General features: G+C 35.4%; 1 long non-coding RNA gene across 1 annotated transcript; it reads left to right on the top strand.

Annotated features, from left to right (window-relative positions):
* The first annotated feature begins 72250 nt into the window (after positions 1–72250).
* Positions 72251–122910, top strand: LOC135971659 (uncharacterized). The gene is made up of 4 exons (XR_010587908.1): positions 72251–72367; positions 73583–73681; positions 85596–85700; positions 122704–122910. It is a non-coding gene; the product is annotated as an uncharacterized lncRNA (long non-coding RNA).
* Positions 122911–144179: the final 21269 nt, after the last annotated feature.

Genomic DNA, 144179 nt, shown 5'->3' with positions numbered 1-144179 from the left:
TAGAAAAACATAGCAGAAAGAAAAAACTTAGCAGAATTGTATCATAAATTTGAAGACATTTTGTTGACTTTGTAGACAGAAAGATTCACTGAATAAATGCCCAAAACAAGCAGTGAAACTAGACTAGTGATAATTACATCTCCATTATATTTAGAGCAAAAAGTCGATTCAAAAAGCTTTAAAGAGAAAAAGGAATGTTAAAAAGATTAAGAGAATGATGCTATTAGACTTTGCAACAACAACCCTGCCTTCTAGCTTAGTAGAAGACTTAATTTCCAACGTGGAATTCTTGATCTAAACAAATTACCAAGAAAGTGGCTGAATAAAGACAACATGATCAGTCCAAGATCTTATAAATTTACTTCCAATGCACCATTACTTAGAAAGCCACTGGAGAATGTTCTCACAAAAATAAAAGAACAAACCAAAATTAGAAAGATACAGGAAAGATACAGGAAAAACAAGACTGTTTATCAGAGGAGACCCCGAAGGATTACAACCATGAAGCAAACCTAAAAAATAAAATAAAATAAATAGACCAATCAGACCAGACACAGGGGCTCTGGCCTGTAATCCCAGCACTTTGGAAGGCCAAGGTAAGAGGATTGCTTGAGGCCAGGAGTTTAAAATCAGCCTGAGCAACGTAGCAAAACTGCATCCCTACAAAACATTTTTTTTTTTTTAATTAATTGGGCTCGGTGGTAGGCACCCATGTTTCCAGCTGCTCAGGAGGCTGGGGCAGGACGATCACTTGAGCCCAGGGATTTGAGACTGCGGTGAGCTATGATCCCACCACTACACTCCAGACTGGGTGACAGAACAAAACCCTGTCTCAAAAACATAAATCAAAAAATAGTAGTAATTTAAAAGAGACCAACAACATTGGTATATATCAGAAGTTTCTAGGAAAGTTTTAAGTAGTTAAAATTGATAGAATCCCTGAACGTTTTTAATATGGTAAGTAAATATTTACACTATTTGGGGAGAGGTTATGGATAAATTGGTGATAAATACATACTTAAAAGTAAACAAATAAGCATATAAATTAAAAAGATGATGTATGTTGCAGGACGACAAAAACAGTCTTGCAAGAAAGTAAAAAGAAAATTAATTATAGTACTTTACACGGCAAAGGTGTAAATGGAGTTTGTAAAGTCACAATAAACACTTAATACTGGAATAATGGTATTAGAATATTACAATAATGAGAAGGAAGGAAGATGGGAATTGCATGTGTTTTGCTTAGAGTGAGGAATGAAGAGAATTATATCAACATTTTTAAGAGTAAATAGATCATCTCTCAGCCTAATGTATCCAAATATCAGCAAATTATTTAGAGCTTGTATTGAGACACAGTTAAGAAAACTGAAATAAATTGCCTATTAAAATGGAACATATACAAGGTGAGGGTATTGTAACAAAATTTAAAAAGCCTAAACATTGGGAAAAATAGACAGAATTTTTAAAAATACTCTGACAAGAGACAATATAATAATACTCAAATAAATATTTAGTACAAAAATATGTGATACAAGCATTTTATGCCCAGTCAAGTAATTCCTTTTTTACGAGTAAAGGCAGTTTTTAGAGACATGCTCATGTAGGCAAGTGCTTATAAAATAAATCATGTACCTTTTTCTTGCAAAAACTGAAAGATTATCCCTGTCAGCTAACTGAGAGTTTAATCAAAAGAAGTAGCAATTCTTTTGGCTAAGGTGAAGTAACAGAGAGTAATTTTTTTCCTCCTGCATCGCACAACATAAAAAAAAAAAAAGGACAGAAGAGCTAAAACAGTGATTTTCAAGACACTGGATATCAGGTAACAGAGGCCAGTGATCCCTGAGAGACAGAACCCAAATGTGATGTGCCCTTTGATTGACCAAACTTACTACCTTGAGAGAGCATTCACACATAACAAAGAGGGGTGGAAACCTATACCTGTAGATTTCCTTAGTTGAGGAGATATAACTAACATCCAGGCCAACCAAGGCAGATAGAATTCACAGGAAGAAATGCTAGAGAGGAGAGATCTGCACAGAGAATCTTTGAGCTCTGCACTGGGTGGGTACTTCTTACATATTCAGCAGAACACTAATCACTGGATACATGGTAGGAAACTATGTGAAGATAGCCAAGACAAGAACCAGCCAAAACGATTGGAAGTAACACTGCCCAGCACTTACACAGGGCCAGAAATAATGTCTGCTTCTACCAGCCACACTGGAAAATCCTATAAATTGCACGTCATTGGATGGACTCTACAGCGAGCCTTGCCTCCATAGTGAAAAATAACTGGGTATAAACTAAACACTGTTCTTCTCCTGCCTAATAAATCTTAAAAGGAAGACATAAAAGGGAAAATTATTTACAAGCAACTTAACTGCAGTACAGAACAAAGCTCAAAAATACTGGGAAGAAAACAAGATCTGTCATTCTAAAAGTAAAAATTACAATAGCAGGTATCCAGTCAACAATTACCAGGCATACCAAATGATAGGAAAAGACATTATGAGGAGATAAACCAACCAATCAAAACAGACTCAAACAGAAACAAATGTTAGAATTAGAAGGTAAGAATATCAAAAGTTTTTATAATTACATTATATATAATCTAAAAGTTAAACTGAGATATGGAAGACAGAATAGAATACTAAAATCAAGCATTCAAGATGGAAATAGTAAAAATTAGAGCAGATATAAATAAAGAATAGAAAAAAATAGAGAAAATCAATGAAATTATAAATTAGTCTTTTGAAAAAATAAAAAAATACCAACTTTTAGCTAGATTGACTCAGAAATAAAGAGAAATTAAAATAACTAGAATTACAAATGAAAAGGGACATTACTATGAATTTTATAGAAATGAAAAGGATTATAAGGAAGCACTATGAACAACCACATGCCAACAAACTGGGTTATGCAGATCATATGACAAATTTCTAGAAATGTACTATCAAGACTGAATCATGAAAACATAGAAAATCTGAACAGAACAAAATAGTAAGGGTGTTGGATCAGTAATACAAAACATCCAAAGGGAAAAAAGAAAACAAACAAACAAACATATCCAGGACTAGGTGGCATCAATGGTGAATTCTATCAAACATTTACAAAATTAACACAAATCTTTCTCAAACTCTTCCAAAAACCCTGAAGAAGAGGAACACTAACTCATTCTATAAGGCCAGCATTACCCAATGATGTGAAAGCCAGACAAAGACACTACAAAAAAAGAAAACTATGGACTAATAAGGCTTATGAATATTGATGTAAAAAATCTCAATAAAATGCTACTTCTTAGGATCTGATTGTGCCCCTCCAAAATTCATATTATGAAATCTAATTCATAATATTTTGGTACAAAAAGGTGAGGCCTTTGGTAGGTGACAAGATCATGAGGTGAGAACCCTTGTGATCGGCATTAGTGCTCCAAGTCTGAGGAAGTTTGTTTGCCCCTTTGCCTTTTCACCATATGAGGGCCCAGCAAGAAGGCACGTTCTTTGGGAAACAGGCCCTCAGCAGACATCATATCTCTGGTGTCTTGATCTTAGACTGCCCTACTTCCGGAACTGTGAGCAATAAATTTCTGCTGTTTATAAATTACCCTAAGGTGTTTTTTTTTGTTTGTTTGTTTTGGTTTTTTGTTTTTTGTTTTTTTTAACAGCAGCTGAATGAACTGACACTGGTACTGAGAAGTGAGGTTCTGTTGTAACAAATTCCTAAAAATGTGAAAGTAGCTTTGGATTGAGTAATGCGGAGAGGCTGGAAGAATTTGGAAGTTTATTCTAGAAAAAAGTGCTTACATTTCTGTGACTGGAACATGAAGGACAATCTGATGAAGACTCGGAAGAAGAAGTCATAGAAAAAGTTTCAATCTTCTTAGAGATTTCCAAAAAGGTCTTGAACAGTATGTAGGTAGAAATATGGATGGTAAAGACCATTTTGATGAAATTCCTGATGTAAATGAGGAATATGTTACTGAAAACCAGAGGAAAGGTAATCTTTGTTGTAAAGTTGCAAAGAATTTGGCTGAATTATGCTCATATCCTAGTGTTTTGTGGAAGATAGAACCTCTGAGTGATAAAGCTGAATATTTGGCAGAAAAAAATATCTAAGTACATTATTCTGGGTACAGCATGGCTTCTGTTGACTGCATATGGTAATCTGGGAAAAGAAACAAAATAAATATAAAATTTATAACTGACAGAAAAACAGAACTTAAAGATTTGGAAAATCATCAGGCTGCCCCTATTATAAAGAATGAAAGGCATGTTTGAAAAAGAATACCAAGGATGCAGCCAAGAAAACAGCTGATGGAGATTAGTATGGATAGAAGGAAACCAGATGCTATTCATCAAGTCAGTGGAATAATGAACTTAACGGCATTTCAGAGATCTTCCAAGCTGCTCCACCCATCACAGACCCAGAAAGCCAGGGCCTTGGAGACAGAAATATTTCAAGGCATCACTCCCCACCTTCTGGTACATCTCTCCTCGGCTGCTTCAGCCATTGTTCAGTGGGTCCAGATTGCAGCTTGGGCCACCCCTCTGGAAGGCAAAAACTGTAAATCTTGGTAGTGTCCATGCAGTGCCGTCCTCACAGGTGTGCTGAGTACATGAGCTATGGGGACATGGCTACCTCTACCTACATATCAAAGAATGCCTCAGAGTACCTCACAGCCTAGGCATAGAGTTGCCACGGGGGTGGAACCACTACAGAAAGCTCCCACCAGGGCAGTGCCTAGTGGAATCACAAGAGCAAGGCTGCCATGTATCAAATGGAGACATGGAGGTGGGGCTGCCCTGAGAGCCCAGAACTGTAAAGCCATTGGCGTGAAACTCCATTCTGGGAGATCCACAGGCACATGACTCCAACACTTGAGAGTTGTTATACGGGCCATGGCCAGCAAACCCATGGAGGTAGTGTTGATCTGAGACTTGGGAACCCAATATTCTCCCCAGTGTGTCCAGAAAATAAAACATGGAGTCAAAATAATTGTTCTTAACACTTAAGTTTTAATGTTGTTTACCCTGTTGGATTTTTAGATTTGGTTGGAACTTATTACCCCTTTCTTTCTTTCTATTTCTCCCTTACGGAATGGGAATATCTGTCCTATGGCTATCCCATCATAACATTTTGACAGTACATAACTTGTCTGATTTCATAGGCTCACAGCTGGAGGGGGATACGCCTCAGAATGAAATATACTTGATTCACAATCTTACCTGATTTGTATAATATTTAGATGAGACTCGACTTTAGACTTTTGAGTCGATGCTAGAACAACTCAAAAGTTCAACAGTTCTTGGACCTCCCAGACTCTGGAACTGTGAGCAATAAACTGCTGTTATTTATAAATTGCCCAGTCTGAAGCATTTTGTTAGAGCAGCCTCAACTAGAATAATACACTACCAAATTGAATTCAATATCTATATTAAAAGGATTATCCACCAAGTGGACGTTTTTCCTGAAATGCAAGGATGGTTCCACATGTGAAAATCAATTATTATGATCTACTACAGTAATGGAATGAAGGAAAACACATATGATCATCTCAATTGATATATAAAAACCATTTGACATAATTCAACACTTTTTCATTATTAAAAAATTCAGTAAGGCAGAAAAGAAAACTACCAAAACATAATAAAAGCACATACATATATATCTATATATTAATACATATAGATATATATGTATATAAAACCACAGACAACGTTATGCTCAATGCTGAAACACTTAAAGCTTTTCTTCTAAGATCAAGAACAAGACACGGATGCTTGCTGTTGACATTTCTATTTAAAATAGTATCAAAATTATCTATTTAAAATAGTATCAGAGAAAAAATTAGGCAAGAAAAAGAACTAAAATGCCACCAAATAGAGAAAAGGGGAAGAAGTAAAATTTTCTGTTTGCAGGTGACGTGATCTTGTATGTAAAAAACCCTAAAGACTACACACACACACACACACACACACACACAACTAGTAGAACAAATAAACACATTTAGTAAAGTTTCAGGATATAAAATTAATATGTAAAATCAGTTACATTTCTACACAATCACAATGAACAATCTAAAAGGGAAACTTAGAGAATATTCTATTTACAATAGCATCTGAAAGAATAAAATACTTAGAAGTAAACCTGAAGAAGAAAGTTAAAGATGTGTATACTGAAAACTACAAAACAATGTTGAAAGAAATTAAAGATGCAAATAAATGGAAAAAATGTTCATATATTGGAAGACTTACTATCGTTAAGATGTCAATATACCCAAAGCAATCTACTGATTCAGTGAAACCCCTATAAAAGTCCCAGTGACATATTTAATAGAAACAGAAAAATTCATCCTAAAATTAATATGGTATATGAGGTACCAAAAATTGCAAAAAAAAAAAAAAAAATTGTAGGTTTGTAGGTCTTCATTGCCTGATTCTTTTAAACCTTACTAAAAGTATACAGTAATGAAAATAATAACAATAAAAATAAAAATAAAAATATATAGTAATCAAAAGATTATGGTACAGACATACAGGCAGACATACAGACCATTGGAATAGATTTAAAAGCCCAGAAATAAACCCTCCTAGGTATGGTCAAATGATTTTCAACAAGGATGCTTAGACCTTGCAATGGGAAAAGGACAATCTTTTCAACAAATGGTGCTCGAGTGAGCACAGTGGCTCATGCCTATAATCTCAGCACTTTGGGAGGCCCAGGCAGGCAGATCACCTGAGGCCAGGAGTTCGAGACTAGCCTGGCCAACAGGACAAAACCCTGTCTCTCCTAAAAATACAAAAAAAAATTAGCCAAACGTGGTGGTGGGTGCCTGTAATCCCAGCTACTTGGGAGGCTAAGGCAGGAGAATTGTTTGAATCCAGGAGGCAGAGGCTGCAGTGAGCTGAGTTCACGCCATTGAACTCCAGCCTGGGCAAGAAGAGTGAAACTGTCTCAAAATAAATAAATAAATTTAAAAAATGGTGTTGGGAAAATTGGAGATCCATGTATTAAAAAAATGAAGTTGGACTCTTATATACAAAAATTGACTCAAAATAGATCAAAGATATAAATGTAAAAGTTAAAACTACAAACCTTTTCAAAAAAAAATAACAAAAGAGCTTCATGACATTTGATTTGGCAATGATTTATTAAATATGGCACCAGAAGCACAAACAACAAAAGAAAAAAGAGGTAAGCTGGACATTATGAAAATTCAAAAATTTTATGTATCAAAGAATAGCAACAGAGTGATAAGGCAATTCATGAAATGAAAAGAAACATTTTTAAATCTTATGTCTGATAAGGAATTGATATCCATAATATATAAGGAACACCTACCACTCAACAACAGAGGCAAACAACCTGATTTTTAAAAATAGGCTAAGAATTTGAACAAATCTTTCTCCAAAGAAGATGTGCAAATGGCCAATAAACATATAAAAAGATGCTCAATATCATTAGTCATTAGATAAATGCAAATCAAAACCACAATGAAATACTACTTCACACCCATTAGGATGGCTATTATAAAAATAAATAAATACATGACTAAAAAACACAAATGTTTTGTGAGGATGCGGATAAATTGAAACTTTTGAACATTGCTGGTTAGAAAGTAAAATGGTGCTCCTTCTTTAGAAAATAGTATGATGATTCATCAAAAGCTTAAATACAGAATTACTATATAATCCAGCAATTCTACTCCTGAGTATATAACCAAAAGAAATGAAAGCAAGGATGCAAACAGATATTTGCATACCCACATTCATAGCAGCATTACTCACAATAGCTACAATGTGGAAGCAACACAAGTACCCACTGAAGAATGAATGAGCAAACAAAATATGATACATACGTACACAGGAACATAATTCAGTTGTGAAAAGGAAATAAAATTTTGACACATGCTGCTGTCTTCCAGGAATGAACCTGGAAGACATTACGCCAAGTGAAATAAAATTCACTTAAACAACTTAAGGACAAATATTGTATGATTCCACTTATATGAGATTTCTAGAGTAGTCATTACTGAAAGTAGAACAGTGGTTACCAGGGAATAAATAAATGTAGGGCAGAATGGGAAGTTAGTGTTTGATAGTAACAGAATTTCAGTAGAGGAAAATAAAAAAGTTGTAGAGATAGATTGTGTTTATGGTTATGCAACAAGTGTGAATGTATTTAATGCCACAGATGTTTACACTTAAGATTATTAAAATGGTTATTTTTATATTGTACATATTTTACCATAATAAAAAAAGAGAAAAATCTTAAATGCAGCCAAAGAAACGTACAGAGGAAAAAAGAGATGGCAACATCTTTCTTGCTAAAACAATGCCAGCAAAAAGAGCAACATCTCAAAATAGTGAAAAAATTATACACTCAATAAAGAATGTATTTCAAAAAATGAAGGTGAAAAAATAATATTTCAGGCATATGAAAGGTAAAAGAATTCACCTGAAACGAGCCTGCATGCTAAAGAAATCCTTCAGGCTGAAGGAAAATGATAGTAAAGAAAAATATGAATCTACATAAAGGAATAAAAAGCACTGAAAATGGTAACTGCATGGGTAAATATAAAATAATTTTATTATTATTTATACCTCTTTGAAATGTAACTTTAAAAAATAACATGTGATATGAATCTCCTATAATATGTAAAAGCGAAATATATGACAGTAGTACCATAAAGGTCAGGAAGTAAGAAATGGAAGTTTACTCTTGTAAAGGTCTTATACTTCATGTGAAGTGATATAATGTCAGTTGAAGCTAGATAGTGATATAGTAATAGTATGCACTATAAACTCTAAAGCAACCACTAAAATTACAAGTCATGTGTAATAAGCCAACAAAAAATATTAAATTAAATCCTAAAAAATTCTCAGTTCAAAAGAGAAAAGAGAACAAAGTAAAAATGGGACAATTATAAAAATGGTAAGGTCATGATCTTAAGGTTAACCATATAAAAATTCCTATTAAATATAAATGGGCTAAAGATCCAATAAACAGCAGAGATTGTCAGACTAGATAGCAAAGCAAAACCCAACTCTATATTGCCTACCGTATATATCACCTATCAAATTCTGTATTGCTTATCACTTTAAGTATAGACAAATAAGTTAAAACTTAATGTTTTATATATATATACACACACACTATATATATGTATATATACACACACTATATATATACATATATATATATATATATACACACATATATACATACATACATATATATCTTGTGTATTACCTTACTAGGGTTTTCCTTACTAGGTTTTCATCACAAAGTGCCACAAACCTGACGGCCTTAACTAGAGAAATTTATTTTGGAGGATACAAGTTTGAAATCAAGATGTCAGCAGGGTTGAATCCTTCTGATGCCTCACTCCTTGGCTTGTAACAGCCATCTTCTCCCTGTGTCTTCACATGGTCTTCCTTCTGCACCTATCTGTATCAAATTTCCAATTCCTCCTGCAAGTGAGAGTCCAGGTGAAGTTAACAAAGGTTATCTAATTTAGTATTTTTTCCATGAAATATTATCTGCCATAGATGATGCTAAAATTTTTTTAAAACTAGCTCCAACTGATTCAGTTTAAACTGTGTTTTTGTGCTGAATCCAAGTCAAGAAGATGCTCAAGACTTATACTTAAACTTATAATTGGTATCTAATTAATTTTATTTTTAAAAAGGGTAATTGTTTTATTTATGACTAGGTGACAACTACTTTTAAAAATAGAAGGCAATTTAGATATATTAGTACTGTTATATTTCAATGCATAATTTCACAATAGATATGTATTATAAAATATGACTAATATTGGATAAAATAAGGAATTTTAATGATCAATACACTGTGTGGTTAAGAAATATTCTTTCCTTTCAGTGAAATGTGAGTATTATCTTAGTCTGTCCCCAGCTGCCGTAACAAAATACCTTAGGCTGGATAATTTATAAACAACAAAATTTTGTTGCTCACAGCTCAAGGCACCAGCATATTTAGTGTCTAAGACGACGGTTTCTCATAGATGGCACCTTCTAGCTGTGTCTACAGATGGTAAAAGAGGTAAACAAACCTCCTTAGGCTTCTAAGGGCGCTAATCCCATTCATGAGGGCTGAGCCCTAATGACCTCTCAAAAGCTTCACCTCTTAATACTATTGCATTGGATATTAGTTTTCAACATATGAACTTTGGGGGAACAGAAATATTCAGGCCATAGCAAGTATTGAATAACTGAGCATGTTGGTGTTTTATTGTCTTGTCATTCTTCTGTTTTTCCTTTTTGTTTTGTGTTAGAGAGTAATGGATGCTTAATCTAAGAAAAGGGGAGAGATGATTTTTGTTTTTACATGCTTGCAACTAAGAAATTGCAACTTATAATCCCAAATACGATGATCTGTAATAAGTTCTTGCTCAAATCATTTTATTTTTCTATGGCTCAATTATTTCTTCTCTAAGAACTCAAAAAAGTTATATTCTAAATAATCTTTTAGAATGTAAAATAACAAATACATTCATATATTTGACAATATAATATGCTATGATATTCTGAATTTTTTAAAGTAGTAACACCCCAATCAATATTAGTATGTTTACATTACATTGCACTTGCTACTCTGATCATAGAAGCACATTGAGAGATTTTGTTGGTTCTTCAGAATTGTTCCATCTACTTGATGTTAAACCAAAGACACAAAAGAATTAAATTCTGTGCCTCAGAGTCTTAAGTGCACAAGGGATTCAAAGGAGGAGTAGAGAGACTAAGAGAATTAGAATGGGAAGAGATACTTCTCAGAGGGATAGCCTTGAAAGTGCTCTTGGAGGATGAAAGGACACAGCCAGGTGAGAGGGATAGAGCTGTAAAGTTTCAAACTCACTGATTGAGTTTCAAAGAGAAATATTCTAAGAATTTAGAAATATTTACTGCCAGAAAGTAGGTGACCACGAACCTGGATAGGCAGAATGTAGAATATTAGGGTATTAAGATTCAATTTTGGAAAAATGAAATAAAACCAAAACCACCTATTGAATATGTAAAATAGTGTGTGAAAAAGCACAAGTACAGATAATATAAGAGGTAAAATATAGGCAGTGAAGTGTATTTAAATGTATAAGTTTGTGTTTGCTAACATGAAATAAAAGTGATAAATATTTATAGAGGCTGCCTCTTATTTTATAAAATCTCTCCACAGGAGAAGAAAAACATGAATTTAATTATGGAAAACAATCATTGAAAATAGTATGAGAAAATGGCTGCTTTGTCTGGAAGGCTTGGGAAAAGTTACACTAAACTATTTCTAAGCCGAAAGAAAATTAATACAGAATATTTCTTCATGAGAACTCAAACATCCAGTAGGAAACTGTAACTGCACCAGACCAATCTGGCTCAACATTTAAGTAACAAAGTAAGTCTTTTTTCAGTTGCCATGGACTCCCAGGTAAAAGGTCACATAACCTGATCATTGTTTTATTTATGACTAAGTGAATAAAGTCAGATGAGCAAAGCATGCAACCAGTGGAGGAACCCAGGTGCTGAGACTGAGGTGCTGGGACTGATTTTAAAAGTGAACACTGTATGGCAGGATCCAGAATCCAATCAGATAAAGCTCTGGTGTCACTACTGGATTCTGGATCCTAAAGTTTTCAAGTGACACCAGGGCTTTATGTGACTGGGTTCTAGATCTTGCCTGATTATCTAATCAGATCATGCCTCATTACCCTACAGATATAAAATCTGATCCAGACCCCGGCTCAGAGAGACAGAAATGAGAATTTCCTTCTGTTTCCTTGCTAGTCAGCTCTCCATGAAGCTTTTCTTTTCTCAAAAGCCTTTGTCATGGTGTTGGCCTCCATGTGCATGAGGAAGCAAGCCCATTGATTGCTCTATAACAAAATCAACAGGAGAAAGCTCCTCATTCCTGCTCTTGGGTCCAGGAAAGTAAGAAGCAAAAAGTCTCGTTAGACACCCTTTCATGGTTTCCTTTGAGCTATGAATTAAACAGAAACAACAAATAATGTATTATTGTAAAGGGAAATAACCCATTTGTTTAAGGAGTCTTAAAGTTTATATTTGTTTCTCTATAATATAAGGAACATAAGGTGAAAAAACTTACATTTCAAAGTCATGGTTATTTTGAGATAAAAAAATGAAAAAGTTGTATTCTTAAAAATAAAACTTTAAAACCATAACTTTCACATGTGTTTTTGAAAATTTGAATCAATATGGAACAGTCTTTGGACATGAAGTTGTTTTGTATTGTTTTGTTTGTTCTCAGCTAAAAGCCATAAATGTATTTCATTCATTTGGGGAGGGCAGCTTAAAATTATGAATAATGTCGTTCAGTAATATCTTTAATATGTATATATATGTGTTTGTGTGTGTGTGTGTGTGTGTATTTTTTTTTTTTCGAGATGGAGTCTCGCCCTGTCACCCAGGCTGAAGTGCAATGGTGCAATCTTGAGTCACTGCAACCTCCGTCTCCCAAGTTCAAGCGATTCTCTTGCCTCAGCCTCCCGAGGAGCTGGGATTACAGGTGCACACCACCATGTCCAGCTAATTTTTCATATCTTTAGTAGATACAGGGTTTCATCATGTTGGCCAGGCTGGTCTCGAACTCCTGACCTCATGATCCACCGACCTCGACCTCCGAAAGTGCTGGGATTACAGGCGTGAGCCCCCACGCTCCGCCATCTTTAATATTTTGATGTCAAATTGAAGCATATTTTGACTGATGAAGTCTTTGTCAAAATAATCAAATTATGTAACTCAGGATTAAAAGGTAGAGAAGGAAAGAGAGTGAGAGGGAGAGAAAGACAGAACAAGGAAATTGTCAAGTTTGTTATGAGCCAATGCAAAGAAATTGTTAAGTTCTTGTGAAACAAAAGAAATACTACAGAGCCATAATTTGATTTCTAAAGGCATATCAAGGATATCACATCTGAAATGTACATGACAGTGGAGCAGCAAGGACAAAACTATGGATAATATTTTACCTGGCACTCTACATCAGTCACAGTAGTAGTCACATGAGGTACCAAGCATTTCTATTTTACCCAGTCACACCTTGGTAAGACAGAGTAGCAAACTGAACCATATTAAAAATAAATGATTTCCAGGATACCAGTCCTAGACATTTTTTGAGAAAGACTTAGGAAGTAGAGAAATTATTGTAGTGTACCTGATTGGTTAAGAACAAACATTTAGCTATGCATAAAATATTTCTGTAAAACATATACAATGTGAACTCTGTCAATCTTTGAAGAATTATATTGCAAGTTGTTTTACACAATGAGGGGATTGGAGAAGAATGGAGAGAGAGAGAGAGAGAGAGAGAGAAACTGTTTTTGACCCTGAGGGCAAGTAGATAGATCATATAAGTTTAATATCTCTATATTCAGGCAGAACTCCATGTGTGATTACTTGTTGAACTTTACAGAATGGTGTCTCTAATAGACCCAGCAATACTATACCAGGGCTGGAAAAGATATCAGCAAACATTTAACTTCCCCTTCTTTTTGTATGCAAGTCTGCTCTTAAATTAACAAAAGAAGACAGTTCTGCAATCCTTTTTAAAAGTTATTGGGAAAAAAATTCTTTGGCCATTCTTTGCCATTTCAAATTAAATAAAATATATTTAGACATGTACTCGCTATGAAAAGTTAACAAGGTCATTGAGAAGAGGACAGGGATCTGAAGAAGTGTATATTTTATGTATGCAACACCTGGAAGTCAAGTGTGTGCTGAATGTTTTCAGTATGATTAAATAGTTAGTACAGTGAGAGTTAAGTAAAAATAGTTTGAGTTCACCTATTTCCATGCAAAAGTAATCTTATCAACTTAATTGTAGAGTACTTTATTCTGCATTGTAAGAATTTGAGGCATATTTTTAAATAAATGGATAAATGAGTGATAAACAGCATCAGAGATGGAAATGCATCTCTCATCTTTATATAACTTACCCTATTTCTTTATGAAATCCTTTATGAAATCAATACTATATGTGTTAGGGTAGGTATATGTGTAGTTAGACCCTAAGTTGTCTTTTTTTAATAAAATGCAAAGATTCATGAAACTAATTCTAGATATTCAAAGGCTGTTGTAGGCTGGGAGTGATGGCTCACGCCTGTAATCCCAGCACTTTGGTAGTCTGAGGCAGACAGATCACTTGAAGTTAGGAGTTCAAGACCCATCTGGCCAACATGGTGAAACCCTGTCTCTACTAAAAATGCAAAAATTAGCTGGGCATGGTGGCATGTTCCAGTAATCCCAGTTACTTGGTATGTTGAGGCATGAGAATCACTTGAACCCAGCAGGTGGAGGTTGCAGTGAGCTGAGATTGTGCCACTGCAAAAAAGCTGGTGTAAATTTGAAGGCTCTAAAAGCAGATACGTCATAATTATTAGTCCTATGACAAGTCGATACGTTATATCATTTTGCAACACAGACTATGGAATTGCTAAGACCTGGGTTCCAGTTCAAGACCAACAATTATCAGCCATGAGTCAACAGACAAATAACATTCTCTGACAATCAACTTGCTCAGCTATAATATTGGTACTATAACTAATTTATAGTCCTTTTTTTAAAGTATAAAATACAGTGTTCTTAAATATTATAGCTATTAATCTGTGGTATTAACCCATAACCTGTATTTCATGTTTGAGACACTTCCATCTATGATGTACATGCATCATCTCCTCCATTCTTTTCTCCACACATTTGTGAGATGCCCTAATTGAGTACTTGACAGTTAGTGCACCTTTAAGTAATGATAACAGTTATTGTGTGGAGGAATAGACACGAGCTTACAAAGAGATTTTGATTACACAATGAACAACTTAGAAATACCTTGGGAAAAAAAGTAGAAAGCAGATATGAAGCAACTGAGCTGAAGTCAATACACTAACACTGCTCTCATTGTTTAGCTGTGTAATGACAATTAACATGCTTAAAATATGATTATAAATATGCATATTGGATCTAATTATCAGCCACATAATCATCTGTAGCATATGGAACAGGTCATGAAGAAAACCAAAAAGATGATTACAGGGCTAAGGAATAGTTCATATAAAAAGGTTCAGTAGAGCTGTTTTTGTTTTGTTTTCTCTTGTGTTTGGTAACAGAGAAACTAGGATGCAGAATGACTTGATTGACACAAAAGCTGTATGTCTAATTTGTCACTCTTCATACAGACTAAAGAATTTTTATTCAGGATGATGGAATGGAAATTCTTCCTAAAGTTGATAATGCATATTTTTTAAAGGCTATAATCTTTTTGAGGGTAGGAAGAGGATCTTATTAATTTTGCATTCTTGTACCTGGTGTACACTAAGTGTTTAAAATGTGTTTATGGAGGGGAAAAGGAGAGAGTTAGGGACAGAGAGAAAAGAGAGAGAAATCCCTTCCTGATGCTTGGCTAGAGAATAGGGATAAATTTGTCCAACTCAGTCTAACTATTGGTTGAAAATGTAACTACTCATGTGAATTGCCTGATATGCTTCTTTAAAGTACAGATTACCAGAATAAAATCCACAGAATTAGGAATCTGAGTAGTTCTTAAAAGAAAGATTCACAGGTGTTTCTAATATTCCAGATTTGTACCCATTAGATTAGGTAATAACATTACTGGGTCAGAGTTCCAAATTCCAAATTCATTTGGAGGATGAGATGGTCCTCACCTCAGATCTTTGGTCATGTGATAGGAGCAAAGAAGTTGGAGTTTTGATAGACATAGTGACTAAGACACTTCTACAGTATATGTCTGTCATACTGGAGTTAAAGAAATTTCAAAATCCTCAAGAAGAAATCATGTTCAGTAAAATGTATAGCTTGACTGGACTCATCCCTTTTTTCTTACTAGAAGAAGAAAGCTATGAGAAAGAGAAATGAAGCTTTCTCTCTCTGTGAGTCTGTGAGTCTTCCAAGTTAAGAGTTCATACTGAGCTCTTAACTTGCAACTTAACTGGGCTTACGACGTCAGAGGTACCTGTACTAAGCGGAACAATCAAACCTTTTTAAAAATCTTCAGCCCTTTCCACATCTTGAGGAGCAAACTCTTGTTTCTCTATAGCAATATGAGGTACCTCTTGGATCATCAAATATAAAGACCCATCAGGGTCATGCCAATTTGCTAACACTGGATATGCATTAGCAATTTCAATATAGTGTATCAAAATATATCTATATAAATGTTAAATAAGACCAGGTATTTGTATTCTACCCCCATAAGCTACTCAAAATGAAGAGTGTTGCATCATGAGAAGGGGGAAAAGCAATGTTGCTAGGATTGCTTTTTTTTTCACCAACATGTGATTAGTGACATTTCTGCAGAGACATCTCAGGGGTGTAGAGTACACTTGGCCTAGCAGATAGGATGCCTTTTTACCATTTTTCTCTCTCCAATAGACAGAAAGTTTAGATTAGTGAAGGTGTAGTCTTCTTAGATAAAATACTTGCAGTACTTAGTCCGGTGGCATTCATAATTCTGAATTTAGTCTGCTCTCTAAAGTTCCTCAGAGAAGATCAAAATTAGGTAGAATACTATCAAACACTTTGTCATTCAGCACAACACTAACCAATCTGACTTTTATAATGTTTAATGTGGAATGTTTCAGTAAACAGAAATTGTATTTAAACTAATACACTCTGCTATATAAGCATCACTTTCTTCTAAAATATTTAACATCACATACACCACCATTACCAACACTATTTTAATTTCCTAAGCCAGAGTTATCTCAAAAAGTCCAGGAAAAAAGAACCACTTCCCTAAATTGATGGCATATTGATGGCATATATATATATATATATAAAATATATATATGTATGTGTATATATATGATTCTAAGTAGCTTCTACCTAAAGATATTTGACATGCTTAGTATGCTTTCCCCAGAGGATTTAGTAAAAATGAAATTAACTGCAGATACTAATTTATGAAATATCAAATTCATATGTATGTTGCATTTGATTCATTTATATAAGTTTCACATTTTTTTTTTTCATGGCTGCTACCGAATGAAATATGTGATACCGTAGTTTGAATCTAGACTCTGCTACTGACTTACATAAATGTCTCGGGCAAGTTGCTTAATTGCTCTGAACTTCAGTTTGTTTGTGTATAAAATGTCAATAATGTCATTCTACATCATGAGGTTGTTTTGAAAAGCAAACAAAATAAGGTTTATAAAATTAGCTCAAGTAATACAGCGCATATAGTATGCAATACATTTTCCATACTTTGTTTTATATGCCAAGTGGGTACTTGACAAGTAATGCTTGTACTTGTATGTCCTGGGCTAGCATAAATTTATTTTCCATTTCTGAGCATTTATTTAACTGAATGTCTTCTATGAAATTCAGGTTCTGAAGACGTACAGTCTGGATCTTGAGATAGAATTGTTGCATCTGTCTTCTTATCAATTAAAACAACCAAATTAGTTTAACAACGCTCTTATCAGAATCCTGAAACAACATTCATGAAGGATGAGCTTTAAAATGCCATAAGAGTATAGAAAGGACTTGCAAAATACCTTATTAGGGTGGTAGTTGTCCATAGAATAACACAGTAGATGATAGAGAGAAATGGAGATGGGCAATCTAGTTGTTTTCAAAACTTGAAATATTTTCTGGAAAATACTGCAGGGAAATTAATAAAAGGAATACCTAGATGTAAAAATGTATGAGTCCTAATAATCTAGGTACCTAAAGAGCAAACAATAACAGTCTGTATTCACTTATAAATCCTCACTGCCAGCTGAAAACTCTCAGAATAACTATGTGAGCATAATGGAGAAAAAAATATCTGGATGTTAGTGCAATTAGCTGTGTTTTTTACTATTAAAAAAATGCCCAGATGAGTTGTTATTAAATTGATCCACACCAATAGGAAAACTATCAAGTCATATATATTAAGAGAGCCTGGCCTTGCTTCACTCTTAATAAACGTTTTGGCCATCAACTTGAATATAAGTTAAGAAGTAATAACAGCAATAATAATGGTATTTATTAACTCTCAGCTATGTGCCACAGCACTTTGCAAAGTGTCTTTTCTGTATTATCTCTATGTTTCTGATAACCACTCTATGAAATAGGTACAATTATCCTTATTTCTTACAGATAAGGAATTTATGCTCAGAGAGGTTTAGTAACAAATTCCAAATCTTAACAATTAGTTATGCTATTGTTAGGTTTGGAATCCAGGTTCATCTTACAATAATGTCACTTGAGTAATAGTCTACACTGCCTTCTCTCTCTCTCTCTCTCTCTCTCTCTCTCTCTCTCTCTCTCTCTCTGTCTCTGTCTCTCTCTCTCTCTCTCTCTCTATATATATATATAACACACACACACAGTCTAATATATGTATGCTCTCTCTATATATATGTGTGTGTGTGTATATATATAAGAGTGTGTGTGTGTGTGTGTGTGTGTGTATGCTTAACTAAACTTGCAGATGTCAAATCAGGCAGGTGAATAAATACCTTGATAGCTTGGTATGGAAGATGGTGCTGCACCTCACCAAGAATCAGTAATTGCCCTATCCTACATCTATGCTCCAAACTTCAACTACACAACTCAAGAAAAGGACAGAGGTGATGTAGTGGCAAGGACTCAGTCTGTGTATATGAATGTATATATAAAAATATGTGCATGCATGCTTATGTGCTGGACAGAATTAGTTGCTTTGGAAGAACATGAGTCTCCTCTTTCTGAAAGGATTCAAATCTAGGCTGGATGAAAGTCAGGAACAGTGGCTAGAATTTAAGCACCAGATGGATGTATAGACTGAACATTTAAGTGTATTTCCAACCCTAATATTCTTCTGTCATGCTACATTCAAGTGTTCAAATAAAAAACAATCCCATGTGGTTAGGAGAAGAGATATAGGGAAATGTATATTTTTAGTATCTTTAACTTGTAGTGAATAGTTGGAAAATCCATCAGAAGTGCAAAATCATATCTTGACTGACAAGCCTCACCCAGTGCACACCCCAGGCAATATTTTCATGTCACTGAGAAGCAAACTGGCCCACCCAGAAGAGAGTCTTACTAATCTTGATGCCTAGAAGCTTGAAGCCTCACTGGAGAAGTGAGCAGTCAAAGGGAGCTTGTCACCACTGATTAGTTGAAAACAAAGAAAAAAAGAAGAGAAATAAAGGAAGATATTTATTTTGCCAAGATGGATAAGATCCACCAGCTGAGCTGTACAGCTGGAGGGTAAAGGTAAGTAACCATAATCGGCAATAGTCACTTCTAGCTGGAGTTGAAAACAGTCTGTCGTATAAAAGCAGGCAAAGGGGAGCACCTTTCTCTTCCCTGAAGGGATTTCTGGCTAAAGGAATACTGTCAGTCGCCTTCTGGGGTCCCTCCCCCGAACATATGTGGACTCTGATTGTAGGCAGCCAACCTGGGCTTCTCTCCAGTCAGGGGCATATGGTGAGGTCACAATGGCTGAAGGGGATGAGACAGAAGACGATTGATTTCAGAGCCAGAGACAGTAATCCCATCAAATGCAGGTGCACAGAAATTATATCAGAACAGCTCTTTGCATTTCTTGCTACATTTCCAGTAGTTTCCCATTCCGTTGCTCAGTGCCTTGTCAGCACACCTAGAATTGAGGGTGTGATAAGAGAGGAGCTGAAAAATAAGACTGAAATATTTTCAAATACGACTAAGAATTTTGCAGAACGCAATAATTGTTTTAAACAGAACAGCAGTTTATGGTTATCAAGGCACCAAGGAATAGCACTGCCAAGAATTTACTGAGCAGTAGGGCTTCTCTGACAGGAACTGCGCAGCAATGTTCTCCCAGCAGCCTGACGTCATTCTGCATTGGTTGGGGTGAGATTGGGCAGAGTGTGGCTGAGGCTGACAGGAAAGAGATTATGCAGGTATGTGAAAGTAAGGGTACATAATTTGCACACAGTTCCTCATGGAGTCCGGAATTAATGGTTCAGATGAAGGTTGCAGCTTTCTTGTGGCACGGAATTCAGCATATACAATACGTTTTATACCAGGAAGTAATATATTGCAACTTTGATCCAATTCATCACCCACCTAAATCCATTAGGAAACAAATGAAACAGTCTAAATAAAGAGCCTAGACTAATTGAGGTTAGGATTTCCAGAACAGAAAGAGTTGAGACTCTAATTAAAGAAGCCTCCTAACCCCACACGTGGAGCAAAGGAGCTGAAACAGAAAGGACATGAATTCCTTCTGTTGTGCACGACAAAAGCACCATCTGACAAGTCAAACATCTGTCCAAATGACCAAACATATGCACATCCCAGTTTAAAATGACAAGACATACACACTTAATTTAGAGGTATCTGAAGTATTATGCGAGCCTAAGGGAAATCCAGAGAGACTGGGATAGAGGAAAAACTGGTGCCAAAGCTTTGGGATTCACCTTGAATAACAAACAAAAATATCTTGGATTTTTGCATTCCTGAAGTAAACAATAAATATCAATATTAGAAAACAACAAATGTGAAACTCATCCCCTGATACTTATCAGGAGACTTAGCCTCAATATTATTGCTCTCCATGATCTAGTGTTCAAAAAAGAAGTACTGATTGTTTTTATATTTGTTTACTTTGCAACTCAATGCATTTGTTCAAATCCAAGCAGAATCTACATATTTTTTTGTTTGTTTGTTTCAATGGCTAACCAGCCAGGTACACTAATTGTTCTCTGCTCGTAAATCGAAATTAGAATTAGGAACAAAAGCCAAAGTAGTATAGTTTACGAAAACCCACCGATGTTTACAGTCATTAGATGGCACAAAAGAACCTATGGTTTATTATGAAATGTCACCCGCCAGAAGCTAACATTTAGACTAAGTCTTATATCACTGTCCTGGCCAAACTATGACAAAGCGAAGAAATTGCTTAAGCAAAAACAAGGACAATAAAACAAAGGTTTTCTAAATTACTGTTGCCCGTGTCATTAAATTTCATATTGTGCATGGAATATAAATACATCACTTTGTTCTGCATGACAAGCAGAAGTGAGCATTCATACATTACTCAGCCACTTAATTAAGTGCCTGGGATATTTGCAGTTAGCAGAAACTAATAAGGGAATCACATTTAAATTCAAATCACTCCTCAGGGTAGCTGTCTGCAACATAAGCAAGGCTTACTGGGTAGATGTTCCACTAAATGCTCAGCTAAAAGCTTAGATTCACTGTATTTGTGAATAAAGAATAATTCTACTTGTGATTAAAGGTGAGAGTAAAATAAACAATTCTGTTAGGAATATTTGAGTGACGTTTTATTTCCCCTGTTTTAAATAACCATGTCGTCTATTACTTTGTCTCCCAGAACAAGGGTATGATTTAGGGCTTTGCTAGCTTAGAGCAGGAGGTTCCATAAAAAAACAAATGACGAGGCTGACCCTTTCCATGGCAGCCTTTCAACAGACCTGACAGTAACAGTCCCTGCACCACAGACAGTAAACAACAAAATTATAAAGTCTCCATTGAGAAAAAAGGCAAACAGGAAACAAAGTGATGGAGGGTCACAAGAGGCAAAGAATGGGGAGGAGAGAGGAGGGATTCACATATTTGTAGCAAGAAGCCAATAACTCAGTATTCCCAACTCTGAGGAATTGCTTGTCCTCTAGCCATTGCCCAAGACTGGGTTTATTTTTAGCCATTCTTCTTTATAAATTTTAACTTCTCTGGACTAAAACAGTCCCATATGGTTTCAAATCTGCCCTTGATTCCAAACAGCCCCCACACCGAGCTTCTTCAAAATTTCAAAGCCATCTGGTCACCGTTGGTACAAATGACCTCTCAATATCCCTCCTCACACAAAGTATGGTTTTTCTCAGCTTCAGGAAACTGGGCTCCCAGGGCCCCACACAATTACAATTACTACGGGCAGAGGTATACAAAAGACCCCATCACTTCAAGAAAAAAACATGCTCTAATCCAAGGTACTTACAGAAAAGTGAGTAGAATAGCTTAGATGCAGATTGTACACCTTTGTTCCTTTACTGAGAGAAATTACATAATTTCACCTGACACCATGCATCATTTTGCTACCGAAAAAATAAGCTCCTAAATTCCAGATTGCAATCCCAACTTGAAATAAATTAAACTCTAATATTTTAACACTACATTTAGACTGAACATAATATTTTTGGTTAGATTGAAATTTGGCATCTTTTGCAAGTCATAAAATCTTTGAAGCATAAATTCTGATCATCACAATAGGTACTGTCACACAGCATCACCTCAGATATTGTCAAGGTACCATCTGGCATTAGTTATACTGCAGTGGATAGAAAAGGTGTAGGCCTAGCACCCAATTCTTAAAAGTGTGGGAATCAGTACTCATACCAGCATCAAGAACCAGCATAAAACAGCTCCTATGTAGAGTATACATGCAGAAAAAAATGCTTGAGGATTTATATAGGGAATCATTATCTTAGTTGTATCTGGAGAGAAGACAGGGAGATTTAGTTTTTAATTATATATCCTTTTATACAATTTGAATTTATTGCCATGTGCATGCATTGGTTTTGTTAGACGTAGTAAACAATAAAAATTAAGTTTGCCCACAGCTTTTCAATTTTTCCCCGGTAATTTCTCTCAAATACCTCAATCTGAAAATACATTTCACTATTCAAACACATCCACTGAAATCCATCCTACCATTTTAAATAACAGCCTTCTCAGTTCAGAAGTATAATCTCCCCCTCAATGTTCCAAATGAGGTGCCTTGATAGATATGCCCTACTTAGATTCATCTGAGTCCTGATGGAAGTGTTGAGGATGATCTCTTATCCAGATAACATATTTGATTCTTCAGTGGAACTATTTTAGACACTTGAAAATTTAGGATAGATGTTAAGAAGTTGAAGAGTCTAGTATTGTAAGCTAGCTATTATAACAAGTAATGCCAAAGATCTGAGAAGATTCATATGCAACAAAAGTTTATTTAGTCCTAATGTCACACATCAATGTGAGACTACTTAGAGGCTCTACTGTACAAAATTAGGGTCCAGTTTCCTTCCATTGTGACTGTGTAGCTTGGACATATTATTCTAGGTCCAAGAGTCCTCCAGACTCAGCCAGCAAATTAATAAGGAGAGAGCAAGAAGCATAGTGTGAGAGGTTTTACGAACCAAGCCTGGAATTGGCATGTATCACTTCTAACTACATTTCATTGGCATCACCCCTTCCCATGAGACACCCTATCTGCAAGGACAGAATTTAAGTATTTTCTTAAGAAGGAAAGTTTGGTGAACACCATAGTAGATCAGATCCTTTCAATTTCTTCATTCTCTCCATGCACCCCTACCTTTGCCATGTGACTTTGCAGTACTTCTCAGGAGAGTGAGCAATATCTCTTTCCCCACCTCACTGATATTGGCTTTGGCCATAAAATTTGCTTTGTCAGTGGCAAATTAGCAGAATTGACAATAGCAAACGTTTAAAATGTCCTGAGCAAGTTTCACCTTCCCTTGCAATTTGTTCCCTTAACCTTGAAAAGAACATGCCTCAGGAAGGAAGAAAGTCATGAAGTAGACCAAAACTTGTGCAGATATGAGTTTGAAGCCACATCCAGTGAACCCACATTCTGAGACAGAGCCACTCAGTGTAAACCATCCTAGATCAGCTAAACCACAGGTGGCTTGCTGGCCTGGTAGGTGAGAATCAGTTTGCTGCTGTAAGATGCAGAATAGAGGGAGAGAGACACAATTTGTTAAATATCATTACTGTAGTAGTAGCTAACTGATTCGGACACATAATAGTCTCTGCTTCAGCCGGCGTCTGTGAGCAATTATAATTTTAAAGGACCTCACTGTATATCGTTTTTAAAAGAATATTTCACCTGCATAGGAATACTTCTGGATAAATATTGAGAAAATTGTGAAATCTCTTAATTAAATCAGGTATAGCAAAACGAGTTAACACCATGAACTGTAACCTGGATAACATGTTGTTGTTTTACCACATTTTCCAAGTATTCTCTTAAATAATATGTTCTTAAATGCCATAAAGTGCTCATTTAAAAACTGAATATATCTTTGAGAGGTTAACAATTCTCCAAAAGTCATTTGCAAAATACTGAGAAACACAGCATCTATTCAACTACTATAACTGTAGATGATCATCCAAAGACTCATTTCTTTGTGTCTATAAATTTTTTAGATTTCTTCCCTTGATGCCTGCATTACAACATTTATTTCACAGCTGGTTTGAAATTTTAACAATGGATGATCAGAAGCAGAGATGTTTTTTACACCAATCATGAACTAGATAATATTAGGCATTTAAAATATACTGCCCCATAAAATCCTCAAAATATTTCCATTCATTATTTATACTTGTCCCCATTTACAGATGAAGAATCTGATCCTTTTAATTTTTCCTAAATTTTTAATGTTATATTCTGCTAATGTGTTATAAAGTTGAAGGGCTCAGCTTAAAACTGAAGGAATCTTTCTCTAAAGTCCACATTTCATCCACTACACCAGACTGTCTCCCCAATTAATGTAAATGCAGAAACTTTAGTTAATAAAACACTGGCTAAAAGTAAGTTTAGGGATGACTAAGAAAAATACATTACTGACAATACAGACATTTGTAACTTGGCTTCATTTTCTAGATCTTGCAATAAAATTTAACAGTAATGTTTAGCCCACCTAAGATAAAATAATTAATAAATGTAGTTTAACAGAATAAGGAAGAGATTCATTTGTAGAATTAAAAATCAACTGATTTCAAGTCCTTAAATTACTACAACTTTTTATAAACAAATATAAGAAAATCCCCCCCCCCCCCCAAAAAAAAAAATCTCCTAATCTTCTTCTAAAACATTTGGGAAAAAAGAGAAACATATATGATACAATTTTGAAAAAAAAAGTTTCCAATTTTAGAAACTATTAAGTTTAGTGAGTGCAAAGTACCTATTTAGCCAATGTAACACAGCACAAATAGCAAGAGACCTTCTGTGTCTGAAGTTTGGTCAGAAAGAGCCACCATCTCTCTTAACCTCCCACGTATTTACCTTTGTAATCAAAAAAAGTCAAAATAAACCGAGTAAAGACGAGTTTTGTTTTAATTCTTCTGTAAGTCAAATACATTAAAATAAGTAAACACAGAAGAACGAGCTCCCACAGGGATTGAGGAATAATAGCATAGTAAGTGACTTGCAACGGGAACACATTCAACACTTCATGAGCTCACTGGAATTCGTGACACCTGCTCCACCTATTGAGTCAGCCTTGTGGTGGGTGGGTGCTGGAAAGGGAAAAGTGGGTGACAAAGGCAATTTCCATGGACCAAAATAGGTTCTGGCACATTTAGCTCCTAAGATTTTTTCTATTTAACTTTCTGAGGAAATTTTGGAAGAAAAAATGTTTACCAAAGTTTTCTTTTAATAAAAAATACTTTTACAAATTGAGATATAATCCTAGTTTCCATTGCAACGTAACTTCAAAATACAAAGGTATTCTGATTTTCAATTACAGCCAGTACATCAGATTAACTTTTCCCCCAAGATGAGCTTTCTACTTTTTAGTAAAAAATCGTCATCCAGGTGACAAATCAGCTTTAAACAGGGCTTAAATCAGCACAGAATTTGAAATAAGCTCTTTCCTGCCAAAAGTGCAAAGACATCTGTTATCTCTTCTCTAATTCTTCCCATTAAAATTGCAACAGCAGAACAAATTTTTAGCATCATATCTCACTCAATCATTAATCTATGGATGAAAATTATTAAAATTTAAAAAATCAGATATACTTATTCCCAAAAGTTTCATTCTTTGAGACCTTTGTTTAAGATAAAGTTAAATACATGCATTTCTATTATGGCACTTATTTTAAGGCTCACCTTGGCTATTATTTCTCTCACTTGCCACGTTAATTACTCTTAATTTCCACTTTTTTGTTAGTTTAAATGTATAATAAATATACAACTAAATCTCTCCTTAATAAATGCCACTTTTATTATATATATATAAAATAATTGACTTAAGTCATTCAAAAATAATCAGGTTTAATTTATATCTTCAAGTTTGTCACTGAAAATCCTCTATTAGCTAAAAATCTCTAGATATATTAACTAATGTCATTGTATGCATATGAAAATATTTTAAATTTTATGTTAATACAAAATCATTATTTTATTATTTCTTGTTCTGTGTTATGTAGCTGATAAATAGTCATCGTTGAAAATATGTAAAACAAAAATACATGAAGGAATTTAATCTGTCATTCAACATCTAAATATGCCTTTCACTGGAATATGTTAAAAATATATACAATATAATTTATATTTATATTTGCATAAAAGGTTTCTGTAAATTTGAGGTGACACCTTATATCATTTTATAAATTTTTCCGACTTTGTTTTCTTTTATTTCCCTAGTTAATAATCTGTTAAATCTCCAAGTAGAGCACCTAATATTTAGGATACTCATCCCTATAGATGCCTCTCACTCCCTTTTTATAAACGTGAAATGTTAGCATCTTACAATTTATTTTATAGAATGATCTGTTTTCAAGTTCAGAGATTTCTTTTAAAATTGCATTAATTCAAAGATAGTTCTCAATTTAATTGACTTTAATGTACTTCACCTGCACAACTTATTTCTCATCGAGCTGTGTGTTGTTTTTGTTTGTTTGTTTTTGTTTTTAATACGTTAAGTTCTAAGGTACATGTGCACAACGTGCAGGTTGTTACATATGTATACATGTGCCATGTTGGTGTGCTGCACCCATTAACTCGTCATTTACATTAGGTATATCTCCTAATGCTATCCCTCCCCTCTACCCCCTCCCCACAATGGGACCCGGTGTGTGATGCTCCCCTTCTCGTGTCCAAGTGATCACATTGTTCAATTCCCACCTATGAGTGGGAACATGCAGTATTTGGTTTTCTGTTCTTGCGATAGTTTGCTGAGGATGATGGTTTCCAGCTGCATCCATGTCCCTACAAAGGACACGAACTCATCCTTTTTTATGGCTGCATAATATTCCATGGTGTATATGTGCCACATTTTCTTAATCCAATCTGTCACTGATGGACATTTGGGTTGATTCCAAGCCTTTGCTATTGTGAATAGTGCCGCAATAAACACACGTGTGCATGTGTCTTTATAGAAGGATGACTTATAATCCTTTGGGTATATTCCCAGTAATGGGATGGCTGGGTCATATGGTATTTCTGGTTCTAGATCCTTGAGGAATCGCCACACCATTTTCCACAATGTTTGAACTACTTTACAGTCCCACCAACAGTGTAAATGTGTTCTTATTTCTCCACATCCTCTCCAGCACCTGTTGTTTCCTGATTTTTTAATGATTGCCATTCTAACTGGTGTGAGATGGTATCTCATTGTGGTTTTGATTTGCATTTCTCTGATGGCCAGTGATGATGAGCATTTTTTCATGTGTCTGTTGGCTGTATGAATGTCTTCTTTTGAGAAGTGTCTGTTCATATCTTTTGCCCACTTTTAGATGGGTTTTTTTTTTCTTGTAAATTTGATTTAGTTCTTTATAGGTTCTAGATATAACCCTTTGTCAGATGAGTAGATTGCAAAACTTTTCTCCCATTCTATAGGTTGCCTGTTCACTCTGATGGTAGTTTCTTTTGCTGTGCAGAAGCTCTTTAGTTTAATTAGATCCCATTTGTCAATTTTGGCTTTTGTTGCCATTGCTCTTGTTTTAGACATGAAGTCTTTGCCCATGCCTATGTCCTGAATAGTATTACCTAGGTTTTCTCCTAGGGTTTTTATGGTTTTAGACTAACATTTAAGTCTCTAATCCATCTTGAATTAATTTTCGTATAAGGAGTAAGGAAAGGATCCAGTTTCAGCTTTCTACTTATGGCTAGCCAATTTTCCCAGCACCATTTATTAAACAGGGAATCCTTTCCCCATTTCTTGTTTCTCTCAGGTATGTCAAAGATCAGCTGGCTGTAGATGTGTGGTATTATATCTGAGGGCTCTGTTCTGTTCCATTGCTCTATATCTCTGTTTTGGTACCAGTACCATGCTGTTTTGGTTACCATAGCCTTGTAGTATAGTTTGAAGTCAGGTAGCGTGATGCCTCCAGCATTGTTCTTTTGGCTTAGAGAAAGAAGGAAAGATCTAAAATTGACACCTTACATCACAATTAAAGGAACCAGAGAAGCAAGAGCAAACACATTCAAAAGCTAGCAGAAGGCAAGAAATAACTAAGATCAGGGCAGAACTGAAGGAGATAGAGACACAAAAAACCCTCCAAAAAATCAATGAATCCAGGAGCTAGTTTTTTGAAAAGATCAACAAAATTGATAGACTGCTAGCAAGACTAATAAAGAAGAAAAGAGAGAAGAATCAAATAGACACAATAAAAAATGATAAAGGGGATATCACCACCAACCCCACAGAAATACAAACTACCATCAGAGAATACTATGAACACCTCTACACAAATAAACTAGAAAACCTAGAAGAAATGGATAATTTCCTGGACACTTACACTCTCCCAAGACTAAACCAGGAAGAAGTTGAATCCCTGAATAGACCAATAGCAGGCTCTGAAATTGAGGCAATAATTAATAGCCTACCAACCAAAAAAAGTCCAGGACCAGATGGATTCACAGCCGAATTCTAGCAGAGGTACAAGGAGGAGTTGGTACCATTCCTTCTGAAACTATTCCAATCAATTGAAAAAGAGGGAATCCTCCCTAACTCATTTTACAAGGCCAACATCATCCTGATACCAAAGCCTAACAGAGATACAACAAAAAAAAAGAGAATTTTAGACGAATATCCCTGATGAACATCGATGAAAAGTCCTCAATAAAATACTGGCAAACTGAATCCATCAAAAAGCTTATCCACCATGATCAAGTGGGCTTCATCCCTGGGATGCAAGGCTGGTTCAACATATACAAATCAATAAATGTAATCCAGCATATAAACAGAACCAAAGAAGAAAACCACATGATTATCTCAATAGATGCAGAAAAGGCCTTTGACAAAATTCAACAGCCCTTCATGCCAAAAACTCTCAATAAATTTGGTATTGATGAAACGTATCTCAAAATAATAAGAGCTATTTATGACAAACCCACAGCCAATATCATAGTGAATGGGCAAAAACTGGAAGCATTGCCTTTGAAAACTGGCACAAGACCAGGATGCCCTCTCTCACCACTCCTATTCAACATAGTGTTGGAAGTTCTGGCTAGGGCAATCAGGTAAGAGAAAGAAATAAAGGGTATTCAGTTAGGAAAAGAAGAAGTCAAATTGTCCCTGTTTGCAGATGACATGACTGTATATTTAGAAAACCCCATTGTCTCAGCCCAAAATCTCCTTAAGCTGATAAGCAACTTCAGCAAAGTCTCAGGATACAAAATCAATGTGCAAAAGTCACTAGCATTCTTATACACCAGTAACAGACAAACAGAGAGCCAAATCATGAAAGAACTTCCATTCACAATTGCTTCAAAGAGAATAAAATACCTAGGAATCCAACTTACAAGGGATGTAAAGGACCTCTTCAGGGAGAACTACAAACCACTGCTCAGTGAAATAAAAGAGGACACAAACAAATGGAAGAACATACTATGCTCATGGATAGGAAGAATCAATATTGTGAAAATGGTCATACTGCCCAAGGTAATTTATAGACTCAATGCCATCCCCATTAAGCTACCAATGACTTTCTTCACAGAATTGGAAAAAACTGCTTTAAAGTTCATATGGAACCAAAAAAGAACCCGCATTGCCAAGACAATCCTAAGCCAAAAGAGGTGTGATTTTTATAACTTTATTTGAAGAAGATGTGAGTAATCATGGAATGTGCTTCTTTGGTCCCCAAACACAGATACAGAGTTCTGAGATCTGAGGAAACTCTTTGGATGTTAATCCAATATCTTCGATATGAGAAATCGGAAATCAGCATGATTATGTTTTACTTTTTATGTTAACCTATTTTTTTAGTCTGATCTAGGTGGTTGAAAAACATTTTAAACATATTTTTAAATGTAAAATAAAAATCTAGCGCAGGTATAAATATGTTTTCTCAGGTGGATTTTCACTTATGTTCAGTAAACTTTTTCAATCTAAAGTTTTAAGTCTTTTGAGGTTTAGAATTGATCATTAATCCTTCATCAGTTCTGTGTTGTCCCTCAAAACTTTTTAAAAAAATATACTTAAATAATATATGTTGTGTCTGCTCTCCACATCACTTCTTTTCCCTTTCAGTTAGAAGAAACTTTCTCCAGTTTTTCATCTTCATGGATTTAACTTTTCACCATTGTCGTGGTGGTTGTTACTCATTGTTCCTTTGTTTTTTTGTTTTGAGACGGAGTCTCGCTCTGTCGCCCAGGCTGGAGTGCAGTGGCCGGATCTCAGTTCACTGCAAGCTCCGCCTCCCGGGTTCACGCCATTCTCCTGCCTCAGCCTCCCCAGTAGCTGGGACTACAGGTGACCTCCACCTCGCCCGTCTAGTTTTTTGTATTTTTTAGTAGAGACAGGGTTTCACCGTGTTAGCCGGGATGGTCTCCATCTCCTGACCTCGTGATCCGCCCGCCTCGGCCTCCCAAAGTGCTGGGATTCCAGGTGTGAGCCACTGCGCCCGGCCTCAATTGCTCCATTGCTTTAATATAATCACTTTGATTACGTTTTATGCACTGTGCACTCTTATCTCATGTTGTTTCTTTCTTTTTTTAACTCCTTACAAACACAAATTAAAACAAAATTGTAATTGTTTATTCTGTTTCTTCAGTAAGTTTATTTTGTAGAAAAAAAAATTGCCATGATTTTTTATTTGTTGGTTTGTTTGTTTGTTTGAAACAGAGTCCCTCTGCCGCCCAGGCTGGATGGAGTTCAGGGGCCGGATCCCCGCTCACTGCAGCCTCCGCCTTCCAGGCTCAAACAATTCTCCCACCTCAGACTCTGGAGTAGCTGGGACTACAGGCGTGCGCCACCGCTCCCGGCTAATTTTTGTATTTTTAGTAGAGACAGGGTTTCGCCAGGGTGCCCAGGCCGGTCTCGAACTCCTCACCTTAAGTGACCCACTTCGGCCCACCAAACTGCTGGGATTACAGGCCTGAGCCACTGCTCTGGGCCGATTGCCATGATTTTTAAGAGTTGTTCCCATTATAGTGATAAACCGAGAAAGCAAAAAGTAAAAATGCATGTTCACGTGCCCACAGACCTCAAAGGCCCCAAAGAGGAAAGTGAATCATTAAGACTGACCACAGTATCAACCACTGTGCTATTACTCATCTCTTCCTGGGATGATTTTTTTCTGTCACTTATCTACTTAATTTGTGATTATATAAACTCTGGTTTCAACACATAGCTATAGCTGTGAAGATAGATTGACAGCTTGTTCCATTAGAAGCGCTTAGTAAATATGAATGATGATGATGATGACGTGCTGCAGAAATCGTGATTTCAGAACACCATTGTACAACTCTCAACCTCACATAGAAGCTTAAAAATACTAAATGATACTGACCTTGCTTACTTTACTTGGGAAAACCAACAATTTTCTTTTCAAATATCCAGTAAAAGAAAACATTTGAGTTCATCTGATAGCTGCTATAGAACACAAAACAATGAAAACTTACAATCTAGAATAGTAAATCTGAGCTTTCAGGAGAGAAGAATCATTTGACCTATTTACAAATTAGAACATGCAGTCAGTATGTATTTATAAAATTAATTTATATAAGTGATTTCAAAACATGTGATCTTAGATCATAAGCCCTCTTTATTTAGCTGAAATAATCATAATAAAAAGTTGTTGGCAGCAAAACTTGTAATAAATATTTCTGAATGGAGATTTAATTAATTATAACAGCAATGCTTGAACAATCATTGCCAAAATAAATAAATGCCACCAAGAACACAGGCCTTCCATGCAATTTGCATTGCATTAACAGATCTCATTTTTATCATCAGCAACTTTTTACTAAGAAGCCATTGTGAACAAAATATTAGCAGTGCTCTCCTTGCTACAGATATGATCAACTGTATTTTCTCAGGTGAGTGGGAACAAGGAAGTGGATCATGGGGAAGAGGAAACAAGATATGAGTCTTTTGGCCTCTCTTTCAGCTTCATTGACAACAATTGCAAGTATTAAGAGTCCAACAACAATTTTATTTGTTTGAGGTTACTGATTTGCCCATCCTTCAAACTTAGAAAAAAAAAATCACATTTTTTCCCAGTATTATGAGAATCTTTGAGAGTTCTGCTATAGAAACATACACGTCGCTGTCAAGATATAGCTACTCAGTCTCTTGTATTATTGCCTAACTAAATTATTACCTAATAAAATAAAATAAGGCCAGATATCCTAACTCTATTTATATATTCATTTAACTCATGTGTTATATTTTAAGCTTATCATCTTAACGGTTTTTCTCTTGTGCTTTACAAGAGCCTGGTATCATTTCAGTTGTAACACTCCACCCTGAGTATAGAAATCTTACAAGAGACAGACACATGCTTCCCTAATGAGACTACCAACAAACTCCAGTCTGTTTCTGCTATACTCTTTTGGATATGTCTCACTATCATGCTTCATTTAGTAGGTCCAGTTGTTATATTATACAATTCATATTAATCCTTCTTAATATGGTTTTGGCCATCAAATGGCACATAGGTAAGCCATTAATAAATATTTGTATTTAAGCTTAAATAAAATAGTTCTGTAATAAAAGCCAAATAAGACACCACTGGGCTGTAAAAAGAGCATTTTTAACCCTGGCCCTTATTGTTTAAATAACAGCTTAAACTAAAAGGCAAGGAATCATGGATATACAATATAATGTATATCTGAATAAATGAGAACCTTTAGAGTTATACAACAACTACAGGCTATTTTCTGCCACGAAAATTCAGGTAGAGACACTAAAGAAAGGTCTCTTGTGTCTGCAAAACTCATCTGGGAAGCTTCTTAGGAAACACGAGGTAGGACTTCATGCGAATGAGAAATAAACTTCCATTGTGTTTAAAAAAAAAAAAAATCAGGAGAGTCTCTTAAAACTCCTGCTTCAGACTACAACCACAAACACTGAGTCTTTTTAGAAGAATGTTTTACAGTAAGCATTAGTCTATTTTCTGGTAAGGAGAGACAGTCCTCCATACTTCCAGCATTTCTTGCACTGTATGAATTTATGAAATAGCAAACAGCATTGGTAAACATTAAACTATATTAATAGAATTTATGAAACCTCTATTGATAAGTAAATGCCTATAGAGATGACACTTAAAGGTGTTACGCTGTCTCTGATAGATAATTTAGCATCATACTGAGGAGTGACAAAAACAAGCTTAAAATAGTACGGGATGCTAAGAGACAATTTGTATCAGAGGCTAACCAAATAAGGAACCAGGTTCCCATATACTCATGTCTCAGCTACACTTGGACAGGGACTTCAACAACATTCTTGTAATGAAAGCCTAGTAATCAACATTAGTATCAACATGTAGACTATTTCATACAATGTGCTCAGCTATTTCCACCCGATTTTTTGTTTTATTTATAAATAACATGTTTAATAGAACCTTTTCAAGTACTTATGGTTTAAATTTGATTCTGCTTCCTAACTACTGAGATTGAACTCTTCGGAGGAATTCCTCTTCTAAATGAAATTAGTAATGGATAGAGGTTCTGCCTCACCAACCCAACATGTATTTTTGTCATATACCTTTGCAACTATGTCCTCGGCCTTAGCTGCACAAAGGCTATTCTTGCTGAATGATAGAGAGTTTACAAAAGTATGTAGAATGTCCACTGGGAATTAGTCCAAGACCTAGATCTAGAATACTAGATACCAAAATAAAATGAGTATTATTAGATTACAAAATGACCCAATTTTTTTCTGTCTTCATTTCTCAGTGGGATTTAATGGAATCATTGTAAGCAACCATAACAAAGTAGAAAAGAGACCAGGGAACCACACATATCTGCTCATTTCTCTCTGAAATTTCCATTTCTTTTGAGTCCCATTGCTTTACTTAATTAATGTTTTATGATTCATCATTCTCAACTATTTGTCCATAGCAAATACAAAATTTGTTCTTATTTGCATCCATCCTGTAACTCTGTCAGTAAAATAGCCTTCTTGTTATCTTTTCTCCCACATCAAAACCATTCCACAGATCATTTTGACATTTTTTCTTTCTCGTCATCTTGACCTTCATATTCCCATTCCTGAGAATACCACTGTTACACAATAAAAGCTACAGAGACACTGAAGATATAGGAATGCAATTTTACCAAAACCATTCATAATGGTTTTGGTAAAATTAAAAATCAATTATTTGTATTTTGTTCAATAGACAATAGCTATAAATAATCTGAAAGGAATAAAGTAGAATAAATTAATGTTTTCCTATGAAGGATATGTGTGGGTATTCTAGTACCTGATCCTCATAAATCCACCAAGCAACATTTAGCTAACTTGCAAATTTCCATATACATTTAATGCACTAGTAACAAAATGAGATCAACAATAGTACCAAGAGTTTCTACAAACCAACAATCAGTAATGAAAGTGTCTACAGAGGAACTATTTTACTTTTTGAACATAAAATGATCAATCCAAAAGGTATGTTTTGGTGAATTAGGTAAGAGTATTAGGTAACAATTGGTTCCATTATCTTTTGGTTAGAATACAATTATCAAAATGTAGAAACGATTTTGATTGAAAATATACCCTTGATTTTATGTAAAAAGATTATTTCTATGTCATATATTGTAGTTAATTGTGTTAGTAAAATAATTGCACCAAAGTGGATGTTCTCGAGTCATTTATGTAAAATGTAAGAGACACAGTATTATATTCAATAGCAATAATGCAATGTATATTACGGAATCTTTAAAAATGAGCCATCAGCAAATTAGCAGGTATATCCTGGCAATAGTACTTGCATAGTGACAAAATTGCTGTATTTTCTAGGGGAAGAACTGGGTAGTAAATTTAATACTAGACCAAAGTTCATTTAACAAGGGGACTTTTCACAAGAATCTACCATTGTGAGAAAAATAAAAATAAAAGCAAATAAAGTAAAACACCTGAAACTACACAGAAGCCCTCCACTATGTTACCATGACACCAGTTACAGAAATCCAAGAGTGTTTAAATCCTGCCTCTGGCAATGTTATATATAACATGTGTAAATTGTATTCTCGAGCCTTGAATTGAAAAATTTGCTTCTCTTCAGCTCTTCTTGTGGGCTGAGAAAATAAAAGTCTGCAGGAAAAAAAAAAGTATGACATGAACAATAAACATAATAGATTTTTGGACTTTCCATCCCTACATTTTGTACTCTGAGGTTCCTTTGTGTTGCCAAAGAGAATAGAATTTTCCCAAAGCAATACTGGTAGTTGAGGCAATATTCCACAAATAAAGAAGTTCATTCGAATTAGGAAGGAGCTACTTCCAGCTGACAGTTCACTCAGCTCCATAGCCGTGTTTATACCCAGTTTAGCCATCATCCATCACATTTCTGTTCCCTAGAGGTACAACACAGGAAGTTCTTTGTTTCTTAGCAGACACTTTCCAGATAGCCAACAGAGGTCTCTCAGAGCTTTTCCAAAAGAGATTGGGTAAGGAAGCACAGGTAATTGCAGACCAGAACAAGGAACAGCATAAGAGAAAAAGCGCTCTTAGCATAGCACTGGGCTCTTAATAGACATTCAAAAAAATATATTAAATTAATTAATTTTTAAAAATTCCATATCTTACACATTCTATAATCAGAGTCACTGAATTAGGAGTTTTTCATCTCCCTTGTCCTTAACAATCTGCAAGAAGACATTCAAATTTAGAAACTAGACAGACCCACACCCATCTACATGCAAATCAGCATTTGTGTGCAACCCCAGGCATTTGGAAAATGTTAATATTTACAACTATCAGTTTCAATTTAATAGTATAACGTATTATATTGCAAAGTGTTTTAAAATAAGGGAGTGCGCATATTCACAAATACTCTGTCTTGAATTTTGGACCTGATTTTTGAAAGTAGTATCGAGAGTTCCCTTTCCTTCACACTCCACAACCTACTTCAAATTTTTCAGAGAAGTCCCTGGAAAACAACAAGGGCACAAAATATAACCATCTTAGAACACAATCCTACTACTAGGGCAATGAACTTTTTCATCAAAAGAGTGCAGAATCCCAACACTTCGGGAGGCCGAGGCAGGCGATTCATGACGTCAGGAGATCAAGACCATCCTGGCCAACATGATGAAACCTCATCTCTACTGAAAATACAAACATTAGCCAGGCATGGTGGCAGGTACTTGTAATCCCAGCTACTCGAGAAGCTGAGGCAGGAGAATTGCTTGAACCCGGGAGGTGGAGTTTGCAGTGAGCTGAGATCATGCCATAGCACTCTAGCCTGGTGATACTGTGAGACTCCATCTCAAAAAAAAAATAGTGCAGAAGATACGACTTCCTGTAATTTCCCCATTAGTAACAGAAAAGAAGACAGAGTCTGGAATTACCTAGCTTTCCCCTTGAGATATTTCTTGAGTCTAAAGAACCTAGGGAAATAAAAAGGAGATGACATTTACTGAGTGTATATTACAAACAAAACACAGCACTTTATGGCTTATATATTATATATTTAATCTTTGCACTAGTCCTGTGAGGTAGGTGGTACTTACCCCATCTTACCAATGATGAAACTGACACTCAGAAAGGTTAGGTAACATTTCAAGATTACACTGTTAGCAAAAAGAGGTCTCTGTCTGACTCAGTGGCAGCCTTTGCTGAACTGTCTGCTGAAGTAGACTGGCTCTCGAGCAAGAGCCATCTGCTTGGGCTTATTCTGGCTTCTGGGGTTTATGAAAAGAGAAACCGAGGTTCTTCTTCAGAACTCTGTCTTGAAAAATCACTTTTTAAATCCATTTCAAAATTATCAATTAAAAAGACGGAACAGAAGGGGACTTTGAAAGAGAGAAGCCAGAGAAAGGGAAAGGAAAGGGGCCTTTAACTCAAAGGATGCCTGCCTTGGTAAATATAAAGAAAAAAAAAAACGGAGCATGGAAACCCCCTTTGTCTCTGAAGGACTCCAGCAGTCAAAACAAAAATGTGGCCTAAAGCTCTAGGGCTTCAACAAGGGAAAATTCAATATGAACCAGTTTTCTCACTACTCATATTCCTCAGCTGATTGATAATTTAGTGATTACAATATCTAGATTGCTATAATAAAATAGGACTTAAATCGTTTTAGAAATCAAAGCTATTAGGTTGAACCATGTGAAAATGTCATCTTTGTCGATCAAAAATGGTTGAATAATGACAGTTCAGTGTGGTTCAACCTAACATATTAGGTTGTTAACACCAATCCAAACATAGGAGAAGACCAAAATAATGAGAATTCAAACATGCCAATAACTCTGGATCATGTAAAACACAAGTTTTGACCCACACAGTTTCTCTGACCAAAGTTGATATGCCAGCTTGCAGGTAGAACATTCCCAAAAGACAGTAGTCCAGAGCTCTGAAATATTACTAAGGAAACAGTCTTTTACCATAACAGCAGTTTCGCCTATGGCAAAGCAAAACACATGCAAACAAAAGTTCTACTTCTCCCATGCCAGGGGCAGTTTTTCAGACTGAGATAGCTGGTCTGTGCTTACCTATTCTCATAGCTATGGAGAAGCTTTAGCTGGGACCTCAGTGTAAATTATATTCAGCCAATACTTGTGTGGAAGTATCAATTTAAGTTTTAAAGAACAACCTTTGAGGTTTAGCATAACTAAGCCTGAATTAACATGTTTGCTACAAGGGCTGAGGCAAGCTGCTGGCTACGCTGGCCAATTCCAGTGTACAACCAACCCCCTTAGGTTTTCTACCGCATGTTTAAAAGGCCTGTTCTCTATGGCAAAGGCAGAATATATCCTGTAGGCTCCCTATGCAGCAAGAGGCTAAAATAGCATTTAAATTTGATCCTTGGAACCAAGGGGGAAATACAAAGCTGTCCAATTTCAGAAGAGTTGGAATGAAATTCAGCTGGTATCACTGTCATGCTTAGGAGAAGGAAAAGGCAGACAAGCCCAAGAGGAGATAGTCACAACAAACAAGAACTCTGGATCTCTGAAATGAGAAGCTACTGCCAAGTCCTCTCATCTAACAGTGCACAGTGTTGTGAACTCCTGGGGAAACTCAGACTCTCCACAGATGGGCATTTGTGGCATATGTTTTCCCTTCACTGTACACTGTAAACGGATATTTTCCTTTCTGCTTTGCTTCTTTGTCTAAAATTTAAGAGCACATTTAATTGTGCTATGCACTTTCCTAGACATTAGGTCTAGATCCCAGATATTGGTGGACTAAGAGGAGAAGACCCCTAAGAAATTGTTTTAGGAAGAACCACATCACTTTGGAAATGGTGAGTGAACAAGAAGTCCAATAGAGAACAATTCTAATAAGGGTAACACATCTCAAATATGCAGAAGTTAGGCAACTAAGGCACCATTTAGTGAACTAACATGGGTTTAATTTATAAGTATGTAAGTGAATTTAGAAGAATATACCTTTATAAGAAAGTAAGATTTTTGCTTTCTCGTTAAAGGGGTATACTCTTTAGTGCTAGTCTTCACATTTCTGACTCGTGCATCCCTCCCCACCTCAACTCTTAGATTATTTCCCTTTGCCTTACTTAATTGAAAAACTTCCCTTAAGGGATAAGTATCTACATATTACCTTAAATGTAACCTGCCATTTTTCACAAGCAGCTTCTTTAGAATGGCCCCATGATTTTTTTTGTGTTATTATGATTAGAAAACTAAAGCAAAATGGAGACTTGGTTGATAAAGTTATTGAGTGAAGAAACTCCAAGATTGTATCTCAGATATTCCTAAAATAAATAACAACCCTTTTCCCCATTATGATTGAAATCGTACACATTGTAATCCGATTTTTTCAGCATAAATGTTTTCAAAATAAAGGAAGTCAGGTGGATAAAACAAAGGCGAAAGTATTCTGATGCCTTCTATGTTCAGCTCTATCTATGCCAAGCTGTTCTTTGATAATTCTGTTACCAGATTCTCTTATACAAAGAGGCTTAACTGAAACCTGTATGTGTTATACAATTAAATTATGTGTGACTAAAAAGAAATAAAATGTTTTCCTTTTCTAAAATGCAGTTAATAAAAATTGATTTTCCCAATTTTGTCCATACTCACTTTTTAATCAAATGCTCTTATTAAGTCATTTCTTAGACACTGCAGTGTACGTATGAGGTTTTTTTGTTTTTTTGTTTTTTTTTTTTTTTTTTTTTTCCCGGTAATATACCTTTTTGTCCATCTCTTGTTAAAGCACACAGATTTCTCTTCAGGAAACTAGAGTACATTATGTTTTTATTCCCAATCTTCCCCCTCTCTATATTTATATCTTCTGCAGTTCTTTCAACAGTAGCAGATTATACTTCCCTACGTCATTGATTGGCTGTGTTATTTGCTTTGATCAATGGGAGCATGAGCAGACATGACATGGAGGCTTCAAATGTACTTGAACCAGTGCCTCCAGCGTTCTTTAGCCATTGCTATGAACAGAAGATATCCCTGGTGGCACACAGTCCCTAGAATAATGAGAGACATGTGGAGATGAACTAAAACAACACCTCGCCTGTAGCCAAGCCAGGGCGAGTTCAGCTAAGATCAGTCAAACCCCAGCAAACCCACGGAAATATGAGCAAGCATTAATTGCTTATTGTTTTATGAGGATAATAGTTTGTCGTCTATTATTCAATATCATTGGCACCATATCTGAGTGATAACAGAAACAAATTCTTACCCTTATGAATTCTAGTGAGACTTTCAGTAAAGATTCTTCTTCCACTAAAAAGAGATGGGCATATGACAAAAGTTAGGTCAATCTGACTCTCTCTCCTAAGAATTCCAATCAACCTGAGTAACAAAGACAGAAAACAGTTGAAGCTATTTCATCCCGGAAATTCTGCAGAGATTATGCAATACTTCTTAAAATCCAAATTCCTAAAACAGCTAAGAATCTTGACTTTTCCAAGACTTCAGATTTTTCTTTATTCTGTTGAGCTAATACATGAGTTAAATTCATTCATTTGTTCTTAAGTTAGTGACTAATTTTCTGTTGCTGGTAACTCAAAAACCTTAATGATATAAGGACTTCATTTTTCAATCTCTAAATAAATTCATTGAATAGCAAAATATCTTATCATTATTTGCATTTTTCAGGACCGATCAAAATTCACAATGAGAAGGGAGTTGCCTACTACAATGGGAATTTCTCCAAACAAGTTAAAAAAACAAAGACTTCAACATCAGGTAACTTACTTGAATATTTTATTTGACATAAGAAAATGAATAAGACCTGATGATGACTCTTTTTGTTTTAGAACATTAATAAAAGTATTTCCACCAACAAACATTTCATAGATGTTATTCTTATTTTATTACAGAAGCTATACATAACAAAATCAAAGAACCCTCTTGAAATGGCATGTAACATGCCAAATATAAATTGAGTCAGAATTAGTATAAACTTATTTTAAATAACTCATGAAAATGCAAATATTTATTTTAAATGATGATATAATTCCCATTTCCAGCATATGATGATCAAAATAATCTGAAAACTCAGCTGCTACCAACCAGCTACAAATGGGAATAAAATTTTATTGCATATTTTAACTGCATAGCCAATATTTAAATTATACTTGTGAGATATCCTCAGAAACCAAAACTGGAAAAGGAACGAAAAGTAGGGGAGAACTACAGGGCTGATAATTTTGCTGGGGTGGAGTGGGCTACAGTTAATTCCTCTCCTTAACAAAGGATCTTGGATTTTAATGCCAAGCTGTAGCTAATACTCTGTGTCTGAGAAAGGAATGGATTATTGGTGATAGCCTCCCACAAAGCTGAGACCCTCACCCTCAGTGAAAGGGTAGACACGTGTAGGTAAATATGGACGATAAGTAAACTTATGCTTTTCCCTGAAATTTATGTGAATAAAGAACTGATCTGAGAATCCGAAATAGTGCTGAACTTAACATGGATTTGAAGTTCAAATCAAAATATCAAACTATATGGTGCTTAAAGTGCAAAATTAATATTAAAACACAGCACCAGTTTGATTACAATACCTTTAGCACATGGCATAAGCCAATGCAGACACCTAAAATGAACAATACTAATGATAAATAGCAACAGTGACACAATTATAGCAGAGACTTACAATGCTAAGAAAAAACTAAGAACAAAGTTAGTCAATGAATATAAACTTTTAATTAAAAGACTTACTGGAAAAGGACAACTTGCAAATATATTTCATATATATATTTCCATTAGAGAAATTGAATTGGTCTACACCAGTGTTTCTCAACTTTGTCACCATTGGTGATTTGGACTAATAATTATTTGTTTTCAGAAGCTGTCGTATACATTGTGGGATATTGAGCAGCGTATCTGGTCCCTATTCACTAGATGCCTGTAGCAAACTCAGAGTTTCCATAATTTTGTCTCCAATTCTCAAGGATGACTGAGGGGTTCAAGACTTCAGTGAAGGCAGTAACTGCAGATGTGGTGGAGATAGCAAGAGAACTGAATTACAAGTGGAGCCTAAAGATGGGACTGAATTGCTGCAATCTAATGGTCAAACATAAATGGATGAAGAGTTGCTTCTTTTGGATGAGCAGTGAAAGGTGCTTCTTGAGAAGGAATCTACTCTTGGTGAAGATGCTGTGAAAATTGTTGCAATGACAGGAAAGGATTTAGAATATGTCACAAACTTAGTTGGTAAATCAGCAGCAGGGTTTGAGAGGATTGACTCCAGTTTTGAAAAAAGTTCTACTGCGAGTAAAATGCTTTCAAACAGCATTTCATGCTACAGAGAAATATTTCGCGAATGGTAGAGTCCATTCACATGGTAAACTTCATTGTTGTGTTATTTTAAGAAATGACCACAGCCACTCCATCCTTCAGCAGTCACTACCCTGATTAGTCAGCAACCATCAACATTGAGGTAGGATCGTCCACCAGCGAAAAGATTACAACTTGCAAAAGGCTCAGATGATTATTAGCATTTTTTCATATGTGCATTATTTTTTCAGATATGTTATTGCACACTTAGACTATAGTACAGTGTAATCATAACTTTTATATGCACTGGGAAGCCAAAAAACTCTTATGACTCACTTTACTGTGATATTTGGTCTACTGTGGTGGTCTGGTACCAAACTCGCAGTATCTCTGAGGTGTGCCTGTACAAGTTCTCCAAAACCACAAATTAACAAATAATCTCCTCCTTTAAAAACTTGTCCCTGAGACTCAAGAGAGAATTTATTTTATGCAATGGGTCTTACGTTAATGTGAAAATTACATAAGGGAAAAATGACAAGTAGGTGTGACTTCTTAAAATGGAAGAAAAGTTCTTAATATTAGAAAACTAATTCTTTCAACACTTACACGCTGCTAGTGGGAATGTAAATTAGTTCAGGCACTACAGAAAGTAGTATGGAGATTTCTCAAAGAACTTAGAACAAAAGTACCATTCGACCAGCTATCCCATTACTCAGTATATAACAAAGGAATATAAATCGTTCTACCATAAAGACACATGCACACATATGTTCATTGCAGCACATTCACAATAGGAAAGGCACAGACTCAACCTAGATGCCCATCAATGGTGGACTGGATAAAGAAAATATTGTACATATTCACTATGCCATACTACGCAGCCATACAAAAAATGAAATCATGTCATTTGCAGCAACATAGATGCAGCTGTTGATTATCATCCTAAGCAAATTAACGTGGGAACAGAAACCAGATCCCTCAGGTTCTCACTTATAAGTGGTAACGAAACAATGAGTACATGTGACACAAATAAGGGAACAATAAACAATGGGGGCTACTTGAGGATAGAGGGTGGGAGGAAGGCGAGAGTCAAAAAACTACCTATCAGGTACTATGCTCACTACCTGAGTGATGAAATCACCAGACCCCAGTGACATGTAATTTACACTAGTGACATGCAGTTTGACAACCTGTACCCCTAAAACTAAAATAACATTTGAAAAATTACCTAATTATTTCAGTGTACAAAAGAGTACCTCACAACTGAATTGAGAGCATCCTAGGAATTCAAGAAAGAACATTAGAATATGGTTTTAATTTATCATTTTGATACTGCTACAGATGCATACAGAAGCATGCATGAATCTAATGGACATAATATTGAGCAAAGAAGTCATAAACACATAAGTAAATATGGTATCCCATTTGTTATGAATTTCAAAAACAGACAAAACTAGCATACAGTGTTAGAAGGGTAGTGATTCTTGGCAGATGCAGGGAGTGGATAGAGAAAGAGAAAGGACATGTGATATTTTATTGTTCTCTGCCCTTATGCTTATTAGGTCTTTCCTTACCTGTGAAGTGCTATTGTTTGCATAGGTATAAGGCTATAAATTTACCCCTGAGTTCTGTTTATCTACATCTCATAAGTTTTATGATGCTATGTCATCATTCGTATTCAGTTCAAAATACTTTACATTTCTGAATTTAAGTTCTCTTTGACTCACGAATTATTTACAATTATATTGTATGATTTCCAGGGAGTTTTTCTAGTTGTCTTCTTGTTATTTATTCCAGTAATATGATCATGGTCATATAACATCATCTGTGTTATCTTAACCTTTTCAAATGCGTTGAGATTTTGTTTGTGGCAGCAAGTGGACAATTTTTGGTAAATGTTTCATGTGTGCTTGAAAAAAATGTGAATTCTGTCATTATTCGTTGACACTTTTTATATGTTTGTCAATTAAGATAAATTTGTTAATTGTGTTGCTCAGCATGCTATATGCTTGATATTTTTTGCCTTATTAGCCATTGAGAAAGATATGTTAACATCTTCCAATATAATAGTAGACTTGCTAATTTATCCTCTCAGTTTTGTCGATTTGTGTTTTGTAAATTTTGAAAGTATGTTTTTGATAATGTACAGATTTAAGACTGTGATATTTTCTGTTGGATTAGCCCCTATATTGTTATGACTATCTCTCCTTGGCTCTGCCAATTTTTGCTTTTAATATTGTCTGATAGCATTTCTGGGCCTGCTTAATTTTCTTTAGGATTTTTGTGATACTTTTTTTTTTTGCATTTGGTTATTTTAACTTCTCTGTGTTCTTATATTAAGGATGTTTATCTTAATGCAAATTAAAACCACAATGAGATACCATCTCATGCCAGTCAGAATGGTGACTATTAAAAAATCAAGAAATAACAGATGCTGGCAAGGCTGCAGAGAAAAAGGAACAGTTTTACACTGTCGGTAGGAATGTAAAGTAGTTTAACCATTGTGGAAGACAGTGTGGTGATTCCTCAAAGATCAAAGTTCTAGAAACAGAAATATTATTTCACCTAGCAATTCCCTTACTATGTATATAACCAAAGGAATATAAATCATTCTATTATAAAGATACATGCTCGTGTTACATTCATTGCATCACTATTCCCAACAGCAAAGACATGGTATCAACCCAAATACCCATCAATAGTAGATTGGATAAAGAAAATGTGGTACACATACACCACGGAATACTACACCACCATAGGAACGAGATCATGTCCTTTGCAGGGACGTGGATGGAGCTGGAAGCAGTTATCCTCAGCAAACTAATGCAGGAACTGAAAAGCCAACACCACATGTTCTCACTTATAAGTGGGAGCTGAACGATAAGAACACATGGACACATGTTGAGGAACAACACAAACTGAGGCCTGTCTGGGCAGAGAGTGGGGAGGAAGAGCATCAGGAAGAATAGCTAACTGATGCTGGGCTTAATACCTAGGCAATGGGTTGATCTGTGCAACAAATCACTATGGCACACGTTTACCTATGTATCAAACCTACACATCCTGCACATGTACCCCGGAACTTAAAATAAAAGTTGATTAAAAAAAAGAATGTTTCTCTTATAAGAATACTACAATCATTGTGTTTTTTAAAAAATCCAACCTGAACAGTCTTTATTCAGACTATGTCGTCCATCTACATAAAATATAATTACATGTTGGCCTATATCTACACACTTATTATTTGTTTTGTGTTTAGTTCAACTACTTTGTTTCCTTTTGCTTTCTTAACTTCTTTTGGATAAGATCAAATATTTCTACTTGTTCTTTTGTTTCTTTCAAGTAGTGTGATTATTTGTTTTTGTTTTGTTTTGATTTTTACTATTCTTATAGTGGTTATGCTAGATATCACAACACAAATCATTGGTTTATAATCTAATAATATTTATATTCCTACTACTTTCTTGATACTACCTGGAAACATAGAACTTGTAAATTACATTGACCTTTCTGACCTTTTATATTATTAGAATCATACTTTTTAGTTCCACATATAATTTAACCTGCAGGGTATTATTATTATTTTTTTATAGTCTGTAGAATTTAATATTTGCCTGTATGTTTCTCTTGCCTTGTGTTCTTTGTTCTCTTATATGGCACTTCCACATTTCCATCTAGATCATCTCTCCCTTGAAAAGTGTGCCTATTAGTGTTGGTCTGCTAATAATAAATTGCCTGTTTTGTTTGTTTCAAAATTTATTTTACTGTATTTATTGAGTAACATATTTTGGGATAGAAACCTTAGTTGAGAGTTTTTTCTAGAAATATCATTTAATTTTTTTCTGATTTGAATAATTTCTGCTAAGATATCAGCTATCAGTCTAGTGTTCCTTCGAAAGCCACGTCTGCTTTTTTGTTTGTTTTTCTGAATGTTTCTTTCTTCTGTGCCTTTGATGCTCAACAATTTTACTATGATGGCTCTTGGTATGGTTTTCTTTGTATTTGTCCTGCCTGGGATTTGCTAAGTTTTTGGAATAGGTTAATATATCTCACCAAATCTTGAAAATTCTTTATTGTTTGTTCTCTGAATATTGCCTCTGACAGAGAAAGAGACTAATCTCTCTTTCCGGAATTCCAATTATAATTATATTAAGGTTTTTAATATGCCCATGTGTCTCTTATGCTATTCTTTTTTTATTTTGCTTTTCATTCTGTTTTCTCTGCATTCAGTATTTTCTTTTGACTCATCTTTGAATTAATTCATCCTGCCTTTTACTTTGTGCAATTGACTATTAAACTCATCTCTTGAGTTCTTCAATTCTATATAATATTTTTAAAATTATGAGTTACTTAATTTTTATATCTAATTGATTGCTATTTTTATTGAAATTATCTTTTACACCGATTTTTGTTCATATATTTCTCAATTTTTAATATTTCCATCACAATTAGCTTAAAAGTCTTTGCCAACTTTTATATCTAGATCATATGTAAGTCTGCTTCTAGCATCTAAATTTTATTTTTATTATTAATAAAATGAAAATCTTCCTCCTATTTCCCCAGTTTCTCAGGAAAGAAGCTGAACTCCACCGAGGAGAGAATTACATAGCACTGATCATTCAGAGAAAAGTAATCTGAAAGCATTTATAGCCATTAATAAGCAAATTTTAATTCATCTCATCATAGCTGGATAAAATGTACTATTTTGTAACTTTAAAAGAATGGTTAAGATATATGATGAAACCTATTAAATGCCTTTCAGACATGTACAATAATCCTATTAACTTTGAACTTAGAAATTCTATGTCAAATAATTGATACTTACTACCACAAGGATTCAAATGGAACCCCAGTGATGTTGCATCAATAGTGTATGTTCCCACATGAATAAGCAAATTCTTGTCAGTAAAGATGCTCTAGTTTAGGTATTATTAGAGCTCCATGTGTATTGTAAAACCTACACACAATTTATCACTTTGAAAGGTATAGATTTCATATAGTTCATGGAATGCACAGGTGACAAAGATAAACAACAATAAATTTCACAAAATGCAAGTAAAATGACTGTGTATGACTCAGATATGTCTCCCTTTTGAGACAAATGGCATATTTGTAAAAGGTAAAAATTTCTAGTGCACAAATAGATTTTTAAGAATTTTGATCAGTATTGCCTATTTAATTGCTTCATTTGTTATTTTAAAAAAGTAATAGTAGGCTCCAGTTTACCCAAAACAAGTACTTGGTTTACAGGGTGACACCAATTCACTTCAAAGCAATTCTGATCATACACAATTTATCCATGTAGAATGATATTCTAAATATCCAATTCTATATATATTGTAGTAAAAGCCACAAACTTGGTGAACAAAACTATCTGTGAGAAGATCTTGGTATACAGCCATTTGGAATCACAAAGTACTTTGTTTGAAATAGATGGAGAAATTAAAATATGGACTAAAAATGGTAACTGATACAGAAAATGTCTAGATGCTAATAAAATGCTTATGTTTATTCAGACTCAAACAAAGCAAATATTGGTCACCTTATTTTCAAATATATAATCCACAATTGTGGGAGAACCTGGAGAAGTAAAGACTGGATATGAGAGACAGAGGTTCAGAGAAAGAGTGACTAACAAAACAGTCTGCTAAGCCAAGTACTTCTAAGAATAAGTGGGTCCACCAAGGGGAAAGTTATAGGGAAATGTACGAGAACTTGTGTATTTTGTATAGCTATCACCTCCGTGAGTCCACAGCTATACATGTGGTAGTAGCCATGGACCCATCCTGTTAGTCAATAATAGATGAAAAGACCTGCTCAGTTAGCAGGAGAAAGAAAAGACAAACTACAACTTATCGGCCCCCCCCTGTGTCTGTCTGCAGGGACATCTAACCACAGAATGACCTTTGGAGAGTTTCACATCCATCTTCAGAGAGTTTAACCTCCACCTTCCCAACTTTGCATAAGTTCCTTTTTTTGCCACCTCTTAACCAGTCTCATAAGCAGAAGGGGATTCTGGAAATGTAGCTCCCAGATTAATCAAGAAGCAAAATACACCAAAGTACCTATCAAAGTTAAGTGCTTCTGTCTTACATAAAATTACAAACATATTCTCATTTATAATTTATATTATTGCTTCAAATAAAATTAAACAATAATTTATTACAGTTTTATTTTTAACAAAGAAACAAAGGATAGGATATAGCCCTTCCACTGATGTAAATTTCAAAATTTACAAATTTTAGACCCTCTTCCAAAATAAAAATACTGCCACTTACCATGTGATAGAAAAGCAAATTTTTTATCTGTATTTATGTTACCCTGAGAAAATCAAAGTTAATTTTAGTTCAATTATTAGTTTTGTAACTTCTTTCTTACTCTAGAAATTAATTTGTTATATATCATTAATCAATAATACATAAATAGGAGAGTCTGTATTTCGTAATGTTTAGCATGTAAGTACAAGATATTAACTTAGCCTCTTGGAGAAAATCTTGTTGAATTTTAGAACTACCTTATGACTTTGATTGACCTTAACTCTTTTTTACTTCTTCGACAAAACACATCTAACTGAATTGTTTGTATTGAAATTCACAGAAAGTAATGAGCTAAAATACTTTAATTCCAGAAAATGTGTCAATTTGAAAGATCTCATCAGGCACATTTGAGACGTTGTTGCTGCACACACTTGTACCCTTTTTGTTCACATTTGTTTGTGTTCAAGGGAAGGAAAGGAGGAAAACCCATATACCTTGTTGCTCTGTGAATTCTCCAGCCTGCAAGTGTCTGAGAAGCTGCCAGGACCTTTTATTTGTTTTGTAATCTTTAAGCTCTTTAAAAGGACCTTGACATTCTGCTTACCTTCTTCATTTCAGCTACCTATTAAACATCAGCATTTAATGATTTTCTAACTATAACTGTAAAATTGCTTTGCTCATCCTTCTGATGTCACAGCCTTTATAACACAATTCTTCTCCTTCTTTATTTGCTCTAGGGTGACATTGAGAGTACGAATATCAGAATCCTTTTTTGTTTTCTATTCCATTCCCTGGACACATAGCACTCCTTCCAGAATCCTTATGTTCCCTCAAATTCGCAAAACTGCCCCCTGACTGTAAGTCATTACCCACAAAAAAAGTCATTTGGTGAGCTGATTTTCTCTCTCATGCACAGCGCATACAAAGCACCTCATTATATCTTGGTATGGCCTAGTAAACTGCAGAGACGTGGTGGCCACTGAGGAGCCTCTGCACTTCACAGTCCCTGATGAAGAAAGAGCCTCTGCAGTTTCTTCATCCTTTCACGTGCACTTCTTTAAGGAAAATAATCTCTAAGATGAAGAAGTCTTGCAGGCAACTGAAATTGAACTCCCTTTCTCCCCATACCCTCACTCCTATCACTCACTTTGTCAGTCCCCTTCTGCAGTCATCCAACACCCCCTTCCTGAAATTACTCTCACACAGATTTCTTACTCATTCATTGAACCTCTAAAGGAAATTGTTTGTATCTAGTAAGCTCTTTTCATATATTTCTCATCCTCCCTGGGAAAAGATTTTATTGATCCATGAATGTCATGACATTTCCAAGATGATGGCAGTTACAGAATTTTTATCATGAGCAAGGCTTGGTTTGGGACAAGACAGAAGACAGATGGGGAACTGGTGATGTCACATATGATGTACCACAGAATATGGGGGTATCAGAGAGCACATGTGCATATGTCAGCAAGGTTCAGTAAGAGATCAACATCTGAAAATAAAACTGAGCTAACAATGAAGCAGTGAGGAAACAGGATATTTATTCTTAAGAGAAAATTTAAACAACCATTAAAATTTCAGGTGGAACTTTGGGTTTGGAACTGACATTTTATGTCAATAGGCAATAATCATGGTGGAGTGTGTTTCCATAATGCATGTAAGTAATTTGTACATGGATAATTATTTTGCATTATTACTCAACGAGAGACCTATTATTTTTCCATGCAATAAGAAAACAGCATATTTGTAAGTAAGGCCAGTGGAATTGTATATTAAATTTTGAGAAAGAGATATTCATATAGGACAGTTTGGTGCCTGTGGTAAATGAGGAAAGAGAGAGGAAAGAAGAGTGAGGTTCTGGGAGACTGGAAGTTAACTCAAGATATTGGAAGGGGATTGAAAAATTGGGGACTATAAAACCAGTAAAACATAAGAAGGGAAACTTGCTTTTATAAAGAATGAGTATTTTTTTTGTTTTGATTTCCATGAAGTACATGAAAATAAAATTATTCTTGACTGTAGTTCACCCAAAGGTTTATTGACCTTAGCTTTACAGCATTTGGATAAAGAGCTTATAAAATACCTATCATACACAGGCCTGAGAAGCAAGAATTCTGCCTAGGGTAATAACTCAGGTGTCTGCCATTGACAAAAGTTGGCTGCTAGATTTCTTTGCAATGCAGTTTAGTTAAGTGATTCTGCAAATTATCTGCTCCTGCTATGTCTGTCAGTAAGGCATTCTCAAACAAGTGTAATTTTCAGTGAATAAGCAGTCTTGGCAATCAAGTATAAAAGAAAAAAGCAGGGGGAGAGGGGAGGGCAGAAGCAAAGAATGCCACTCTAATCAATTCTGCCTTGGAGCGGAGACTCCTACCTAAATAACATGAGAGTTAATCAGCATTTTGTGTGCGGTATATAGAAAAAAAATTGTCAATTTTTTATTGCAGTACAGATATCAAAGTAATGTTTCCATTACTGATTGACTTCAGACAGTGAATATGTTCCATCACAATGTAGCCACCACAGCTATTTCATTTAACGCTATTTTTATTTTGAAATAAAAGAACATACCTTATGAGATACCATAACAAAATATCATTTTAATATTCAGCCTTCTCAGTTTTTTCTTTCCTTTCAAGTTTTAATTCTAAGGAGCACTTCCTTGTGAAACAACCAAGAATTGTCTTGAGACAGGAATACTCCAGAATTAGGTTTTGGGAGAGTGTCAAAATCTCATTCTAATAGTAGGTAGCTATGAGAGAATTGTTCATGTCATCCTACAAATATACAGTGAGCATAGATTATATTCTAGACAATATTATATTGTTTTGTCATATATGGAGATGACTAAGGCTGGCTTCTAGACTTCAAGAGATGATAATATAGTTGGCCTTGTCCTGGGACCTTTAGAATTGCTCTGCCTTCTTTTTAGTCCATCATTATGTGTACAGATAATTTACCCGGCAAATTATAAGACACCGGAACAGGTATTTTCCATTGAATTTTCACAAGTGTGATGAAAAAAATTCCCCGACATAAGTATCAAAGTATAAATATGAGCTTCAAAAAGTCATATTGCAAAACTGCAAGTGAATTATTTCTAGGAAATTTACACCTGCAAAAAGGATACTTACTGTCCAAGTGGCAGCTCTTTAGTAAACTCTACACATTTGATTTCTTAGAGTTATTTATTAATCCAAATTCAGCTTTCTTACCAACCCCCAGGCTGAACAATTTTAGCTGGGAAGAGAGGTGGCCAACTTTCTAGGGCTGACTTTTATCCAGTAGAACATGGCTTTTACAAGCATTTACTTTACCAACTGGGAACTCAGTCCCCTTCCCTGTGAAAAACGCCCAGGCAAGTCCAAGGTAAAATTTCAGCTCTCATCTACTAGAATGAAAAAGGAAGAGATGGTCAACATAATCAGCCCAATCCAGCAATTTCTAGAGCAAGATATCCACCCTTTGAACTTCTATGTGTTTCAACATCCCAGGGACTCCCATTGTTCAGACTGCCTGTGTGTGGGGTGGTAAGGGTGGAGGGACTGCCTGGTTCATTTAAGCACATGTTGACCAGACACCTATGCAGAGCAGAATTTTTCTTACATCAGAAACAAAAACTTTAGTAATTCTAGTTTAAATGTGATTGAGCAGAATCAGAGATGCAGTTTATTCTCTCCTAATTTTTCTCTATTTATAGCCTCACTTAGTGACAGGTCTGTTGCACAGGAGTGGGCTCTTACTCAACACATCTGCTCCCCATGTGTTGCTGAGTCACACATACTTTTTTCATTACCAAAAGTAACAAATATTTATTTTCTCCTTGACAGTCCCACAGAGTTGTTGCAACAGAGGGAAAAACAAGTGGGATTCCATTCAACTTGGCTCATATAAAGATCCTTATTGGTGCTTGTGTCTCCACTACTAAGAGGCTTGTGGAAACCTTGGAACATGTACAAAGTAGAGCAATGGAAATGACTGGGAAAGAGGATCTATGAGAAAGACTGAAAGAATTGATATGGGTGTAGAAATAAAATTGTATGGAATTACAGATACACTGTTTCAGGTAAAAAAAAAAAAAAAAAAAGATAGAGAATAGCCTAGAGCTGAGTTTCCTCTAAAGCAAGTTTTATCAATCTGAGACAGGCTTCAGGGAACTTTTGAACCCCTCTGTCACATATTATATCCACATAAATCTTTAATTTTTGTATCAGCCTCAGATGTAATCATGCAATGTTATCTTAAGGTAATGACATAAATTATGTTTTTCTCACGATGATGTCAGAGGGCAGAGGTGAAAAACTAGGCTCTTCCACTCTTTGTGATTTTGTATTAGTAATTCTTTAATTTGCCTATTGCAGCTCTGGACTTACACATCAAACCACGTCTGACCTAGAGGACAAGGAGTGAAAATGAATAGTCTAGCCCACATCATTTCTCTGAATCAGTTTTATAATTGAACTGCACTTTAAACCTTATCTTTAGTCTTCTCACAAGTCTTATAAATGAATGTCACCCTGATTTGATTGACTGATCTTCGTTTCACACCCTTCATAAAGTAGCCCAAAATAGCTGCTGGAAAACACTACAAACCTGCTGAGTTTTAGCAGTCGTCAACTTCATATTGTCAGAATTTCTTGTGGGTGAGTTATAATTAGGTTTATTTATTAACTATAAAAGCTCCTGAAAGAAAATATCACAAATCATGCCATAGCCATCTTATCGTGTCACTGCTTCTTTCTTAGGAAAGACAACATCTTATCCACTGTCATTAAGGATCATTGCTTAGAAAGGAATTTTAGGAACTAAAAAGATTGACTTCATACTGTGACAGTGAATTTGCCTTTTCTTTAAACTGGCTTATTTGCTATCTTAATTGCATATGTGTGAAATCACAAACATTCACAAAATAGGCTCTACAAAGACATATTTGCTAGTATAATGATCGCTTTGCTTATGTAATCTGGGAATGGACTTAGCATCATTACACACATTTTGAAAGAAAAAAAAATCCTTCTATCAAGGTGGCCTAAATCAAAAAGAATGTTAGCTGACTTGAACATCAGCTGCTGCTTCGTGACCTTGATTGCGTTTAGATCACCTACATTCCCCCTGCTTCAGAAGAACCCACATTATGCTAATGACCCTACTTCCCAAAATATCTAACCCTCTCACATCTAGTTAAGCTAGTGCTATTCCAAAAACATAGATCACCCAAATGCTCAGGTGCTTACAGAAAATTCACCCTTTCTAATAAGTCATTTTGGCTTGCCACTGCAAGTGTTCATGCATAAAACATACAAGCTGAACTCAAGAATTTCTGTAAAAATATATGCCCCAGAATATTTTTCACAACTTAAAAATCATGTATTTTAAATTGAACATCCAGTGTAATGTGGGAGCATAGCAGTTTTTAAGATGTAGTTAAATACTTTAAAGAATTATTTTTCTACCTGTGGCTTAGCTAATGCAATCTGTGTTACTTAACTTTCCAAAAGTTATTAAGTAAAAATATAAAATTTCTTTCACTTTTACATCTAAAACTCAACTTTCTGCTCAAATGTAAACTGTCTGTGGGGATAGGAAATGCAATCTCAAAATGTAATCTGTTTTCTAGTCTTAAAAATCATCTGACAGCTCTCCAAATGCAAAGTACACACACATTTCAAAAGTTAACCTTCAGGAAGTATAAATAGAATAGAGAAGCACCTTGCTGTCTCATTGTGTGTTCAAATAGCGTAAATTGATTCAAAATCTATTAAGATTAATCTTTCAAAACTAATACTCTGTTGTTCGAAGGTTACTGAGATAGTATCCCTTCATACCTTGACATGTTTTATCATTATCTCAAAAGTATCTTAAGGGGTCACATACTATCTGATGTTTATGTAGGTTATAGGCCCATTCCATTCATAGGCAACCCAAGCTATTTCTTGTCAGACAGAAACTGATAAAACTTCAATAGTATTCAAGAACCTTTTCCAGCAAAGTAACTATCCCATTGCCATAGAGTAGCATTAAAAAAAATGGTAGTCCAATGTATTATGAATGCCTATTTTCATAAACAGGTTTTTAGGTGAATGTGTAAGCACATAGTACTATGTCTGAAAGCTAGCTACTAAGAAAGAAACATTTATCTCTTATAAGAGTGTCTTTAAGTATACATCAATTCAAGAAAAATGATATGGCAGAAAAGTAGTTGTGAAATGAATGTGAGCAATAAAGGCAACCAATAGGAATAACTCAGGTTGAAAATATTTGTCTCAAGAATAGGATTTTGGCAGAATCCCCAGATTATAATTTCAACTCTCTATTCAAATTTGCAATCATAAAGAAATCCAAAAATGATAACATATTGTCTTTTTTTCCCTAATGAAACAGCCATATATTTGAGACATATTTTTGTCTGAAATTAAATAAGATTCTGATAGACCTGGGAAAACATGTGGACAAACAATTTGACTATTTTTAACATTGTTGTCTCTCATGAAATTAAGTTGATAATAAAACCTGTGGACTGTGCCTTCATGGAGAGGGTAGACAGCATTTACTGGGAAGACCATTGCCACTGATATTTTTGAAATGCCTCAGAAACTTAGAAACAAAAACATTATTAAAATCTCTTCTCCAGGAAGTTTTGTTCTCATTCGTTAAAATAATCCACCATTAAACATTATTCCATTATTCTTGTCCTTAAACATTATCCACTCCTTCTTCTGGCGAAAGGCAAATGCTGCTCAGACAGGAATTCTTGAAGCCTGGTGTTCACATGGATAGGGGAATGTGTCTAGCCAACCATGTAAGTAAGGACCCTGCAGTGAGCCACAGCATAGACTGAAGAGATCAATTTCTTGTCTTCAAAAAACACATATTCTTGATGTTCACTGCAGATGTCAGAAGCAAACTTCAGGGAGAGTGAGACTAAAACGATCTTCTAAGGAATGATAAGAAATATTTTGTTAACAATCATGTGAGATTGGAAAGTAGCACTCCTAGAAAAAGAATTTCATGCTATCATATACCATCTGTTTAAAATAATGAAACCATTTTAGAAGTGAGAAATGTCAAGAAATATCTTTTATTTGACTATTGTAAGTAATCCAAAAATTGTTTATGTCCAAATTACTAAGCAATATTGTATACACCTGGAGTCAGAGTATTATACACTGCTACACTATACCAGGTCTATAGGTAATGCATTCATATATTACATGCCTATCCAGTTAATCGTTTACAATTTCTTTTATGTAGTATTATTTTGAAATGTATTTAGGTATCGAAATGAAATGTTTTCAAAAGAAAGATCCGCTAAGCAAAAGAGAAAACTCCTATAGCAGGAGTTCCATTTGAGCTCCTTCCCTACTTGTCAGGGAAAACTAACAACAAATATATAAGTAAATAAACATTTAGCAAAAAAATGATAAAATCCACTGACCTTCTGGTAATCTTTTATTTAAGAGTATGAGGTTAAACAAACAAGAGAATATGAAGGAGGAAAATAAGATGGAGGAGAACAAAGTTTTCAGAAGTGCTTAATAGAACTATTGTATGCCAAATATCTGCTCTATGGGAAAAGCAAATTTCACAATATTTTTATCAATTCTGTATTCACACATCTGATCAAGGTAACATCTTAAAATGGGTAGATGAAACAATGACATGAAAAAACCAAAAGAGAACCCAAAGATAAGTTGATATAAATGTCAATTTAATTCATCTAAAAATCTCATTTGTGTTGAGACTCTAATTCAGCAAGAAGTGTTAACTCTAGTTAAAAACAAATTAATCAAGTCTAGTATCACAGATTAGTAAATCAAGGCCCACCCAAGGTCATATAGTTAATATGTGGCAGAATTGGGATTTTATTATGCAGTACTAGAATTAGAAATCAATTAAAGTCCTTTGATTAAGATTGAGACTTTGTAAGCATCTTCCAGTTTGGTATAGAAATGGGTTAAACAATAAATGTTGATTAAGAAAAATACCTAGAAACCTCAGAAATACTACTTAAACTTCAAGGAAGATGAGTGCTGATTTATCCCACAATCTCTAACCAGATATCCCCTTTTAATTCCTATAACCTAAGATTTCATTTTTTCTTTCCATGAGATATTGCTTCCAGGGGAGTTTAAAAAGAAGGAAAGAACCTTTCAGATTACTAATTCTAAGCATGTAATATGCCCTCATAATAATTACACTTCTCTCCACTTTCTCCACTGCATTTCACCTGAATAGAGCTGGAACTAGATCTATAAGCAATCATAGTATATCTAATGAGAGATTCTTTATTGTTATTTTAATTAATTTTGTCACCCAGGCTGGAGTGCAGAGGTGTGATCATAGCTCATTATAACCTCAGAGTCCTGGGCTCAAGCCATCGTCCCACCTGGACCTCCCAAAGAGAGATTCTATTTTTAAATCTAGGATTAGGCATATCTACCCCTGGGTAGCTGTAGCTGTATGGTGAGTTGACCGGAAAAGTAAATTTCCTTTTTTTTTTTTTTTTTAAGGTTCTACCATTTTTTGAAACTAAATACATGTAACATAACAATTGAAGTAACAGTGAGGTAGGGGGAAAATATAGTGGCATTCTTTATTTTTATTTGTTAAATGAGGCAATCTGATTCACAAGAGGAAAATGTAAGGTCTTTATGAAATGAAGCAGTAGTACTCAAGGTAATTTGGATTTTTATATTAGATATCACAGATGTTAAGTGCATGCCCAATAGGTAATAATCTATTTAGGGAATAAACAACTTCAGTCTGTTTTAAAAGTATTTATATGTTTTATTTTATGACTAAATATTATCATTGAGCTAAAATAATTTATACAGCTACAAACATGAAAACATTAACTGTGGATGTAATTCAAGCAAGTGCAAGTATCACCTGTCAGTTGGCTGTTATGAAAACAAATTATAATTAAAACAAACTTAAATTAATTCAATTTCTCTAAAATTCTTTGCAAATACAGTACAGCTATTTGAGAAATGAAAACTAATTTGACTTCCATTACTCATAATTAGCATTCGTTAATAAGGCAAGAACTTTTAAACAAGCTATAGCATCTCTGCCTCCAAGAGTAGAAGGACTGACTTTTATTACATTTAAAACATAATTGGTAACTTAGATAACTTACCTAAAGCAATCCAGCATTATGAAATTTTGAAAAGAACTTAGCTGCTCTGGGCTGTAATCGTCCTGAGGAAAAACTGTCTACTTTCTGTTCCGAAATAGCCCACCCAAAGACTATCAAAAACTACTAACTGAAATGTTGTGATAATTTGAAGGCTTTCTTCTCTTCTTTTTGTGTAAAAATCAACATGTAATAGACAAGGAAAGTTTAGTCGGCTCTTTCAATTTTGCAGGTACGTGAAACATTCTTGTATGCCTTCAGAGAATGAGGCTAGATGAGAAAAGGGTCATTTTATACCTAAGACGTGGTTAGAATTTAATTTCCTTTTAAAATTTATTTTGAGCAAAGGAAGCTTTACTTAAACACACTGTGTGATTCCACTGGATTGTCACAGACTTCCCTCATCTGTCCAATTGTTCTGCTCACAGCATTCAGGAAACCCTGCTCGCCATCTCTCTTGTTCAGTTATGTCATTCTTCCGCTCTCTTCTTGTTCAAAGGCTCTTGAAATCTCTTTTCTTTTTTTTTTTTTTTTTTTTTTTTTTTTTTTTTTTTTTGAGACGGAGTCTCACTCTGTCACCCAGGCTGGAGTGCAGTGGCCAGATCTCAGCTCACTGCAAGCTCCGCCTCCCGGGTTTAGCCATTCTCCTGGCTCAGCCTCCCGAGTAGCTGGGACTACAGGCGCCCGCCACCTCGCCCGGCTAGTTTTTTGTATTTCTTAATAGAGACGGGGTTTCACCGTGTTAGCCAGGATGGTCTCGATCTCCTGACCTCGTGATCCGCCCGTCTCGGCCTCCCAAAGTGCTGGGATTACAGGCTTGAGCCACCGCGCCCGGCCAGAAATCTCTTTTCTTAATACAGATTTCTATGACGAAGAAATACAAAAGAAAGAAAGCTAATCTTTCTGCCCCTAATTTTTTTCTCACTAGCACATTTCTACTATACAGCAAAACCACTCCTGGATTAGTGCTTGTACTTTAGCACTTTCCTATCAGTGCTTGCATAAAATGAGCTATAAATGCTTCATCCAAAATAGATGGTGACTTTTTAGGCTTTATATAACCACGTTCTTTTATATGTTAATCCATAAAAGTTCTCTTCATTTGAGATACCTTGAGATCAAGGACATTATCATTTTGAAATAATTCTGTGGATCCCATAGAAAATGTTCATGTGGCATAAAAAACAGCACGCTATAGAATTTGCACTAAATCTGCTCAGCACAATATCCAAAAGTTTGCAGAGAATTGGAGCTAAATTGGGTGAGCTGGTGATTATACTTGCTTTAAACCAACAGCAGAGATTCACTAGCCAAACGAAGCGAATGCCTCATGTTGTTAATGCATAGTTTTAAACAACAAAACTACAACAAATACACTTATCAAGTTCTATGTCAGTAAATTATAAAATCTAGAAGTTGAGAAGGAAGTCAAATATGTTGATTCTCACACTGACCAGAATATAAAATATAGAATGAGAGGGTTTGAAAAAAGAAAAAAAAAAAGGAAATAAGAATGATTTTTAGGCTTTTCAGGGGCCATCCCACAATATTCTGTTAGATTTCAAAAAGCAGATATAATTAATTGCCCACAGACATTCATTTAATCAGGTGTTTTTCATCAAATGTCTCCCTAGAATTTAAAGCTGATTGCCGTCCTAAAATGCTATGATATGTACCACAGGCTCTGAAAGATCCATCTGGTATATGTAAGTCAATATGCATTTTGGAAGGCTCAAGGCATCTTCAAAAGTCAAAACCACAATCTACTATCTGCAGTTTACAAACTAAATCGTACTGGTATTTTTGCCTGCATTAGCCAATTTACCCTTCATTATAATGTAAACTAATAACTAGAGCCAATAGCTAGTTATTTCCCATTTTACAAATATAAATTGGGTCCAGAAAGGATAAGTAATTTGTCCAAAATTATATTTCCTAAGAATAGCAGGACGGGGATGTGAATTCAGATCCTGAGAATTTAGTCATTTTGCTCATCTGAATCTCACAAAGCTCTTGAACAAAACCTTATTCAACATGATTGGCACTAGAAGTTGATCATTTACTCTAAGAAATCAGTTAAGGTAAGAAATTATCTTAAACAATTTACAGGACAGACAGACATGGATAAAGAAATGGATATATTAACAGATTTATTTGTAGATATTTTCATATATGGCCAAACTTTTTCTTTGGTGGGTATCCTATTTTGTGCTCCCCACAAAGTACACGCTGAGATAAGTATAAAGCGCAAGTGACTCGTTTGAAAGTGGTCCCAGAAAGCACAACAAATAAAATAGGGAAGATGATTTAGAGAAGGGAAGAAAAGTCATCAAGGTATAGGTTTAGCTGTGAAAAGTAAAATTCAATCTCACTTGAAATTCTCTGAGGAACTGTGTGGTATTTCAAAACTATCCTAAAAATAATAACAAAAAGAAATTTTAAAAAGATAGAAAGCTGGCTGTATATTTATTCATTGATTTCCATGCCTCATTGAATCAGAGTTTTACTCGGGAGCATTAAACCCCTAGCACTTTAGGTGGCCTTGGTGCTGGACTGAGCAAGCTTCTGGATCTCTAAGAGAAATGATCAGGCAGAGAGTCAAAGGAATGCAGGTGTGTGGCATGTCATGCTATAAAACTGCTGGGCACGGTCTCCTGAAAGTGCAGGTGAACACAGAAAAGCTGTGGATGGAGCATGAAGTGTCCACAGCGTCTGCTACTACTATGAGCAGCAGAGGAGAGTTCCTGGTTGGAATTTCTCATCATTTTTCTTGCTTAACCCACAGCTCTTCCCTATTTTTGATAAATATAATTTTATGTTCCCTTAAAATGAAGTAAGAAATTAAAGATACTTGGAAAGAAAAGTGTAGAATCCTTTAGGTGATTTATTTTTTCATACTTTTATAAACTTTCCCAAACCTTTACAACCATTTTACCCTCAACAAATTCTACAGAATGCTTTTCGGAAATGTTCTATAATAAATCTTCCTAACAACTTAAACAACAACTTTATTTCATTCTGCAATATTTCAACTGTATACAAAATAATTTCTTCAAAATAGATATGACTCTTGGTAAATACACAATTTAGCTGGTTGGGTGGCTAAGGTAGATGAATCATCAAGATTTCTGCTTGCCTTGGACATCAGGTGCTATGTTTACCAATGAAGTTAAGACCATGGGCTAACCTTGTGGGGATTTTTTAAGTGGAAATTGCCACTGTTGCTGGTATTTACTGCTGCTGGGAATCTTACTCTCAGTCCCAGAAAAGGCTCATCATTATTTACATTTTACAAAATAAAATGCAAAGAAAAAATGATTCACTGTGTGGTCTAAAAAGGCCACACTATTGCCATGTACACTTACACCCAAGTCACCAGAAGGCACACCCATGGCTAACTGATGAGGCAGGTCACCCATTCATCTAAACAGTGAGGCAATGTGATTAGAAAAACGTTAGATAATTAAATAAATAATTAAATATATTGATGTCATTAATCCATGTAATCACAGCCTTAAATAATGACTGAAATATATTACTTTTGTAAGAATCAATCACAAATCCTAGCCAAAAACATAAAGTGGGCAAGCATGTCAGCCTTGCTGTCTTCTCCTTTCTTGATACTTCACTCATGTTTAGGCACTTTTGGCCCTTTGTCTGTCCTGCCTCAAATACTCCTCCTTCCATCATATGGAATAATTGCTAGGAAGCAGGCACTCATTTCAGGACTTCATTTCTAGGTTCCATTTGCATCAAAATGGGGTTGTATGACTAGTTTTTAATGGGATAAAATGGCTGGAAGCAAAGTATATTATTTAATGGTCCAGATATTTGAAAAATGAGCATGCCTTCTCCCTTCTCTTTTACTATCTATTGGCTGCATATCAAAGCCTAGTGTGTCCTGGAAGATAACATGACTTCTGGCAGCCTGGTCTCTGAATGTCTGAATGAATTGATCGTGACTCTTTTCTAGCCCCAGTCTCTGAACTGGAACTACCTTAGACTGTTTAGCTACAGAGAAAAAGAAGGATTTCTGGAGTCTAGGTTTGAAACAATGCTGTGTGCTTCCCCAAACCATGTCATTTTCCTGGTCATACAAGAAGACTATAATGCCTAGCCTCTCCTATTTTTATATTGGGTAGATGTTTCTGCATTCTGGCTAATGGAATTTGGGTATAATTGACATATGCTATTTCCAGACTCAGCCAGAAAGCTTCTTCCACAATCCTGCATTCTCACTACTAGTCTCCTGCAGCCTCCTGGAGCTGCATGCTGAAGATGGAAGGCTAGGTCTTGAATTGATTAGGTGGGGCAGCTTACATTGACTGGGACATGACTCATGACAGGCATCAGAGTGTTCATTGAACACATTTGGTAAACCATCACCTATAGCCTGTTCCTGCAGAACTTGATCTAAGGGAAGAGATTAGAAAACAAAGCCATTAATGTATATGTTGGTTGCTTCTGTTGTGTTTGGTAATATGTTGCAAGAAAGAGATAGACTAAGAATAAAGTGGCTAAGTTTGCAAGCAGAAATAAATGAGAATGAGAACCTACAATTTTTGAGCCTTGCTAACCCCTTCTAGATCCCAAAGTGTAATAAATAAAATTGAGGAAAGTCTCTGACCCAGTGAAACTTTTCAGTTGAACAGAGTGACTCAGCTTTGTGCCCAAATTCAGTTGAGGGATCCATCCTTCCTAAAATTCCTGATAGCCTCAATAGAGCTGGCATTAAGCATAGAGTCAGAGACTTGAATGAGGAATTAAAAGAATGAGTATCTTTGTGAACTACATCCCAGAAAGAACTTTAGGTGTGGCTACTAGGCCATATAAATGACAAGAAAGATAGATTAGAAGATACTGTTTGTGACAAAACTATTATTTTAAAATAAGAAATAATGAGCTTAGTCTAAAACATTGGAGGATTTGGGGGTAGTGTTAACCATTAGCAGACTAAGAGGCAGTCTGCAAAACTTGTGCAGTCCTCACAGAAGGCAGAGCCAGGCACCCCCAGGAGAGTTTCTTGCAGAGAGTGGAATTAGCATCTAATCAATAAACTTCTCCCTCTTACAAAGTACATAGTCTTTACAATGTTCATCAAGCAAGTTTTAGAATTTTTCTATGCCAGCTTCTGTTACATGGAGCCCATTTCTTACCTTTTCACATGACAATGTTGTCATGCTATTGGGTTTTAGGGATAGAACCAGATAAAAAGTCTTTTCAGGTTATAGGATGCTGACCCAATGAAAAAAACAACACATCGTCAGTAGATTCTAGACTTTGAGTTGGAGGCAGTGACTGAATGAATTTTGTCCACCTCAGTGGAGAGTTCATTAATGTTTTCTATGTGTAGAAGTAAGAGTGAAGTAGTTATTTCACATTGGAAGTACAGACTTTGGCAGAGAAAATGCTATGTGTTCACCAAAAGCAACTTTCTTGACTTTCAAGAAGAGTACATTTTTCATACATTATGTTGATTAGTTTGAGGTTCTATGATTGAATCCTGGCCATCCGAGTATTCCTGTGAGTAAAAGTGATGTATGCCAGTTTCACACATGGTCAAAAAAACATCTGTATGATAATCTATTCTCTTTTTTCCCTTTTGCAGAGATGTTAGAAGCCAGTTCTTGAGAATGGTAGGACCACCTGGTGGACATAACCTGGGTCGGTGAATGACTGCATGGAGCAGAGTCCTATCTGTCAAGACATCAGATTATGATGTAAGCAATAAACATGTATCTTGTTAACTCATTAGATTTGGGAATCGATTGGTACAACAGTGTATTAGTTTCCTAGGACTGACATTATAAATGACCCCAAACTCAGTGGCTTAAAAAAAACAGAAATTTATCCTATCACAGATCTGGAGGCCAGAAATATGAAAGCAAGGGGTTTGGCAGGGTCATGGTCCTTCCAAAGAGGGACACTCTAGGGAAGGGTCCTTCTTTGCCTCTTTCAGTTTCTGGCGGCTGCTAGCAATTCTTGGCATTTGTTGGCTTGCAGATGCATCAGTCCTATCTCTTCCTCCTTTTTCACATTGACTTCTCCCCTGTTTCTGTGTGTGCATCTCAAATATTCCTCTGCTTTTCTAGAACACACTTGTCATTGGACACTTTTTCCAACGACACTTGCCATTGGATTTAGGCTCCCCCAATTCAACACACTAGGAGCATTTAGCTTATTCAGTCCATTGAGCTCTCAAGCTATTCTACACAACTTTTTTCTCAGAAAAATAACTCTCCAAAACAGAAGTCAATGTTTCACAAATTGTAGTAACCAAAATGATTTTAGATGCTATACATGTGAATATTAATAATTACATTTGTCATTTTAAGGTTCATTCCTAATTATATAAAGTTTCACATTTAAATAGATGTATTATAAAAGACAAAAATGTTAAATAATTGAAAAAAAAAAACTTCTATCTATTGGTAAGCAGTAGAGAAGCTTCCTGAAAGTAAAGGGGCTTTCCTGTATCCTTAAAATCATGATGTTGGGAGGCTGATGACACTGAAGAAGATGAAAGGTGGTCTCTGATACTAGGAATTAGATAGTGAGGAACACGACAATTGCCCAGGCAGCCTCCAAGTTTGGACAAATTATATCAAGGAGTGACTGGCTTTGTGAAAAACTGCAAAGCTTCCAACTACATGCTCATTTTGGAAAGATCAGTAGGTCACACTCTTCCTTCAGAGTGTGTCCGTAAAAGATAACTTCTTCAGTCACTGAATATCAATGATCATAGAAATTAAAACACAGAAATAAGTACATATCAGAAGTCACAATACTGAAGAACCACACTGAGCATGATGTTGGATCAAATGCAAAGCTTTGTGTGCACACACACACACACACACATTTAGACTAACAGGACTTGGGTTCCTTATGCTGGCCCATCAAAATAAGAGAAAAAAAGACAACAACATAAATTAAGAAGTTATTTGACAGAGGATTCTTTGACTCAATAGTAATTAATTTGGTAATTAATTACTGAATTGTAATTAATTATATTTAATTAAACAATAAATTAAAAGCCATTTGAACACAGACATGACAACTAGTTTCATAAAAATCCTCTCCAAAAGAAAATGTTCAAGGACTTTATCATAGTCTCTATTATACTTAGCATTTTTGGCAGCATATTCACCATGGATATCTCACCAGACATGAATCCTATCAAAATTTATGTAAATTAATATCAATTTTAAATTGAATGTAATTTGAACAAGTATATTTTTTGGCTTATTGTAAAGATATGAAATTAAGGCATCAAATAGCAGCACTAAGTCTCATTCTTATAAATAGCTTATGGCCCAAATCTTCCTAAAGTCAACAGAAAGGAAAGACAATTAGCACGTTACTGATATTAATGTTCATTCTGTTCTTATTTCCAAAGCTATTTTATTTGCTAATTACACTTTGATTAATGGTTCAGTCTAGGTTTGTAATATCTCCCTTTTAAATGCATTAAATACCAAAAATATGCTAATTTGAGAATAGGATTATCAACTGAAAAATAGTAGTGGGTTTACTACATCTTCTCATCTATTTTGACCATTAAAAAATAAATCTCTCTTCACACTGCTCTGGACATTAACTGCAAGTCAGATATATATTAAATGAGTTTCCTCTCATCTTATTTCCCATTTTATTTTAGTACATAATTTACTTTCTTTGACAGTATTTTAAAAAATCAACCTGGTTAATAATAAGATTGCAATTTGGTGGCTTCTAGACAATAACTTTACATTTTCTCTGTTATTCTCTCTGGTTAAAATTTAAAACCTTGTTAAAACAAATATTTTAATTCAGTCAGGCTTGGGTGGGGCCAGTCATTATACATTTCTAATACTCTCCTTTTTGATGACAGTGCTGCTGGTCTGTGGACGAGACTTTGAATAGCAAATTGCAGTCACATCAGGTAAATGTTCAATTTTCATTTTATTAAATTTATACTGACTTCAATGACTATAAAGCCGTATACTATTAACCTAAAATGACAATATTCAAAAAGAAAAAAAAATCACACAAAGGGAAGTACACACAGAAATAGGATAATTTTAAATGTGTTAAACCCCTTTTATACTCTTTAAATATGTTTTGCATGTTGTAACTGTGCAACAAGCTAGTTCAGTAGTCAACACTTCTCAACTCTACTAGCAATTCACAAACTATGCTAACACTCAACCACAAGGTTTCCTTGTATCTTGCTCATTTATTGATTTTCCATATTTTCAGTGTCCACACGTAATCTTGGCAGCCTAGCAAGACCTGATCTCTGATTTCACAGCCATATGCCACTTAAGTAATAGCAGAGTTTGCTTGCACACATGGAAACATGAGCATTCTTAAAAGTATCTCTCTTGGGGTCTCACCAAAAGGGGCCAATTTTTCGATATCATTGTTCAAACCTAACTTGGATGAATATCCACCTGATCTCCTGTAGTGTATTCATTTATCTTTGCCACAATGTTATCCATAAAGATCACCTATTGAATAAATGACTTATCAAAAAAAGGAACTTATTGGACACTAGTCTAACAATTCACCTGAAGAAATTATTTATTTGTTTGTTTGTTTGTTTATTTATTTATTGAGACAGAGTCTCCCTCTTGTCGCCCAGGCTGGAGTGCAATGGCGTGATCTCGGTTCACTGCAACCTCCGCCTCCTGGGCTCAAGCGATTCTCCTGCCTCAACCTCCCAAGCAGCTGGGATTACGGGCACCTACCACCACGCCCAGCTAATTTTTGTATTTTTAGTAGAGACAGGGTTTCGCCATGTTGGTCAGGCTGGTCTCGAACTCCTGACCTCAGGTGATCCACCTGCCTCAGCCTCCCAAATTGCTGGGATTACAGGCGTGAGCCACCGTGCCCGGCCGAAATTATGTTATTTATAAAAATTCAAAATTTTATTCATTGTTACCTGCATGTACATGTACAGACACACACATATAAAACAGGTTTATAGATAGAGAACTTAAAGAGCCCAGTGAGAAAATTAAACTGTTAATAACAGAAATGTTGAAAAGAAGCATTGAACAACCCTGGCATTTTCTACATAATATGTTCTTGTACCTGATAATAATATTAATAATATGCTTACTTGGAGACAGTATGGCATAACAGTTACAAATATGTGTACTGAAATCAGAGGGCCTTAGTTTGAGTCCCAGTTCTTTTGTTCTATAATCATGTGAATTAGGATGCTTTACTTAACCATTCTGAGTCTCAGTTTCTTTACAATAGCTTCTGCTTTAAAAAATTACATTAACTTTTGTTGCATAGCAGAATCACTAAATCACACAGGCATAGATGAAGAAGCATTATTTTCTCACTCATCACTGTGTGAGTTTGCAGGTTAGCTGGGGGTATCTATCTTGTAGATTAAGTCCAGATCAGTTCCATATGTAGCCTTCTGGGACCTGGGTTAGAAGGACAGTGATTACCTGGAGACATGTTTTTCTCATAATACAGTTCGCAAGCTTCCAGGGGATTGAAGAGTGAAATGTACTGTTTTTTAGTGACTCAAGTTCGATACAACAATGTCATTTCAGCTCACATTTTATTGGCCAAACCAAGTCATATGCCAAGCCCAACATCAAGGAGATGTGGAAGGAAACTCCTCCTCATGAGGTAGTAAGGGGAAATCGTTAGGGTGGTAAGGCAGTAATCATTATCTAAACAATAATCTAACCTTTACCAATGTCTTGTGAGGGATTTAAACTGCACTTCAAATGCTTAGATAGGGATGTATAGTAAGTATTCCATGAATGCTTAGAGAAGAGAGATATTTAGTGTAACTATGAGTCAGAACCTGGTTTGGTTGTTCACCAGCCGTTTCCCTTTTGTTCTTGTGCACATAGCTTGATTGCATTTCCCAGTTTCTCTTTTATTTAGATGCAGCCATTTATTTGAGTTCTGGCCAATGGAAAGTGAACAGACATGATATACTGGACTCAGTCTGGCTCACAAAAATCCCCCTACCAATCTCCCATGCTCTCTCTTTCTCATCTGCAGGCTTGAAACAGAGGTCCTAGTGGAAGACCCGGAGGCTCCAGTTCAGAGTGTCCAGCTAGATTTTTGTGATGATGGAAATGTTTTACAACTTTACACATCAATAAAATAGTAGGCAAATGATGCTACTGAATACTTCAAATGTGGCTTCTGCAGCTGAGAAGCTGAAATTTTCATTTTAATTAATATCTTCATATGGTTAATGGCTACCATGTTGTACTGGGCAGTTCTGAGGAAGGCAAAGACACTAGATAGATGGAGCCTGAAATGTTGCATGCCAATCATTTAATTGAACTGTGATATGAGCTAGAAATGAAATTCTACTTTGCTAAATTACTGAGATTTGGAGGTTGTTTCACGGAACTGTTAGACTATGCCAACTAATAAGGGGGCTGTAAGTAACAGAATTACGTGTTCAGGCTTTAGCATGAGACAGAAAAAGGTTTCGATCCTGGCTCCACATTTAGTAACTATGTAGCATTGGGCCAGTTACTTAGCTATCTCCTTTGCCTATTAAAAGAAAATATTACCAGAACCTACCTAATATGGTTATGTGGGGATTAAATAACACGTTGCTCTTACAATAACATATGAAGCATAGTAAAAGCCTAAAAATAGCAGTTACAATTGTTGCTAAATAGTTGAATAGCTGAAAATATACAATTCACAAGGGTCACCCCCAATCTCTCCTTACCTTAATGAAATATTTACGATAGTTTTGTATGTGAGAACAAGGATTGAGGCAAGTCATCACTTTAGTCAAATAGATTTGGACAGGATGCATTATAGCAGTATAAAACCACATTTTAGTATTAAGCCTGGGACTTTAATAAACTGCATGGAAACAGAGAAATAAAAAGAATCCAATCTATGTTATAAAAATGATTAAAGGGAGGGAATGCCTTAAAGAGGCATGCTAATTAATAATAATAAAATTTAAAACCATAGTTGAAAACATACTCAAAAGGAAATAATGTAGCATGAAAATTCTAAAGAGATGTGTTTGGTAGAAGAATAGTTTTCTGCTAACCCCACCAAGCTACCTTGACTATGATTTGCTTGGGATCCTCATGATTAGGGAAAACACAAGTGTGTGTGGATGTCCATGCAGGTGCTGAGAGAAGAAAGAGTGGGTATGGAGAGCGAGTGGGTAGTAGAACCCTTACCCTAAATAAAAAGCAAATTATTGTGGAAGTATAAAATTTTCATAATAATTTAACAAATTACCACCAGGGCAATGTCATATGCATTTTAAAGCAACATTTATCATCAATTTAGAAATGCCTTATTTCATCTAATTAAAACAGAGCTTAATACATTTTATGATGGAAATTGATACCAGGAAATGATACAATTTAAAATCATATTTATTATGTTTTAAAGCAAGTGACTTATTTTAGGATGGAATAGATCAACTCATTCCAAGCGATAACTTTCTCCGGTTTCAGCTACATTGTTAAAACTTGAAAAATTATCAGGAATTTCTCTCTCATGGTGATATTTAATTTGAGTAAGGCCTTTCACATTTGGTCTGATTGGCATATAAATCAAGAACAAATATTTCTTAAATGCTTATTTAAAGTACTCATTTGCCAATTTTTGAAATATAACTCAAATGTTATGGAAATGAAAATTAATGTTCTACCCATATATTTCCTAGAACTTCTTAATTTAGGGCAATTTTTGTTTGCTGATTTGTTTTGGTTTTTTTGAGCCCATTTTTCCATATCAGAAAAAATAATTTTAGATTATCATCTCCCTTAGATCATCTCATCTAGTCCAATGGCTTTAAATACAACCAATAAGTCAATGACTTCCAAACCTCTATCTCTATCTCCCTCCTTGACTGTTTAAGTCCACTTTTCTAGGATAACAAATAAATAGAACATAGTGGATTTCAGCAACATGTGTTTCTTGTGTGCAGCACTCCAGTGCTACAACTCCAATGGCCTTGACTCAAACAGCTCAGTGTCATGTGTCTTCTCATCTCAGATACCAGGCTTAAGGATCAGAGAATCACTGGAACTTACCACTTTCATGGTGGAGGGCAAGAAAAAGGGGCCAAACTAAAACATGCAAGCCAATTTAAAGCTTTTTCTTACACACAGCAAATGTCAAGTTTGCTCATATTCTATTACCCAAAGCCATTTGTGTGGGCTAGGAAGCACGTTCTGTATATAAATGTGGAAAGGGAGGGAAGGGGACAAATACTCATGAACAAACAATGCCAGCTACAGCACTACGCTTTTTCTGAACTCAAGGTTCATATGGACATTAGAGCTGCTTGATAACTCCACCTGCATGTTTACCAAACATTTTGCCCTTACCATGTCCAAAATTGAAACTTTGATTTCCAGTGCCCCCTCGAAGCTGCAATTCACTGACCTGTCTTTCCTAGCGCAGTAAATTTCATTATTATCCAGTCTATGTTCCCAAGCACTATACCCTAGCAGTGTATCCTATCAGTAAAGGCTAGTATTTACCGAGTCAAATCTGGGCACTGGATTGCTTATTATACTGGAGGAAAGTCGTGTTTTTATATAATTTTAAACCTTTGTATTATGAAAACTTTCAATTATATATAAAGTAGACGGAATGGTATAATGAATTCTATGTGCCCAACTTTAATGACTATCAAATTCATGGCTAATCGTGTTTCACTAAACCTCATTCACTTTACCTCCCCAACAGCTTTTTAAACAAATTCCAGATATCACATCATTTCATCATTGGTATTATACTATAAAAAAAATAATATTTTTTAATCATCAAACAAATCACCATATGCTCCTGGTACCCTGCAATAGGTTCCCTTTGCTGCTGGAATAAAGTCTAATTTCTCTGATACCCATAGTATCAGCCCACACCTACCTCTCTAAACCCTTTTCTCTCATGCTGCTATCACCTTCATCCAATAAGCCCTGAAACACTGAAATTTCTGGTCATCTAGTGTTCCTTTTGCCACCAAAGCTCTGCCACGCAATCTTCACATGGTTATATTCATTTTATTATTTAGGAACAAGCTTAAATGCTGACGTCTTAGAAGGACATTCATTGACGATCAGTCTTAATGATCAATATGATTCGTGGCTATTTTTTAGCTTATTATCTGCTGTCTGTTCACTCCACTAGAATCTGAACATCTTGAGAGAGAGTTAGTGTTTTTTACTATCACATCTTTATGTCTAGAACAGTGCTCTTTTGTTAGCATATATTTAATAGATATTTATTATATGAATATTTTTGTTTGTACAGGTTGGTGAACTTCTACTACTTGGATCATAATCCTCAGTATTTTCATTTAAAGAGTTAAATCCATTTCACTAAGTTACGTGATTTCTAGAACTTACTATATATTCTTGCCTAAGAATTGGAATTACAGAAGACAAGCACAGAAATAGGGGAATGCTGTCTTGCCATGTTAAGATTAAATGCATTGATATGCTTGTGTTTGATTCAAGTGAAGGATAAGGGGTGTGAGCTGGATTTGGGAATGCACAAGGCACTGAAGAGCAGTGAAAGGTAGATCCAAAATTCCTCCTGGGACATAATTTAGACAGCTTGAAAGTAAAAATGAAATATCAAAATGGTTTCAATTCTTATTTCTGCTATTGTGACTTCTAGACATAAAAGTTCTAACACATCCAATGATTTTGTATGAATTTTTTGTTAGCTTATTTCTCAACATAAAACCACTGAGAGTCATCATCTCTATCTAATTTTTGACCACATTTAAAGCAAATGGACAAGCAATAAAATAAAATATGCAAGCAATAAGCAGAAGGGAGCATACAAGGATAGCTTATCAGTAAAGATTGCATCACCAAGATCAGATCTGTGGGTGCTGTTGTGGGGATGGTTAGTAAACGTTGTTAACATTCCCATTATCTCCCTCCAAATAATGCATAATGTGACAGTTTCTACAAATGCAGCCACTGTCACCACTTCCAGCCAGATTACTGCCCCTAAGCTCCTTGTCAAGAGAAATTTAGGAGTTACCAATGTTTAAAAGTATTTTAAACCAAAAATTTATTACCTAGGGAGATTTTGTTTGTGAATAAAGTTTCTTTCTACCACTTCAAGTGGATAAGAAGACAGAAAGAAAATAAATTGTGCTTGACATTAAAACTAGAGAAGCTAGAGAGAACCGGGACATCCCTTGCAGATAACTTCAGCGTAAGTCAAAGGAAAACAAGGAGAAAACTTGTAAAGCTGAGGCAATTTACCAGTTTCCTTATCTTGCTGTTTTGTGTTTTACATATATAACAATGAGTTACTAAGGCAAATGTCATGTTAGGAAGAGAACACAATCATCATGATAGGAAGACCCATGTATCTGGTACAATAATTTCAAACTTAATTTTGAAAAAATGTAGTTTTTATTTTCTACAACTGAGTCTAATTTAACCCTAACTCCATTCTGCTCAGGAGAACAGAAACATAATTTGCCACTTCAAAGCAGTCTAGAGGATTCCTCTTCCCTTTCCCTTTCTTCCTTGTATTGTATATAAATGCCAAGGTCACTGAGGTGAAATGTGACATGAGGTGAAAGGTGGCATCTCGTCCTTCATCACTACATGCCTATCGTGACATAGAGGACTAAATATATATCCTCCATCTACTTTCTGGAATTAATACCTTCATGATTATGTCAATTGAGGTGTACAGTTCTCATGTGGTCTTTCATATTATTCAGGCCACGTATACTACTGCAACTCTCCTCCAAGTTGACTGGCAAAGCTATGCCAACCTTATCCAGAAAAACTATGTCTATACTGTAAGTCTTTTTGGTGCATGCAGAACTGATTTAGCCATTTCATTTTATCCTCTACTGCCAAGAAGGAACATAGAACGTCAGCAGCACAGATTTTATCTAACTGCAGATCTCTAAAATTATTAAGGGATTCCACTTTGTCCCCATCAGTTTAGAGTTAACTCAAGTAAGAGAGGAGAGAGTAAGAAACCCATACCAGTCTCTGGATTGCTAAACTCCTTCCTTCAGATGTCATAATCTTTCTCCAGTCTCTGTTCTAGTGTAGTTTGGGAAAGAACTCCTTGTGTGTGATCATGTTTGTTTGCTTGTTTTTCTCAAATCTTATTGTCTATTACCTGAGAACCACTTCAAATGTAAAAGGCAAGAATTTTAGGTCTATGCCTTTGTTCTGATGTTTTCCTGAGACTGTCCTCCCCTAAAATAATGAATGCTTTCTCGTGTTGCTGCCTGGAATAAGGAAGGAAAGTACCTAGTGACACAAGGAGATGTAATGTTTAATACTTTAACGCTTTGCAATACTAGTCATCAATAATAAGTTTTCCAAACTTAATCATTTAACTAATGACATCTTAGTATTAGCCTTTATGTTACATGTCTATAAAACGTCTTATAAAGATGTAGTTTGAATTTGCTTCATGTTATATTCTCCTTTTGTTTATTTAGGAAAATAACATCTACTAATTTAAAATTTGTCACATCCAAAATTTGTGCTATAATAGTATAGTGGTAAATGATGGTGTATCAGGATTCTCTCTTAACTATTACTGATATGTTTAATTTACAGAATGGAAAGAGTTTAAGAGCTTAAAGAAGGAATCTTGTTATTTCTTTCAAGATATATCAGTAATATTTATTCATGAATAACCACTTGTTCTAAAATTTAAATGAAACTGAAAATTATTCAGAATATTGTAGCTGAGGCAATTATCAAAGCTGTTTTATACCAATTACGATTTTTATAGACAAGCTAGCACAGGCTATTGTGCTCCTTGCCATATAGAATTCAAAAACTGACGATGAAATTATTTTGCAAATTTGTAATAAGAGTAATCCAGAACATGAGTATTTAGAATTTTGTTGATTTATAATTTTCAAGGTCACTTTCAGTCTCAAGCTCATTATGCTCACTAGCAACTCCATGAAATATGCACAATGATGTATTTTTATTTAAATGATAAGCAATTAGATTCAGAAGAGGTAAAATATTTACTTGAGGTCATGAGTCACAGATATTCAAAAGTAGGGGTAGCACTACATGATCTGAAAAATAACCCAATAGTTTTTCTACTTATTATCCCCCTTGAAATTATGTTTGAAAATCGGGATGAACGTTTTAACTGTATTTAGAGATGGGTTCTTTATATTAGCAGCACAATGTAATTAAGCATTCTTATGAAAGTTATGATGGGCCTCACAGATTGTAATTTGTAAGGCTTCGATAGATTGTCTTATTTTCTGAGTTATGTGTTATGCCAGAATATTTTAAACAAAATATAGTTTGCTCTAATAATTCTTCCACAGTCTTATTTACATTACTAAAATGCTTACTAATGCATTTTTTGATATTTTGCACAGATAAACATATACCTAGTTCTTTCCTGAAATACCAGAAATTGCAAGCTTGTCAAATTGTGATTAATGAGGATTTACTGGATATCAACATATGAGTCTTCGGTAAATAATGTTTATTCTTTTTAACTGAGTTGCATTATTCAACAACGAAGAACAGAGGAATGATAAATAACATGCTAACATGATAGAGATTTGAGTGAATGTTTTGTCTTCACAGATCTTCAACGATTTGAACAAATTCAGAATTCATTACAGCAGTTTTTCACATAAAACTAAAGAAAAAAAAAGATCAGTTCAATTTCTATGAGCCAGATATTGGAATTACTTGAAACAGGCTCACGGTAGCTGTTCTCTGGGGAGAATAGTTGTTAACTCAATAGAATCAAGTCCTGAGATGGAGGGGGAGAAAAACAAACCAATCAAGGCTAATGGTTCCTGATGAACCCAGATTAAACACAGAGATTGGTCTGGTTTAAATATACTCAAGGGAACAGTCCTTCAGATAAGAGTATCAATTTTCACTCTGGGTCAATAGGATGAAGAGTGTGTGGTTAAAAATCAGATATTGCAAATGTATACAGCTTGAGTCAGGATGCCTGTTGGGGGGAAAAGAACACTTGGCAATCAGAAAAAAACCTGAAAGTACATGAAGAATTATAATGAGTATAGTCAAATAAAAAATATTAAATTTAACAAGATAATTTTTAAAATACTTAAAAATAAACATGCAGAAATCAGTAACTCGTATATATATATATATCAATATCTTAGAAAATTAAAAAGAACTGTAATTATGAACAACATAAACATACTTATGCATAATATTTAGGATTAAAGTGAAGAAAACTTCAGCAGTATTGAATAATATAAGCACTTAAATAAAGAGATATTACCATACATAAGTTTAAATATTGTAAAGATTTAAGACATTTCTACAGATTAATTTTTAGATTTAAAGCAAATCTAATCAAAATCCCAACTTTTTACTTATAAAATAATACAAAAATTTAATTTATCAAAGCACGTATTGAAAAAAGGCAAATAAGAGATTTTACCATAAGGATGTTCAATGCAGCATCGTTTAAAACAGAGAAAGATGTAATTGTTTACATAATAAATTACACTGCATCTGAAGGTTATGATTTTGTAGGCAAGTTGTTTTTTAACAATAATTTTTTAGATAAGTTACAAAAATGGTATGTATGTTATAATGATTTTTATTTTGAAAATACTCTGGAAATATAGTTATATATATTTTTACATACAGGGAAAAAAAAAAGTTTGAAACTCTCACTGCTCTTACCTAGGGGCAGATAAATCTCCCAAGACGGGAATGAAGAGGGCAATTCCACGATCTTATTTGAGGAACCCTCCTTGAGCAAACTCCACCTTTCATAACTCCCCACCTGCACGTCCACCCCGCCCCATGTATTGCTGTGTTCGTGTTTTTCTCTTCAATCTGATTCTTGATAATTTTTTCAAGGGAATAATTATAATTTTTTCTCACTGCTTTTATCAACATGTTTATGTATATGTATGCATTTATTCATTTTATAATACCTTCCATTGCTAAGGTTTTGAAGCTGAAAAGGAAAGCTACAGTATGCATTCATTCTGTAATCTTGAAACAAAACTGGAGACATTTTGGCAATGGCAGTCAAGACTGCCTTATCTCTGTGTTTGCAGTGTTCATGATTGGGTGATGGAATTATGAATGCTCTTCATTTTCTTTGAGTAAATCCATGCTATCCAAATTGTTCATTCTTGGCATATATTGTTTTACAATCCTAAAATCTATACTATTTGTTTCTGTTTTTAATATCCCTAACAATATCTGGTAAAATGAAGAAAAATTAAAAGTATTTTTGAAATACTTTCATTTTTATTGTCTTGGATCACTTAGAGAAAGAAAGTGGACATTTTTCTAGTAAGAAATACACTTAAACAAGTTTGAATTAAACTCAAGTATTTAAGACTGACTTACTGTTCACCTGAATTCCATTTTATCAACCCTTTTATGTATCCTAGTTTAATATATGTAGAGGACATGTTTTCAACTCTCTAAAAAAAATTTCCACAGAGATTGTGTTAAGTGCACATGGTATTAGAGGATAACCTCTTTGAGAATAAACACTGTGCTAAATGCATTTTTGTATCCTTCCTTGTGGCTAGCATAGGGCCTTACACAAGTACACAATGAAACACACAAGTAGTTAAGACTGACTTAAGATCCACTTCAACCCCATTTTATCAATCATATCCTAGTTTGATATGTTTAGAGGATATGTTTTCAATTATCTAAAAATATTTTAAAGATGTCTGAAAATATTCTATATCATTATGTTGAAAATAATAAATTTGGGATATACATTGCTCTTATTTATTATAAACTCTCTGGTTTATTATCTTAAAAAAAAAACTCTGTGAGGATATACATATGCTTCCATGAATCATTATATGCTTGAGATCTAACTGATCCCATTATTTGACTTTTTACTTTTAGGAATATTCTCCTATCATTATTTCAGAAAGGAGAATGACCTTGACCTTATAAGCACAGAGAATCAAGTAGAACTGACTAGCATGTAGTGCTACTGTCTTTTTACGTGTTGAAAAGATACGCACTTTTTTTAGTCCCCAAAAGGGGTCAAAATAAATGTGGCAAGCTGGTTATTGGTCTCAGATTAGAGTCATATCTTCCCAAGGGGCATTCAAACTAGACCGTTAAGAAAAATGGGTTACTGGGACAAAAATTATCATAAGATGATATACACCTACATAGGATTCCAAGGGACTTCTGTGTTTTATTAGGGCTCTGAAAATATGCAATATGAATGAACTCTATTTATTTTGTTGAACTGAGTTTACTAAAAAAATTAAAAGTTTGTGTCTGCTGAAAATATGTACATTCTACATAGGGTTCCAGCAAGTATGAGGAAAAAAAAAAAAATCTAATTTGACTGGACCGCTGGTTGATTTCCTAAAGTCCCATTGCTTCCGATTTCTCAGTGATGACATACTTTCCTGCAGTCAATATGCATCTCTTAATTTGTTTGCAGGAAAGTTGGCCTCTTTTGCCTTCTCAAATCACACTTTGTAATCAATGACTATGTTCTAAATGGAATTCAGAAATGTCTTTAGAAATTGAGGGCAGTTTCAATAAATTATGTTTAGCCTGCTCTCCTTCTAGGAACTTATTACTACCATAGCATAGCAGTGATTTTTCTTTCCTTACATCTGCAAACCAACACACATTCTACTACAATAGTCCAGGATTTACAGAGCAGCCACATACTCTGAATAGATTTTGTTCAATAAAATCTATTCCCAATTCACTCTTGGAAACATGCCATATTTACATGATTCTTGTAATATTTCAAAACATAGAAATTAACAATTCAGTCACTTGGCCTATTAAATAAATTTTCAATATCTGCATGTGCAACAAAGTCTTACTTTTTAGGAAACTAAGAAACTTCTAATACTATTAAAACATCCAGGATGAGTAAGATACTCAGACTTGGGATTTGAAGTCAAAATTAAATTACAGTATAAGTAATAATTACACCTTAGAGTAAGCTATTTCATTTATATTTGAGTGATGGCTGTTCCAAAAAATATCTTTCTCAGAGACTGGTTAGTTCATGACACTATCATTTTATTTGAAGTACTATATATTCATACCATTTCAGTTAGCACTGGTGAGGTAAACCTCAGAAGCAGATGACCTGTGCAAGATCATCTGAGTATACATTTCTGAACTTGAATATTGCATCTTAAGAAGGCATTGTCCTTGATTTGTCTATTCTACAAAAATTTTTACCTATAAACAACAATAAATGCCAAAACCTTAAGGAGATTCTACATTAATGTTTAGCAAAAATACATTCAAATAGTTAATCCATTTGGACAAAATACACGAGTAAAGAAACAATCAAAGCCAAAAGCAGAGTAAAGATACTACCGGAACTGTTATTAAAGTTGTGGTTCAAGGCTATCGATAAGGTCACTTAACGTAGGTCATAGAGTTCACTAAGACTGAGACAAAGCTACAGAGCAGGTGCTGATGACGTATATTTATGGTTCATTCACTCACTGACAAACCCAATGCTATCTATGAACCATTGCTCACTGTGGGACTGTTCCTAGTCAAGGGATACAGCAGCGAAAAACATAGACAAAGTCCTTCTCATGCTGTCATGGCTCTTCCATTTTAGATGAAGCCAAAGAGAAGGAGGAGCTCCTCAACAGATAGAGAGAGAGAGAGAGAGAGAGAGAGAGAGAGAGAGATAGTTTAACTTAAGGTAGTGATAAGTGTTATGAGCAAAAGCAATGTATCACATTCTCAAACGACCATATTGTAACACATCTCTTGAAAATATACTTTAAAACGGCTTCAGTATAACATTGTTAGAATTTAAAAAACATCAAGAAAACAACTTTTCAGGGGATAATTCATATACATACTTATACAAGTAACTTCTCTGAACTTACTAGTAGCAGGATTAGTGTAAGACCTAGCATTTTCTTAATTCTAGGCTTGTGCTTAGATGTATGCCTTAGCTTTCAGCTTTCATTAGCCATAGGTTACATTTAACTTTAAAGATTATAGTATTACCTCAAGAAGAGTATTAGAATAAAATTCAGTAAATGAGGATTCTAGAGATTCAAGAGATCATGAGCAAATTCTAATCTCTTTGTGTTGGTTTCTTCCAACTAACAAATGTGGATAAGCTTTTTCAAATAAATATAGAGGAGTTTTGAGAATTTCTATCCGATTCAATTCCTAATATTCCAGCTATTGTGACAAGCATGGGGGTGCATCAAGGAAGACAAACACTAAATAATTCATTATACATATTAGAAAAGTGGAGACCTACCCATTTTTTTAGAGAAGATAAGCCACAATAAAATTTGAGCATACACTTGAAGAGTGAGCAAATATTAATGCATATACTAAGTAGCATATTTGAACTCTTTGAGGTTCCCTGGAAGAATGGCAATCAGTATTTGTCTAACAACAGTAGCGAAAGTCACACTATCATAATATCATATCAGAAGATATAGAACAATCCCCAAATCTCAAATAAATAATATATATGAAAATAAATGAAGTCTTGGTAGTTAATATGCTCCTCACTAAATTCCTGAATAAAATGTGGCCCAACCTATTAAAACTTTAGGGCATGGCTAAATCTTACAGGTATTTTCAGAACGAGTTATTAACCTTCTCCCTGTTTCCTCCTTAGTTTCTCATTTTTTATATTCTTCATTCTCTCCTTTCATTACAAACAATCACACTAGTTACTAAACAGCATAGTCAAGATAAAGTGGCCCCTGAAATTATTCATTGCGCTGAAGTCATTGAGAACAGAGTGAATAAGTTGTAAGCAGTTGTCTCTCCAGAAGCCATCTAGTTATAAGAGAAAAGGTGAAATACTAATTTCTCTATGAACTTTGTTTTTAAAAACAAATTTTTATAAATTGCATAAAGTTGATCATTACAGTAAAAAATGCCCTTTAATTTGACTTAAATATCAAGTTTTTGTGATGAATCCTTCTACACATATTATAGTGACAGAACAAAGAAATAAGATTTCCAGGGCTCACAATAGCTACATCAATTTTCCATTAAAAGCTTCAGAATTTAGCTGATCTCATTTAGTAATAACCTAATTAGTGAAGGTAAGGAAATAATAACATGCATCAATCTATTATCTTTTTTATATAAATTATATAATGAAATTAATTTACAGTCATAAGAATACAGGTTATAAATGACTCTGATAATGTGTTAACACACTAGAAACCCAATTGAACCTATAAGTACATATTTCTTCACTGAAATTGCTCAAAATGCATTCATCAAATTGTTTCATCTAAATTCATTTCCCACCGGTAAGGAGAAAAGGGGATAGAAGAAGAAAGATGAGAGAGGTAGGAATGAAGGAATTCCTGGTGTTATAGCCCTGTGCCAAATTTTAAGCTTTTCAAATACCTAACAGAAAAGATAAACCATCTAGTATGTTGTCATACTAAACACAACAAATGATGGCTCTTGTCCCCAGTTTCAATTAAATGCTAAGAAATATAATTCATGACCTTATTTTTTTTGTTTGTTTTCCTACAAGAGCTCCAAAGAGCCATTTCAAAATGATTGTTCTTTTTAAAGGTTGGCATTGTTCCTCTTATCACCCTTATTTGCATTTATATTTTAGAATAAGAATTTTATGATACAAAATCCTCAATATGCACCTGATGGCCTTTTGAATTCTCCCCAATAAACACTGGCATATCTACACACACACACACACACACACACACACACACACACACACAAAGTTCATCAGGCCATATGCCACAATTATTTTACCTTCTCAAGACTAATCTTTTTTTGTCATAAAGTCACTGGATTATTGTTTCTATATATTCTGAAATGACATCTACTGCATACCTCCTTAAATATTTTACTTTATATAGAAGTAGAGAGCAGAAGAGGAGGAATAGGAGAAGCACTGTGAAACTCTAAGTCAAAGACGGGTGTTTTGTTGTTGTTGTTTTGGTTGGTATAACATTTAATAGGTACAGGAAAATGAAAAATCTCTCCTTCAATAGAACATCCTACATAAGTAGCCACAGTGAACCTCTCCCTGGTGACCCCTCAAGAAAGAACAATTGCCAAGTGTCTGTACATAGGCCAAAGGGACTATCTCAACATTCAAATTATTTGAAATATGCATTATTTTAACATTCATGTAAAATTTTAATTTTGCTTCCTTAAAACAATACCAACTTATTTTCACTTATTAAAAATTCCTGGTCAGGCACTGTGGCTCATGTCTGTAATCCCAGCACTTTGGGAGACTGAGGCGGGTGGATCACCTGAGGTCAGGAGTTTGAGAGCAGCCAGCTAACATGGTGAAACCCCATCTCTACTAAAAATACAAAAATTAGCCAGACGTGGTGGCGGATGCCTATAATCCCAGGTACTCGGGAGGCTGAGGCAGGAGGATTGCTTGAACCCAGGGAGTTGGAGGTTGCAGTGAGCCGAGATCACGCCATTGCACCCCAGCCTGGGCGACAAGAGCAAAACTTCTTTTTAAAAATAAAAAAAATTCCAAACCTTCTGGTAATATTTCAGCCCCACACCACCATATGCTCCCAGAGGGATCCATAACCAACCATGAGAGGCATAAACAAAGGTGACCTTCTGGATGAGGTACACTGGCTTATAGAAAATTATTAAATGCATGCTATAATTGACCTTAAGAGGTTATATAATCGAACCACAGTTTCTAGGTATGATTATATTTGGTCTAAACATAACAATCTAATTTCTGTTTGAAAATTTCCAGAAGGGGAGGTAACATATCTTAGCATATTTTAAATTATAGTGCTCAACAAAGTATTCAAATCTAAAAATTCTCTTTCTCAGTGAAAAGTCATCTATTCCTTTCCACCCTAGGTTGCAATGAAGGACAGCTATTAACTATTACTACATCATCATTATTATCTTTTAACATTAGAAGCTCAAGAAAGTTACATTTTGTTAAGAAAAAGCTGATTTTTACTCAGAACTGTGCAAGAGCTGTGAAATGATAATAGCAGTAAAAATAGCAATAGATTTGAAACTCCATCTACAATACCTCTGCAAGCTCAGGGGGACAGAGAAACTAAGGCATTGCCTCTGCAAGCTCAGGGGAACAGAGAAACTAAGGCATTGCCCGATCCAAGGTCATGCAGAATTTAAAAAAAAAAAAAAAAAAAAAAAGAGTCAATAGGAAGCCAATCCAGGAGTTTCAGTCTCCTGTTCTTACTGCTTCAATAGTCTCACCATCATTAAAGTTCTTTTTCATTCAGGTTAGACAGAGCCCTATGGGATTCATTCCCCCTTGTGTGTGTTGCTTGGCTGAGCCATACATTTCTATTGGCCCTATTGATTAGGCATCTGCTTCCTCTGTGAGGATAGTTTGCTCTTGTGGAACTGTGTTTAGCAGCTGTTACAGTTCAGATGAGTGTTGACAGGATGAAAATTAAATTAACACCCAATAACATTTTAACACCTGGTCCAACAACTGCAATATCATTGAATTTCACCTTTTCAAAATTGCTTCGGGAGTTAATTCATCCTTACTTTGACTTTGACCTGAGGAGACATTCCTGTAATTTTGCCACAAAAGACTCTCTCCTGACTGTTCATTTATAATTTCCATGAACCTCCCTCTGATCCATGTTTAGGGACTACATGGCCAGTTTTTGGAAAATACACAGAATAAATATCTTATTGGAAGATGTGCCACCCTCTTGATCACAGCTAAAGAATGAGCACAAACAAAAACATTAACCGAAAAGAATGTGTTTCACTGTAGCATAAGCCAGACTGATGGGCAAGTAACCATCTTACCAGAGAAAATGAACTCAGAAAGAATGCAGGTTTCACACACTTGTGACTTTCTCAGTCTTGATTGGCTTGTGAATAATGTTGGAAGGAGGATGTAAAGCACTGTCTTGAAGCCAGTGGACTCTGAAGTCAGTCGGCCTGGTTGAAAACTTCACCTTGGCTGCTCCCTAAGCATATGACATTGTATAAAATACTTCAATCCTTAAGCCTCACTTTCTTCATAAAATGCAACTAACAATGGTGTCTATTATGCAGGATTATTTTGATGATTATACAATCCATGTAAAACTCTTAAAGTGCTAGTGCCCGACAAGGTCCTAAGTCAGCCTAAGGTACCATATTATCTCACAGTCTCCCTGAACTGAAAGGGAGCTTTGAGATCATTTATCTTGCCCTCTCATTTTACATTAAGCAAGCACAAAGGGGTTCAGCAATTTCTCAAGGATGTTTATTTTGTAGTTAGAGCTGAGAAACAAACCCAGGTTTCCTCATCAGAACTTTTATTTTCTTTTTATAAGACTGCCAACTTCTATTTTAATACGCCATTTATTTAGAAAACATTCTGTGTCCGTGCTATGTAATTTATCCACTTAAGCTCCTTTTGTATTTCTCTTTCTCCTCTGGGAGGCGGAAATGGTGTTATTTGCTATTGGCCAGAGCTATTAAGAGGCATAGGTAATAAAAATATTATACTATCATTTGCTGTTTAGAATTCCTATCAGATGCTAGGTGCCCTGACAAAGATAAATATAACACAGTACCTAACTTACAAGAAAGCAAGGAAAAAATGGTATCACACCACCACATAAAAAATACAGTCTATTAACAATTGTTAGAAAATGATAATCCATTTTGTGGATTTTCCAGGATCATTATGTCTTTTCTTGTTTTTGTTGCCTTCAATTTTATTGCTAATTATATCTGTACTGAAGGAGGACTAGCAGAAGAGAGAACAGCATTTTTTAATTTGGGTAGCGTTGCACATATTAACAATGATTTTGGCAAATGTTTTGTATTTCTAAGATTGATATTTTAGGCTGTAATGAGATTTTAGGATTAACTGTAAATTGTATTTATCTATTTTTCCCACCTGCCCTTTCCCCAACAAAAAGTAATACAGACTCAAGAGTTTTTCTTTTTGTTTTATGATAGATTATCCACCCCCAACTTTTTTTCTTTTCATCCTAAACGTATGGTAGTGATAAAATAGGCACAATTTGCAAAATACAATTTGGCGGTGATAATTACTTTCACACATGATACTTTAAAAAAATAATTTTAATTATTTTAAATAAAACATGCCAATCCTTTATTATTAAACTTGCAAAATTCAATGTAAGCATTAGTTTCTCAGAAAAAATGACATTTTGTAAAATGAGGTATAATTTCATGAAAAAAAAATGACAGATGGGAGGGGCAGGTGTGAAGATTTTAACTATTCTAACCAGCTAGTATGAGAAAAGCAGTTCTCCAGAAGTACAAATCAAATGGTGGAAAGTATTGAATGTTTTCAAAATGTTATATAATTGCTTAATTGCCTCACTCTCCTAAATGGTTCCCTGTGTCCCCTCAGGCAAATAAAGCCTTCATTACCCTAACTGTAGAAGGGATCTAATCACCCTGGGGAGAATATGCATATAATTTGAAATATATAAGCATTAATGATATAATAATGTGCTCAGCAACACATATATCACTGATTCCATCTATATTTCCCAGATAAAGGTATATGTATCTGGAGAAAGGTGTATTTTTCACTAAAAATAATGAGACCAGTAACAGTTTAAAAATATTTTTAGCTATCTAAGCATGCATTTAAAACAGGAAGAAAAGTTATGGTTCTCAAATTCTCATAGATATGATAGTGTATTTTATCAATCCTTTGCAGAACCAATTACTAAGCATCTAAAAATACTCCTACTAAAACTAATACATTCACACTATGATCAGGATTAATATTTTAATGTTGTATGAAGAATGAGAAAAGATAATCTTTACAGACCTAAAATATGTTTGAGCAGTTTTAAGAGCCTTGGCAACCAGTGACACTTTGCTTTGGGATATTTTAATTATACTTTACTATAGTAAGATGTGGTCAACTAGGGAAAAAATATTGTTTTCCTAGGAGAAAGAGAAGCCAAAAAAAAAAAAAAAAGTGGAATAGAAATCAGGAAAACTTCTCATCTATGTCATTGCCAATATATAGTTATCAAGTAATAATTCATAAAATCATAGAACTAGAAGAAATCTTAGTATTCCATTCAGTCCACGCTCATGCCTCCTGGAAGTCAGTAGAAAATAAGAAAAAAAAAAAAGGGAAAAACAACTATAGACTTTTGAATAAAAAACAGCAGCTCAGCCAGGCATGGTGGCTCATGTCTGTAATCCTAGCACTTTGGGAGGTCAAGGTGGGTGGATCACCTGAGGTAGGGAGTTTGAGAGCAGCCTGGCCAACACAGTGAAACCTTGTCTCTACTAAAAATACAAAAATTAGCTGTGTGTGGTGATGTGTGCGTGAAATGCCAGCTACTTGGGAGGCTGAGTCAGGAGAATCACTTGAACCTGGGAGGTGGAGGCTGAAGGAAGCTGAGATCATGCCACTGCACTCCAGCCTAGGCGACAGAGTGAAACTCTATCTCATACAAAACAAAACAAAAAACAAAACAAAATAAAAAAATCCAGCCACTCATCAGCCTCTGATACTATTTAAAAATATTCATGATAATGTTGGCAACCAAAGCAGGTAGAGCTCCTTTTTACCACTTCATCAGACATAAAATTAACAGTAATAATAATTAATTAATTAAAATACCAGAGAAACACAACCCAGAATATTGGGGATCATCTGATAGGAACACTTTATTTTACAGATAAGATGACCATCCCTGTAAATTATGGCATGTGTTCTCCATGGCTACACAGATAGAAAAAACAAGATGCAATGGAGGGACATTACCCGGCAGGCCAACATACGTTTTAGGACACCAAGCTAGTAGTCAAGCTTGCTCTATTATTAGTTATTAGTTAACACTTAAGTGGTAGCAGAAACTAACAGGAGTCTGAAATTCTAGAACTTTTAGTTTATTTGCCAAAGGGAATCGTGATCGCAGCCTCTAGGGCATCTCAGATAAATGGCATGGAAGTCATTTATTTTGATGTCTACCAGCCTGTCTTCCAGCACTCTAAGCTGCTACAGATGACTGCTAATAACTATATCCAAATAAAAAAATGTTTGGAAGGGAAAGTTCAAATGTATAGATTTGGTACCAATATATATTAGCAGGAAAATTACATATATATATACACACACACACACACACACATATATATATCTCTGGTGGAAAATTAATCAAATAATCAAAATATTATTTATTACAGATATATATTGCTAATGTACTATTTGACATAACCTATGGTCATTATTGAAATTCTTTAGATATGTTCTTTGGGTATTCTATAAGAAGGTTAAGATTCATAATCTTTGTCACCATCTCAATAGATTTTTTATGTATTTTTCTGATTTTACTTTTAATACAAACCACTATTAAGACAAGAAACAAGCCAACAAACAAATACGTTTCCCATGGTAACTGGAACTCATCCTCTCTACCACAGATCACCAAGAAAGCAAAGTGTATTCCATCTGCATGAGAATGGATGGAAGGCTAGAAATAGGCTAGAAATACCAAGAATATAATGTTCTGACCTAAGAACTCTGAGGTGAGAATGTTCTTCAAAACAGTCTTGACAGATACACATAATCAAGATGGCATGTTGCTGTGGCATACCATACCCACATCCATGTGAAACACAACATATAAAAGGGAAAAAAAAATGGAGAAAGACAGAGTCATTCTTTGGCTGATCTCTTATACATTGCATCACCACCAAATGTTAAGTAAACAAGAAAGCAAATTTTAACCGGGGGCGGGGGGGATGTCCTTTATCTAGAGATTTTTATTTAAAGTTTTATTACAAACTGGAAAAAGAAATGTAATTATATTTGCTTTCAGAGATGGATCAGGCTTAATACATTTATACAAATGTAGCCTTCCTAAGAAAATAGATATTTAAGCTTTGGTTCCTGGGAGTTCCTAAAACTGAGGATGAAGTGAAATTGCCTTTGGAGTCAGTTAGACACCCAGAATGAACTTCAAGATGAACTAAGGGAATAGGAAGAAAAAACAAATATAACCTATCACTGAAATTATATTCTTTACATAACTATAACCTTGTTATCTAATGAAAAATTTTATGAATTGAAATCTATTTGATTTATTTTAGTGATTATACTTAAAATATACAATTAGTCAAAACATTTCCCATCTGAGCTATTAGTATTTTGTAGAAAGAATGAGTTTCCAAATATTTAAAAAACAATCACATTCTTAATAAGCTCACAAATTATCGTTAATTATTGCAAAAAGTTAATAGATAAATGTGGGCTAGTAACTTACTTTTACAGAAATAACAAAAGTAAGCTCAGATAGTCTCCATACTATAATAAAGGCTCTTCCATAATTGAAACACAAATGCTTTTACTTACAAACACATGCAGTTAATGTTGATTAGGGATTTTGGGTGTATTTAATCTGTAGTGAGGGCTGACACATTTAAGACTTGACCTGGACAGGACACAAAATGTTCAACAGCACAATTCCATGACTGAAACAAAGATGGAGTTTCATCATTCAAGGAGAACGCTCATAGATTTAGCCACTATTGATATGTACCTAGAGTTTGACTCTTTTCTCAAAGCTCTCTAAGTAGTCCATTTCTAAATTGCCTTCTAATATGATCTCATCTTAGAATCTACATGACTTTGTATTTAAAAATTCTTACTGAAATAACTTCACTTCTCTATATTTATTCAATTCATCTCACTCTTATTCTCAGGTGAGGTGATAATACCATGTTCACCGTCTTCAAAAAAAATTATTTACTTTTTTGAGACAAAGTCTCACTCTGTTGCATAGACTGAAGTGAAGTGGCATGACCACGGCTCGCTGCAACCTCCACTTCCCAGTCAAGCGATTCTCCTGCCTCAGCCTCCCTAGTAGTTGGAATTACAGGCACCCACCACCATGTCCAGCTAATTTTTGTATTTTTAGTAGACATGGGGTTTCACCAATTATAATTTTTAAAGTATTTATTTAGGTCATCTGAAAAGCAGACAGCAAGATGGGAATAGACTTTCAAGATATTTTTTCAGTTGGAAACAACTGCAAAGGATAAAGGGGAGGAAGCAGGATGAGGCAGAGAAATTCTTCAGACTGCAATGCAGATCTGATGTTTTTGACAAGAAAGGGAAAGAAAGAGAGTGGGGCAGGTAGTGTCTCAGACTTCAATGCAGCTCTGAGAAAATCTCAGCCAGAAGGATAGGAGTTCCCAAACCAAACTTTCCTACTAGAGAAGTCCAATGTCTCATCAGAATGGGCCGCCATCAGAGGCTTTCAATAGCAGAGCTCAATGGTGCATTTCTATGTCTGCCTTGGTAGTTTTGAACTCTTCCTGCATATCTATGAGAATTGTAACCTGGAATATGTAGATACTTTGCAAATGCCCAAAAGTTAGGCAAGAATCTGTCTATCAACTTACCTTCCAATTGGAGATAGGAATTCTATTAGTGTCACAGTGACAAAGCACTCAAACCGACACAATTGCCTTCTAACAAACACTGTAATTAGAATAATACAGCTTTCGTTCACATGGGAAATTAGAAAACAACCCGGAGGACTTTATTCTCTATTTCTATGGATGTCTCTTTATTTTTCTCATGATTGATCAAATATATATTGGAATAAGTTTTTCAGTAAGGGTAACATACTTCTTCAGAATATGCATATGTAAGAACTCCTTTTTATTGCCTTTGCAGATACACACCAACTTGACTGAGAGGAGATAAAGGAATTGCAATTTAGTCAATGATACTGTTCCATAAGATGAGGCACATTTTTCTCCCATTCCCCCACCGCCACCTGCACAATTCTTAACAGACCAAGGTAGAACTGCCGCTATTGCCAAGTCTGAAGGGATGTGGAGTTTGAGGATGAGACACTCCAAAGTCACTGAGGAACAAACAGAGAAATGAACTCAACTACATAGAAACTGGTAGTTACTTTAACTTGTTTTATCATACGTCATTTTACTCTCTTATTTGGAGAGGTTAGGAGAATAAAACTCATGCAACATAGACTCCTTTGGAAACTGGGTTTCTAGATGTGAATTAGCTGCCTTCACATGGCATTTCGGGGCAGTGGTGGCTGGCAAGCAAGTTTTGACAGGAAGGTTTTCGCCTCAGACAGGCTGAACATTCTGATCCCTTGTCATCTACCATCAGCATATATGATGGCAGCGGAAGTAGCCCTGGGAATAGCAGGGTTTTGTGATCTTATAGCAAAAAGTCTAATGGTAATCTGCTTGCAATGTTTTTGTAAAAAAGTAATTTCCTGTAGAAAGCCTCTTTCTGCATGGTTTTGGTTTTTCTGAACAGAAACCTGAACTAACACAATGATCGTGCTATAGAACTATGTGTGTGATAGGGAGGTAAATGGATGGAGATCATAAGGTGGAAAGCTATAGAATAACTGCACTTGCATCAAGATGGAAAAGTACCATGGAAAGGTCATGATGCTGCTTATTGAAGACTAAGAATCTTCCAAAAGAAAGGAAACCTAGTTAGTAAATTATGGGATAAGAATATCCTGGAATGAAATACAGAGATGATGTGCATGTAAAATGGTTAATTTGCTGTGAAGTCAAGTAGTTCCTGAATGGATTAAACATAATTCAGATATTATCCAGAAATTTCACTCCTAGGATATATCCAATAGAAATGAAAACATAGGTTCATACACAAACTTGTACACAAATGTTTATAGCAGTTATTTATAATAGCCAAAAGATGGAAACAACCCAAATGTTCATCAATGTACAAATAGATAAATAAATGTGGTATATCCATACAATGGTATATTACTTGACCATAAAAAATGAAGTGTTGATATATGCTACAAGATCGATGTGCCTTGAAAACATTATGCTAAGTGAAATAAGCCAGTTTTAAAAGTCCATATATGATATGACTCTATTCATAGAAAAGTCCACAATAGAAAGATCTATGGAGACAGTGGTTGTTTCAAGCTGAAGAAGGAAAAAGGAGTAAGGGTTTGATAGTTAAAAGGTTATGGGACTTCTTTTTGAGGTGATAGAATAGTAGAAAAGTCTTTCCAGACACAAGAAACAGAGTAAGTCCATAAAAAGAAGTCAGTAATTTTATTTTTGCTTCATTGCTGCTACTTTTTATAGGGTGTTGTATTTAAAACACACTGTGTATAAAACACTGCTACCCCTTCACAAACTGACAGTTTTGTTTGCTTAATCAAACTTGAAATCAACATGAAGTCCTCTCTTAAATCTTCCTTTTCATGTTGAAATTGCACTTACTCTCTTACTGTTTGTGTATTTTGATTTGGAGTTGTGATCTAGTGTATTAATTCTCTATTACTGTGTAACAAATCACCACAAATTTAGTAGTTGAAGATGACATCTCTTTATTATCTCACAGTTCATTAGTTCAAAAGGCTGGGCTCACATGGCTGGATTTTCTGCTCAGGGCCTCACAAGGCCAAAATCAAAGTATCAGCCAATCTGTAGGCTGTAGGGAAGAATCTACTGTTAAACTCACTCAGGTTGCTGGTAGAATTCAGTTCCTTGCCACTGTAGGATTGCGGTTCCTTGCTGGCTATTGGATGGGAGTTACCCGAGGCTCCTAAAGGCAATTGTTTGGTCCTAGCATATGGCTCCTTCCATTATTAAAGCCATGAACACAACAGCATGCAACATCTTTCTTATGCTTTGAATCTCTCTGATTTTCTTTCTGCCACCAGCTAGAGAAAAATGACTCTCTGCTATTAAAAGGTTCATGTGATCAGGTTAGGCCCACCAGAATAGTCTCCCTTTTGATTAGCTCAAAGTCAACTGTTCAATAACTTTAGTTACATCCGAAAAACCACTTTTAAAGTGTAAGATAACAGAACGAGGGCATACTATTTTGTTAGATATAAAAATCAAACGGTTAAGGCAGGAAATCTTGTGGGGAGTCCATCTTAGAATTTGATCTGCTAAACCTGGTTTAGATGAAAGGATTTCTATGAACAAGTAAACTTTAGAAGTACTGTCTAAGAAATGATAAGTAGGGTTTTCTTCTCTCTGCAGGATATCTCCACATTTTTAAATGGTTTCTGTACATTATTATTTTCCAAGAAGATAAAAATCTGTGTTAATTTTTTTAAATTATATGTCATGAGTCATTATATCAATGTAGTACATATGACTATCATTGTTCATAGGAAAATTAAACTGAGTAAAACAATATTAGAATCAACCACAATAGGTTAAAGGTATTTTTGTGAATGATTTTATACTCATCATCCATATATGTATGGTTTATAATGTATCAGGTAATGTTCTAAGAATTTTACCAAAAGCAACATATTTTAATTTAGTAATAATCTTTGATGATAAAGAAACAGAGGCAGAGAACCTTGCCAAATGTGAGACAGGTAGCAAATGTTAGAGCCAAGATATAAACCAAGGTTCCACCTGGGTTTGTAGAATCTAACTACTATAGGGCAATGTTCTTAAGCACCACTCTAGTGCTAACAGTTTTGTTCTCTTTTTTTACAGCTTTTATATCAAATATATTTAATAAGTAAACTCCTATGTTTCCTAAACATAGATTACAGTAAAATCCTTTGTTGATTCCATGCTGTAGTTAATTTTGTATCTTGAGAAACATCATTTAGAGATGCTTTTGTTTGTATGTGTAATATAAAAACAAAGTGAATGGAAAGCTACACGGCCATAAAAATTAACAAAATCTTGTCCTTTGCAGCAACATGGATGCAGCTGGAAGCTGTTATCCTAAGTGAATTAATGCAGGAACAGAAAACCAAATACCACATGTTCTCACTTAAAAGTGGGCACTAAACATTGAGTACACTTGTACACAAAGAAGGTAGCAGAAGATGCACCAGGACCTACTTGAGGGTTGAGGATGGGAGGAGGCTGAGGATCAGAAACTACCTATCATGTGTTATGCTCATAATCTGCGTAATGAAATAAACTGTACACCAAACCTCCGCAACACAAAATTTATCTATGTAACAAACCTGCACATGTGCCCCCTAAACCTAAAATAAAAGTTGGAAAAAAAAGACCAGCAAGGTGGATCTTATGCAGATGGTTCTAAATCAATTTCAGTAAATTAAAAACTTAAATTGTGTAACTTCAAGTGCTGCAAAATATTTTAAAACTCTATTTAAATAGTCCCTATTTTAAAATGCTTCTTGATTTTTGATGGGGTTACATCCTGAGAAGCCCATCATAAACTGAAAATATCATGAGTAGAAAATGCATTTAATATACCTCACCTACTGAACATCATAGCTTAGCTTAGCGTACATTACTATGCTTAGAACACTACATTAGCCCATAGATGGGCAAAATCATCTGGCAACACAGTACACCATAGGGTACTGGCGTTTGCCCTCATGATTGCCTGGCTGACTGGGAACTGCGGCTTGCTGTCTCTGCCCAACATCAAGAGACAGTATTGTACCACACATTCACAGCCCAAGAAAACATCAAAATTCAAAATTCAAAGTCCAATTTCCATTGAACGTGTATAGCTTTCACATCATTGTAAAGTAAAAGAATTGTACGCTGAACCATCATAAGTCAGGGACTGACTGTATTTCAATATTATTTAGGAGAATTAAGAGTAAGACAATTTTCAATTATTAGTTAGGTTTATAAGACGGTCCAGGAATTCATTGAAGTAAAAAGAAAAAAAAAAAAACACCTCACTTTCCAGAGCTCGATTATACCATGGAGGCAAGAGTAAATGGCATTAAATCAATAGCCTAATATATCAAGCAGCTAGTAGAAGCAATGAACTGGATTACTGAGAACACTGTGGAAGAATCTTAAAAACGTATTGTGGAGTTTAAAAAAAAATGGAAACGGAAAAATACCTAACTAAATCACAATGTCATTTAGTTAAAGAGAAAAGGGGATCATCACACATACAGACAAATAAAGATGTCACTGTATTTTTTCTAAAACACATACATATCTACAACATCATGGGTGCATCGAAGATTTAAAAATGTCTACAATATTAAAGGCACCACCAGCAGTGATTTGTAAACGGTCTCATGCCGTCTGCCCACATGCTGCTTCCACGAAGCCTTGCCAAGTCCTGGCTCCATCTTGGAAACTGTCTGACCTTCACGCCCAGGGGAACTTTGGCTGTTTTCTCTTGTCCCCACCTTCTGTCCTTGACCTGCATACTCACTTCTATTGATTATTTAATTCATTAATTAGATGTAAGATTAGCTCTTGCACCACTCTGCTTCGCTGACGTGTATGTCTTTGGAAAGTCTTCCAAGTAAACGGTAGTTCATATTATTTTAATTTGTTATCTGTGGTGTCAGTAATCATTTCTTCTAGAAGTTAGGCATCACATCTTTGGTCAGGAAAGTGACTTTCTATGGTAACATGGTTTCTATAGGAACATCAGTTTAAACTGTACCTTTCAAAGCATCTTTTTCTGAATACAAATTGTCATAAAAACAATGCATATCCATAGATTTTTGAGGGCTAAAAAATAAAATTTATGTATATGTTATGTAAAGTTTATGTATTTGTTAATCTTTCTCTGCTTATTTTATCAGGATACAGACTGAGGATATTTATGAGGGTTCACATCATATGTCTGTATCTTTGCGAAGCATTTTTATTAATAATGACTTAAAAATTCCCTGAATGTATTTTAGGAGTCAGTTGTACAAACAATTATATGCAAATAGTTTAGCTAAAATAACCTAATTATAAAAGAAAATTTTCCTACCTCAAAAGCAAAGATAAAACAGTCATGACAACATATATTATTTCTGTCATTCATTTACTATAATAGTCAAAAAATAACAACACTTCAAATTCTTGCTATGCCAAATTTTGATGAGATTACTCTATTTTTCTTGACAGAAGATGTATGAAAAATTCTTATTCAACTTATAGCTAAGTGAAAATCCAAAAAAAATAGCTGGATATGTCAGCCAATGAGGTTGACATCACTCATTGTGAATGTTCAAGTTTAGTAATAAATCCTCACTTCAATGCACAAAATATTACTCACTGCAATGGGACTCACTTCCTTAGCTTCCAGTTTAGGTCATACATGTGTAAGCTTCTTGCTAACATTTTAATTTAACATTAAGAAATGTCTTCCAGATGTTATTAAGAAAATGTAATGGTATAGAAAAATGAAAGTTTGAACAATAAATATTTACTTTGATGAATAAATGGAAAACATAAATTTAAGAATACTTAAAATCTACAAAAAAATTTACTTGTCCGTGCAGACAGATGCACAATAGATTACCTTGCAAAACTGAGTTGCTTACTGGTGGCCCCAGCCTCTATCATGCTACGATAACCCATATAAGTATATATCATTGCCTAGATATCAGTATAGTCTCCACATAACAAAAAAATGTTTGTGGATAATACCATCAAGACAGTTACATTTCTCGAGTTCAAGTAAAGTCTTATGAATAATATTTCAAAAATAAATATAATTTGTTTTCCTAGGAAATAGATGTGCCAAGTCGGCTATTTTGCAGGACCTTGGATTAAAATTCATTTCAGTTGATAAGCTTCAGAAACAAATTATGTTTTCATCAATACTTTCCTTAATTAACTCTCATACATATTGTCTGTGTATTCAGATGGATTCTGCAGTGCTATCCTGTAAATTGACCAAAGAGGACAATTGATTGAGACTCTCAAAACAAGCTTCCTTGAGACAAAGGAATTTATAGACCAAGAAGTCAAAAAGGCCTAAAATATTTCAGGTATTTTAGCACAGATTCAAATCAAAAGCTCGTAATAATTCCAAAAGAATTACTGGGATTCATCAAGGAATGTATTTTTGTACATACCTCCAGCATCATTTACAGCCTTTACAGCTAAATTTCAATAAAGATTTATCTACCCCAGCTTTCTCTCCTTTTTCTTGTTATTTGCTCTTTGTTCCTTTGTAATTCTTGCAACAAAATTTAACCTGTTCTCTTAAAGTTTAACAATAACATAGTCATCAACTCAAATATATATATATATATATATATATATATATATTTTTTTTTTTTTTTTTTTTTCTCCTCCATGACCTGAGAGCTACTATGGAAGATTCCCCTTCCAATTATGGTTGCCTGACCCTGTCACTTTCTGTTCTCCTCTGACTTCTGAAGCCATTTCTTCTCTGTCTTTTCTCTTGGCTTCTTTTCCTCAATCTATGAGTCTTTACCCCTATTCCCGTATCTCCTCTTTATTTTGTTATTGTTGTTCTTCTCCAGCTCTCTCTCACCAAATATTAAATATTTTGTGGCTTTAAATATTATTTCCCACCTGGTTCAGTGGCTCACACCTGTAATCCCAGCACTTTGGGAGACTGAGGCAGGTGGATCACCCGAGTCCAGGAGTTCGAGACCAGCCTGGCCAGCCTGGCCAACATGGCGAAACCCCATCTCTACTAAAAATACAAAAAATTAACCGGGCATGGTGGCAGGTGTCTGCAATCCCAGCTACTCAGGAGGCTGAGGCAGGAGAATCTCTTGAACCCAGGAAGCAGAGATTGCAGTGAGCTGAGATAGCAACACTGCACTCCAGCCTGGGCAACAAGAGTGAAACTCTGTCTCAAAAAAAAAAAAAAAAAAAAAAAAGTTGGGGGGGATTTCTTTACGGCCCACCACCAAGTTTACATCCATCACTTTACTCCTTCATTCTCATTTTCTCATTTCTAATTACCTATTTGCTTAATCTATTTTGAGACTATAACAGAATCTCAAAGGCCACATTCACAAAGTTGAACTTCCCAAATTCCTAGTTAAAATGAATTATCCTATTTAATTCCCTACTTCAGTTAATGGCTTGGATGTTTTCTCTACTCATCCAAGCTTTCCACTTAAAAGAGTTTTTAGAGTTTGATTTTTTTTTTCTTTCTTTCTTTTTTTTTTTTTCTGTTTGTTTCACTCTCACCCAGGCTAGAGTGTGATGGTGCAATTATAGCTCACTGCAGCCTCAAAAGTCCTGGACTCAAGGGATACTACTGCCTCAGCCTCCCAAGTAGCTGGGACCATGGGTGCACACTACAGTGCCTGGCTAAGTTTTTATTTTTGGGTAGAGATGGGGTTTCACTATGGTGCCCAGCTGGTCTCGAACTCCTGGGTTCAAGTTATCATCTCATCTAAGCCTCACAAAATGTTGGGATTACAGGCTTGAGCCACCATACCCAGCCTTTTACTTCTTTTTTTTTTTTTTTAAACTTCATAGACCTTGCCTCCATCAATATAGTCAGTTGGGAGACCATGTTGATTTTCCAACTGCAGTATTTAACATCTACCCCATGTACCACATTTCACGGATACTGCCGTCATTATCTCCATCCTGTTATACTATATTAGGTTTTGTCAACATTGGTATAAATAGTTCACTTTATTATAGTAAAAACCTTTTCAAGTCTATTCTTGGTCCTGGCTTTTTCCTTTTGAACACATAACTCAAACAGTTTAATCTTCTCTTAATTTACAATATCTTAAAGATGATACGAAAACATTTAAGTGGGCCAGGCATGGTGGCTCACGCTTGTAATCCCAGCAACTCTGGAGGCTGGGGTTGGAGGATCAGGAGTTCAAGGCTGCAGTGAGCTACATGCACACCACTGTCCTCCAGCCTGGGCAAAAGGATGAGACCCCCATCTCTAAAAAGAAGAGGAAGAAGAAGAAGAAGAAGAAGAAGAAGAAGAAGAAGAAGAAGAAGAAGAAGAAGAAGAAGAAGAAGAAGAAGAAGAAGGAGGAGGAGGAGGAGGAGGAGGAGGAGGAGGAGGAGGAGGAGGAGGAGGAGGAGGAGGAGGAGGAGGAGGAGGAGGAGGAGGAGGAGGAGGAGGAGGACTATGATTGTCATCTCTAGGAGCAATACATGCAAAACTAGATGTAGTTTATGATTAAAAATATCTTCATAGTATAAAAGCTTTTATCATGCTGCCTTATTCCCCCACATTCAGTCTTTCATTTGTTCAGCCATTTAATCATCAAATATTTGTTGAGTACTCCCTATGCATCAGGTACTGTTTTAGGCACTGGGAATATACTACTAAGCAAAATAGACAACCTGCTTGAAATAAGTATCCTTATACTCTAGGGGTAGTGAGGGAGTAAACAAAAAATAAGTAATGGAAAGATTACCTACAACACTCTGTGTTCCACCATAGTCCAATATAGATAGGAGAGAGATAGGGTCCAAAATGACAAATGCCACAGGGCCTAGAGAGAAACTGATTTCTTGTTAACAGCAGGAATCATATAGGCCACACACTGAATGAGAAAAACACTTCTTTAGTTTCAGCATTACACAGCATAACACAGTAGAACACAAGTTAAAATAATAGCCACAGCTATAGAACAGAGCCTGTACTTCACGTGCAAGCTTAGTGCAATTACAAAGTGAAAGACTGGTAATTCTCAGTTGCTAGTGTGCAAGTTACCATCCTAGCGCTGGCATTAAATTATCATCTAGTGCAATGCCACACTCTACTAGAATAACTTTTCCTTTGATCACACCTATTTGATAATTTCCCCAATTTTTTAGTGAGTATACTAGTCAGGTTTCTCCAGAGAAACAGGACCAATAGAAAATATATAGATGTATAGATATATAACTTAATTATAAGGAATTTGCTGATGCAGTTTTGAAGGTTGACAAGTCCCAATATCTGCAATAGGCAAGGTGGAGACCCAGGAGAGCCAATGGTGTAGTCCCAGGTTCAAGACCTAAAAAAAACCTGAGGTTCCAGCTCAAAGGCTGTTAGAAGGAGTTCCCCCTTACTCATAGAAGGGCCGACATTTTGTTCTAGTCACACCTTCAGCTGATTAGATAATGCTGCTGACATTAGGAGGGCAATCTGCTTTACTCAGTCCACCTATTCCAATGCTAATCACGTCCAGAAACATCCTCACAGACACACCCAGAATAATGTTTGATGAAGTACATGAGCACCCAATGGTCTCCTTCTCTCTTTTTTTCTCTTTCTTCTTTCTCTATGTATACATGTATGTATATATGTATGTATGTATGTATGTATCTAATATCTATCATTCTGACCAAAACTGTGGATTCAGACATTATCAATTAATGCTATTGTCTTTGTAAACCATGTATTAATAAAACACCTTATCCCACTGTTAATATTCAATAATGAGACAAAGTAGACCACAGCCTGCAATTGTCCAGAATGAACAGCAGAAGTAAATTATGCCTCCTATATTGACTTCCAAGGCTGCTTTTCTAGCTAATTGATACATTTTCTTATATATCATTTTGTTAGTGGTGGCAGAGATCAGAGTTACCACGAGTTACTAGCAACATATCCATGCAGGTCCACAGCCACTTCAATTCTTGACTCCTCAGAAGAAAGAATTCGACTGAGTGGCATAAAGCAGAAAAAGAGACTGAGGCAAGTTTCAGAGCAGGAGTGAAAGTTTGTTAAAAAGTTTTAGAATAGTAAGGAAAGGAAAGAAAAGAGGAAAGTGCAACTTGGAAGAGGGCCAAGAGGGCAGCTCGAGAAACCAAGTGACTTGGGGTTTTATACGTTGGCCTGTTTCTGGGATCTTGCCTTACTTCTCCCAACTCCTGAGACCTTATTGGGAAGCTGCTGATCAATTTCAGGTGTTTTCTATCTATCAGGAGACTGCATTTCCCTGATGCTGGCTACAATCAATTATTACTTTAGAGAAATGGTTAACAACTGCTTGACCATCACCTGATGGTCAACACTCCTGGTGTGTTTTGGCCGGGTGTCCTCTCCTGCTCCGCTCATACCTAACTAGCTACTTCCTCTAACAGTTTTATTTATTCTTTAATCCACCTTTTGAAAACAAAACTCAACCCCTTTTAAACTAACCCATACCATGCTGCTTGCTAGATTAGTCTTTCTAAAGCACCGTCCCACCTTATCACTCTGTGTGCAAAGACCTTTAATTTTTCTCAACTGGTTTCAGCATGGTCTACATTATATATGTTATATTATATAACCTACTGCAAAACCTTGATGTATACTATTAACTAGTCAGGGTGACATATTTGCTGTTCCTCATTCAAATATTGCTCATTCTATTCCTTTTTATCTATGACATAACTCTCAATCCCCAAACTGTACTCACTCAAAATCCGTCCTACTCTTAGGACTTAATTAAAATATTATTTCTTCCATGAAATAACATGAATTGTTCCCTATTCAAAACTATCTTACTTTACATAAAACAATTTCTCTATGCTCTGCACATGCAGCCATCCCTCTTTGAATCAACTTCCTAATGTTGGATACCCTAGTGTTGAATCCCTGATAAGTCCTCTTCTTTATCTGCACTCACTTCTTTGGTGAGTTCGTCCAACCTAATGGCCTTAAATATCTACTTGCAATGTCTCATAAAGTTGATTTATGCTACCCAGCCTTCTCTTCTTTGTTCCAGACCTATGGTACCAACTGCATACTTGATTATCAGGGAAACCAGCCCCAATATTTCAACGTAAGTTCTTTCTATTTTCCCTAAGTGTCAGTTCGTCTGAGAAATAAAAAGAAAGAGTACAAAGAGAGGAATTTTACAGCTGGGCCTCCAGGGGTGACCTCACATGTCGGTAGGACTGTGATTTCTTCTGTGCCATAAAATCAGCAAGTTTTACAGGGGGAGGGGGTGTACAAACAGGGAATAGGTCACAAAGACCACATGCTTCAAAGGGCAATAAAGATTCCAAGACAAAGGCAAAATTAGAATTACTGATGAGGGTCTATGTCCCTCTGTACAAGTGTTATCTCAATAAACATCTTAACAGAAAACAGCTTGAGAGCAGAGAACTGGTCTGACCAAAATTTACCAGGCTGGAATTTCCCAATCCTAGTTGGCCTGAGGGTACTGCAGGAGACCAGGGAGTATTTCAGTCCTTATCTCAGCCACATAAGACAGACACTCCCAGAGTGGTCGTTTATAGACCTATCACCAGGAATGCATTCCTTCCCCAGGATATTCCTTGCTGGGAAAGGAATTCAGCGATATCTCTCTTACTTGCACATCCATTTATAGACTCTCAGCAAGAAGAAAAATATGGCTCGATTCTGCCCAACCCCGCTGGCAGTCAGACCTTATGGTTATCTTCCCTTGTTCCCTGAAAATTGCCATTACTTTGTTCTTTTTCAAGGTGCACTGATTTCATATTGTTCAAACACACATGTTTTAGAGTCAGTTTGTACAATAGTGGTCCTGAGGTGACATACATTCTCAGCTTATGAAGATAACAGGATTAAGAGATTAAAGCAAAGACAGGCATAAGAAATTATAAGAGTATTATTAGGGAAGTGGTAAATGTACATGAAATCTTCACAATTTATGTTCAGAGATTGCAGTAAAGACAAGCATAAGAGATTACAAAAGTATTAATTTGGGGAACTGATAAATGTCCATGAAATTTTCACGATTTATATTCTTCTGCTGTGGTTTCAGCTGGTCCCTCCATTTGGGGTCCCTGATTCCTGCAACACTTGCTATCTCCTTCAGAATGTTTGATAAACCTTTCAAACATAATCTGTCCAAAACTGAACTACTAATCTTCCATCCACAAATGCTCTTTCCTCTCTCAAGTGATAATATCATCCTTGCAGTTACTCAAGCCAAAAACTTGCAGTAACCTCTTATCTGCCTTTCTTTCCCTCACAAACCCTGTCCAATCCATCAGAAAATCTTTTTGATTCTACCTTCAAACTTTATCCAGGATCAAACTGCTTCTCAGTAATTCCACTACTATCACTTGGTTTTATCCACCATTATCTGCTTGTGTGGATTTTTGCAAAATCCTTCTAACTACTTGCTAAGATTCTATTCTTGCCATTTGTCATACAGCAGCCAATAGTCTGCAAAGGCATATGTGATCTGCCATTCCCATTGTCTCTTCCATCTCATGGTTTTCCCTTTCTGTCTGATTCATTCTACTCAAGCCACACTTGTCTCCTTGATATTCCTCCCATACACCAAGTTAAGTTCCATTACAGGCATTTCCAGTGACTAGTTTTTATCTGCCTGGAATGTCCTTCAAAATATCCTCATAGCTAATTTCCTCATCTCAAGTCTTTGCATAAATGCCACCTTCTCTGTGAGGTCTATTCTGACCATCCTATTTAAAAATGTATCTTTATCTATCCTATACACTTGATCAGCTCTATCTGTTTTATTTTTTAACCATGGTATTAATGGCCTTCTAATATGCTATATAATTTACTTTTGTGTATTTTTTGCATCTCTCTCTACTAGAATATAAGATCTACAAGAGCAGGTATTTTGATGGATTTTGATCACAAATATATTTCAAATTCTTACACTGGTGTTAAATAAATTTTCCTTTTTTTAAATTATTTTATGGAATACACACTGTAGTACTATGTTTGTGTATAGCTTATTTCCTTTCTCAGTTTTTGGACTCCATGAGGAGAATATCAGTGTCTGATTCATTTTTGTTAACCGCATCTGCATTCACAGTATTCAGTATCTTGCTTTGCACATGAGAGGTAAGTCATAGCACAATTTTGGTACAAAAAAATACAAATTCAAACAAATTAACTGTTTGTAAATGGTGTAAATTAATTTTGGGTGCATAATTATTTCACAGAAATGAAATAAAATTTTTCTATATACTTTCCATATTTAATAAACTAATACCAGGAAACTGGAATGCTATTGGGAAGTGAGACAGGATCTCCTGTCTACATCTTTGTGGAGCCAGATATTTCATCTCTAGTTGTTTGCACAGTTTTGTTTTTTCATTTATGTCTGTCTCTCCACCCCTTCTCTTTGCTCTCTAATCCATCTCCACACAGCATTTCACTGCTTCTTCATATTTATGTAACAAAAGATGGCTATCCATAGCTTCCTAGTTTAAGTCCTCCTCAAGTAACACTTGAACCATTTCAGTTTTTGGGGCTTTGGCCTAGATATAATGACAACCATAAAAATTTAACCCATCAAATTTTATTCAAGTCTTTTCCTAACCATTTAAATGGCCCTCACTATAGGCCTAAATCTCCTACTTAAAAAAAACCTGCCTAGTTCAGCACACTGCCAATGGACATCCAAACTCATTCAAGCAATAAAAGGAATCTTGACTAGGTTGAAGGATTCATTCTAATTAAATCAATTCCTTTGTCCCATTCATCATTCATTCTCTCTAAATAACTATGCCAATTTATTTTGCCTTACTATAAGATTTATAACCTTGTGTTTATAGTGGAAAAGAAATGGAAAGGCAAGGTGAAAAGAAAGTTTCAAGCTCAACAAAGAAAAAGTATTTTGCCCAGTTTTCACTTACAGCAATGTAAAATCTTTAGGCAAGATATCCTGAGTTATATATATATAATTTAAATTACATATAATGTATTTAAATGTATATAAATATATTTAAATATATAATATATTTAAATTATATATAATTATTTATTTAATAATATATATATACTTAATCACTAAGATTTAAATATTCTCCCTTTTTTCTCCCCTAAATGTTCATCTTCTTGTTATTACCACTGGTTGTCAAGAGATACTAGATCTTGGCTTTCTACAAAAAAAGCTGGGGAAAAAACATCCCACAATATTTAACAAAAACCACAACAGAATTTTAAGAAACAGATTTTGTCTTTTTGATATTTTTCTTTTTCCTCTTCACTTACTTCTAAATGAAAAATAACAACCAGAGATACTGGCTGAGAAAGAATATGATGAATGTCACTGCTCATCGGGGTTTCACCTAGACCACTGTCTTCTTTCTCCAGTCTATCCCACACCGACAGAGTTTAAAAACACAAATTCTTTGACACTCCTACCATTGTGAGATGAGGTTCACAGCACTTCTCCTTTAATCTGGGCAGGTTCATAACTGTTTGTACCACTAGAATATACTATGTGGCTTCCACAACTAGGTCATAAAAATATCTATGCAGTCTTTCACCTTCCTTACTGGTACACTTGCTCTTGGAGCCCTAAACAACAGTGTAAAACTGCCAACCTGGGGTGGAGTCGTATAGATTCCCCCATCAACATTCCTAACTGTGTAAATTATTTTGTCATCTACTCTACCTGCTAGAGATGTGAATAAAGAAATCATTTTTAAAGGGTATCCTCCAGCCCTAACTGTTTCAGCCTTAACTGCTTTAAATTGTCTCCAGTAATGGAGTCATTCCATGAGCATAATAAAATGATTATAGCTTTGTAGACCTGACTTGTGCAGTAGTTTGTTACACAGAAGTAGATAACTGGCCCACATTTCAAAGCTTTAGTTGTTTCTTTTGATTCCTGAACAACGTCTTCATTAACAAAACATTGACAGCCAGTTATCATATGTAAAGGATGTGATAAACTTTACAGTAAGGTGTTAATAGGTGATAACCCAACATAAGCATCTGAGCCTCCAGCTTCCTCATTATTAAATCAGGAGTATGTGCTATATAGTCTCCTAGACTCCTTTCACTTTGGATCTTTGTAGGACTCATGAGATGTGCCTTAACTTAGAGAATAAAGCATCAATGGTAGCACTTGTGGGTGCATAATTTAATTTTCAAATATTTAGCTTAGAATCTCTCAAATATATCATTAGGTTGTCATTCTCATCAGTTTGTTCCGACACTAACTCTAGTCTAGAGACTGTCAATTCAACATTTTTTTATGGGAGCAGTATACCTCTACATCTCTTCCCTAATTAACTCTTAAATAAGATGTGTGATTTTTGATGAACAATCCAGGTACTTTTCTTCTCCACAGTAATTCAGAGAAGCAGTTCTCTCAGGACCATACTAGTGCCATTAGTGTCTGTAATATTGGGCCAGAAATATTTCTAGCTATTTCCTCTGGAAGGCAAATAAAAATGACTGGGAAGTTTCCTAAGGATCAGATTTACTCAAGCAGTATTTTGTCCCAAAGCATTCTTTTGTTCATCACTAGAAATGGCATTATATCACCATTAATTCCTATATTAATTTTTATATTAAAGAAGACGCATTTCTGAATACTTCTAAAAATTTAACTTTAAAATAGATTTTGCTTTAAATACAGGTGCTTCTTTTCCCCCTCTTAAATGTTAGTGCAGTGAAGAAATTACTCTCGTTTTTCTTTCTTTCTTAAACAAGCATTCCTAGTTATTTGTTCATTTAGTTATTGTTACATAGCTAAATATTTTTTTTCTTCAGATTTTAAAATCTCTCTTTCCTAGTGGTAGACCACTGACCCTTAGCGAAAGAAACGAAAGCACTGAATTTTGGTCATTAGCAATAGAAAAGATTGGATCTTTTCACAATCTCTGAATGGAAAGAGATTGTGACAGTTAACCAAGTTATACTACCCATTAAAGATTAAAATCTGCTTTTCTGAAAATCCTGAGGTAACCCTCACACCACAGATTGCAAGTGTTGTTCTTTTAAAAGTGGAGAATGACATTAAAATAACTATGAAAATATTTTTGACTGAGAACATATTGAAACTTATCATTATCCAACTCTGGTGCTTTGACTAAAATGTAAAACACATTTGCTGAAGCATTGAAGTTCTCATTAAGTAGCCCTAGCTTAGTCAAAGCACAATTGTTGACCTTCTGTGCTGAAGGCATGTGCTGTTCCATACAGATAGAGGCTTTCCTACCACACTCCTCTTGATGGTTCATAACGGAGTGGCATGTGCATATCAGGAGAAGAACAGACCCTAATTTGAAATATTAAGTAGCATAGGCACATAAAAGGGCTTCATTAAAATATTAAAAGTTTGTTAAACCCATAAGAGCTAAGAGATATGTTTCTATGAGAGGAAAATTCCAACCTCAGGCTCCCTCCATATGTTAATTTCTGACATTTGTTAATAAGAACATTAACTTAGAAACTCATTTTATCCAGTAGCTGCTAAAGTGCTACTAGACTACCGGAGGATTAGTTCACACTTTACTTTTGGCAGAGCACGACAGAACAGTACCATATACAATCATTGCATCCCTGAAAGTGCCAAACTACAAACTTAAGGCTCATTTTGTCATTGTGAGCTAAACGGAGGATTGGCGGGGAGTGTCCTCATTACAACAATTTTCACCAAGTCGTTGATAGCCTCATCAAGGTTTTGATATTATAACTATGTCAATGGACAGTTGATGTTCATATTTTCAACCAAAATAGGGGGAAGCACTTACCATCAGAAAGTGCCTAAAACAGAGCACTCTGAGTCTCCAATTTTGACTTTTTTTTTCTTTTTGAGATGGAGTCTTGCTCTGTCACTCAGGCTGGCATACAGTGGTGCAATCTTGGTTCACCACAATCTCCGCCTCCTGTGTTCCAACAATTTTCCTGCCTCAGCCTCCTGAGGAGCTGGGACTACAGGCACATGCCACCACGTCCACCTAATTTTTCAGTAGAGATGGGGTTTCATCATATTGATCAGGCTGATCTTGAACTCCTGACCTTGTGATTTGCCTGCCTCGGCCTCCCAAAGTCCTGGGATTACTGGTGTGAGCCATCACAACTGGTTGACTTTTAAAAATATAAAACAACCTATCTAGAGACTAATTTTATATTAGCCATTAAATGAACTTAGTAATTTCTATATTTAAAAAGATGCATTTCTAAATACTTTTAAAAATTTAACTTTAAAGTAAATATTGTTTTAAATACAGGGCTTTTTTCCCCTCTTAAAAGTTAGCATCATGAAGAAATTACTCTCATTTGTTAAGTAACAGGTATCAAAAAATGGTAATATTTATACATACCTAATCTTCAGATATTGTTATCTTAACAATTTAAAAGTCATATTACATCCTGGAATCCATCATAGTGCTTGAAAAGCACCTGAGACATAATTCAAGGGCTATTTGTTTAATATATAAATTTTTTAAGCACTTTACTCCTGCTGAGTACACTTTAATAGTATGAGGATAAACATGGAGGGAATAGCAAGGATTGCTCCAGTAACTAGGCTAGGAAGGACTTTGTGGATTTACAAAAAGAAAGAAAAAGTTCACAAATTGGTAACAAAGTAATATGTGAAAATTAACATATTCATTTTGCTAGGGCTGTCACACACACACACACACACACACAAAATACTACACAATGGTGGCTTAAGGAACAGAAATTTATTTGGTTACAGTTTTGAAGAAGTGTATGATCAAGGTATTTTTCTGATGCCTCTCTCCTTGGCTTCCAGATGGCCACTGTCTCCCTGTGTCCTCATACATTCTTTCCTCTATTCCTGTACAGAGTTTTGGTGTTTCCCTGAGTGTCCAAATTTCTTCTTTTTGTAAAGACAACAGTCAGATTGGATTAGGTCCCCACTAAAGATCTCATTTTAATGCAATGACATCTCTAAGAGCCTTATCTCCAGTACAACCACATCCTGAGATACTGGGAGTTAGAATTTGAACATATAAACTGGGGAGACACATTTCAGCCCACAACAACTAGTTTCTCATCTTCAAGGCCACAGAAACCCACAAAGTTAAAAATGGAATTTTGAAAAAACTTAGGTTTTATTTATTTGGAAATATATTAGGGAGAGATCTTGAGGTCTTTAGATATTCAGAAACTATAACACATTTGCAAACAGTACAAGAAAATTGTGTAATCAATAAAAGTAGGCTTTGTATCAACTGCAAAAACAACAAATTAATGTCATGGTATTATACCATAAACATAAAGGGTCACTCTGCTGGAAAAAAGTTGTTTCACAACCTACTTGAGAGAAGAGAAGGGGAAGGTATGAACTGAGCAATAACCAATTGCTATATATGGCTACATATGAAATCTAACTCCCAGAAGATAGATGTGGGAACTTGGGAGGAAAGGCAAAGTCAAATGCTAATAACTAGCCTAAGGCTTACCAACCCTTACAAACCAACAGGGCTTTCTTGCTGGACCCTAGTTTCTACTCTCTAGAATGACCATATGTTCCAATTTGCCAAGGACTATCCCAGGTTATATCTGTTGTTTCTCAGTCGTATGTCTGTTTAGCATCCCCATGAAAATCAAAAGTATCCCAGTTTGTATGATGTGATCATCTATCACTATGGTCCCTTCTGCCACAACATGTGTATAAACCCACACAAATAGCAAGTATTTGAGGTTCGGAAGACCTGGTCTCCCATCCTCAATAGATATCATCCCCTCCCCATACTTACGCATTCAACCTCTTTCCTTTTTGACCAGTGAAGAGAAGTTGAAAGATCTCAAATTCTGTTTTATCTATCTTTGATGTATTAGTCTGCTCTCTGAGACTGGGTTATTTATATGAAAAGAGATTTATATTGGTTCATGATTCTATAGGCTGTACAGAAAGCACAACACTGGTATCTGCTTCTGGGGAGGCCTCTGGAAGCTTACAATCATGGCAGAATGCAAAGAGGGAGCAGGGACATCACATGGCAAAAGCAGAAGCAAAAGAGAGAGAGATGGGAGAGGTGCCACACACTTTGAAAGGACAAGATCTCTCAAGAGCTCTCTCACTGTTGCCAGGACAGCACCAAGGGGATGGTACTAAACCATTCATGAGAAATTCCCCCCTGTGATCCAATTGCCTCTCACCAGGCTCCCAACTCCAACATTGGGGATTATCTTCCACCATGAAATTTGGGTGGGAACACAGATCCAAGTCATAGCACTTGATAATACAACCTAGGTTCTGAAGAGAAAGAAGAAGAGTTCCTGTAATATTTTTTGAATTCTCACATTTAATCTCAACAGTCATCAAGGTATAATAGAAAGAAGTCTGGACTAGAAATAATATTAGAATTCTGATCCCCACTTGGTTGTTAGTCCTGAGACTTTGTACACATTATTTAAACTGTTTAAGCCTTACTTTCCTCATTCATATCAAAGGAATAGGGTGGATAGGGGAGCATGATATCCATCCTACCTATTTCAGTGTCCTAAAGAATCAAATGAAATACTGGCTAAACACTTGTAAAATCCTTTAAGCATCATATGAATGGTAGTTGTTATTATTCTTATAATCAGAGAGATAAATAGACAGCATAATAATTAAATGTGTTTATTTAAAGGCCTTATCCACAACATTAGAAGTGCCCTCTAGGAGCCATAGCTTCTCACTTCCAGACCACCTTTTTCTCATTATTGTACTTTCACCATGAGGATTCATATGAGTAAGGTGAAAGCAGAAAAGCTGAATTAAGGATTGTGTATCTGAATATACTACAGAATTAAGGATGAATGATTGAAAAACCTACAAGTTCAGAGAGGAGGAAAGGTGAAGTGAGATAAAACTGTAAAAGTACTTCATAAGCTTCCCAGTCAAGTCTTCAAGGGCATTGGAACATGTAAGTGGTGATGTGTTAGTATCCTATGTTTTTTATACTTTTATTATGGGGAAAGGGAAGTTGGGGAATGAGAAGAGGGAGAATAATAAAAAAGAAAGTAAACTATAAAAACAGCAATGAATAGACTTTTAGCCTTTGCTTTGCCCATTTTGACTTTTGTTAAAAGAGGACACAGAGAACACAGGAAAAAGAGACTCAAGATGTGGGACTATTTTCATCAACATAGACCTGGATGTATGAAAGATTACCTTGACTTCTTTGTTTTTAGTGTGTTTATGTGTTTCTTCAAGAAAAAAAAAACCATATATATAAAAGTATATGGTTTTGTCCCTAGAAAGACTGTTGCCTAATACTCAATTGGGTAAAAAGATAAAATAATACATGGTCAATCTGGAACAAAAAGGACTTACCAACCTATATTCTAGCACAATACTCCCCACTTTTCACTAGCCATCCCATTGTCATCTTCTTTTTTATCTATTATAAAATTCTCACCATTCCCATATCCACAATTTAGTGAGTATTTAGGCACATTAACCTGGGGATATATCTAACTATGGATACAATGTATGTGCTCCAGTTTCCAAAAAGTAATTTTATGCTCAGAGAGACCAAGGTCAAAGTGGTTGAAAAGACATGTGGGGTTAATTCTTGCAATCATTAGAAATCAGTTCAAAATATTTCTTAAACAAATACCCAAATCATAATTGCCCTTAAGTTTGAATATGTACTGTGACATAGTCTATGCTCTTCTGACAGAAGGTTTTGTTTTGTTTTAACAAAACTACCGCATAATCTGTATTGAATTAGTTTGCTACTTGATGTATTCAAAAACATTAAAATTTGGCAATGACTCTTCTCTTGATGATGACTCTTGGCTATGACCATGGCTAGTTGAGGGAAGAAGAGTAGAGAATTAGGATTGTTTGCAGAACATGCCCATAATGAAGCAATTTCATCTTTTTTCTTACTGTATCAGTTATCTGTTGCCATCATAAGGCTATAAAACAACAGAAAGCCTCAATCACCTATAGCAGTAAACATTCATTTAGCTCACAAGTCCGCAAGTTGATGATTGAGGCTGAACTCAGTCACATAGTTTTTCTAGTCTCAGGTGAGAGCACCCGCATATCTGGGGTTCTGCAGTCCTAGATTGGGGCCTCATACATCCGGACTGCCTGGGTATTGGCTAGAGTAAATCAGCTCTGCTTCACTCACCTCTCACCAGCAATCTATACTTGTATTCTCATGGCAAAAGCAGAGGAATGAAAGTTGGAAAAAAAAAAAAGAATAAATAAGTAAATGGTTTCAAGCAAAAAAGGAGAAGGCAGAACTGTCACTGCCTATTTCTCCCTATCCACACCAAACTCTATTTCAGCTGCCTAAATGTTTCTCATATTTCTTGACTCAACATTTTTATCAATGATTTCCTCTTTCTTCACCACATCATTACTGATATCTTATTCTCCTGTATTCTTTACTCTGTATACTCTATAACTGATTCTCTATATCCTATAACTGATGTTTTCAAACCTCCTCATGCATTATACCTGCTAACTTCCCATTGACCAAACCAAATTTCATGGTTGAAGGTAGAATCCAGGGAGCAGAGAAATAAACCCCACCTTTTAATGAGAGTAACTACAAAGCCACATGGCAAAGAGATCCCTTTGTAAGGAGGGATGAAGAACTTGGGCTATCCCTGCAGTTTATGGTAGATATACCATCAACCATTCTTAGATAAAAAATTTCTCAGGGCTTTAGGGACATTTCTACATGCTTTCATTAGAATATCAATATCTATATCTATATCTATCTATCTATCTATCTATCTATCTATCTATCTATCTACCTACCTATCTATCTATCTATATGCAGTTCCCAGTCATCTTCCCTGGGCCACCTCCCCACCCACCCTGAAATCTATTTCAGCTGCCTATGTGTTTCTCAGGTTTCTTAACATTTTCATCACTGATTTCATCACCCTTTATCACGTTGTTACCAATATATATTTCCTTCTGTTTTCTTTATTCTCTCTACTCTATAACTGATTCCATCATGTGCCAGGTCAAATGAGCCAGAAAAATAGGAAGGTCTCTTCCTGCTTACCCTCTCTTTACATTTTCCAATGGATCATGTCCCATGACTGCTACCTCTGTAATATTTGCTTATGTATTTTTCTTTTCTGTTTCCACTGTCACAATACTGATTCATGCTTTACCTTTTATAACTACTGAAATATTTTACTTCTCTTTCTATTCTAACCTGATCCAGAATAACCTTTCTAAAATGAACATTGCCATGGGATATCCTAGCTTACCATCTTCAATGGTGCCCCATTGCCTGTAGGACATAGAATGTGAGGACCTTTGTGATTTAGCTCCTTCTTACAGTACCCGTAAATTATGATAATACTAATCTGGAATAATTTAGTGTTGTTTCAATAAGCCTGGCTGATTCTACTTATTTGATTTGAGTGTCTCATATATATAATATATATATACACATATATATTATATATATATTACATACACACATAAACACACATACATGCAGAGACACACACACAACTGGGGTAGGGAAATCAATAAAAACATAGACTTTGGAATAGGGAGGATCCGAGTTTGAATCCTGGCTACATCACTAACTAGCTATTTAAATTTGGGCAAGTGAACTAAACTCTTTTAGTATAGTCCTTTGGTCTAAATGTTGGTTTACATATTTGTGTAAAAATGCACAACTGTAAAAATACACAAATACATCGGGTATGTATCCATCAAGTCTCAGTTCAAGGACCATCATCTATCTGAAACCCTTTCTAAATGACCTAGAGTACCTTTCTCACTCTGTATTTTATGCCTCCACTACATTCTGTGTAGACCTTTATCATAACAGCTGTAGTGCATTAATGCACTTATTGCTTTACATCTGTCTTTGGTTTTATAGACTATGGTTTTATAGACTATTCTTACCTTATTAAGATGACTTCTTATTCATCTTTCTAACCCCAGAATCTAGCATGCAACAGATTTGGTGTCTGAATAATCTCAGAGACAGGTGGTAGGTACAGTTTCCAGGTGAAAAGGAAACATTACACATATACCCAGTATACATGTTATATATTCTCTTGATATTAAATAAAACAGACTGAAGAAAATAAACTAAGCTTGAATCTTCCTCTACTCTCTTAAACGATATCCCAGGCAATTTGCCACTTACTCCTTTTCAATCAGTGATTACTTCCTAGACCTCTCTCCAGATGTATAAAATGACTGGTAAGTCAGTCTTATAGAACCTGCCAGAGTCAGCTCTCCAGATGGTACTAAATGTGTCAATAATGAAAATATGCCAGTGTTAATGCTGTCCTTCATTTCCATATACCTGATGAGGCAAAAGAATGAGAGAATGTCAACTTTTACAATAGATGGGCCAAGTACTGGAACAAGAAGATTTTTGCCTTCAGGAGTACCAATAAATCATTAAAAATTTTATTCTACCTCAAGAGATAACTCCCCAACGATATTCTTAATAATGAGGACTTACACACAAGAGAAGCTAAGAAATTTAAAGTAAGACCCAATATACATATTAAATGTATATTAATTTCAATAACCTGCGTACATTCATTTAAGTGGTACACATGCAGATACCATTCAAGGCCTCCAGGTAAGAGTAGCCAGACTCTAACCAAAGCAGAAGAAGGAAGATCTTGTGGCATCAGAATTTCACCTCTTTAAGGGTTCTTTCGCCCTCCTACTATGAAATAATAAACATATATTCAGTTATCACTTTTTACAGTCATAATATACCACCTGAGAATGCCTAACAATGAATTGCATAGTGGAGAGCTGACCATAACCCTGAGTTTCTTCCATACCCATTGTCTTCTGCTGGCCAGAAGTTGCCAGTTGGCCAGCAGAGTAAATGGTGTCTTCACTTGAGTATTCTGAACTTAAAAGGTCATATTAAAATTGATAGTGACTATCCAAACCAATTAGAGAAGGATTAGATAGTGGAAGGATTTAAAAGATTTGCAGAAATAAATAAATAAGAGCCATGAGAAAGTGCACACCATGAATAAGAAGAAGCCAGGAGGTAAAAATAGAAAAGCAAAAAGTAGCCACAAGTAAAAGCAGAGAAACAAGTGGAACAATCGAGTGATTAGTAAAGGCAACAATGGGCATTTGCCTACAATGAGACAACTGAAAATTTCTGGGGAGACACAAAGAACTCCTTAAGGACCCGGGATTTGATTACTGAAGCAGCTTCTTGTACTTTCCCTCTTCTCCTGTAAACCTACAATGAACTCCCATGATAAGTGGAAATCTAAACATGTTTACTTCTTATTTGGAAGTAACTTAATAATGCAATGGGAAAGTGTAAAGAAAATGTATGTGTTTCTGCTGGGCAGCATTTACAAGTCAATTTTTCTTTAGAATCTAACCAGGATAACAGCTCGGAACTTTTAACCTTCAGAACCATATTAATCTGTTCCAACTCTTTCATCTTACTGCTAATATTTTGTTAAGTATAACTTTTCCCCCATCATGAGTCAATATTTTAAAACAGTACTTAGCGTAAGAGAAAAAATGTCACTTAATAAGATAATATCATCTCTCTCAGGTACGTTAAAGTTCCCTCTTAGTTCATTAATGTAAATCAAAATAAGTACATTAAGCTACTAGTCATAAAAAAGTTCAAACCAAAACACGAATGAAATAAGATGATTCTCTAACATACTTTTCCCAACCAGTATTTGATCTGTAACTCTCAAGACTTCAACTGATTAATATTTTCTGCCATAAAAATGCCCATGATGGAAGCCAAAATGTTTTAAGAAGTTCTTCTTTCACTTCTCCTAGATTAACTCCTATACGGGGTTGAAAAGATATCCCTTGACCACTAGCTATGGACAGAACCACTTCTGCCATATATACAGTTGGTCAAAGTAGTCACAAAGCCTGCTCAGAGTCAAGGAATAGAGAAATAAACTCTATGTCTTGATGAGAGAGTGGCAATGTCACACTGCAGAAGAGTACATAGGATGGGAGATCTCTGGTCATCTTTGGATAATACAATCTGTCAGCCTCCAAAGTTAAAAGTGTGAGCACAGATATATTTTACAAAGTATCTTCTGCATTTTCTTCTATTTTTATAGTATTTTCACAATACTTGGCATGCAGCAGATATTTTTACACAAGTTTTATTTTTCAAGCAAGTTTTGAAATATTTCTAGTACTGCCACACAGTATACAAAAAGTAGAGGTGCTATTTTTTTTCGGGGATGGGGGTTAGATACAGACAAGAAGATGCTACCTATAAAATGTGGTATAAATTTTCAACTGCAGTAAGGTTATTGTTTGCCTTATGTTTTCTTTGATGAAAGTGGCCAGGAAGACTTCCATCCTGAAAATTTCACCTTCTAAAAGCCCCATTTGTTGAGTACTATTTCCATGATTACATAACTAGATTTGATCTCTGGGTGTGGACTATGCATGTACTTAACCTGAGGTTGATTTGTCTCTCCTCTAAGGATGCATAAAAATTAGTTTTTAAAGGTTCCAATAAACTTTCATCAGCTAAGTTTGTATTAAAGGAAAAAAGCAAAAAACCAAAACAGCCTTCAGTATTCTAGATAAAGAACCTCCTTTTGATTGTTGCCAGGGAGACCTCATCTGAAGCCTCCCTCTGTGCTGGACATGCATTGGCTCATATTCATCACTATTGACAGTCTCATATGTGTCACTGTCCAGCAAAAATCCTATCTGTTGCTATTAATAAGTACCCTTTGCCACATTGATTAGGTGCTTATCCGAGCTTTACAGACAACAACCTCCCTGCTTGTCTCAGAAGTCTCATATTAGTCAGAATGGTACCCCTAACTCTTTACTCCCTATTTTCATGACTTTAGGTACACACAGCTTTGACCTTAGATATTTTCTTTGTACCTCTGTCTTAGCACTCAAATCAAGACATTCTCTTGAACCTTGTTACAGTGTTAACTCTCAGACAACCACACACTGCTTTGTGCATTTCAAATCTGGCACTTTCTGGAAGTCGTTTGGGTGTGGCTACTCTGCCTAAACTATAGATGGTAGAAATCTCCAAGCTAAAGTGTGGGGCTTCTAAATAACATGCACACAATAAATTTTAAAAGGATGCACTCAAATATCCCATTTTTAACATGACTTAACTCCATTTCTTGATAACAATAACAATAATTAAGTGGAACTGGAAAACTATTAGATCTAGTCCAGTAAATCAGTGGTATGACACACAAAGTAGATATTAGGAGGGAAAGGAGAAGCTTGTTCCCAGCTTAGCTGTAAACCATGCTCAAAGATTCAGATGCTACTGTAACTCCCTAGAGAGCCAATGGGTTGACCTCACCAGGAATTTATTTCATTGACATGTCCACCTTGAAAGCAGTTTATCCAAAAGAATGAGGCATGCAAGCTCAATTTGAGAATGATACCAATTTAGAAAGAGGAGGCAGTTATCAATAGGTGCTTTATGTGAGTTTCATGGCCTCACATTTGTATTGTAGGAAAATTGACTTCCAGAGAAAATGAAAGCTGTTTTCACCAAAATCTCCATGAGATATTGCGACCATGAAGTTCAATATGAAGTGGCTACTCTGGTTGCTTGTATCTGGGACATATATATCCAAGCACACCACAAAGGTGGGAGAAAGGGCTTCTCTTCCCTTAAGCATAGAGCCGAACGGCCACATGGCGATTCCTCAGCTTCAACAATAACTTTAGTTTTGGTGCAGCAAAGCAGCTTCAGTTCAATAGAATATTGACATTACTCAGTTTCAGTGATTTTTATCCAGAGACTATGACAATATCAGCAGCCTTAGAGTTCCTTTGAAGGATTGTGTGGACATTGATTATTTTAGCAGCATACATTACTTGAGAAGTATGGACCAACAATGAGAGCAAAAAGGAAAATTTTAAAAGTTACACAGAGGTCCCAAAATAATTGGTGGAACTTTGAGAGGGGCTACAATTTCCACAGTAGAAATTAAAGAAGATACAGAAAACTATTGTTTGTCATTTTTGAGCTTAGTCTATATAGGTTTTTTCATATAAATTTTTTTTAAAAAAAACAAGATATGAATTAAGATGTAGAATTGAGAAAAGCCCCAGCAGAACATGGGGATGAATGTTAAACATTGGCTTCTCTAACCCTACAACTTTGCAATCTATTCCCTGCCTACCTTTTCATCTTTCCTTATTTTGTTTATACACATGAAGGATATTGGATGATGGAGCCACTGACCTGTGCCTCTCCACAAAATAGATCCATTATATGCATATAAAAAAAGAGTACGCATAAAAACAAACACCATGCTTGAAATTAGAAGAAAACATTTCAGTAGTACATTCAGTTAAACTTGCTCTTCTTATTTAGGATGCTATTATAGCTTCTTTGCTAGAATGTTGATTTCTAGAATTGTTCGCTGCTAGCAACTCACCATAAAATTCAAGAAGTGTGTCATAAAAGATCTCATCAAATATAACAGTTAATCAGATTCTTTTAATTCTCTGCATACATTTTCTCAAAATAACACATAGTATCCTAAAGAAAATGAGTTCTAAAATATGATCAAAGCAAAAATAACCTGTTTCTGATGGAAGCCCAAAGTGTCTAGCAAATACCTTTCTAATTCATATAAACAGAGACAAATAGGTTAATTTTGTTTATTGTTTTATTTTTAACAGCTCTCAGCCAGGATCTCATTTACACTTTTTTTTTTTTTTTTTTTTTTTTTTTTTTACTATAACTCTCTTTTAAAAGGGTATTTCCTCAAGACAAAGAAACTTCCTGGCATAATTGGCATGAGCATGTTATGTGAAATTGAATTATGTTAGCCAGCATTTCTCTAATTACCATTTTTTCATGGGCATCTATTATTCAACAATAATATTAGAAAAATAATTAATACCTTCAGGACAAGGACCTGAACTTTATGCAAATATAGATTAGAAAAGTCCAAATTATTTTTTAATGAGCTATATGTATTATGTCTCCCTATCTAGAGTTCATCTGGACCATGGCATTAAATAAGCTGAGTTAATTAAGCGTATTATAACTATTCCTGGCTTCTGCCATTATTAGTATGAATCTGCCAGCTCAGAGGCACTCAGCAAACATGAAAATACTTTTTCAACACCCCTCTCCAAAACACCTTGAAATATTTCAATCCTGTCCATACTCTTGGGATAATTCTAGAAGCTCAAACCTATTGGACCCATTTTGAAATCCATTACTTTTCTATTTATATCAATATGAATTTCAGGAATAAGGGAGGCTTTCTTTGTAGATGTTGATTTATATTAATAAGAGCTACAGCCAAACAATTGCTCTCAAGCACATGCACACACGAAGGTAGGATATCTCTTGCTGCAGAGATACTGGCTCAGGCAGCAGATTAAATGACTAGATTTGCTTCATATTTGAGTGTGCTAAATTGAATACAAGTCATAATAGAAAATCTCAACATGCAAATGAAATCAGAAGAGCTTTTCTAATTTTCAGGAAGTGAATGACAGAATCGCCCTTTCAGTTTAAAAAAAAAAAAATCTTCAGACCACTCATTAATAGCTGATCACATGTTAGCACTAGCCAAACTAATTGAATTGAAACCTACTCAGAGGTTGTGTTAGTTAGAAGAGTGAACCCTGTTGGAGCAAGTCCTTCTAAAATCCACCCAAAATTTGAAAGAATTATTACTTATATAAGATAATCCTATGGATAGAGAGGAGCAGTGCCATGAATATCAAGAGAAAAGCAATAGACATTCATTTTCTATTAGGAACTCAGCAGGGAAACGAAAAAAAGCAAAGTCAAGATGAATTTTCCATGGGGTGGGTTCAAATTCTATCATAAACCCTAAGGCCGTATTTCAACAGCTGTGGCAAAATTTTTTATAGGAGAATGATTTGACATTTGAAGAGTTATCTTTCCAGTCTCTTTCATGTAATTCTGTGATGAAACAACAAACTCAGGCGTCCTGGAGAAGGCTGGGAATATCAAAAACCAATAGATTGTGGATTCAGACAAACCAGACTTTAAGTACAAGCATAGCCATACACTACATGAGCTACCTTGGAAAATCAGTTAACTTTTCTCAGCCTTAGTTCTTTCTACAGAAAGAGAATTCACTACACAAACAGAGCCATCAAAGGGCATGTACCCAGCAAATATTTTGAAACATAACAGGCATTTAGTAATTATTTGTTCACTCATCTCCCTTTCTTCAGATATTATCTTCACTCTATTTTTATGCTATTGGCTACTGTTCAAAAACTTGAGTCGCTTTGTGTGATTTTGCCTTCAGTCTTGTATATTCTACTTTTATCTCAAGGTGTTCATCAGTTTGACCCATATAATATATCTTTTGAAATACCTCAAGACCTTCTGTCCCCACAACCTCACTCCATTCTTCCTCTAGGGTTGAAGGAAGAACAGAACAATAGTCAAATGGAATTAATAAGAATAGGCTGTTGTACCAGAAGGTGGAATTTCTGTTGGGAAGAATAAAGGAATCATAATGACAGCTAGACCCAGGCAAACACATTCCTGTCTCTCGTGAAATAGTCCTCCCCTTAGAATTCCTTGTGGCTAATAGGTTTCTTTTCTTCTTGGAAGAGAAACACCCACAACTCTGGAGGAAGAGTTCAGGAAAAAGGAACTAAGAGACAGGATAGTGAGGCCCACACATTATTTAGGGCAAGGTAGCCCTCATGACACATATGAAGTACAGGTTTGTTCTCTGGAGGGATGGACACATAAGCATTTCAGAGCCAAATCAGTAATTATTCTTTTTCCTTTTGTGAAATGATATCTGTGCACATGGGACTCAAGTTGAGATGGTCAAGGGGGGCTGCAACTGCTGTATGAGACAGGTAGAAATCTCAAAGATTTGATCCTGTCCACATGCTATCACTACCCTTCTAATAGTTAAATGAATGTAGCCTGGTTTTCTTGAGTTTCATACAAAACAGTTTACAATATTATAAAATATGATTTTATAACTTTACTATAAAGATTTGGTACCTCATAAAGAAATTTTGAACTTCTTTTCCAAAAATGAATACAAAATATTTGTTCATATCATATACAAGAACTCTCTTAGGTTACATATTCAGATAACTATTTATAGACACTAATTTTTGATGGATCACTATGGTCAGCTACATAATAACACCTCAAAATATTTACATCCTAATCTCTGGAATGTTTGGATGTTTTCTTACATGGCTAAAGGAATGTTGCAGATGTGATTTAATTAAGGATCTTGAGGAGGGGCAATTACTTACCTTATATCATGGACCATAATGTAACCCTCAGTGACCTTATATGGAGGAGACAGAGGGAGTTTATTACAGGAGATGATGTGAGGGTGCTGCTGACTTTGCAGATGAAAGAAGGGGACCTGGGTTGAGGCATGCATCTCTAGAAATGGAAAAGGTAAAGGATCACATTTTCCCAGAGAACCTCCCTAAGGAAAGTGGCCTTGCCAATACCTTCATTTTGTCCCAAAGAAACCCACTTTGAGATTCTGGTCTCCAAATCTATAAAAGAATACATTTCTGTTTCAAGTGACTAAATCTGTGGTAATTTGTTACAGCAACCATGGGAAGCCAATAAAGTCAGAAATGTTCTAACCAAATAGCAACTGAGGATTAAATAATTTATAATTTGAGTATGTGAACAGAAACTAAAGCTTTTCCCAAAACCTCCAAACTTGATTAGGTACTTCCACAGCATAGCATAATCCTCTCTCACTGCATCTCTCACATACACTGAAACTTAATTATTTAGTCATCTCTCTTTTCCAAAAACCAGAAAGTCCATGAGAGCCTGGTTTCATATCTGCCTTACTCATCTCTGTATCCCTAAAGTCGAGCATAGAAGCTGACACATAGCAGAATCAATAAACATTTGTTGAAACAATAAATATGTGAATGAGAAAATGAATGAATAAATAAATTGTTTAAGAATGGTGCCAAGCAAGGAGAAGCAAAGCAAGGCAACACAGGCAAAAGAGCATTACCTCACACATGTAAACTGTTGTCAGTATAGGAAAGAAAGCCAATGGATTCAGGGGATTTTTTTCATGCTCTTCTTGATCATCTTTTGCTAAGTTTCAAGAAACAAAGCACAAAAAGGCAGCCAAATGAAATCAAAGTTTTGTATTATCTATAAACTTTTAAAGAGACCTTAAATTATCATAAAATGTAAGCATTTATAGATGATCGTAGGATCAAACATTTAAATATTTGAAAGATTTCTAATTCATTTTACAAATTGTATTTTAAATGTATTTCATTGTACTATATAATGGAAATACTATTATTATACTGTTGTATTGTGTTATTATATGGTCTAAACAATGATTCTTAGTAACAAATTACAAATACAGTACTTTTACCATTTTACACAAGCCAATAATCAATAGTCAAATTCAACAGGGAAGTTGTATCTTTAAAATCCAAATGTTTTACGTACCCCAAATGGTTGTGTTTCCTGTCTCTACACAGGAAAGACAAAGAACATTCACTAAAGTTTAATTCTCCTTGACAATCAGCACTTCTCTAAAACACACTCAAAGACATAGAAATGGGAGGTTCTACTTTGACAGCACCTAAACCAACTGTGGTGTGGGTTATTTGTCCAGTGACTTGCTCCTCGCAATTACTAATATTGCTCAGTAAGGAGGGCTAAGTTTTTCCCGCTTTCTAATATACGTAAAAACCTTGTTTGTAAAAGTTTTTACTATCAATAAATGCATTTCAATCATAGCCAGTCTATGTATCCCAAGCTAAACGCTTTCTTCAAACAGAAGTGCATATCCTGGAATCTTTTGCACCTGTTAATTTGAAAGCAAAATTTGGATCTGAAACCTTTTTTTATTTTTATCTAAGCACTTCTTTACAGCTGTTCAAACTAGCATGATAATATGAAAATCACATATCATTTATTCAGAAGGGAAATTAACTTTTATAATAACATACATTTCAGAAATTTCCCATGTAGATAAACATTGTATTTTTTTTCCCCAAATTTAAATTTTCTTTACAAAGATTTGTTCTGTGTCATCGAATTCTTGTTTCTCTAGTTTGAGAGCTATATATGAATATGCAAATAAACTAGAGCAGTAGTAATTCATTGAAAAGCAATACTAATACTAATATTAATGCCATTCATATCTTACAAAGAACTTCTCAGAGTTAATATATAATGTATAGTATTATATGCAAGTAATTATCATTTGCATATGATATAGAAAAGTATGCCTGCCTTAGTATAACTAAAGCTGAATTTGAAAATATTTCCAGCACAAAATCCATTTTTAAGTATTGGTGATCATTAAAAAGTCAGGAAACAACAGATGCTGGAGAGGATGTGGAGAAATAGGAATGCTTTTACACTGTTGGTGGGAGTGTAAGCTAGTTCAACCATTGTGGAAGATAGTGTGGCAATTCTTCAAGGATCTTGAACCAGAAATACCATTTGACCCAGTAATTCCATTACTGGGTATATACCCAAAGGATTATAAGTCATTCTGTTATAAAGATACAACCACACATATGTTTATTGCAGCACTGTTCACAATGGCAAAGATGATGAAGCAACCCAAATGCCCATCAGTGTAGACTGGATAAACAAAATGTGGCACATATATACCATGGAATACTATGCAGCCATAAAAAAGGATAAGTTCATGTCCTTTGCAGGGATATGGATGAAGCTGGAAGCCATCATTCTCAGCAAACTAACACAGGAACAGAAAACCAAACACCCATGTTCTCACTCATAAGTGGGAGTTGAACAATGAGAACACATGGACACAGGGAGGGGAACATCACACATCGGGGCCTATCGGGGGGTGTGGGATTATTGTAGGAATAGCATTAGGAGAAATACCTAATGTAGATGATGGGTTGATGGGTGAAACAAACCACCACAACACATGTATACTTATGTAACAAAGCTGCACGTTCTGCACATGTATCTCAGAACTTAAAGTATAATAAAAAATAAATAAATAAAATAGAATAAAATAAAATAAATAAAGATTGTTAGCTATTAACAAATGACTCTCTAAAGAACAACACACATTTTGATTAGGAGCAAGGAAATGTGGCAAAGATTGTAAAAATTCCCGTCAGATTTTGACATTAATACATTAGTCAGGCTAAGAGTTATATCAGTAAAGGATGAGTGATGAGAAAGCTTCAAGTATACCAACAGATTCTGGGCTAAAGTACAGAACTGTCACGAACAAGATCTGACAATGAAAAGCAAAGAAAAAAAATCACAGAATGGTACCCTCGACTTGACTCGCCATCTGCTAGAATATTTGTATTAAGATCTTGATTTCTGGATTTAAAAGATCACCCAGGCTGGGCATGGTGGCTCACACCTGTAATCCCAGAACACTGAGAGGTCAAGGTGAGGAGGTCACTTGAGCTCAGGAGTTCGAGACTAGCTTGGGCAATAGGGCAAAACCCCATCTCTACAAAAAATACAAAAATTACCGGGACGTGGTGGTGTGTGTCTGTAGTCCCAGCTACTTGGGAGGCTGAGGCAGGAGAATTGCTGGAGCCCAGGAAGTCGAGGTTACAGTGAGCCATGTTCGTGCCACCGCACTCCAGCCTGGGCAACAGAGTGAGATCTCCAGCTCTAAGAAAAAAAAAAAATCCTCAATTTTCTTCTCACTCTAATACATCATGGTAATAATGACCTGAATTATATTTCTGTTAAGGCCATCTTTTAACAGGAAGATAGATGAGAAAAGAATTCACATTAACACAGCAGTACTTATAAAATTTAAAAAGTGATTATGAACAACCTTCTTATTTGCTTTAGAGATAAAAGAAGAAATACAATTCAATTTGGAGTTGATAAGAAATTGTAAAAAAGCAATCACTTGTTTTGAACATGGACTCTGTAAACTAACGTATTTGAGCTGCTGAATACTTCACATGCCAGATTTTAGTGGTCTTTAGTCTCAGGTTGGCACCTCTAATGTTTACACAAACTGTTTGGAAAGGAAATTTGCAAAACAAAGAAAGATCAAAGTACATTTAAATATGTGGATGAGGCTGAAGTATCTATCAGTGGAAAATTTCTCCAAGATGGAAACTGTGATCTTTAAAAGACAGTTTCTGTTTGTCAGCAGAACCCAAACAAAACATCATTTTGTTTCAAAAGATGAAACCAAGCCATTTTTACAACTAGACTTGGACTATGGGCTTCCTAATTAATTTATGACTTCTAGCTCTGTATGGTAACGTTTCTAATCCATTTCTTGAAAAAGAATAACACCACACAATGAAAAGTTGAATTTATTAAGAGGCCAACATTAGGAATGGGCGGAGACTTAGAATTCATGTAATAAAACTATCTCATGTTACAGGCATGGAAACAAAGGCGTAGGGAGGTAAAGTGACTTGCCAAAAAGATGACACAACCTTCCCTCTAAAAGGAGGAAAAAGACTCCTCATCTCCATACCCACTGTCAAGTCCTCTTTCCCCCAATATTAGAGCACAACAAAGAGCAACTGAATGTGAGTGAATGATTTACCGTACATCATGCTTGCGTTTTGGCAGCATTTCACTACTTTTTGAAGCCATAGTGTTCTGAGTTACTAAAGATTGACACTACTATTTCAGTGAAGTTTATTGTTCACATGAAACCATTACAAAGTAGAATAAGAGACAGAACAAATTTGATTTTGAAGTTGACTTTTTGTGCTTAGAGCATGTGATGAGGGAAAATGTTCTGACAGTTCAAGCTTACTCAAGCTTAATGACAGATCTAAATTGGAGCTTGGAGATAAAAGAAATTCTTTAGTGATGCCTCAGTTGTCATTGATTGCTATGAGCAATTTTAAAGCTATTCAAGATGAGAATTGCCAGCTTGGTTCTGAAAGGGGAGAAAGTAGTACATAAGATTAGAGGCTGGTACAAATGCTATCTTGGTTTAAAAAGAGAGAGGACAGTTTAGTATCACACGCATAGGTGACAATCGTGACTACACATAGACATTTACCAGCAGGAAATGACTCAATGAATGTTTAGGGTAGTGTAAGCACCAGCTGTGCTGAGGAAGATGAAAATGAAAAGCAGCTTCCCTTATAAGGATCACCAGCAGCAACATGGCTGGGGAGGGAGGGGGAAGAAAGTGGTTGCTAAAGCTGAGAGCTAATAAAAAATAATCATAAACTATCTTCATAAATTACAGGATATGGTCCTTCTGCTTGCTGAAAATCATGGAATTAAAAAGATATAGAGTCCATTCTGAGAAATTCAATTTCATCAAATGGAAAGTGAAAGCATCTCCAATTCTATATATACACACTGAAGCCTTCATGCCCCATTTACATTATTCGTATCGAATCCCGTAATAAGTTTCTGCCTATTGGGTCCGAATAAATGGTGGTTATCAAAATGTTCTATTTTTAACTGATCTTTTAAGTTGCTTTCTCTTTAGTATTTTTCCTGATAAAATATCCTAATTCCTTACGACTGTTAATTAATTGATGTGCTTTCCTGTAAATAATAGTATCATTCATTTAAAGGTAGGAGCCAGAAACAGAAAAATTCAGCAATCTTTAAGGGCTTTTTTTTTTTTTTTTTTTTGACAAAAAAAGTTCTATCTACAAGTAAGACAGAGGGTCCCGGGAAAAAATATAGCCCCAGTAGAGATTTTCCACTGGAGTACACAGCTCTCACCTGTTTGCTATCCCCTAAATATACTGTGCATATTCACACTCAGTACCTTTTTAAAAAATGAAGCTGTTCTTCTCTATAAAAATGGTTTTTCCAAGATTATTCACCTAGTGTATATAACTCATTCTCTACTTCTTACCTCCAACATCACTTTAGTGACCGAAAATCACATGTCAGAGAGAAATAAATATTCTGCCTTTGTATTTCCACAGCACACACCTCCAACATAGCAATAGCACATACAATCCGTTTATTCCTTCACTATAAGAACTGCCCTATAGAATATTATTTGTCTCTGTATCTGTCACAGGAGTTAATATATTGACTTTTACAGAGCAAGTACTACAGAATATTTGTTCAATAAATGAATAAAAGTGGACTTTATCAATAGGATTGTTTATTTCTTTGTTTTCAATGGGAATTACAATAAAATATAAAATCCAGCTACAGACAACCTTGCTGGTGAATTTTTCTTTCACATATATCACAGAAATGTATATTTTACCCTAATATATCCTATACAAATATTTCATTATGTCTATTTTCCATGTAAGTATTTATTGTTAACAAAGAAATTGAATAGGAATTTATGAGTGTGTTTGTATTATAAGATAAATAACATTTCTCTTTTTGTTTTGCAGCAATATAGAAGAACTCACTAAAAATAGTATTTTCTGTTGACCTAGACTAGGATTGATAAACATAGAAATGGAAAAATGATTTTATGGAAATGACAGAATCCACCTCCTTTCAGAATCATACCTGCGTTAGGGAAGACAGGAAGTGAATCACAGGAATTCCTGTGTCGTCTCGCTGACATCTTCACCTGCAATATCATAGCTTTCAGTTACTGTGGTGAGATTCAGCCACATTATCTGTACTACACCATACTGTCTGCCAAAGTATTTCCTTACACAATTCTTTTATAGGAAATAAAAACTACTCTAATCTATTTATTTTTGTCATATGGGTGGACCTGGGCAGAAAAATCCAGATGGTTTTGGTAAAGTGAGCTGGAAAAACCCAATGTAAATTTCCTAATAAACAAAAGCAAATATTTTACAGTGTAAATTATGCCACATCAGGGAAATCTCATCGTCCACAAATGTTGCAAATTACTAATAAGATATCCAATCCCAGCAGTCTGGGTATATCCAGTTGTTATTTGTTTGTTTTTCACTAGAAATGATCCTACCAGCAAAATGCTGTTGTTTTCTAAATTCTTGTTCATTTTGGCAATGTGCTCTAATAAGAGAAGGGAAAAAAATTCATTGAAATAACCTCCCATGAGGGTGCTTGTTATCTGTGAAGGTATATATAATGTCATTGTCTTTATAAGAGCAGAAATAGTTCTGACCTTCTCAAGAATGTATACAATCGCCGGGAGTGGTCGCTCACGCCTGTAATCCCAGCACTTTGGGAGGCCAAGGCGGGTGGATCATGAGGTCAGGGGTTTAAGACCTGCCTGGCCAACATGGTGGAACTCAGTCTCTATGAAAAATACAAAAACTTAGCCAGGTGTGGTGGCTCAGGCCTATAGTCCCAGCTACTCAGGAGGCTGAGGCAGGAGAGTTGTTTGAACCCGGGAGGTGGAGGTTGCCATGAGCTGAGATCTCACCACTGCACAGAGACAGAGCGAGACTCCATCTCAAAAAAGAAAAAAAAAAAAAAAGAATGTATACAATCAATCTAAAAATGGGATAGTTACACTTACTTAACATGCCTTATTTTTATCCAAATAAATGTGAAAAGAATCTAACATAATATTTGAAATTCTACCATAGGACATTATATTAGAAAAAAGTAATAGTAGTCTTTTTATAATGTTTGTTCACATCACAAAATTACTGAGAAGGAAAGCATTTCTAAAGTTACATTAGAACATTGTAATTCATGTTTGTGTTGGAATGATGGTTACCAGAATCTGGGAAGGGTAGTGGAGGAGTGGAAGCGGGGATGGTCATGGGGTACAAAAATATAGTTGGATAGAAAGAAAAAGACCTAGTATTTGTTAGCGCATCAGGGTGACTACGGCCAGCAATAATTTATTGTACATTTTAAAATAACTATAAGACCATAATTAAATTGTAACACAAAGAAAGGGTAAGTGCTTAAGGTGATGGATACCCCATTTATTCTGATGTGATTATTGCACATTGTATGCTTGTATCAAAATATCTCATGTGGCCAGGTGCAGTGGCTCACGCCTGTAATCCCAGCACTTCGGGAGGCGAAGGCAGGTGGATCACAAGGTCAGGAGTTCGAGACCAGTCAGGCCAACATGGTGAAACCCTGTTTCTACTAAAAATACAAAAATTAGCCTGGCATGGTGGCGGATGCGTGTAATCCCGGCTACTTGGGAGGCTGACGCAGAGAATTGCTTGAACCTGGGAGGCAGAGTTTGCAGTAAGCAGAAATCACACCACTGCACTCCAGCCTGGGCAACAGAGTAAGACTCCATCCAAAAAAAAAAAAAAAAATCTCATGTACCCCACAAATATATACACCTACTATGTACTCATAAAAGTTAAAAATTATAAAAATTATTAAAAATAAAAAACAAATTCTTCTCTTTTCTAATAGTCCTCTAAAATTATTTCAAGAATGATATTGATGCTGTAACAAAATTATGCAAAAATTGATAAAGTAAAACTGCAATTTGGGTCTTGTAATAATAAATTTGCCTGTGGTTTTTCTTATATAATGTAGTGGAATGTTCTAGTACCCAAGCCACTGCAGAAGAGCAAGTTACCTAGCTTTTGAGAAAAACAAAACAATTATTCTTACAAACCACAGGAAACTTAGTAAATTAAAAGAGAAATTATGAATAGTATTGAGAAGCATGAAAGAGACAATGCAATCTATTAATTTATGTTCAGAAAAAAACATCAGCTCTATACATAACTAATTATTGATAATAATAATAATTTTTCAAAATTTTCCTTTTCTGATACATTTCTGGCCACTACTTAACATTCCAGTTTGTGCCCTTGCCTACCTTACCATACAACAGACTCTTAATTTTGTATTGATTTAATGAATTATTGATTTAGTCTGTTTTTCTTCCATTAGTCTGAATATTTTGGAACTGATGCTGTATTTTCACTTACCCTGAAATTAACTAATAAAAAAGTCTGAATTATAACATTTTAATGCATCAAAATTGTTCTTTTAACAAATGTTCTTTTAACTTTGAAGAAATAGCAATCATATTCTCAAAGTCTTTGTTTCACTAACGCTGAGGAAATGAGGCTTTATTTTTAACAGGAAAACACTGTTGATTTATGGGGGCACATTTTTGGTTATTTTTATTTTTATTTTTATTTTTTGCCCTTGTTAATTAAAAAACAGGAAAAAGGATGGGCACGGTGGCTCACGGTGGGAGGTCGAGGCAGGCAGATCATCTGAATTCAGGAGTTCGAGACCAGCCTAGCCAACATGGTGAAATCCCATCTCTACTAAAAAAAATTAAAAAATTAGCCAGGAGTGGCGGTTCGCACCTGTAATCCCAGCCACTCAGGAGGCTGAGGCAGGAGAATGGTTTGAACAAGGGAGGTGGAGGTTGCAAGTGAGTCTAGATCGCGCCACTGCACTCCAGCCTGGGCAACAGAGTGAGATTCCTTCTCAAAAAAAAAAAAAGGAAACATATATATTGAAGTAGTGTATTTGCTCTTACAATAGGTATATTTCTTGTTTTTTAAAATCCGATTCATCATTCAGGCAAATTATTATGTAATCTTATGTTTCCCTCTAAATTATATTAATACATGCATTCTCATGTGTAAAAAAAAAAAAAAAAAAAAAAGAAAATCTGATTATTATACTTTCAAAGGCCAGGCCTATATGCCCCTCAACCTTTTCAACAATAATGTTTGTTTGTTTAATCTAAAACAATGAAACAGCTAAGGTTTGAAAACAGAGAAAGCCTCTATCAAACCTAGAAAGATTGGATTAATAACTGTAATTATATGATAATCTAATATGAAATTGAATTTTTAATTTTGATAACATTTAATCTTTAGTTCACATAACAAGTAGTACTCAAGATTCAAGGATATATGAAGGTATGGTTGAAGAGATTGTTCTAGGTGGAAGAAGGCACTGTAAATAACAATAACCAAGATGCTGCTGTGAATGCCTTTTTACTGTTCATTATAGCAAACTGCTGTAGAATTTTCACTATATTCTGGGGAGCATCATGAAAGAGATTCTGGCGTCTGTGATCTTTTGCTGGGTCAGTAGTGATCCATCAAATATGTACCCTTAGGGAGATACATATTCCTTGATGTGAAAGTTAGAAAATACTTCAACTCTATTACTTTCTGTATTTTTTTACATTTTAAAAATGGAGCTCCACTTTTCTTCCTAGCACACTATAGGACATGCCTGAAACTAATGGACTTCAGACTCATCTAGCCGAAATAATGCAGTCATCTATTTTAATCTGTAGTGTTTGTGGGGTCATGTCCTTCTTCACATTCCTAATATTTTTATTTATAATATCTCTTTTTTCCCCTTTGATCAGTTTTTCAAATGTTTACCTATTTTATTAGTATTTTTGGCAGATGTATTTTAATTGTATTAATAATTTTCTTTGTTTGCTTCTTTGTATATTTTTACTTATTTTCTCAATGTCTAACATTATATTTACTCTTCATTTCTTTTACATTATTTGGATTTATTCTGTGTTTCTTTCCATTAATTTTGGGGTTGAATGCCCAGCTCATTTATCTCAGTCCCTCTGGTGTAATGACATCACATCAGGTAACTTTTAAGCCAATATCTTTCTCTCTATGTAACATTTGGTTATATGTTGTAAATATTGAGGTGTGGTAAATTCAATTCCAAATATTCAGCAATTTTTTTATTATTATCTTTTTTATTCATCTCTTCTTTTTAAAAATAATTTTAATATTTATTGTAGATTCAGAGGTTACATATGCAGGCTTGTTACCTCGGTATTTGCGTGATGCTGAGGTTTGGGGTATGATCGATCCTGTCACCCAGGTAGTGAGCACAGCACTTAATATTTAGTTTTTCAACCATGCCCTCTTCCTTCTCTTCCCACTCTGGTAGTCTCCAGTATTGTTGGCTTCTGCATATTCATGATCACTCAATTTTTAGCTCCTACATATAAGTAAAAACATGCAGTATTTGGTTTCCTACTCCTACATTAATTTATTTAGGATAATGGCCTCCACCTATATCCATAGTTTTTCAGATGTATAGTTTGTGAATATTTTCTCCCATTCTGTATGTTGTTCATTTACTCTGTTGATAGTTTCTTTTGTTGTGCAGTAACTCTTTAGTTTAATTAGATTCCCGTTCATCAATTTTTGTTTTTGTTGCAATTGCTTTTGAGGACTTAGTCATGATTTTTTTCCTAAGGCCCACATCCAGAGGTGTTTCCCAGGTTTTTCTCTAGGATTCTTATAGTTTGAGGTCTTATATTTAAATCTTTAATTCATCTTGAGTTAGTTTTTGTACGTAGTGAAAAATAGGTGTCCAGTTTTATTCTTCTCCATATGGCCAGCCAGTTATCCCAGTACCTTTTACTGAATAGGGAGTCCTTTCCCCATTTGACTTTGTCAAAGATCAGATGACTGTAGGTAGGCAGCTTTATATTGGGGGTTCTCTATTGTTTTCCATTGTCTATGTGTCTGTTTTTGTACCAGTATGTACCAGTATGCTCTTTTGGTTATGGTAGCCTTTTCATATAGCTTGAAGTCAGGTAGATGATAATCTAGCAATTATCCCATCCCGCACTTACACTTCAACACATGCAAGTTGCTGACAGATATATGTTTCTGGTCCCACACTTCCTTACTCATTTTCTTGTCCAAGCTAGTTATGTATTTTCCACATTTCTGAAGATAGGTCTCTTGAATTGTGCTTTGTCTTAGCTATGTCTACATATTTCTTGGACACAGAAAACATTTGAAATTCTGGCTTCCTCGGACACGCCCCTCTGGGTTATACCAAGTGTCCATCTCTATTATCTCCTCATCAAAGGAAAAATGAGAAGACCACATCTATTATGGCAATTTGTTGGTGTATAGCAGAGGATCAAGGCAAAGACCGTGTTGGTGCACATGCGCACACACACACACACACACACACACACACACACACACACACCCCTCAATATATAAGTAAGTCTGTCCTCACTAAGTCTCCTTACTGTATCTACTCCCACTCTGCTTTTCTCAGAGCAATGGAAGTCTTATTTAATCTGGAAAGAAAGTAGGCAGGAAGGAAACTTTTTCTGACTTATTTTGTATTTTTTTTTTTTAATGTATTGTTTCTGAGGCTGGGCGTGGTGGCTTAAACCCATAATCCCAACACTTTGGCAGGGCTAGGCAGGTGGATCCCTTGAGCCCAGAAGTTCGAGACCAGCCTGGGCAAAATGGTGAAACCCCATCTCTACTAAAAATACAAAAAATTAGCTGGGTGTGGTGGTGTGTAACTATAGTCCCAGCTACTCAGGAGGCCGAAGTGGGAGGATCACCTGAGCCCAGGAAGTGGAGCTGGAGGTTGCAGTGAGCGGTGATTGCACCACTGCACTCCCACGTGGGCAACAGTGAGACCCTGTCTTCCCCAAATATATATATTTCATGGGGTGAACTTTATGCCCAGCATTCTTCAGGGCTTAAGCTTTTGAAGGTAAGTATCATTTTCTTTTTTTTCTTTTTTTTTTCTTTTTTTTTTTTGTTTTTGAGACGGAGTTTCACCCTTGTTGCCCAGGCTGGAGTGCAATGGCGCAATCTCGGCTCACCGCAACCTCCACCTCACAGGTTCAAGCGATTCTCCTGCCTAAACCTCCCAAGTAGCTGGGATTACAGGCATGCGCCAGAATGCCCGGCTAATTTTGTATTTTTACTAGAGACAGGGTGTCTCCATGTTGGTTGAGCTTGTCTCAAACTCCCTACCTCAGGTGATCCGCCTACCTCGGCCTCCCAAAGTGCTGGGATTACAGGCGTGAGCCACCACACCCGGCCATTTTCTTTTTTCTTAAAAGAGGCTTCAGGTGTACAAAACCTGTGAAGACTCCTTGAGGAAGTAATTGCCTCATCAACCTCAAGGTATGAGAGGGAGCGTAATTCTGAGTAATAGAAAATCCTAGAAGTAACATAGAAGCTAATATATTACAAAATATGATTCTGACACATATGGTAAGAGACCAGCACTAATGCTTTTTATTTGTGTTAAAGAAAAATTGTAAGAATTAAGACATACTTTATCCCAATTCTAATCTTCATTTCAGGATATCTCTGACCAGTGAATTATTTTCAGAACTAGACAAGCTTTAAGGAGGTTATATACTGTTATGTAAAGGGCCTTCAAAGCTCTGAAGGTTGTAAATATTTTTTTTAATTCAATAAGAATAAAAATAAAGTTTTATTTCCAAACACAAAATTTTGTTTTTACAAGGGAAACATACAAGGTCCATACGTTAGAATACTAAAGTATTTCCAGACAACCAAGTAGAAAATAAAAACAATCACTTCTTTGTGGCTCTTCTTTGATAAGAATTTTTCCAGGATTTTAAGTAGAAATCAATCAAGTTTGGCAATATTAGGCCTCCACATCCACAAGACTGACATAATCAATGTTACCCTAAAACTCTGTAAAATACAATCCATTTTCAGCACATTAGCATATTTTCTGGAAGCAATATGAGGTTGAGAAAGAGACAATATTTTTAGTAAACAGTGGCAATCAAACATTAAGAATAACTGCAAAACAAAGCGAAAAAATATCTACCTCTAGGGTGAAATAAAAACTTTAACATAAGTTGTTTTTTCCTTCTGTGTAGGAAAAAAAGACTATAAGTAATTTTTAAATTTTGCATTAAATGTATTAGAACCTAGTTTTAAAACTGGGAATGTTTAAAAATATGTACCACAAAGAAACAACAGTAATTTAAAAATCAAAAATTCACAACCATTTAAAAGTACCTTGTATTTCGAGGCTCTTAAAACTGTTTGATTTTAAATTTTGTTATAAAATATAAGCTCTATGAGGACATACACCTTCTCTAAGTTTTTCCCCACTGAATTTTCACTGCTCAGAACATTAAATAAAATATGAAAATCACTGCATAAATCCCCATAGAATGAATTAAAATATGTGATTTTAATGACCACATATTTGTGACACAATGAAGGTATTTTGTCCTTAGTATTTCATAAGGGAGATGCTAAGTGATATTTTTCAAATAGCACACGGTTATTTAGTATCAGACAAAAATGTTATTAAGTTTTACATCAGTGTAATGTTCTTTCCCAATAGCAGAACAAGATTTATGAGGCTACTAAAGGGTTACATATGTACATCATTGAATAAATCAAAACTGCTATTTTAATTCCATACAGAACGTGAAGTTTTGTCAGATTCAGAGAAAAAGCTTTGGTTTGTTTTCCTTTAAATCTGTATCTATTGAAGTATAACTAACATTTGTTCCTGAGCAGTTTGTCCATCAATTTATTCATCCATCCATTCGTTCATCTTTTTTATCTTAATGATATCACTCAGCGCTAAAATAAAGGAACCATACAAATAAAGCTGATGGAGTCTGAACTATCACAATAAGTAACCCAACTTACTTTGTGCTTAAAGAGTACTATGACTTGCGGGCGCCTGTAGTCCCAGCTACTCGGGAGGCTGAGGCAGGAGAATGGCGCAAACCCGGGAGGCGGAGCTTGCAGTGAGCTGAGATCCGGCCACTGCACTCCAGCCTGGGCGACAGAGCGAGACTCCATCTCAAAAAAAAAAAAAAAAAAAAAAAAAAAAAAGAGTACTATGACTTCGTTATGCCTTTGAGCTTTTTACAGCAAGAAATTATTTTGTCACATTCGCTTTGTTGTAGGGAGGGCCAATAAAATCTCAACAATCTGATGATCCCCTAAACTTTCACCGTTCTCCATCATGTTTCAAGCAACTCCCTTTTACTTCACCAGGAGAGTTTGATTAGGTCATTCCCTCCATTTACACTGCAGGGTTTCATTCATTCCTGGGATAAGAGGAGAATGAACACTTTAAGAAGAATCTAGCCAAGCCATATGGGTTTCTCTGTGAGCTCAGGATTGTGAAAGAAATTAAAGGCATATTGAATGAGAAAAAGTTAAAGGAAACTGGAGGTATTTAGCAGTGAGAAAACTCTAAGACCAGGCAAGGTCATGGTCTTCAAACATTTGAAAGGTTGTAAGGTTCCAAAAAGGAATATTTGTACCAGGGATAGAAGTAGTACTGGTGGCAGGAAGGTTAAGAGTACAGATTGCAGTTCAATATAAGGAAGTAAGAGCTACTCAAATAGAGATTTGGTTATGCAATTCAGCCCATGTGGAAATCTTCACTATTTATTTGTCACTGGACTTATCCAAGTGTAGGTTAGAAAACCTCTTGATGGGGTTGATGTAAGCCAATTCAATCATTACATTAAGGTTTAGCTTTCATGACCTTTAAAGTCCATTCCAACGCTGAGATTCACCGAGGCTCAGAAACCCACTCCACTGGGAGTGCTGCCTGCCAAATTAGTCTTTGCATGAAAGGCACAAAATGATGTCAATTGTTGCAGCTGCAGTGAGTCAGCTGGAAACTGCCTGACAAAGGCAAAGTTCAACCTAGTTACTAAACCCCAACTAATTTTAAATGATTTTAGCTTCTTAGATGGTTCCAGAATTACACACTCAATTAATGCTGTTGATTTCAGCCAAGTCTCCACAAAAATAAGTGAAAGCAAGGCAATTATTTGGATAAGTCAAAGCAAAGAAACTAAATCTTTCTATTTTAACTCTATTTTCAATGGTTCTGAAAACTCAGACCAAAAGTATATCATGATTCATGATATAGAGGATTGAATTGGAAAATAGAAGTCCAAATCCCTGCCATATTTCACTGTATTTACAAGAGAGGAAGTTTCAGAGTGAGGCTGATTAAGTTTGAATACTGGCTTAACCATCATTAGTTATGAGACCTTGCAGGAGCTACGATATCTCTGAATCAGTAATCTCATCTACATTAACAACTGCAACTATCATTATTGGAAGCCTGCTATGTGCCTGCCACTGGACTAGAGTTTCAAATGCACACTTATCTTTACAATATTTCTATGAGATGAGCATGTTAATTACATTTTAGAAATGAAGAAAATGACTTTCAAAGAGATAAAGTCACTTCCCCAAACCACACAGTTAGTAGGAATCTTATGAGAGTGAACAGCACTTTTTAACATTTCATTGTCAATTTTAGCCAGTGAAATGTAAAAGTGTCCTGTAGATCTTACAGGAAGATTTATTTGAGAGAGGAGACGTGTTTGTCTTATGCCCTGCCTCTGTCCTGCTGTCCAGAAGTTGTCTGTGATGGCTAGAGCTGAAGTCACTGGTTAGCTCTGGTAAGACATCTAGGGATAAGGAAGAAACACACTGAAAATAATCTGGGTTCCTGTGATTTTGAGCAACCACCATGTGTGTCTAAACCAGCTCGTAATAAAGTTCAACACAATAGGGAAATGCACTTCTTTCATTTTAAGCATTGTAAAACATTGCTGATACGGGTTTTAGTATAAGGATGCTGACCTTAGTTATCTTAAGTGATATACCACATATCCAAATAAACCATGTTTCTGGAGCAGAGGCTCATGCTGGGGCGTAATATGAGAGATGTTTGATTAAACAATATGCAGATAACAACTACAGAAACCGAAAAGCTATCTAGCAGCCTAAAATTTCTGTAAGTTATTAAGTAGCCAACCATGGTAAGTTTTGGGGCAGATTTAACTAAGCAGCAGCATATATACAAAATAAGTTGGAGTTGAGGACAGAAGCTTGTCTTAATAAGCTGTAACATTGGCAAACCAATTCTTCCTATGATATTCCTCTAGAATCCGGTAATAATAAAAACCAGTTATCAATTGATACTGGAAGCCAATAATCTCATCTTTTGTTTGATTCATTTACTTAAATAATTGTGCCATATTCTCCAATGCACCATGCCTGCTATATATGCACAAGTCCTCAGATTGATTTAGAGATACAGAACATGAAAAGCATAATTCCTGTCCTCTAGTGAAAGAGACATAAAATTAAACAAATAAACAAACAAATACACAGAAATGAATGATGTGATAGAAATATGCACAAGATGCTTTGGAAGCCCAGAGGAGAAACAGTCCCTTCCCAGATTAGAGGGAGGGATGGGGATTAAAGACTTCTCAAAAGAGGTGACAGTTGACCTGAGTCCTCAGCAATACATAGAATTTAACCAGGCATATAAACAGCAGAAGGGTACCCTAGACAAAGTTAAAAGTCCATACAAATGCAAAGCATTGACAGCTTGACATATTTGAGCTGGTGTACACACATTAATATGAAATAGAGGAAAAGAGGATATGAAGAAAGGGCTGGATAACCAAGGCTCATTATACTAGCCAGAGGAGCTTAAATTTTATCCTTGAAACATTTAAGGTATTTCATGAGCACTTAAATGATCAAATGTGCTTGCTGAGATTACTCTGGGAAGAGTTTGGAGGACAAAATTGCATTACAGATATAAATTGAAGGGCACATTAGAGATATTTAAAACAACTAAGAAGAGTCTACCAAATTTAGCAGTCTAAAGGCCATTTGGTTTCAAGAGTGAGAGAATTTCAGGGGTGTGTGAAAGCCAACCCAAGGCTGACAAGAGTAGAGGATTGAATGAGCAATGAAGTGCAGAGGAGTGGAGACTAACTCTTATGGTCATGTGCTGTATAAAGATGTTTTGGTCAATGATGCACTCTATATATGATGGTGGTTCCATAAGATTCAATGGAGCTGAAAAATTTGTATCACCTAGTATTTACCATACTACACTTTTTATCATTATTTTACAGTGTACTTCATGTATATATACACACATATACATACACACACACACACACATATATATACACACACATTAACTGTAACACAGCCTCAGGCAGATCCTTCGGGAGGTATTCCAGAAGAAGGCATTGTTATCATAGGAGATGACAGCTCCATGGATGTTATTGTCCCTGAAGACCTTCCAGTGGGACAAAACATAGAGGTGAAAGACAGTGATATCGATGAGCCAGACACTGTGTAAGCCTAGGCTAATATGTGTGTATGTTTTTAACAAAAACATTTTAAAAATGTAAAAATACGTTAAAAAGCTTATAGAATAACGATATAAAGAAAGAATATTTGTGTACAGCTGTACAATGTGTTTGTGTTTTATGCTGAGTTTTATTACAAATGTTTTAAGAAATTAAAGTTTATGAAGTAAAAAAGTTACATCAGCTAAGGTTAATTTATTATTAGAAAATAAAAATAGTTTTAATACATTTAGTATAGCCTAAGTGTACCGTGTTTATAAAATCTACAGTAGTGTACAATAATGTCCTAGGCCTTCACATGCACTCACCACTCTCTAATTCACCCAGAGCAACTTCCAGTCCTACAAGCTCCATTCATGGTTTCTTATACATTTTTTAATGGTAAAATGATAAACATTTTTTAATGGTAAAATGGGAAGTGTGTCATTTTTAAAAACTTTTTTTAAATTTTAACTTTTTTCTTAATTGGTATTTTTTTGAGACAGGATCTCACTCTGTCACCCAGGCTGGAGTGCAGTGGCGCAATCACAGCTCACTGCAGCTGCCACCTCCCAAGCTCAGGTGATCCTCATCAGCTTCCTGAGTAGCTGGGACTCCAGATGCATGCCACCATACCCAGTTCCTTTCTTTTATTGTTGTTGTTGTTGTTGTTTTTGTAGAGACAGGGTTTCGTATGTTGCCCAGGCAAGTCTCTAACTTCTGGGCTCAACTGATATGCCCACCTTGGCCTCCCAAAGTGCTGGGATTACAGGCTTGAGCCACCATGCCTGGGATAAATCTTTCATACTGTATTTTCTACACGTTTTCTATGTTTAGACATGTGTAGATACATAAATATGTACATTGTGCCACAGTTGCCTACAGTATTCAGTACAGCAACACCCTGTATAGGTTTGTAGTCTAGGAGCAATAGGCTATATCATATAGTGTAGCTGTGAAGTAGGCTATATTGTCTAGGTCAGCTGTCCCCAAACTTTTCAGCACCAGGAACCAGTTTCGTGGAAGACAATTTTTCCATGCACGCAGTGGGGGCAGAGGAGAGGGTAGTGATGGTGTCAGGATGATTTAAGCACATTACATTTATTGTGAACTTTATTTTCTGTTATTTTCACTTTGTAATATACGATGAAATAATTATACAACTCACCATAATGTAGAATCAGTGGGAGCCCAAAGTTTGTTTTCCTGCAACTAGATGGTCCCATTTGGGAGTGATGGGAGACAGTAACAGACCATCAGGCATTAGGCTCTCATAAGGAGCACACAACCTAGATCTCTCGAATGCGCAGTTCACAATAGCGGTCGTGCTCCTATGAGAATCTAATGCCGCCATTGGTCTGACAGGAGGCAGAGCTCAGGCAGTAATGCGAGCAATGAGAAGTGACTGCAAATACAGACTAAGCTTGGTTCACTGTCCACTGCTCACCTTCTGCTCTGTGGCCTGGTTCCTAACAGGCCACGGAAGTGGCCCAGGGGTTGGGGACGCCTGGTCTAAGTTTTTGTAAGTACACTGTGTGATGTTGACACAATGACAAAATCGCCTAATGTTGCATTTCTCAGAAAGTTACCAGCGCGATGCATGATTGTAGTTTTCCATCAAAGCAAAGCTGCTTGAATTGAGACAATATTCAAAAATATGTCTCAGGAAGAAAAGTAAAAGGAGTGTGTCTTTTTCCAAAACTAGAGAGAACTGAAAATGTTTATATTGTGGTGGGGGCAGGAAAGTCTGTAGAAGGATGAGAATAATCATTGAAAGCAAGACCATGAGCACTTAAGGGAAATGGATCCTACACAAAATATGCAGTACAGAATACAGTCAGGCAATAGAATTGTTCATGAAAAGGGACCCCAGGCATGAGTGAAGTATTCAGGTTTAAAGAAATTGGAGAACTTCATTATTTGCTTCCCTATCCCAGATGTAAGCCAATTGGGAGAGTCCACAAGAAAAAAAAAATGACAGTCAGCAGAAGGTTTGAACAGCCATATTATCTGTGAGATGCTTTATACTTGATCCAAGAACCAGAACAAAGAAATGTATTCTTTTCTTCCCCATACTTATTATCTTATTTGTCCTTTTCTATGCAAATAGAGGTTGGGATAGAAATAAAAAACCCTTAAAGACATTTTTATTCATCGTTAGGTAGACTCAGACAAAACAACTTGCTGAATGAAACTATAGACAGTGTTTTAAATATTAAAATCCAAACTACAAGAAAGAAGGGGGAAGGAAATTCAGAAAGAAACTGCTAGTATTATTCAGAAATGCAAAGACAATATTGTCAGATTAACAGTAGGAAAATTAGAACTGATTCTGAGAGATTAACACCTGGGGGAAAGGTCTCAGGATTAAACTCCAGAGATTAGAAACAGGATTCTCAAAACGCAGTTTTGACAATGGTGAAGACTAGAGTGGTTTTCATCATTGTATCCCCCATACGTGATGCTGTTACAGCACATAGCACTCACAAATGACTACTATTTGTATGTTATTATGAAGTGTGTAACATGAGCCTCATACCTTCAGTATGTTTAATCACATTCTTAGTATGGCTAAGTATGGACTATCTAACACTTAGTTTTCTTTTTAAAAACGTACTTTGTCATTGACAAATTAAAATTATATATGTTTATGGTATAGAACATGATGTTTTAGAGTATATGTACATTAGGGAATAGCTAAATCCAGTTAATTAATATATGCATTACCTCTTATACATATTCTTGGTGATAAGAACACTTAAAATCTGTTGTCAGCTATTTCCAAGAGTACAATATATTATTACTAACAGTAGTCACCAGGTTGTACATTAGATCTCTTGAGTTTATTCTTCCTATCTGCACTTTTGTATCTTTTGACCAACATGTTCTCAACCTCCCACCCTCACCCCAGCTCCTGGTACCACCAATCTACTCTCTACATCTATGAATTCAATTTTTTAGATACCACATATGTGACATTCTGTGTTATTGGTCTTACTTGGCCTGGCTTATTTCACTCAATATAATGTATTCTACGTTCATCTACGTTGTTACAAATGACAAGATTTCCTTCTTTTTAAAGGCTGAATCATATTTTATTATGTATCAATCCCAGACGGTCTTCATTCATCCAATGATGTACACTAGGATTGAGTATATATCTTGGCTATTGTGAATAACGCTACAATGAATATGAGAGTACGGGTATCTCTACAACATACTGATTTTAATTCCTTTGGATTCCCAGTAGTGGAATTGCTGAATAATATAGTGGTTCTGTTTTTAAATTTTTTGAGGAACTTTCATACTATTTTCCATAATGGCTGTACTAATTTACATTTCCACCACCAATGAGCTAGGGTTCCCTTTCCTCCACATCCTCACCAGTGCTTATTATCGTCCATATTTTTGATAATGGCCATTCTAACAGGTTTGAGGTAATATCTCTTTGTGGCTTTAATTTGCATTTCTGTAATGATTGGTGATGTTGAGCATTTTTCATACATCTATGGCCCATCTGAGTGCCTTCTTTTGAGAAATTTTTCAGCTTCTTTGCCCATTTTTCAATCAGGTTATTTGTTTTCTTGCTATTGAGTTTGATACGGTTTGGCTCTGTGTCCCCACCCAAGTTTCTTCTCGAATTGTAATCCCCATGTGTCTAGGGAGAAACCTGTAATCCCCAAGGGTTGAGGGAGAAAGGTAATTGGATTATCGGGGCGGTTCCCCATGCCGTACTCCTGAAAGTGAATGAGTTCTCACAAGATCTGATTGTTTTATAGGTGTTTGGAAGCTCTTCCTTTGCTCTTTTCTCTCCTTCCACCTTTTGAAGAAGGTGCTTGCTTCCTCTTCGCCTTCCAGCATGATTGTAAACTTCCTGAGGCCTCCCCAGCCTTGTGTATCTGTGAGTCAATTAAAGCTCTTTCCTTTATAAACTACCCAGTCCTGGGTATTTCTTTATAATTGCAGTGTGAGAACGAACTAATGTAGAGTCCTTTGAGTTCCTTATGTACTTTGGATATTAACCCCTTATCAAATGCACAATTTGCAGATATTTCCTCCTACTCCATAGATTATTTCTCCATTCTGTTGGTTGTTGTGCAGAAGCTTTTTAGTTTGAAACAATCCTACTTGTCTATTTTTGCCTTTGTTGCCAGTACTTTTAGGGTCATATCCAAAAAATTCATGCCCAGGCCAATGTCATTTATGGTTTTGTATGAGTTTTAGGATTATCTCTTCTGTGAAAAATGTCATAGGAATTTTTACAGGGATTGCATCGAATCTGTAGATCACTTCAGGTAGTATGGACTATTTTAACAGTATTAATTGTTCCAACCCATGAATATGGGATATATTTTTAATTATTTGTGTCTTCAATTTCTTTCTTCAATATTTTATTGCTTTCAGAGTACAAGTCTTTCACCTCCTTGGTTAAACTTACTTGTAAGTATTTTTTTTTTTTGTAGCTATTGTAAATAATATTGTTTTCTTGATTTCTTTTTGTAGTTCTTGGTTGTTGCGAAGAAACATTAATGATTTTTGTATCCTGCAAATTTGCTGAATTATTTTATTTGTTCTTACAGTTTTTTACTGGAGTCTTTTGGATTTTCTATACATAAATAATGTCATCTGCAAACAGTGACCGTTTAACTTCATCCTTTCCAATTTGGAAGTCTTTTTTTTCTTTCTCTAGTCTAATTACTCTGGCTAGGATGTCCAGTATGAATATTAATTAGTATGTTGAATAGAAGTGATGACAGTGGGCATCTTTGTCTTGTTCCTGATCTTAGAGGAAAAGCTTTCAACTTTTCACCTTGAGTATAATGTCAGCTGTGGGTTTGTCATATGTGACCTTGATTGTGTTGCAGTACAATCCTTCTATATCAAATATATTGAGTTATTATTATGAAAGAATGTTGAATTTTGTCAAATGCTTTTTCTTCACCTATTGTGATGGTCATATGGTTTTAGTCTTTCAAATGCGGTATATTACATTTATAGATCTGTGTATGTTAAACTATCCTTTCATTTCTGGAGTAAATCCCATTTGATCTTGGTGAATGGTCCTTTTAATGTGCTGTTTGATTTGGTTTGCTAATCTTTTGTTGAGGATTTTTGTATCTGTGTTCATTGAGAACACTGACCTCCAAAATTCTTGTCTTGAAGTGTCTTTGCCTGGCTTTGGTATCAAAATAACACTGGCTTTGTAAGATGAGCTTGGGTGTATTTCCTCTTCTTCGGTTGTTTTGAAGAGTTTTAAATGGTTGGGATTAGTTTTCCTTTAAATGTGTGATAGAATTCAGCTGTGAAGCTGTAAAATCCTGGACTTTTTTTTTAATGAGAGAATATTACTTATTCAGTCTCCTTACTCTTTATTCATATGCTAAGATTTTCCATTTCTTTATAATTCAGTCTTGGTAGGTTGTCTGTGTCTAGGAATTTATCTGTTTCTCCTAGGTCATCCAGTTGGTTGGCATATAATTGCTTTTAGTATTTGCTTATGATCCTTTATATTTCTGTAGTGTGACACTTTCTAGTGTCTACAGCTTCTGAAGGTGCTGGAGAGACAACAGATGGTTAGATTCTCCAAGAGAGTGTTCATTTATTTATTTATTCATTTGAAAATTATTTAGTAAGCTCTACTACAAATTAGGCATGGTATTAGAACTAGAAATCCAGAACTCAATCAAGTTGCACTGTTTGTTTTCTATCTATCATACAGTTGTACCACAATTTCTAGCTATGAAGGGAAAGCCTGAAACAGATTCTCTAAGATGGCAGAAATTGAGTGAGATCTCACAATAATATAAATTGTTTACAGCAGTGTTTCTTAAATCTAAATGTGCATGCACTTGGGGATAATGTTAAAATGTGGACTCTGATTCAATAGGTCCAGGGTGTTTCATGAACCATACTTTGAGTATCAAAAATTCATAGCAATTTAATATAGGTGGTATTAACTAGAAAACACATTTGAAGTTTTGTTTCTATAGTTTTTCTCTTCATATATTTTGCCTTTTTGCTACCTTTTCATAGTGTTTTTGTTTGTTTTCTAGTGCAGTCAATAATTGCTGTCTCAGTAGGAAAGAGTATACTTTGAATATATTCTTCAAACAAAAATATGCCATAGGTCACTGGTTACTATGGATATTAAAGTATGTTTTAATATTGTTGGGCTCTAAACATTGCATAGCTTAGTTCCTTCAGGAAAAAAATGCTCAATGATATATTTTCTCTTTTTATTAAAGCATTATATTTTTAAGATTGGAGGGAGCACATAAATGCTGTCTTATTTTCTCTTGATAACCAAATTGTTCTACTTTTTTCAGTACTTAATTAGAATAATCTCAATTTTCACTGGAATAATAAATTTGTCACTAATATTCTGTGTGAACTTGACTAGAAAGCTAGAGAAAAATTCTTTTTCTTATCTGAGTTATATATGTGTGTATATACACACATATATAATATAATTGTGGTACAACTGTATGATAGATAGAAAACAATATATATATATATTATATATATATATATATATATATATACATATATTTTTTTTTTCTTTTTTTTGAGATGGAGTGTCGCACTTGTCACCCAGGCTGGAGTGCAATGGTGCAATCTTGGGTCACTGCAACCTCCGCCTCCCAGGTTTAAGCAATTCTCCTGTCTCAGCCTCCTGAGTAGCTGGGATTACAGACACCCACCACTGTGCCTGGCTAATTTTTGGTATTTTTTAGTAGAGACAGGGTTTCACCATGTTGGTCAGGCTGGTCTCAAACTCCTGACCTTAGGTGATCCACCCGCTTTGGCCTCCCAAAGTGCTAGGATTACAGGTGTGAACCACCACGCCCGACCTAATTTTTAAAATCTACCAAAAGACTACATACGGCCGGGCGCAGTGGCTCAAGCCTGTAATCCCAGCACTTTGGGAGGCCGAGACGGGCGGATCACGAGGTCAGGAGATCGAGACCATCCTGGCTAACACGGTGAAACCCCGTCTCTATTAAGAAATACAAAAAACTAGCCGGGCGAGGTGGCAGGCGCCTGTAGTCCCAGCTACTCGGGAGGCTGAGGCCGGAGAATGGCGTAAACCCGGGAGGCGGAGCTTGCAGTGAGCTGAGATCCGGCCACTGCACTCCAGCCTGGGTGACAGAGCGAGACTCCGTCTCAAAAAAAAAAAAAAAAAAAAAAAAAAAAGACTACATACAATTGTCACCCTATTTTGCATATTGAAAAACAAAGCAAAATCCCAGGAACTATTATTGCCCAACCAACCATTGATACTCTGAATATAACAATCCTCATTGTTAAAATGGGGGTATAGTAGTCTGCTTAATTCCCTGCACCTATAGCTCTCTAAGTCTAAACTAGAATTACTAACATTCCCATGAATATTTAGTTGCCTCACCCCCATTTTTTAGGGCAAGGTCTAGTGTAAGAAGCTTTGGGTCAGTATTTATCATTAAACCCTCCTGACTGTTGGCCTCTCTTAATTTTAATAGCTGATTCACTGGTTGTGAGATGATTTAGTCTGTATTTGGTATTTTAAGACACTAAGACATTGGATTTCCTAATCTTTAGCTTGACTGTCCCTTGGAAAAATATGTAATATCTTCTCCTAGATGAATATCAAAAAGCAGATGCTAGATCATCAGTTATAATCTATTCTCTTTCCTACTGCACTGACACCCTTGATTTGAACTTAAATCAGAGTATTGGCTAATCCTCAAAATCTGCCTATATTTTCCTCCATAAACTAAATTTATCAATTTAGATTTAATTTTAATAAATACTTGTGTTTAAATTTCCCATATTCCTGGTATAAACTCTTTATCTAATACTATGGACATACCTAGATTTCTAATCTTAAATGTTCCAACATATTCCCTTCCCTTTGTTGTCACATCTATCTTTTCCCTCCATCACTCCATTTCTGATTTTGATACTAAGGCCATTTCTTTTCATCCTAAAAAAAAAGTAGAGTGACTACTGTGCTCTAGAAACTGTCTTACATGTAGTAATACACAAGAAATTACTCATCTGCACAAAGCTTATTTTTCAAATGCTGTGATTCTAATATGTACCTATATAAATTTAAAAAACTGTGAACTGTATTCCAACTGTATTTCATTCATTATTTCTGATATATATTTTTATATTTTTACAAAATACATGTTTCTAAAAACGCTACAATTTTAACCATCTATTTTACTTACATAAAATATTCCATAATAATTCTTTTAGAATCCTAGATTGCAGTTTTAGAAAAAAAAAAAAAATAGAAAATACCTAATTCAACACCCTTACCCAAATTCAGAATACACTTTCCAGAGTCTGTGTACATCGTCTAGTTTCTGCTCAGATATACAAGAAATGGGATTTTTTTTTTTTTTTTTTTTTTTTTCTGGGACAGAATTTTGCTCTGTCACCGAGGCTGGAGTGCAGTGGTGCAATCTTGGCTCACTGCAACCTCCGCCTCCCAGGTTCAAGCGATTCTCCTGCATCGGCCTCCTGAGTAGCAGGGATTATAGGCACCCACCACCATGCCCGGCTAATGAGTTTCTTATTTCATAAGGTGAGCTCACATTGTTGTTTCTCTAATTGGTACCATTTCTGCTCTTTCCTCAACAAAGAAAAATATTATCATAAGGTAACCTCCAAATATTAGAATTCCACCATCCCGTGTCACCTTAATTCTTTCTTCTCTAAGTTAAATAACTCAAATTTGTGGCAGAGTTTTATAGATCCTTCACCACTTTGATCCCTGTTCTCTGTATATGCTCTAATTTTGCAATGTTTCTCTAAAGATATGACACTCCGAATAGAACAAGATCACCCTAGTGGACCAGCACAAAACACCACAAACACTCCTGAGACCTGGATAACCTAAAATTGTA

Source organism: Macaca fascicularis, chromosome 7 (genome assembly GCF_037993035.2).
Source record: "Macaca fascicularis isolate 582-1 chromosome 7, T2T-MFA8v1.1".
NCBI lineage: Eukaryota > Metazoa > Chordata > Mammalia > Primates > Cercopithecidae > Macaca > Macaca fascicularis.
The sequence above is the reverse complement of the archived record's forward strand: the minus strand, read 5'-3'. Positions and strand labels throughout refer to the sequence as shown.